The 101615-nt window shown below is 38.0% G+C and overlaps 7 protein-coding genes and 1 long non-coding RNA gene across 17 annotated transcripts; 3 read left to right on the top strand and 5 right to left on the bottom strand.

Annotated features, from left to right (window-relative positions):
- The first annotated feature begins 290 nt into the window (after positions 1 to 290).
- LOC121652283 (myosin heavy chain, fast skeletal muscle) lies at positions 291 to 11938 on the top strand. Its single transcript, XM_042004985.1, has 41 exons — positions 291 to 296; positions 450 to 504; positions 626 to 849; positions 961 to 1104; positions 1191 to 1347; positions 1444 to 1471; positions 1557 to 1668; positions 1749 to 1841; positions 1928 to 1991; positions 2089 to 2187; positions 2274 to 2377; positions 2462 to 2600; positions 2945 to 3063; positions 3155 to 3304; positions 3381 to 3551; positions 3652 to 3958; positions 4108 to 4184; positions 4280 to 4367; positions 4485 to 4602; positions 4715 to 4838; positions 4927 to 5063; positions 5237 to 5492; positions 5722 to 5964; positions 6071 to 6247; positions 6330 to 6475; positions 6562 to 6652; positions 6770 to 7159; positions 7285 to 7411; positions 7994 to 8112; positions 8513 to 8709; positions 8812 to 8995; positions 9080 to 9245; positions 9328 to 9452; positions 9534 to 9842; positions 10118 to 10321; positions 10430 to 10555; positions 10669 to 10839; positions 10941 to 11045; positions 11126 to 11221; positions 11325 to 11456; positions 11826 to 11938. Exons 3-41 carry the CDS (start codon positions 643 to 645, stop codon positions 11844 to 11846), a joined length of 5823 nt encoding a protein of 1940 aa, XP_041860919.1. The 5' UTR covers positions 291 to 296; positions 450 to 504; positions 626 to 642; the 3' UTR covers positions 11847 to 11938.
- A 222-nt stretch (positions 11939 to 12160) lies between these two features.
- LOC121652578 lies at positions 12161 to 18998 on the bottom strand. Its single transcript, XM_042005418.1, has 13 exons — positions 18733 to 18998; positions 18163 to 18306; positions 17906 to 18050; positions 17600 to 17754; positions 17108 to 17284; positions 15358 to 15502; positions 15062 to 15231; positions 14769 to 14918; positions 14156 to 14255; positions 13877 to 14016; positions 13522 to 13704; positions 13045 to 13083; positions 12161 to 12923 (listed from the first exon to the last, which is right to left on the bottom strand). The coding sequence occupies exons 1-13, from the start codon at positions 18778 to 18780 to the stop codon at positions 12492 to 12494; spliced, it is 2028 nt and encodes a 675-aa protein (XP_041861352.1). The 5' UTR covers positions 18781 to 18998; the 3' UTR covers positions 12161 to 12491.
- Positions 18999 to 19548: 550 nt separating this feature from the next.
- Positions 19549 to 28442, bottom strand: stxbp2 (syntaxin binding protein 2). 3 transcript variants are annotated; one of them, XM_042005513.1, is made up of 19 exons: positions 28379 to 28442; positions 26665 to 26714; positions 26494 to 26575; positions 26133 to 26209; positions 25945 to 26020; positions 25721 to 25824; positions 25377 to 25525; positions 25212 to 25296; positions 24354 to 24484; positions 24132 to 24239; positions 23779 to 23836; positions 23611 to 23676; positions 23108 to 23188; positions 21514 to 21655; positions 21265 to 21371; positions 21057 to 21155; positions 20878 to 20963; positions 20333 to 20493; positions 19549 to 20227 (listed from the first exon to the last, which is right to left on the bottom strand). In XM_042005513.1, the coding sequence occupies exons 1-19, from the start codon at positions 28413 to 28415 to the stop codon at positions 20148 to 20150; spliced, it is 1779 nt and encodes a 592-aa protein (XP_041861447.1). In that variant the 5' UTR covers positions 28416 to 28442; the 3' UTR covers positions 19549 to 20147. The 3 variants fall into 3 exon arrangements, with proteins under 3 accessions (XP_041861447.1, XP_041861451.1, XP_041861460.1); XM_042005517.1 differs by having other exon boundaries at positions 20333 to 20490; positions 28379 to 28437; XM_042005526.1 differs by having other exon boundaries at positions 28375 to 28393.
- A 2504-nt stretch (positions 28443 to 30946) lies between these two features.
- Positions 30947 to 32264, bottom strand: LOC121653188 (protein PET100 homolog, mitochondrial). The gene is made up of 4 exons (XM_042006494.1): positions 32154 to 32264; positions 31880 to 31966; positions 31743 to 31775; positions 30947 to 31389 (listed from the first exon to the last, which is right to left on the bottom strand). Exons 1-4 carry the CDS (start codon positions 32178 to 32180, stop codon positions 31300 to 31302), a joined length of 237 nt encoding a protein of 78 aa, XP_041862428.1. The 5' UTR covers positions 32181 to 32264; the 3' UTR covers positions 30947 to 31299.
- Positions 32265 to 33268: 1004 nt separating this feature from the next.
- Positions 33269 to 62613, top strand: brd4 (bromodomain containing 4). Of its 4 annotated transcripts, none has more exons than XM_042005093.1 (19): positions 33269 to 33337; positions 51258 to 51630; positions 52078 to 52215; positions 52306 to 52441; positions 52542 to 52882; positions 53037 to 53420; positions 53516 to 53644; positions 53923 to 54153; positions 54245 to 54474; positions 55239 to 55570; positions 55671 to 55766; positions 55846 to 56232; positions 56505 to 57290; positions 57393 to 57499; positions 57601 to 57748; positions 57845 to 57975; positions 58082 to 58287; positions 59648 to 59897; positions 60052 to 62613. In XM_042005093.1, exons 2-19 carry the CDS (start codon positions 51406 to 51408, stop codon positions 60118 to 60120), a joined length of 4326 nt encoding a protein of 1441 aa, XP_041861027.1. In that variant the 5' UTR covers positions 33269 to 33337; positions 51258 to 51405; the 3' UTR covers positions 60121 to 62613. The 4 variants fall into 4 exon arrangements, with proteins under 4 accessions (XP_041861027.1, XP_041861010.1, XP_041861018.1 ...); XM_042005076.1 differs by lacking the exon at positions 33269 to 33337 and adding an exon at positions 39966 to 40583 and having other exon boundaries at positions 57604 to 57748; XM_042005084.1 differs by lacking the exon at positions 33269 to 33337 and adding an exon at positions 39967 to 40583 and having other exon boundaries at positions 55671 to 55760.
- A 2606-nt stretch (positions 62614 to 65219) lies between these two features.
- lpar2a (lysophosphatidic acid receptor 2a) lies at positions 65220 to 69118 on the top strand. 2 transcript variants are annotated; one of them, XM_042005880.1, is made up of 4 exons: positions 65220 to 65386; positions 66539 to 67288; positions 67677 to 67939; positions 68233 to 69118. In XM_042005880.1, the coding sequence occupies exons 1-4, from the start codon at positions 65380 to 65382 to the stop codon at positions 68329 to 68331; spliced, it is 1119 nt and encodes a 372-aa protein (XP_041861814.1). In that variant the 5' UTR covers positions 65220 to 65379; the 3' UTR covers positions 68332 to 69118. The 2 variants fall into 2 exon arrangements, with proteins under 2 accessions (XP_041861814.1, XP_041861807.1); XM_042005873.1 differs by having other exon boundaries at positions 65240 to 65386; positions 68230 to 69118.
- On the bottom strand, positions 68571 to 99906 carry pbx4 (pre-B-cell leukemia transcription factor 4). Of its 4 annotated transcripts, none has more exons than XM_042005810.1 (9): positions 99160 to 99906; positions 96966 to 97079; positions 95399 to 95472; positions 81712 to 81956; positions 80604 to 80794; positions 80297 to 80432; positions 80117 to 80165; positions 76359 to 76445; positions 68571 to 71795 (listed from the first exon to the last, which is right to left on the bottom strand). In XM_042005810.1, exons 1-8 carry the CDS (start codon positions 99342 to 99344, stop codon positions 76402 to 76404), a joined length of 1038 nt encoding a protein of 345 aa, XP_041861744.1. In that variant the 5' UTR covers positions 99345 to 99906; the 3' UTR covers positions 68571 to 71795; positions 76359 to 76401. The 4 variants fall into 4 exon arrangements, with proteins under 4 accessions (XP_041861744.1, XP_041861736.1, XP_041861761.1 ...); XM_042005802.1 differs by having other exon boundaries at positions 80009 to 80165; positions 99160 to 99903; XM_042005827.1 differs by lacking the exon at positions 96966 to 97079 and adding an exon at positions 77613 to 77716 and having other exon boundaries at positions 80009 to 80165; positions 99160 to 99903.
- Positions 73657 to 76352, bottom strand: LOC121653216. Its single transcript, XR_006012758.1, has 2 exons — positions 74074 to 76352; positions 73657 to 73902 (listed from the first exon to the last, which is right to left on the bottom strand). It is a non-coding gene; the product is annotated as an uncharacterized LOC121653216 (long non-coding RNA).
- Positions 99907 to 101615: the final 1709 nt, after the last annotated feature.

Raw genomic sequence — 101615 nt, 5'->3', positions numbered from 1 at the left:
AACATTTAAAATACATCTTAGAATGTCTTAAGGTAATAGTTTTTGCTATAAATTAATCAGTTTCTAAATACTTTTATCATCACTAAACACACTTTAGGTACAAGGGGAAAAATCTCCAGCTGCAAATGTGCTTACAAGGCAATAATGATTGTAAATGTCAATGTCACAGGATTAGTGACAACATGACAAGAATACATGACCAAATTGAGCAGGGCACACCTACTGAGGAAACAGTCCTCCCTCTATAAAAGAGCCTGGTTAAGACTCTGACAATAACTGGAGGGCTTTCAACTCAGGTTAGTGGATTGACTTCAGTATGTTAATACTATTAAATAACATATTGTGCAGATGAATGCTAACAAAAATGTTTCCATAATTCTTCTGTGTTACTTCAGACTAATTTAGGAATTTCTCTTTACAAAACATACTTATGCTTTACAATTTATCAGCAGGATCAAACATACAGACCTGACTCTATTCCATCGTCTGCCGAGAGCAAAGCAGGTATACAAATTACTGTAGGGGACATTAATACAAAAATTACGTTTCATTACATGGGTGTACCATGTCAATATTTAGTATGATAGATACAAGCTAAATGTTACTTGTATTCTGTATCTTTTAGCAACCAAAAGTGCCATCATGAGCACAGACGCAGAGATGGAGGTCTTTGGCCCGGCGGCCATTTACCTCCGGAAGCCAGAAAAGGAGAGGATCGAGGCCCAGACTGCTCCTTTTGATGCTAAAACAGCCTACTTTGTGACTGATCCTGATGAAATGTATGTGAAGGGCAAAGTCATCAAAAGAGAGGGTGGCAAAGCCACAGTTGAAACGCTCATAGGAGGAAAGGTAAGTGTATAGTTGTTTAAAGGCAACTTTGCAGCATCCTCAGTAAAAGAGCAGTGGTTTTATAACACAATTACATAGTACATGTTTTGTTTGATTGTTTGTTTTGTTTAGACTGTCACTGTGAAAGAGGATGACATTTGTCCGATGAATCCACCCAAATTTGATAAAATTGAGGACATGGCCATGATGACCCACCTCAATGAGCCGTCTGTGCTGTTTAACCTCAAAGAGCGTTTTGCATCATGGATGATCTATGTAAGCTTTAATCCCTTACTACTACATTGTATCTGTGAATCCAAAATGTCAGATCTGACAGCCTTTTTCTCTCTTTTCTATCGCAGACCTACTCTGGCCTGTTCTGTGTTGTTGTGAACCCCTACAAGTGGCTTCCAGTGTATGATTCTCAGGTTGTAGTAGCATACAGGGGTAAGAAGAGAATTGAAGCTCCACCTCACATCTTCTCCATCTCTGACAATGCCTATCAGTTCATGCTCACAGGTGAGATGGAGATATCCCAGAATTTAAGATGGGGATGCGAAAGGTGAAGCAAAGCATAAGTTTAATTAACTATACGTCTCTTTACTTGTATTTTAGACCGTGAAAACCAGTCAATCCTTATCACGTGAGTGTAATGCTACACATTAAGTCTGGTTCTTTATAAATCTTGACAGTATTTTAAAATTAAAAATTGTTCTTTAAATTCCTAGTGGAGAATCTGGTGCAGGAAAGACTGTCAACACAAAACGTGTTATCCAGTACTTTGCAACAATTGCAGTGGCTGGAGCTAAAAAAGCAGAGGCCTCGGCAGGAAAGATTCAGGTTGGATTGACTGCCAAACATATTAACCACAGCTGACTGTTGATGCTGTTTTTACAGTGCTTTAAAATATCTTTCTGTAGGGTTCACTGGAAGATCAAATCATTGCAGCCAACCCTCTGTTGGAGGCCTATGGTAACGCCAAGACCGTGAGGAATGACAACTCCTCTCGTTTTGTGAGATATTATTCATCTGATCTTTATGACGTTCATGTAAATACTGCTACCCAGACTTCATCTGACTTATCATGGTACATTTTTAGGGTAAATTCATTAGAATCCACTTTGGCACTACTGGCAAACTAGCCTCAGCTGATATTGAAACATGTAAGTTTTAATTGTTCTTCTTTTGTGGTAGCAGTTAGTGTTCTAATCTGGTGTCTCATATTATTTTAACATCTTTCCGTCCAACAAACATTCTTAGATCTGCTGGAGAAGTCCCGTGTCACCTTCCAGTTGTCTGCTGAGAGGAGCTACCATATCTTCTATCAGCTGATGACAGGCCACAAGCCTGAGCTCATTGGTATGTGATTACATTGACATGATGCTGAAATTTGAAAGACAAAATTTATCCATCTGATAACATAAACAATTATTGTTCTGTTTCAGAGGCTCTTCTGATCACCACCAACCCATATGACTACCCAATGGTCAGTATGGGTGAGATCACTGTCAAGAGTATCAATGACATTGAGGAGTTCATTGCGACAGATGTAAGATGATAGTAATCTATTGTATATTACCAGAATAAGAAAATAATTTATTTCATTAAAGGATTTGCTCTGTTTGGCTCACAGACTGCCATTGACATCCTGGGATTCACTGCTGAGGAGAAAGTAGCCATCTACAAGCTGACTGGTGCTGTGGTGCATCATGGTAACATGAAATTCAAGCAGAAGCAGCGTGAGGAGCAGGCTGAGCCTGACGGCACTGAGGGTAATAAAACTGATTTGGTAAAATGTCATTGTACATCACATCTTATCACATTAAGATAGAGGGGAAATTTAGTATACTGTAATAGTGTAATGCCAGCTTAATCAATCTTGTTTTTAACAGGTTTAAATGTAGCATGAAAAGCAACATGCAATAAGTGTCAAAGGAGCAATGTCATCTTAATGACAATACTAACGAAACATTGACCTCAAGTACCCTCATCAACCTAAAGAGAAAAACTGATATGTTTTAACTTATGCAAAAAGCTTAACATGAAGTAGCTATATTTTACTCCATCCTGTTAATATTGGTTTATTTGATCCTGGAACCTTTTTTATTTCAATCAGTGGCTGATAAAATCGCTTACCTCATGGGCCTGAACTCAGCTGACATGCTGAAAGCTCTGTGCTACCCAAGGGTCAAGGTCGGAAATGAGATGGTCACCAAAGGTCAGACCGTCCCACAGGTAATTAAAGAAACACTACTAAAAATATTTATATTTGTAAGATACGGGTTTGTTCATGAATATAATGGTAATACAATATATTTTCTTCTAGGTCAACAATGCTGTCATGGCTCTGTGCAAGTCTGTCTATGAGAAAATGTTCTTGTGGATGGTCGTCCGTATCAATGAGATGTTGGACACAAGGCAGCCAAGATCATTCTTCATTGGAGTGTTGGATATTGCTGGATTTGAGATCTTTGATGTGAGTTTAAAAATATATTGTGCTCTTTTAAAGATCAGCACTGTGTTGCAGAAAAGTTAATTCAGTGTAATTACAGTTCAACAGCTTGGAGCAGCTCTGCATCAACTTCACTAATGAGAAACTGCAACAGTTCTTCAACCACCACATGTTTGTCCTGGAGCAAGAAGAGTACAAGAAAGAAGGCATTGATTGGGAGTTCATTGACTTTGGTATGGACTTGGCGGCCTGCATTGAGCTTATTGAAAAGGTGAAACAACTTCTTTTTTTTTTTTCTTTTTCACAATAGAAATATTTCCTGCCAACCTCCTAAACTGTTGACAGCACCTAATATAATGTGGTTCTTTTAGCCAATGGGTATCTTCTCCATCCTTGAAGAGGAGTGCATGTTCCCCAAGGCTACAGACATGTCTTTCAAGAACAAGCTGCATGATCAGCATCTGGGCAAAACCAAGGCCTTTGAGAAGCCAAAGCCTGCAAAGGGCAAAGCGGAAGCTCATTTCTCCCTGGTTCACTATGCCGGCACAGTGGACTACAATATCACTGGCTGGCTGGACAAGAACAAGGACCCACTGAACGACTCAGTTGTTCAGCTCTACCAGAAGTCCTCAAACAAACTGCTTTGCTTACTGTATGCATCTCATTCATCAGCTGATGGTAAGACTTTAAAAATGTAATAACATTAAAAATATTTTCCTGTTAGAAATAAACCTGTAAAATTCAGAAACAGTTGGCAATTACTGACATCTTAATCAAAGACCCATTCTTGTTCCAATAATGAAATTTTCTGTTGTTCTGGAAAACAGAAGGTTCTGGTGGTGGCAAAAAAGGTGGTGGAAAGAAGAAGGGTGGTTCCTTTCAGACTGTATCTGCACTTTTCAGGGTATGTATAGCATCCACAAAAGTCAACAATCACTTTAAATCAACTGGCTCAATTTAAAAAAACAAAAGAAAAATTGAACATATTTCATTCACCAGGAGAACTTGGGCAAGCTGATGACCAACTTGAGAATCACTCATCCGCATTTTGTCCGTTGCTTGATTCCCAATGAATCAAAGACCCCAGGTATGGACTTTTAAATGGAGCAAAAAAAACAAAACAATAGCACAATAACAACGAGACAAAAGTATACACTAAAAACTCCACAATTGCTTAAATTGACTTGTTTTGCACAATGTAAAGGTCTCATGCAGAACCACCTGGTCATCCATCAGCTGAGGTGTAACGGTGTGCTGGAGGGCATCAGAATCTGCAGAAAGGGTTTCCCCAGCAGAATCCTCTACGGTGACTTCAAGCAGAGGTGCAGGCATTTTCAGATACTCTTAGAAATTCTGTCACACCGAAAAAGCCATGTGTCATTGGAATTTTATTATTTTCAATCACAGCGTAAAACATTTATATCCACTTTGCAGATACAAAGTATTGAATGCCAGTGTCATCCCTGAGGGACAGTTCATTGACAACAAGAAAGCTTCAGAGAAGCTGCTGGGCTCCATTGATGTTGACCACACTCAGTACAAGTTTGGGCACACAAAGGTACTTTTGAATAAGATCAGGACATTTGACCAATGCATATATTGCTGTAAACATTCATACAGACTAAATTCCAACTGTGGAAATATAGGTGTTCTTCAAAGCTGGTCTGCTGGGTACCCTTGAGGAGATGAGAGATGAGAAACTGGCTGAGCTGGTGACCATGACTCAGGCTCTTTGCAGAGGTTACCTCATGAGGAAGGAGTTTGTGAAGATGATGGAGAGGAGGTGGGATCATTGTAAAATAAACACAAATTTCTCTGACAGTTTGAGTTCATTTTGGGGGGTTTCCAGGGTAAACCTCATTTATAACCTCCATTAGTGTTTAATTTGCATGTAGTTTCTTCAAATAACTTCAGCTGAATACCTTTGAAGGAAACTAAACCTCATTTTATTTTTAGAGATGCCATCTTCACCATTCAGTACAATGTCCGTTCATTCATGAATGTGAAGAATTGGCCATGGATGCATCTGTACTTCAAGATCAAGCCTCTTCTGAAGAGTGCTGAGACTGAGAAGGAGCTGCAGCAGATGAAGGAAAACTATGACAAGATGAAAACTGATCTGGCTACTGCTCTGGCCAAGAAGAAGGAACTGGAGGAAAAGATGGTTTCCCTGCTGCAGGAGAAGAATGACCTGCAACTCCAAGTGGCTTCTGTAAGTATCATACTGCTATATATGATCATGTCTGTCACATAACCTACTATGCACCCTGTCTGTATGATCAGTTAAAAAGTTTAGCTGAAAAGCATAAATTAAAATAAAATTTATACAGTAAACTATTCAGTCAATTTACATGTATCAAATGTTTCAGTTCAGTTAAATCTATCATCTGACGGCAATTCATGTTGCAGACAAAACTATAATAAATGTGTACAAACTACAGGAAAGTGAGAATCTCTCAGATGCTGAGGAAAGGTGTGAGGGACTCATTAAGAGCAAGATCCAGCTTGAGGCCAAACTCAAAGAGACCACTGAGAGACTGGAGGATGAAGAGGAAATCAATGCTGAGCTGACTGCCAAGAAGAGGAAGCTGGAGGATGAATGCTCTGAGCTGAAGAAGGACATCGATGACCTGGAGCTCACCTTGGCTAAAGTGGAGAAGGAGAAACATGCCACTGAAAACAAGGTTCAAATCATTTTATTCTTCTAACAAAATTTAAATAGCTACATGCAATGTTTTCTATTCTCTTTTACTCAGTTTAATATTTGAGGAATGTTTAACATCATTTTAGGTGAAAAACTTGACAGAGGAGATGGCATCTCAAGATGAGTCCATTGCCAAGTTAACCAAGGAGAAGAAAGCCCTCCAAGAGGCTCATCAGCAAACACTGGATGATCTCCAGGCAGAGGAAGACAAAGTCAACACTCTGACTAAGGCCAAGACCAAGCTGGAACAGCAAGTGGACGATGTAAGAAAATATGTGTTTTCAAGTTTTTAAGTAAGAACAGTTTTAGTCCTCAAATGATTTAACAAACAAATGTTTATTACAGCTTGAAGGCTCATTGGAGCAAGAGAAAAAGCTCTGTATGGACCTTGAGAGAGCCAAGAGGAAGCTTGAAGGAGATCTGAAACTGGCCCAGGAATCCATCATGGATCTGGAGAATGACAAGCAGCAATCTGACGAGAAAATCAAGAAGTATGTTTTACAGTTTAGTCATTGAATATGTTCCTGAATTCCCAATAAATAACAAACCAAGATTAATTTTTGCTTCCCACAAATAGGAAGGACTTTGAAATCAGTCAGCTCCTCAGCAAGATTGAGGATGAACAGTCTCTTGGTGCTCAGCTTCAGAAGAAGATCAAGGAGCTCCAGGTGAAACAGATCAAATCCATTCAAACGGAACACTATTCAGTATTACTAAACACATGTTACAGTACAAGTTCTAAGTAATAAGTCCTCATCTTTTTACTTTTGTAAACTTAAATTCAGGCTCGTATTGAGGAGCTGGAAGAGGAGATTGAGGCTGAGAGGGCCGCTCGGGCTAAGGTAGAGAAGCAGAGAGCTGATCTCTCCAGGGAGCTTGAGGAGATCAGTGAGAGGCTTGAGGAGGCTGGTGGAGCAACAGCTGCTCAGATTGAAATGAACAAGAAGCGTGAGGCCGAGTTCCAGAAGCTGCGCCGAGACCTTGAAGAATCCACCCTGCAGCACGAAGCTACTGCAGCAGCTCTCCGCAAGAAGCAGGCCGACAGCGTTGCAGAGCTGGGAGAGCAGATCGACAACCTCCAGCGTGTCAAACAGAAGCTGGAGAAGGAGAAGAGCGAGTACAAGATGGAGATTGATGATCTCTCCAGCAACATGGAGGGTGTGGCCAAAGCTAAGGTAAACAAATTCTTTCAGAATCAAAGCAAAAATACAGACATCTATCCAAAACCAAGTGAATATAAATATAATTACATTTCCATTATTACTACATTTATATGATCTAAATGACACCACAATTACAGGCCAATCTGGAAAAAATGTGCAGAACTCTTGAAGACCAGTTAAGTGAAATCAAGTCAAAGAATGATGAGAACGTTCGTCAGCTTAATGACATGAGTGCACAGAGGGCAAGACTACAAACAGAGAACGGTGAGTATCTCAAAATATGAAATTAGTATGTTTATATTTTTCTGTTTTTAAAAAAAGTAGGTCTTTTCTCCCTGCTGTTCCCAGACTTTACAATGTAAAATGCCTTTATATATTTATATTTACACACTGTACATACCATCAGACCATACTATTATTTATTGTGTGTTCTTTTTTTTTTATATTACCTGTGCGCTCCTGCATACTGTACTGTTGCAACACTGAGGGACTGATAACGGTTTTCTTACTCTTATTTTTAAAAGGGTGATTGTTTTTTGTTTCTAAATAGAACATTAATATTAGAGAGGTCACGTTTTACACACATTTTATCACAATGCTGTGTTGCCACCATCTGTAATTCCTCGTATACATTATCAGTCAAACGTTTGGACACACTTTCCCATTAGATTGATTGGGAAAATGTGTCCAAACTTTTGAATGATACTCTATGTTTTGTTTTGTTTGTTTTTTTCAAAAACACCCATTAACTAGGTTTTGTCTTTACATTTATTTCAAATAACCAATTTAAGAGAAATTTGTGTTCATAAAAAAAAATTTAAATAATTTTCACTCTGATTATTTAAGGTGAGTTCTCTCGTCAGCTTGAGGAGAAGGAGGCTCTCATTTCCCAGCTGACCAGAGGCAAACAGGCTTACACTCAGCAGATTGAAGAGCTCAAGAGACATATTGAGGAGGAAGTGAAGGTATAAATTTCTCATATTTGCATATTCTACATTATAATCCTGTTTGTGCTTGAGCCAATTTAGTTAAAAGGCTTTTGTCATTTGTATGTTAAATAATTACCATATGCTAATTCCATGAGGAAGGTCACTGAAGCAAAAGAAAAGAAGCAAAACAAGGCGAAAACTGCTAGACGGCCTCACAGTTATTGCAAATCAACTTAAATATGTTAGACAGCACTGATCTACAGTATAAATAATAACAGATAATCATAAACCAACTTTCCCATTCTCCTAACCGCAGACAAAATCATGTTTATGTTCCCACTAGGATACTATGTAGTCAAAGAAAAGATGCATTTTGCAGTTGACTTGCAAAAAAAAAAAAAAAAAAAAAAAAATGCTTCTTTTTTTCGGTTTATAGGCCAAGAACGCCCTGGCCCATGCTGTTCAGTCAGCCCGCCATGACTGTGATCTAATCAGAGAGCAGTTTGAGGAGGAGCAGGAGGCCAAGGCTGAGCTGCAGAGAGGAATGTCCAAGGCCAACAGTGAGGTGGCTCAATGGAGAAGCAAATATGAGACTGATGCTATTCAGCGAACTGAGGAGCTGGAGGACTCCAAGTAAATGAAAACCTTTAACTGTTTTCAGTCACTTACATTTAATATCATGTTTCTTGGGATGGGTTACTGAGTTTATTAAAAGCAATAATACAACCACTACAGGAAAAAACTTGCCCAACGCCTGCAGGAGGCTGAGGAATCCATTGAGGCTGTGAACTCCAAGTGTGCCTCTTTGGAGAAGACCAAGCAGAGGCTGCAGGGTGAGGTGGAGGACCTCATGATTGATGTGGAGAGAGCTAACGCTCTGGCTGCCAACCTTGACAAGAAGCAGAGGAACTTTGATAAGGTAAAAGGTTACATTTTGTTGATGGTGGGGGGCATGAAACAAAAACCAACACGACTCAAAACTTTTCTACTTATTCATTTGTAGGTCCTGGCAGAATGGAAACAGAAGTATGAAGAGGGTCAGGCAGAGCTGGAAGGAGCCCAAAAGGAGGCTCGCTCTCTCAGCACTGAGCTGTTCAAGATGAAGAACTCCTATGAGGAGGCTCTGGATCACCTGGAGACCATGAAGAGAGAGAACAAGAACCTGCAGCGTATGTTGACCCTCTACATTTAACACAAATAATGATTTATAAAGTTATAAAAATGTTTATCTTTCTTGTCTTAACTTTGCAGAGGAGATTTCTGATTTAACTGAACAAATTGGTGAGAGTGGAAAGAGCATCCACGAGCTGGAAAAAGCTAAAAAGACAATAGAGAGTGAAAAGGTTGAACTTCAGACAGCATTGGAGGAAGCAGAGGTGGCTGTTTTTGCATCTTAATTGATTGTTTCTGCATAAAGTATTACTCTTCCTGTGTACTTCAGTTTCCTTGTCTTGCAGGGTACATTAGAACATGAGGAGGCCAAGATTCTCCGTGTTCAGCTTGAGCTCAACCAGGTCAAAAGTGAGATTGACAGGAAGCTGGCAGAGAAGGATGAAGAGATGGAGCAGATCAAGAGAAACAGCCAGAGAGTGATTGACTCCATGCAGAGCACTCTAGATGCTGAGGTCAGGAGCAGGAATGATGCCCTGAGAGTCAAGAAGAAGATGGAGGGAGACCTGAATGAGATGGAGGTTCAGCTGAGCCATGCCAACAGGCAGGCTGCTGAGGCCCAGAAACAACTGAGGAATGTCCAGGGACAGCTCAAGGTCAGTTTGCTACTAATAAAATAATTAAAGATAACCGAGTGTAAATAAAATCCTTATTCATTCATTTATTTTCTATACCACTTAGTCCAATTCAGGGTCGCAATGTGCCTTTCCCAGCAATTAGCAGACGAGAGGCAGGGTACACCCTTCATCATTCATTCATTCATTCATTCAATGAATAACGAATAAACGAATGAGGCAGGGTACACCCTGGACAGCTGGTCGCCAGTCTATTGCAAAGAAAATTCTTAATCAGACAGATATTTTGTTGGTAGGATGCCCAACTGCACCTTGATGATGCTGTCAGAGGACAGGAAGACATGAAGGAGCAGGTTGCCATGGTGGAGCGCAGGAACGGTCTGATGGTGGCTGAGATTGAGGAGCTGAGAGCTGCTCTGGAACAGACAGAGAGAGGACGCAAAGTGGCTGAACAGGAGCTGGTTGACGCTAGTGAGCGTGTTGGACTGCTTCACTCTCAGGTTGGTTTTTGCATTTTATTTAGAAATACAATCATTCCCAGTAGCACATTCATCATACTGAACTGAGAATTAAAACTCATTTTTTTATCATATTTCTTTAATATTCAGAACACCAGCCTTCTGAACACAAAGAAGAAGCTGGAGGCTGACTTTGTCCAGGTTCAGGGTGAGGTGGATGATGCTGTTCAGGAAGCAAGAAATGCTGAAGAAAAAGCCAAAAAGGCCATCACTGATGTAAGTTTACACCTCAATAACCTACATAATACAATAAATGACAATGTGGTTGTCCTTTATATATTCAGTGTACTTAAACGTTCCCCATAATATAAGATCCTGTATCATTTCAGGCTGCCATGATGGCTGAGGAGCTGAAGAAGGAGCAGGACACCAGCGCTCACCTGGAGAGGATGAAGAAGAACCTGGAGGTCACAGTCAAGGACCTGCAGCACCGTCTGGATGAGGCTGAGAATCTTGCCATGAAGGGTGGCAAGAAGCAGCTCCAGAAACTGGAGTCCAGGGTATGAACATTGTATTTTGTGGTCAAAGTTCATAGCATAAAAATGTGAAATTTCCACTTTTTTCAAACCAAAATATTTAATTATTTATCATTTTTAAAAAGGTGCGTGAGCTGGAGTCTGAAGTTGAAAATGAGCAGAGACGTGGAGCTGATGCTGTTAAAGGAGTTCGCAAATATGAGAGGAGAGTCAAGGAGCTGACCTACCAGGTAAAGAAACAAGGTTATTTCACAAATAATTCATCATTATTAAACTGCAGTCTTTAAGTGCCTATCTTTTGTATTTGTAGACCGAGGAGGACAAGAAAAATGTGATCAGACTTCAGGATCTGGTGGATAAGCTGCAGCTCAAAGTCAAGGCTTACAAGAGACAAGCTGAGGAAGCCGTAAGAAAATTATTCCCTTAAGAATTGTGCTGTTATTTTTTAACGATAATACCAACATAAACTGTATTGTAACTAAGCTTTTAAAATGCCCTTCTGTTCCCAGGAAGAGCAGGCCAACACCCACATGTCCAGGCTCAGGAAGGTCCAGCATGAGCTGGAAGAAGCTCAGGAGCGTGCTGACATTGCTGAGTCTCAGGTCAACAAGCTCAGAGCCAAGAGCAGAGACAGTGGAAAGGTAACATTTTACACTTTAACAGTTTTGTTATACAACAAGCTACCATACTACAGTTTTACAAATAAACATATGCAAATATTAAATCTGAATATGTATGATTTATTGATTGTAACATTAGAAATACACTACTAGTCAAATATTGGACACATTTCCCCATTGGATTCATTGGGAAAGTGTGTCCAAACCTTTGACTGATATTGCAAAAGAAATACTAACAAATTAATGTTAGCGACAGTGGACTAATCCATATTCTACAACATACAGTAATGGCATTCTGTAATTTATTTCAATACTATTTAATAGATCCAGGACAGACTGGATGTTATTGTCATCTGGTGATAATATACTTGTTCTGTCGCTTCCTTTTAGGGAAGTGATTCAGCTGAGTAAGAAGCAACATCCAACTGGGGCATTTAAAGAGTTCATATAATATGAAACAAAATGTCTTCCTCTCTAAATCTTCAATAAATGTTTTGAAAATCCTCAAGTGTTTTGCTTTTTTTTTCTTTGCTCCTATAGTTATTCTATAGTTAATGGTCATAAACTAAAGAGATATGAAACATTATAAACTTTAACATTAAGACCAAAATACATGAGATCATGTTTTTACTTATATTATCAGATGTCATTTCTCATAATATTTTATCCTGGAGATGAATTCAGCATTTATTTCAATAAACCACATGAGATCAGGCTTTTTGGTAATGTGTTTTATTATGGTTTTCTCAAAATATTTTTCCCATGTACAGCAGTTTGCCAGATTTGTGGGTTCAATGGCAGATTATCAAAATATTCCTCTACAGATATGTAGATGAATTAGTTGTAAACTTAACTTTATATACTACATTAACAATCTGGGGTTCTCAACAACACCAAAGCTAAAAAATAAGAGAAAAGAAAATTCTAACATGAAACTCAAACTTGCCTCTAGCAGAATCTTCAAATTACTGTGGGCATTCTTTTATACATCAAATTATTTTCCAAACCAATAGCAGCATCTCTTCTTTTTTATTATTTTCTTCTGAAGATAATAGATTATTTGTTGTCACCATTCTTCTTATCTTTCTTTCCAGCCCCTTTCCCCTTGATTTGCTCTGCCTTTTCCTTTCCCTTTCCTCCTTGAGCCATTCCTTTTTGAAGCTGGGATGTGTGTATCTTCTCAATCAGAGAGAAGCAGTCTTCATCTGGACTGATGGGGCTTGTCACCAGTTCCCCCTGCTCATTTGTGCATGTTGTTATAGGATTAGCTTTAGTACTACGGTAGGGAGATGATGGCCGTGAACAGGTTTTCCTGGGACTTGCATGAATTGGAGAGCGATGTTTGGATTTAGCTTCTTTCTTTGGAATAAGATTCAAATCTAAGGATAGGGGTTTACCAAATACTGGACTAAGAGGTATTACAACATTTTCTCCTGGGGCACCTAGAGTTAGAAAGACTTCTGGAATTTGATAATCCTGTTTTGGTCCCTTTAAACAGACAAAAAAAAGAAAAAAAGAAAAAAGTCAATACAAATGCTAAATTAATTTCTTTTTGTTAAGAATAACTTTGGACTGAGTGAAAATCTTCAAATGCTTTAGAAGAGCTTACCAGCTGTGGTGTGATACTCATGGACACCCTCACTGTCAGCTTGAGGGAAAAAAAGGAACATGTTATTGTTCTCACACTTTTCTCTCAGTAAAAGTCTTTTTCCAGTCAGTGGCCAACTGCAGGCAGATATCATCATATAACAGCAATCCACTACTGAGAAAGTGTTGATTGAAACTATCATCAAAATTAAGTCATGCATGCTAAGTCCTTTTAATTTAATGTATTTCCATGCCAGTCATCACGGATGTACCTGACAAGTAAATACTAAAGATTAGTATGTACCAGCATCACCTTATACTGTCTCGGAATATTTGTATCACAACGTGAAAAAATATGTTTTTTATTTTATTTTTGTTACATTTTAATATACAGTCCCAGCCTAAACGTTTGGACACACTTTTCCATCAAATCTAATGGGAAATTGTGTTCAAACATTTGAACAGTAGGGTATATATTATATTTTTGTGTTGAATTTACCTGTGCTGAGGAATGCTGGTCCTTCTGAAATTCTGTGTCTGGGGTAAATGAAGCAGATTTGGGTAAGGCCAAGGTAGAGCTGTACTCGGGATTGGCCATTTGGGGATGGGAGGTACTTCTGGAATAGGACTTCTTTGATGTGGCAGGTGTACCTTCATCCACTATGATATGTGGTGGAGAGGCCTTGGAAATAATAATAATAATAAAAATAAAAAAGATTCAATCAGTGGGTTGTCATGCTGGGTTTTACTAGCTGTTTACTAAGCATTTTTACTTAGTATATGTAATGTGCTTTTATTCCTGTATGAATACAGATGGTATGGTACCAAAACAAAAATGACAAATGCAGACTTACTGGGATTTCAACCTTCATATGTCCACTGTTTTCCTTTGTTCTAGATTTTCCACTTTTGCCTGATAAAGTCATAAGTGCAATATGTTGATCATATGGTGGCTGTACTTGAGTAAAGGTGGCAAATGAATCAGCTCCTGCAGCTGTTGAGGAGAGTCAAAAGTCACTTTTATATCCGGAAGACAGACAACTTACGTTTATCCATTCATGAGTATTTGTTTTTCTAAACTATGGGCACATTATTTAAAGCATTTCCATCATGTATTGGTGTGGCATGGGTACTTTTACTAGGCTGTAAGGAACAACGCTGCTCCTCCATACGTCCACTTTGTGCATGTCTCATCATCTTAAAGAATTGGTCCTGCTCAGATGAAGATACCTCCTATAAAAATGAAAGAAATAAAATAAATTACAAATAAGGCATGTAAAATAAACTTATCAGACAGACAGCGCAGACCTCTGCTAAGCCATTGTATTTTTTTTCTTTGCCAATGATTATGGGTATTATTTTGAGTTAGAAGCTTTAATGGCAAAGTTATCTCTATCTTCCCATAGAAGAGTCCTTTAAAGAAATTTCTAAATCCAGGCGGTCATCTGGATCACCCCCATAATCTAATCACGTGTTCTTTATTCTATTTCTGATATTTCCAGAAAATTTGATCAAAATCCGTCTATAATATTTTGAGTTATGTTGCTCTGAGACAGACAGACAGACAAACCTACACCCACGACAACATAACCTCGGCCTTGGCAAAGGTTAAAAAAAGAGAATGAGAGAATAAGCTTTTTATGTCATCGTTGACATGATTTTAAAGGCTTAAAAAAGAGATTATGAGATAAGAAAAAAAATATTGGTAAAAATAGAAGCAGTTTAAAATACACAATGGTATTTGACCTGACAACGCTGGTCGGTTTTAAAAGAGGTAGCAGTTTGGGGAGGTTTAACAGATGTATCTAATGTGAGATTTTTGCGCTGAGCAGAGGGGGTACTCAGATTCTTGAGTACTTCAGGTGCAGAGCATCTCTGTTCATCCATCCTTGAGCCCTGTGGGAGAAAAATAGGTTGCTGTAATACTTGTTTTGTAGATTTTTAGATCCCTTGTATGACATTTTTAAAAAACCCAGGGAAACAAATAAACGATATCCAAAATGTTTAAATTGATAGACAATACTACATATGGAGCCAACCTGGACTCTTGAGACCATGTAACACAAGTGGCTTGCATCCCTCTCAGCAGGAGTTAGCGCTGATGTGCTACCTCCATTCTGTATTCCTGGTAATGAAGGAAGAGACATCCGCTGGTCATCAAGCCGTTGTCCCTGAATGTTTGCCAGTAAGTTGAATAGCTTTTCAGAATCTTGACATGGAAATATGGGGAAAAAAAGGTTTTATGCTGCACACAATTGTAATTTCATTATGTTGGCTCAAGAGATAAAGAAACAAACATGCAAAAAATATGCAAAGAGACAAACAAGATTCTAACCTTGGGACTGTGGATTCTGAGGGAGTTGGTGTTTGGGTGTAGTCTTGGGACTAACGTTTAATACACATCTCTGTTCATCCATGCGACCCCGATTGGAATGACTCATTAATGTCATGAAACCCTCAAGTTCTGCAGGATTCAAGGCCTGGTTAAAAAATGAAAACAGTACTCATTTAGAAGCAAATTAAACATTAGAAATGCACTGCCTGGGAAAAAAAATTACATACACTAATATTTCATTAGACTGCCATTAGCTTTGATTACGGCATGCATTTGCTGTGGCATTGTTTTGATAAGCTTCTGCAATGTCACAAGATTCACATCCAGTGTTGCATTAACCTTTTTTGCCAAGCTCTTATACTGATAATGAGAGAGTCTAACCACTGTGCAAAGCCTTCTTCAGCCCATCCCAAAGACTCTCAATGGGGTTAAGGATTCTGTGGTGGCCAATCCGTATGTGAAAATTATGTCTCATGTTTCCTAAACAACTCTTTCACAGTTTGAGCACCATGAATCATGGCATTGTCATCTTGAAATATGGCTGCTCCATCAAGGAAGAAAAGTTCCATGGAATAACCTGGTTATTCAGTATATTCAGGTACTCCGCTCACCTCATTCTTTGGGCACATAATGCTGCTGAACCTAGACCTAACCAACTCTGGCGACCCCAGATCATAGCCTGCCCCCACAAGTTTGTATAATAGGCACAAGGATGATGGTTGCATCACTATCTGTCTCTCTTCTTATCCTGATGCTCACATCACGCTGGGACAGGATAAATCTGGACTCATCAGACCACATGACCTTCTTCCGTTGAATCCAATCTTCATGCTCCCTTGCAAATTGAAGCCTTTTTCTCTGGTTAGCATCATTGATTAGTGGCTTTCTCATGGTTACACAGCTGTTCCCTTGAGTTCTCTTCACAAGTTTACTATTAGACATAGCTCTGACTTCTACAGTTGTTCTTTTTTGTTTTGATTTCACCAATAATTTAAGTTATCGCCAAACACGATCATTCAGGATTTTTTCCAACCACACTTTTTCCTCAAAGATGGTTCCCCACTATCCTTCCAGTTTTTAATGAGTTGGACATTTCCTAACCTAATTTTAGTCGTTTCTGAAACTTCTTATGGCAATGCAAGGCAAATTTATTTGTATAGAACATTTCGTGTACAAGGCAATTCAGAGCACTTCACATAAAACATTAAAAAGCATTACAGATGCTGCAAAGAAAGCATTAAAAAGTAGTAAAAGGCAGCAACAAAAGAAAAAAAACACAATAAAATCATTAATTAAATTAAAATGATTAAAAGCAAGTTAAATGTTACCATGCAGATTTCATGCATAGTTGCATTAAAAAAAGAAATGTTTATAACCTGGATTTAAAAGTATCTACATTTGGTGAAAATGTAGATGTTTACTCTGCTTGATGGATGCCAGTGATTTGACCTTTCTTAAAACAGATTTACATCTTTTCCACACTGACAGGATGTGTCTTTCAACATGGTTGTTTAAGCAATGAGAAGCTACTCAAGTTAAATAACTTATTGCAGCTGAAAGATAATTCACCGTGCAGTAATTATCCAATAGGATAAACCCACTGGTTTAGTTAAAACCAGACCAGTCGGTGTATGGTTTACACGAAACCACAGATGGGAGGAGATCTAAAACCTAATTTTTTTAAATGCTTATTTTGTTGGTTGACATTACATCTAAGGGTTCAAACTTCTGTTACAACTTTAGTACAAACCTGTTTTTGACATATGTTGTCTTTAGTCTTTGGCTGCTCCATGTCTGAGTTTGGGCTGAAGAAGGCTGAACGTGCAGGGCTTGAACTGGGAGCAGATTTTTCATTAACTGGTGAGCACTGCCCCTCTGGAGGTTGAATTTGTGGTAGGGAACACCTTTGGTCATCCATTCTGGAACCCTGAAAATGCATTATATCAGCAATTACCTTAAAAAAACAGAGTTAGACATATCAAGAACACAATTTTAACATCTATAGGAAGAACAGTAAATTTCCCATTAAGTGTGAATTTCAGTTAAACTGTTCTTTTTAATTTTTTGAGTAATATAACTAATTTCCAAGTATATGAAAACTCATTCTATGTTAATTGTTTTGACATGGCATTTCCATAAAAATGTCCATGTCTTGGTCTATATATGAATGCAGTTTGTGAACACGTAGATTTAAATAGCATGTGTTGGCATTTCTTCCTCTTTGAAAATGAAATGTGCTAACCTGGACTTTGGACACCATGTAACACAAGTAGCTTGAGTCTCCATTAGAAGTGCTGTCTGTATTCTGCAATCCTGGTAATGATGGAAGAGACACCCGTTGGTCATCGAGCCTTTGACTCTGAGAACTGGCCAAAAGGTTGAAGAACATTTCAGGATCTGGAAGTGAAATGAAAATTGAAAATTAAATTAGAACTTGTCCGATCCCATGACATCTGATCATAAAGGTAATGGTATCAGGGGAAAAAAAGTTAAATGAAAGGAACTCTGAATCATTATCAATATTTATTATCATTGACAACTGATTTACTTGCAGCCAGCTTGTTCTCTGAGTGCTTGGGTGAGCAGGGAGCACTTCTGCTAGGATCCAAGATGCAGCATTGATCATCCAGACGTCCACGTTGGCCATGGGAGATCAAGTTTAGGAACTTTTGCTGTTCCTCAGGTGTTTCTTCCTATTTTTGGGAAAAAATATTATGATAAACATTACTGAAGTGTAAAGAGCATTTAACATATGATTAGACAAGCAGAGGTAACTTTGACTGCTGTATGATAGACAGAGCAGACCTTTAAAGAATTGGAGCGGTAACGCTGAGAAGGAACCTGTAACTGATTGGCGGGTACCAACAGATGCTTCTTGTCTGCATCTGGAGTACTGTGTGTCAGGGAGATCTGAGGAGTCAAACTTTGATAGTCATAACTGTGGAGTTCCTGAGAAAGCAAAGCACATTTAAGGACAGACTCACTATTGTTGCTGCAGTTCTTATTTCAGTAGATGTTACAGAAATGCAGAACTATTGATTAGTTGCACAGAGAAATGACCTGCTCTGAGGAAGTAATAAACTTTTCATACTTGGCCCTTTTTCTGTTTGAATATGTTTAAATAATCATTTCTGTCAAATGGAAATATGGATATATATTTTTAATAGCTCACTTAAAGGCTCACCATATCACATACTAAGTCCAGGAGCCATCTATCTATCATAAAATAAAGGTGGTTAACTTGATATAGTCAAATTTAAACTATTTACAATACAGAGGCACAAATTCAAGCCGCTGTCGTAAAACAATTCTGCGCAAAGGATCTAAAAATATCAATACTAACTTTATACTAAGAATATCTGCAAAACATCTTACCTGTGAGTTAGCAGCTTCTGACTTGGAGTCCACGCCAGCCGATGCCATTATGACAATATTTCAAAAAGCCAAAAGGTCCCAAACTGAAGAGTGTACAAGTACAAAATTATGTTTTTGTGATTGAAAGACAATTACAAACTCTTTTACATGGAACCCTTTGCGAGATGGAAATGATTCCAAGTGATGCAACGCCAAATGATTTCTGAATATGACGAGGGAAGTGAGTGTTTTAAATAGTTTGCAGTCCTGAGTATTAACCTATCACTATTAAGACCCAAGCTGCTGCCCCATTCTCCAATATGACCATCTGTAATCCCAGATGAAAACATAATCCTTAGCATAGAGAGGGATGATCTCCATAACTGGTAGGTTCTTCCTCTTGACCCAATACTGAAAAGTTCCTGTTTGTTCATTTTGAAGCCCCATGTCATCACTACAGAGAAGGTGCATGATATTAATATATCTGTCACTAATATAATGACACATCTGTAGGATGTATAATACTTTTTCCCTCTTTGTTCAGTTCAGCAAACATTTATTTCTAATTCATAAAGTGGCTGCCCACCATGTACATTTTTTTCCCCCAGGCAAAAGACATCTCGGTTTTCAGAGGCAATTGAGCAACTTCTTTCATCAGCGATAAAAAAAAAATAAAAATAAAATAAAAAAATCACATTGAGCATAAATTCAGTAAAAGTAAAAGTAAATTAACAAGTATATCTAGCATACATGGAATAAATCCCAAGGATCTAAGAAAACTTAAAATCTTAAGCATTTTAAACACTACTAGATCAGATTAAAGTACACAAAAAAATGTTTCTTTTATTTATTTATTTAACGATTAGTAAACAAAGAACCCACCATACAAGTGCCAATTAATATATTAAGTACAAGTTCATGTGCAATATTTTGTATTTCAAATAATATTATCTCATTACAGCAGGTGAGACTCTTTGTCAAGGATAAACATTCTTAGATGTGGAAAAAATATACCTATAGAAACAAGAAAAATTCATTTAAACACTATTATTTTCTATTGTATACATCTGCTTGTATTAACAACCCCATACATTATATTTTCATAACACATTTGCTATGATATGATCATGTTTTTCTAATTACATAATATATTTGATTTGCGTAAGTAACCCCAAAAAAGACATTTTCATTAGAATAGCGCAATAACCAAAAGACTAATTACTTAAATATTTTCCATAGTTTCAAATCAGCAGAATACACAACCGAATACAGAACAAACAATAAAAAGGACATTCTAAAACAAAATTAGTTGTTTTCTTCCATGGCTACATCTAAAAATTCTTTTCATAATTTACTTTAGATGTCAGATATGCAGCACAGAACACAAGCTACCAGTCAAATAAAGACTACATCGTTATTACCATGTACTCCTCATACTAAGATTTAGGACTGGGATCTTTGTCCAGACTCTTTAAGTCATCGAGGAAGCTTGTTGGAGTCAGGATGTGAGATGACCCTATTAAAAGGACAATTATTTAAATATTAAAAAAAAAAAAAAAAAAAAAAAAGAGGGGAAAAGGGCAACATTTTTTGGAGGATTGATTCAACAATCACAACTTACCAATGAGTACTTCCCATTTCCCTTCTGTGGCTCGAGTGACTTCATAAGCGGAACGCATCTCCGAGTGCGTCACCCCACCAATCACAAAAATAATAAGACGAGGGCCAGAACGATATTCTGTTGGAGATTTATTCTTGTGCCAGTGTCCAAAACGTGCACTGCTGTAAAAGAGTTATTATTAACTACTCGTCTTAAATTTTCACTTTGCATAAAGGGAACCAGAAAAACAATGTCATAATGAAGATTACAAAATTAAGTCTGTGGTTTGCATAAGCTCCATTTTTACAAGGAAACTGTAGAGCTTTCTAAGTAAAGCTTACCTAATATAACTTTTTTAACTCAAACTAACACTGCCAAATGCAGCCCTACAAACTCAGTTACAGGGACAAAAGCAAAAAAAATGGATAGCATAATTTGCCTTTTTTTCCAAAGATAAAAATGTAAAGGGTATAAAAAAAAAATAAAAATTTTAAAATGGAAGAATCATCACAAAAATACTAGCTATTACATGCATTTACATAAACACTAGAAGTGAAAAGACCCACCTGACTGCAGTCTGAGTTGTGCTGATTGCTGCAGGTTCAGATATGAATGACCACTGTTTCCTGTCCAGCTTGTCATCTATGGCATTCTGCAAAAGAAACAAACAAATGGTTTAAAGTGTTGAATGCAAGTTTGAGAGCATAAACCATCAACAACTGACACCCAACTTCAGCCTTAATACCTCCATGATGTCCTTGATGGTGGGTGTCCATCTAGAGAGTTGATATGTACTCTCAGTTCGTTCTTTACGCTCGGGAAGTGTTTTCCCAGCATTACGACCCTAACAAAAAGGTGATCCATGTAACAAACAGAGAAAAACATTATTATTATTATTATAATTATAAATATAGTATGACAACTTTGAGACTAACTGTAGTCAACAAATTCACCCCAGCTATGATGTTACAGCCCAAGTTTTGCAGATTGGTGATAATGGTGCTGTCGTTCTGTATGTTTGCATGCTGGATGAGCTTGGCAAGGTTCTCCTCCCCGATGCCTATATGGGTTGTAGGAGTTCATATGTGGCCAGTTATTAAATAACAAAAGACTCACACAGATGACTGTTGTTGAACACACACACAGACAGTATAATAAATAATAACACCAAAACCTAAAACATTTCTGTCACAAGGCCATACCTTTTTTCTTGTGGAAAATATACAGCAGTATGATACGGATTTTGTCATAGGTACTGATATCATTGTTGAGGAGTACAGGAACAATGCTTTTCATGGCATCTTTTATAGGCTCCCCATCTGCATTTGCTCCCATTACCAAGTCCTGTGGAAGACATCTGATGAGCTAATGCAACTAAAATATCAATCACCTACTCTGACAGTCAGCTAACACCCAACATAAGGCAACTGAAGCAAGAATATGACTTACTTGTTTGTTACATTAATTTCTCAACAACGGTGTGACACAACTATACAGAAGTAACATCTATAACCGGGTTCTTCCTTACAATGCTTAAGAGATTAATGTTGGTAATGCATGAAGTGTAACTGCATAATAATCTAAGGATGTTTAATCTTTTTTTTTTTATTTCCCAGCAAACAGATTAAAATACTTTTATGAAACACACTGTTCAGAGCCACATTTGTATTCTATGAAATGTCAAAATAATGGCCACTTGGGCCTCTTTGCTTAAAATCCAAGCCTGGACATTTTTCTTTAGTGGAATCATAAGTACTAAATGACCTTAATAAAAACTCTTGTTCAGCTTAATGTAAAATTTGGACTAAGCGTTGTTAAGGCCGATCAATAATACTACTTTGTAAACAACTGAGATATCACTTTGTCAACAACATTGCAAACATACATGTATTCTTGGATTCCTTAAACTATGTAGAACACTTTAACAAACGGCAGCTGAAAGAACTCTTGCTGTTTGGATCACACTGTCCATCTTAGAGCCAAAACATCCCCACTGGATTAAAGAGGCAGCTTTCAGACATGCTGACAATCCATTAGTGAAGTTGAGTGATTTAGTGATACAAAAAGGTCCCATTAACACTTGTACCTCATAATGCTTCTAGCATGCATGGCTCATCCTGTGTGCTTGTGACTTATCTGACACAGCACTAAGCATGGTGGAATACATCACCTCTAAGAGCATGTCTGGCACACACAAACAACATAATGGGGTTTGGCACAGGTCTGGCCTGTAGCTTTATCTCAGGCTTTTGCTGGTGAAAGGATTTATGCATAACTAAGTGGTACAAGTGTATTACACTCATAGTAATGACATAACTTCTTTGCATTTTTTAGACATATGGATGTGGTTATCTGCTCCCAAGCATCTTATGTAATATTATGTCTATGATTTTCCATTAAATGTTACCACACTACCAGTAGTATTTGAGTATACACTAATAAAAGAGTTATAAATAAAAACAATGTTAGGTTTAGGTCACACTGAGAAATTCTCAGAAAGATCCGTTGTCAAACTATAACACAGTAAAATATATCTTATACCCTAGCAAAATACAAGCTACAGACACACCGATTCTGAGAATATGTCTATTTATACCTGGAACCTCAGATGTAGATTGTATTAATAATCAACAGCGCAAGTGAGCTTACAATGAATGGATGAATGAATCATAATTTAATTTATAACATACATTTCTTTCCATGATCACAATGTTTCACCATAATGGATGCAGATCAGTCTTTTAAAGAGAACTCTAAGAAAAAAGTCTTGATTTCTATTGAATACTCCATACTGACCTGCTCCACTTCACAAAGTTTATCCAGAGAGGCCTTGAATTTGTTCATACAAGCCTCTGCCAGGTGCAAATGAGTAGAGTACTGTGAAAGAAATGACATACATTCATTATTTATTAATAAGAGGTTGCAAAATAATCGTGATAATTATATAAAACCTATGAACATAATTCACTGCTGTTGCATAAGAGAGGTTACAAAATTTAGGGCTGCTCTACTTAGTGGTGTATAGGAATATTAACTAAAATTAGGTTAATTTCTAGGTTTACAGTTGTTCAACTAATCAACATACTATTATGATGTCCAATCACCAAACAGTAAAATTAGTAAACAAGAATCAGATTACAGAAATTAATCCTAATAAAATATGTTTGAAATCTTATATAAAAAAAAATCTGCATAGCTCTAGCAGTGGTAATCAGAACAACCCCTTAAGAACTGCAACAGCATTATCATTACTAAGCAGATAGAAACAGTTCCGATATCTCTTTTTTATTTTCACTCACCATGCTCAGCTCCTTCTGATACTGTGGCATCTTCTTTAACATCTGAGAGAGATCTTTTATGTTGGCCTGAAATACAAAACATTTTGCCAAGCTTGCATTATAACACTCCTCTGTATAATGTAAATCTGCATTGACTAAAAAAACTGGGTGATTGATAAAAAAACTTACATTGTCAGTGCACATTCTCTTGCTCTCACAAAAGGTGCGAAGCAGCTCGGTCACTTTCCTGCAACAATGAATTTAGAAAAAAAAATTAAAAGTAGTCACCTTATGCACAAAAATGCTATTGCTGTGTATCAGACTGCAGCTTAATTACTGTAATAAACAGACACATTTATTAAATTTTAAACAAGACTTACTACCGAATAAGAAAATATTTCAAACTCTTGAGGCCACACACTGAGAATCGCACAAAAAAAAAAAAAAAAAAAAAAAAAAAAACGTGTAAAAGCAACTAACCATAAGTTGTTGGAAAGTAATAGGGCGATCAAATAATAGAATTTTATTTGTGACTAACTTACTTTGTTACATCTGCAATGTGCATATGACGGAGCTGAACCCAAAGTTCATCATCTTCATCCAGTAACACTTCTCTCTCTTTAGCATTTCCAATGCCAGTTGTCTGGTAACTTAACATTAACAACATTATAGAACACATAAATATGGGGAAATAGTCTACAAAGGACACCATACAAACATGGCAAAGTAAAACAGCAGCAACTCAGATGCAAGATTTTACTCACGAATATATGTCCTGTTTGATATCTAGCAAGTCATAAGCCATTGCTTGCAAGGTCAGCTCATGCAGAAGAGGGGAGATTGGATCAAACCCACGGTCAACAATCAGTAGCTGAGACCGAGCCTTATCTGGACCCTAAAACAAAGCAAAACCAGGATATCACCTTAAGCTAATGAAATATCATACCAGCTTTATTTGTATAGCACTTTAAAGCAACCACAGCTGAACAAAGTGCTGCACACAAGTAAAATCAAGATACAAAAACAAATATAAAAAAATAAATATCATAAATATCTGATTTAATTAATTAATTCATGAAATAGATGATCTATTCCACTGAACATGTATATTATACAACCAATCAGTTTGCATGGGGATCAAACACACAGGAAATGTCACATCAGCATTTTAAAAAAAAGTTCACTGTCTGAAGCAGCATGGTGCAGAACTTCAGCAAACATGTACATCTGGGTTGACTAAAATCAAATAAAAAAAGAGTGCTTATGATGGTTTAACATGCTAATGCACTTGAGATATGGAGAAGCAAAAATGGAAAAGTAATACCTGCCTGTTAAGACCCATCTGAAGAGCAAGGAAATGTCAGCTGAGAAAGACAGAAAAGAAGGAAAAAGTGGAAAGGTCCAGCAAAGCATGAAAAATTATCAAGAAAAAAAAACCCAGAAACCACAGAAATGTTCACAACCTGTGAAGATGAGAGGCTGTGCAATCCCAGTAGATGGAAAAGTTGGTTTAGCAGAAAACCACAGTATGAAAAGATCCCCTTTAGGATTTTTGTGAAATAACTGAACTGATGCAGCAGCATCTGTATGGCTTGGTGTGGGGTAGTGGTGGTAATAGTTACCTCTCCCATGCTTGGGTTGTCAGCTTTGTGAGCAGTAAGGCGCTGAGAGACCTCTTCAGCCAGTCTAGCATTTTCTTCTGGTCCCCTTAGAAACAAAGTGTTACACAACTTTGAGTAATTTCAGTTGCAATCTCATTTTAAACAACTCAAGTAAGGCTTCCTTACTTGCGGTATCGAACTGCAGGGTATTCCTTAAGTGTGTCACACAGTGTTGCAATTTGCTCTGCCAGGTTTTCCATCATTTTATCTCTACCTTCAACTTGTTTGGAACTGTAGAATGAGTACATGGAAGTTGGGTCATCCAGGGAAAACACCTACAGGGACCAAAAAAAAAAAAAAAAAAATTGTTTTCTGTTTGGACAAATTACATTAACATCCAAGCAGGTCTCTTAAGGTTTGCAAACAAAAACAGAAAGAAAGCAGCATGGCAGCATTAAAATGAGGAAGAATAAAATCTGTGCAACCACAGAAAATGTATTTAAATGAATTAGAGAAGAAAATCTGCCCACCTGAGACTCATATGGCAGGAATGCCACATTGATCTCTTTTAAAGTCTTAATAATCTTGGACACTCTGGATTTCCCGATCTCAGCAAAGAGACCATCAGGACAGGCTATGGAAAACAGGAAATTATTACTATAACTTAATTCTAATTTATTTCTAACTGTTAAGCCACAATGCATTTGAAAATAATTTAATATTTTTTCAGTATATGCAAATGTTCCCATCTTACTGTCAGTGAAGAAGACATGTGCTGCTTTGTAAGTAAAGGCTGCATCTCTGAAGTCACTAATGAGAGCACGAACTGACTAGAATTGAAAACATATTTTGTTTAAAGAATTTAGAATATGAGAAAAATCTTACAGAACATGTATGATCACAAATAAAAGACAGAATTCTGAGGAAAAGGCAACAGTTAACCTTCTCCACTGGGGTAATCAAATAAATGGCCTCTAAACTGGAGATGGGCTCCCTGCGTTTATTGATGTCCTCCACAACTAGGAAATGAAAGAATAATAAAAACACAAAAAGACAATAAATAACAAAAACACAATGTTAAAAAAAAACAATTTTAGTTAGGTCACTGCTGAACATCTATCAGACATGTAGTTGTTTTAAGGTGGTACATTCATCCAGAAAAATTGGGAAGATGAATGATGAACATTTTCTGCATGTCTAGGGCAACACTGTTCATTTACAAAAATCATGGTCTGAAAATATACAGCAAATGCTGATTTCTTATTTCATACTCTATATAACACAAGACCATCTGAAAACTTACTAGTAACCCCCTCTGCCAGAATGTCAGACATCTTGCAACAAGATGACAGAATTCGCATGCTCATGTGATCCACAATTAAAACCTAAATGGACAATATAATGGGGTGAATTTAATGTTGTTGTTTTTTATAATCATTTCTTTTATTTGTAATCCTTATTAGACAACTGTTACCTTCCATTCTCCATCTTTCTTTACACTCTTAATGACCCCATTGAGAATTTCTGTAAACACAAAGAGAAAGACAGACATGGTTAGAAATATTTAACTATGGAGGAAATATACCAACCCCAGAAGTAAAAGCTATGTAAAATTTAGCACTGACTCTAATGTAAAGAAAAACTGATTCTATGGAAAACAGGAAATCATCCCAAAACTAATTTGTTACTTCAAAATTTAATTAGAATTTAAACTCTGTAAGTAAATGAAGGGGGTAAAAGAAATATTAAACTGAACATTGTGGCTGTCTGTTTAGAAACATGACGACTCAAAGTTAAAAGTAAGTTATGTCTCTAATTTTTTTGTATTCACAGATTCAGTTAGGTGTAACTTCCTTGTCTTATCCTCTTGAGACATGACAACGTACAAACCTCAGACAAAAGCATTGTTATTCTAGTAACTTCAAAAGACACAGCATGCAGCACATGTTGCCACCATGCCAAAATTGCTGCAAAAATCAAATACATTTTTAAAGTAATCTCAGCTTGTTTAATCGTTTTTTTCTAAATGTATTAAATGCAAAGGAAGGACAGTCATCCAACAGAGGGGAGCTGGACCCCATTTCTACTGCTCTTAAATTATAACTAGCATACTAGCATGAGCAAAAATTAAGTTTACAGTCATGATTGTGAAAATTTCCACAAAGCAACAGATCTTAGGTCTAAAAAGCCCCTAGTAGCCACCAGTTTTTCTCTGCTGTGTGCAAAAAACACATATTAACTATCTCAAACATCTCCCAACCCCTGACACACGGAAACGACTTATCTATTTTGACTTGAACTCCTTTTTTTGTTTGGTTTGCTTTTTTTTTTTTTTACTTAAAACTTTATTTTCAGTAATAACCGATATATTTATACATATATGGAATTTTTATTATGACTGTCAAAATTAAAACAATTATGCAAATAGATGAAGCTGAGTGCATAAACAACGGTCTATTTATCGTAAAATTACTTAATAGTATACACTCATGTGAAAAGTCAAGTTAATATTTTTCAATCATTTCTCTTTAAGCTTTTTGAATATGGATTGTAATGAAAACGTAGATGTTAGTCTCAGGAAAAGACCTAACCACATATGATCTACACCCACTTTACTTCCGTAAAAACTTCCAAAACATTCTGACCGATGTCACAGTATTTGATATAGGATGCAAGACACTTGACTTAAACACAAAGTAACAAAAGCTGTGACTTTCGTAAAATGTAAATGCTTACAACTACAAAGTCTCAACAGTTTAAGTCCATCTTTAGCAGAGTTGCTTGACTTCCTTTTGTATTAGCTACCGGGCGTTAGCCTACTAAAACTTGGGCTGTCACAACGTTTTCACTCAGTGACGTCGTACTTATTATCTACCAGTCTACAAAATACAAAATGAACCATAATGTATTCTCACTAAATAACGGTACCAATAGATGCAACCAAACTAGAATAATTTTTTATTATGTTTTGTTGAGCGAAAACCTAATTCCCTACCGTTACGTTAGCGTTTTTAATGAGTGAAGCAGGAAGAAACGTTTGGTACACAAACGTTCTCTGTGAGACTTTCGCTGAAAGTTGAGCGGCAGTTTTTGAAATTGCTTTAAGATCGATACAAACAAACTGGTTTTACATGTAAGCTATGATAAATTTATCAATCCAGATAAATTCCAATAAACTTGTCACTTACTTTCTCCGACTACCGCTTTCAGCCCAGTCGGTGCCATCTTGACAGAAGACTGCTCTGCTGGAAAGTCAGCCACTTCCTTATGATTCAAGAACACAGCTTTTGCGTGTACAATATCGCCACCTAATGTACATTAACAGTATTGCAAGATTCTTATATTTAAAAAATATAAGGTTGGTACAGCGTAAACTACTTCAGTTACATAAAAAATAATTAAAATTTTAAAATTATTAGAGTCACACATTAGAGTCATTATGGTTTTTCATTACTTAACCTAAGTTTATGCGTTAGGAACTATAAGTTATAACTATGGCTGGGGAGTGGCTTATGTATATTATCATATTGTTATTTGGCATGACATCCATCACTTTTCAAAAGAGAAATTTTATTTGTCATTTTATCATATGATAAAGTAAAATAATCTAATTTAAATCTGACATTTAAAGTGAACTGCAAATATTAAAAAGAAGATCTCCAAGAACAGTCTTGCTTCAGGTGACAAACTTACAGACGTCCAGCTGGCTACTGCTCATTGCCAAATACATTTGAGGGTATCATCTGATGAGCATAGGCAAACCCATATCAACATATAAGCGTTTTACTGTGATGAAATGGTAAGAGGTGGAGTGGTTTTGGGGGCACATCCAAGGTCTAAGAGCGAACAAGGCACACGGTTCTCTTGGATATAGCCTGATGAGATTACTGTGCTGATATGAGGTAGCCAGTGTAATTTTATATGTGACCCATCATTTAAAATTATTATGAACTATTTAACCAAATATTTGACAGCAAATGTAACCTCCTTAAAAAGCCAGATTTTTTAATGACCACCTGTAGTTTTTTTTTTTTTTTTTTTATGTTTTCAGTATATTTACATATTTAATGTTTTTTGTCATTGTCTATGTATGAAATGTGTGGTGGCAATGACATTTCCCCTTTTAGGGGATGAATAAAGCTTATCTTATCTTATCTTATCTTAAAAGTATGTACCAGGAGGCATGGAATACATTAATCATCCAATGAGAAATACTCCATTGGGGTTGCTTGTCATGTAAAATAAAGGTGATGAAGTGAGAGTTAGTCACTCAGAGTGTATTTTTGTTATAAGTATACTCCTACGAGATCATCTTGCCACAGTCAAAAGGTAATATAATCAACATGAGTTTAAAAAATATAAATAAATCCTAACTGCATAACATATGATACAACTTCATAAAATAAACCAACAAACAAAAATAATGCAGTCTCATTCAATAGCTAGGTAGAAGGAATGTTTAAACACCTAAACATAAAATCTGAACGAAGCATTTTAAGTATACAATAAAGTTGTGCTGAATGATAGCAGACAAAAACATCCTACCTAGATTCAACAGCCATATGAACCAGTCCACAAGACTCCTTGGTCCTACTCTGTGAACAGCTTTCTACAATTTGTATTCCTTTTATGTTGCCTGCCCTGTCAAAGAGTTATTTGATTTAATTTACATATATCGGCCTTTTGTTTCCTTTGGACTGACACTAAAATATTCTATCTTTGTGTCTTAAGGACCTGTAAGGGTGTCTTACAGGTCCAGTTCCAAAGAAGTTTGGACACTGTGTAAAATAATGAAAATAGAATGCAACTATAAGCAAATTCCATAAACCAATTTGTTACTGAGAGCATATGAAACACATCTGGTGTTACATTACAACACACAAAACATTTTACAGTTTTACATATCTTCAGAAAGTTGGGACAGTGCCGTGTTTACCACTGTTAAGCATCCCCTGTCTAAATGGAAGCATGTGCTGCTCTAAACCCTGTATATACATTCCACCCTTCTTGAGATATGTTGCTGTCATTAAATTCAGCATGAGCTGATATTTTTCATGAGATTACAAAACACATCACCTTATAGATTTGATGTTTTCCAATGTACTGTGAACAATATATTGTGGTAGAATTCTGTAAACTTTAGATAAAATACACCTGTAGGTGAAAGCTGCAAAAGAAGGGGAGATATTGTACTTCCACAATATACTAATTAAATCTGCCCTTGCAAGGAAGTTACAATTTACAGATACTTGAAGATATAAGCTGGTGTTTGCCAGGAAACATGAGAAAAAGCAACTCTTGACCTAAAAGATTAATCAGATATCACCAGAAAGACCGCATTCCTATCATGAAGCTTTACAGCGACAGCATCATGCACTTGGGAAGCTAACCTGCATCAGGAGAGAGAAATCTTGCATAGTAAAAAGTTACAATGAATGCAGCAAAATACTGATCACAGAAGTTCTGCACAATCTGTAAGTGAATTGAATGAATATAAATTCCATTTTCAGTAAACAACTCAAACATAAAGCTTAAACTACATCTTAAGATGCTCAGTTCAGTAATTGCTGTCTGAAACACTTCTAAATGTATTCTCTAAGAGTGAATACTGCAGTATAGATTGTTTTATGTTCATAGTAAAATAAACTGGTGCATATTTATTTTATGCTAAAGTATTTTTCTGAGCCTCAGTACAATATTTTATTATTTTTATGTTTAGTGATATTTTGTAAAACAAAAATAATACAGGAAAAATCTAATGTCAATACATTTTGTACGCACTGCACCTTATAAAATAAACCAGTTATATTTGATAACAGCTCAGACATTTGGGTTATGACAATGACATTACAGCAACTCAAATAAAATGATAAGCATTCTGACTTAGAAGTCTTTTATGAAAAAAAATCTTATAAATACATGAAATATCAGGCAAGTTGGGCACAATAAATATCAAGAAATTCCACACTTTTCGGAGGTGTGAAGATTGCAGACATTTCCAGTGTAATGTGGTCTTCCTTCAGGCGAAGTCAACATTGACTGCCTTTGTCAATGGTGCTGAGAAGTCATGCCTTTCCTTAAAGTATGTTGCTCAATTAAAGTATGATGCTTAATTCTCAGAGCCCACAGACAATTGTTTCAATATTCGCTGCTCCTTTCGAACACGCATTCGTTCTTTGAAGTCTTCCAACTCTCTTCTCTGAAAATTAAAAGAATGCACAAACATATTTAAATATTGAGTTATCCATCATAAATCACAACACATCACATAAAAAAGGTTTGACAATGTGTTTTTGTTGTACTGGTCAATAGATTATTTCTAAAAGTATGAGTATCTACACTCTATAAGAGTGTACACTGCATACATACCTGTATAAGGTTACAGCAAAGTATGCATTAGTGTATATGTGATTTTGAGGCTTTTAGAAAATTAAACCACAAGCATCTATGTGAAAGCCGCATGTGTAGACAAAACCCACATGGCATATAGCTGATTCCTTTTTTTATGAATTGGAGAGCTTTAGAGACATGGGCTCTGCGAATCACACTTACCTGTTTTTCTTCATCGGGGGGGAAGATTTCCCTCTGGATACCGTAAACGACCACAGTACAGAAAAATAGACTTTTATTAATATAAGTATGATAGCCTCACATGAAACTAAACTAAAACTTTTAAACGCCTTTCTTACCTTTCTCTTTACTATGTACTCCTCAAAGTACTCTGCTTGGTTTGAGATCCAAAACATGGTCACAGGAAAAGACAGATACAGCATCATCTGTTTATTATAAAATCAAATAGATCGTCCAGTTACTTAAAACACACATATACGTTCACGTAAACATGCTGGTAATGGCTAACTAGATCGAAAATAAAGCCAAGAAAGAGATGCTTTCGCTTGTCTACAAATATGCATATCAAACTTCATTTTATAATAATAAAACTCTTTAATTTAGAATACTTACTCGAAATATCTCTATTTTAACACCCATTTTCAACTAAATACTGCACTGCTGCTGCAAAGAGTTACCTAATCTCCCATAACCGAAGACCTTCAGACAACTTCCGGGTTTCTAGACGTTCTAGTCATACGAGTGACGTGACGCATGCGTCAATTTTACAATTTGGCAGAGTTACAACCAAAAAAATTTTCTCTCTCTCTCTCTCTCTTCTTTCTTTTTTTTTTTTTTTCTTTTCTTTTTTTAGTTTAGCGACCCCATCAGACGGGGCTGTATATTATTCCACATCTAATAACAATATGATATATTTGGTAGTTAATTGTAGGAAGTTTCTACATTCAACCTCCAAACAGGAAAGCAGTTGAGAGATACTTTTGGACCAAATGCAGTACTTAATTTTATCATTAAATAGATAGGTAAGTAATTAAATAAATAAATAAATAAATAAATAAATAGAGCGAGAGAGAGAGGGAGAGGGAGAGAGAGAGAGAGGTTAATTAAAAAAATGTTACATTTAAAAATAAATAAATAAACATGACTTTTTGTTTGTTTGTTTTGTTGTTTTCCCACAGTTATATTCTTGTGGATATAGTGTGACTTTTGCCCAAACACCTGCAGTATTGCTAAGCTAAACAAAATTTACATGGCCGTTTCGTGGCTTAAGTAAACAGTGTCTTCAAATTGGTTAAAGAAAATAAATTCCACTAAATGTGATTTATTTACAACTTTATATCTTTTGCTGGGTTCTATTTCAAAGTTGCAGTTCTTTGTTTTTCGTTTGCTTCTGCAACTTTTTTTAAAAAGATGTTTTTAAAGATTATTTATTGAACAACAAATCAACAGACGAAAAATACAAAATAGTGAACATAACTTTCATAACTTGCCAGTGGTGCAAACATAAAATTATATATAGATGTAAAGATTTACATATACAAATTCTTTTGAGAGCCTTTTTGTTATTTGAGTCTGATATTGACTGTATATGTTGTTCTGTGTCTTTAAGAAAATAGGTGAAATTTGTTATTTTACGGGTACATTTACATGTATGTATGAAAAATTTAAGTTGCAGCTCGTGACAGGCTCTTTACGTCCTTAAGTGAGGACCTACGCGTGACGTCATCGACAACGAGAGGTGTTCAGGATCCTCGGAGAGAAAGATCCCGCGCGCCCTGGCAACCTGATAAATCCAGGTAAACGGCATCGTTTCCAACATTTATCAACCGGCCACGTTGCCTTAGTAAAACGAACGACTTGAAAGCGAGAGATGCGCAGTCAGGGATGTCAAGGCCTCGACAGTAGCACAGATGCCCGGCGCCCACTGTGACCGTTCTCTTGCAGACGGCCTGTTCTGGTAGCTAGCTTGCTAGCTAAAGCTAGTTTGCAGTTGTCTACCAAAAGCCACAATAATCGCACCTATAGTGAAATTTGGCTGACATCCATCACTCGTCACGTCCATAGATGGTCGCAGTTACACTACAATATTGCCCAACAAATGATCGTATGACCACCATGTTGAGCACCTATTGCTTGTTTGCTCGTCGACAGTCTTGTGTTGTGGGAGACGGTGACGCCGTCACGGTGATGATGGCGCACACTCAGACTGAGCCCGTGGGCTAAGAATGTAGTCAGTTGTGCAGTTATGAAAAAAATAGATGTCAAATGCTGCTTTTATGGCTCAGTTCCACGATGACAGACACAATGTGCCATCGTTGTTTTTCTGTTTTGTTATGCATGGCATTGATATCTATTACGAAATCCAGGCAGTAGTCTGTGCACTGTGGCCTAACGTTTGAGTATTGGCTTCCCGACAATGGTTGCTCGCCAGCAGTCATTACCTTGCAATTTGCCGTTTTATTCAGCACATCTATTAATTGCCCCAGACAAATACGGTTCGGCCAGTAATACTTATGTCATTTGTGAGTAGGAATTACAGACACAAAACGGTGGCACTGAACCTACAAGTACTCTTGCTGAGGCCCGTTTCTGTCTCTGCTGTTTTCCTCTTATGATAGATCCCGGCTTTACTAACCCGCAGATTGTGTTTCTAAAGCTATACAGTTAAAATATTTGGATATCCATTGTATGTAATCATACAACTGCATTGTTATGGTTACATTGGCTCAACTACAGTCACATGTTCATTTATACAGACTTATTTGAGTTCCTTGCTCGGAGATGCAGAGACAGAAACGGTTTAAAGCTGTAGGATTACACTTAATGGCTCAAGCGCTCTTCTTAGTGTATTCCTTTAGAATTATTGTACCATTGTGTTACTCAGAACTACGTGCAATTTGCAATTATTTAACACACTGGCAAGTTTTATTATTTATTTATCAACGGTCTAATGTAAAGATGCTGCTTTGTGTTCATGTGTGTGTTTGTATGTGATGTGTTTGTATGTGCAAATTAAATGGATAAATTCAGAAAAGAGCATGCGATTCCCTGGCAATCTCCTGAGCAGACCATGTTCTTTGCTGACAGAGCATGGAACTCTGCTGGATCCAAGTTATAAGCCACATTATTCCTCATTTATTTTCAGAGGTGACATTAAGCAAATGCATTGTAAGTTTGTAAAAGATCAATTTGTTTTAAGTGCTCGAACAAACAAGGTAGGCAGTGTGTCAAACACATTTTTACCTTATACTTTCCCTCTCTCCCTTTTGCTTTTTTTCTAGAGCTTCTATCTGGTTTAGTTTCTATGGTAACACCATCCTTGGCCTAGTTGTGAATGACCCCTGTATGAAAAGGAGAATATGCTCTGAGAACTAATGAGTTGAAAAACAAAATACAACACTGAATGTTTTTTTAACCATACATGTGCATGTTATATATATATATATATATATATATATATATATATATATATATATATATATATATATATATATATATATTAGTGTGATTAAAAGCCTGTAAACAGTCAGTTGTTTACAGTTGGCTGTTTACAGGGTTAAAAGTGACTTGGCTGACTTGGTTTTCAGTTAACATGTCGATACATGTACATTTTTAAATTTTATTTTCTTGGTCTGTTTTTTTATCACTTCCTGCTAATGAGTGCCTTGCTCTCCATTCTGTCCAACATATTACAAAAGTGGTAGTATAACATTCCACCTCCAGTTCAAGTGATGGGTGTCACTGCATTGATACTGATGAATACTGATCAAATGCTTCAAAGGGCCTTTAATTAGTAATGGCCAATACTGCTGCCAACAATTGTTATCAGTAACTGGCCCCAAGACTCCTGATGGTAGCACTTTTTATCAAAAGGTATTTAACTAGAGAGACATTCTTTGTGTAATTAAAACAACAATAGGGTTTGGTTTATTACTAGGTTGCAGTACTTTTACCCTGGATTTATTTCCGTTTATCCACAGGAGCATAGTACACTTTGTCAAGTTGGCAAATTGCCTGTTCCTTGTGTTTTTCTCCTCATGGTCCCAGTAGACTTTGTCTGTCTGATGATTAATGGAAGCGCTTTCAGACTTTCTTGTGGAGTCTATGTGTGTGTTGGTGCTGCTTCTTCTTACTAGGCCAAAGTTTCAGTGTAGTTCTACTTTTTGATTTCTCCCTTTCTCTCTCTATCATCCCTCCTTTTTTTTCCCTTTCCTTTGTCTGAACATGATCACCTCCTTCCAGAGACTAGATCCCACTGACTTGACCTTTCCTCAGTAGAACTGTCACAATCACTACATAATCATTCGATCACGATTATTTTAAATAATCACAATCTTTTCAGTTGTCATAATCGTCTTTATTCAAACTGCTGCTCTTTGAGTCACATCATCTCTGTGGCCCTGTCTTCACATATGAGTAAAGTTTGCTGCCAACCAGTGTTTGTTTCAAGTTCCCCCACATGCAGTTTAATTCTGGTAAACGCTCTCAAACAAAGCCTAAAAGGAAAATGGGCGTAATCCTTGTTCATGTTTGAATGATCTTTACCTTGAATTGTCTTTGCCTACAAATAGCTGATTCTTCTTAATGTGTTTGTTATTACATTCCACTTGGGTCTTTGAGTAAACAGTCACCATCTAAGTACTGCATCTATCTGCTGATAGGGGTTTCACTTGAGAACATACATTGTATATTGTACTCACCAGTCACCTAAAAAAGTATTTTACAGGGTGACTATTTGAATCTAACCGAACTGAATATTTTATTAATCACAGAACAAATAAGGTTAATAAAAGTTTTGTTTTTTAATTAGTATAAGATAAATTTGGAGATCTGTCATCGGACCAGTTATGGAAGTATGTTTGTGCAGGCCTGCCTGTTTGCACAGAAAAATTAGGTTTGATTATGAAGTGAAAGGTCAGTGAATTCATTAATTTCCGTTGCAAGTAGCAGCAAAGGGCCATGAAATGTCAGTAAGCCCTCACTATCATTAAGTAGTATTTTATTTTTCTTGGGATTTGTGTATACTGTTTCTTGCTAAGAATTGAAGAGATTAGAATTTTGTGTTACATAAGAGAAAAAGACATCGTTGTCAGATGAGTCGCTGTTTACCAGGTCTTCGTAAGTTGCATCTGACTTTCCACTTTGTATCTTGAACTGCAATTCTTGCTGGGCAGCTCTGTTTATGCACTGTCTGTTGCTTACGTTTCCTGACATTACACAGAGTGGTCCTTGAGCTAAAATCTTAAACAGGCAATGTATCAGTTATTAAGTCTTGAGTAATTCTGTTTATTTATTTCAACAGTATTGTGTTTATCTAAAATAGTTTAATAGAACCTCATTGCGCTTATAATTTGTGAAATTCCTGAACACATTTACAGGAATATTATTTAATAATGTACAATAAACACAGCACTAATTTTAAGGTTGCCAAGATTTAAATCTTCTGTTTATGAAGCATAAATGTATGAAATTCAGATCACTGAGTCCAAAAGAGACCTTTAGGGGAGTCTACTGTACATTATTATCTATACTTAACTATCTATATTATGTTAATAATAAAGTGTAGTTTCTAATAGTATAACTTATGTACATTATCTCTAAGTGTGGTGTCTGTCTGTTTCCCCCCACATGGTGGATCTGCCTCTCAAAGCTGCAAGGGGGGGGTCTGATTTTAGAACACAGGAATAATGCAGAGAAACACTACAAAACAGTCAGGCATCCGTCTGAGGACACAATTATATTGTTGCCACAAAAACTGTAAAAATCTTTGGTATGGTTGTAAGCCTACTTCGCTTGTAAAAGAACTTATTCTGACTTATGAAAATAATGGACTTCATGTAAAATTTATCATGTAAATTAAAAATTAACATTTGCTTCCTACATCGAATCTGGTTAAACTGGGGCAGCTGCATAAGCAGGGAAACCCAGGTTTCCATCTCCCCACTCACATTTCCAGCTTGTCCGGGGGGGATCCCAAGGCGTTCCCAGGCGGAGGTTTTATGCCCGTTGTAGTGTCACCCATGGCAAACAGGTTCCTAGGGGAGGGACCAACAACTCAACGACCCCCTAGAGTATACCTACAAAAAAGGCAATATAATGAGAGAAAATGTTTTTAGAAAATACATAGATATTATGTGTTTGCTATACTGTCTAAAAATACCAAGATATATTTTTTTGGGATATTCTTGTGTTATAGCAGAACCAATACAAATGTAAACAACTTTTGAAAACTAAAACCTAAAATAGATAATGTATGTTGGGTTTACAAAAAAAAAAAGTTTAGTTCAGAATGGTGTGCAAAGTTTAACAACAAAGCTGTATAAGGAGGGCAAAAATTGTGAATAAAAACCTAATTCCTAGAAAGCATTGTTGTTGTGTTCAAATAAATGTTAAGGTTTGTAAGTCATAGAAATAAAAGGGGGCACCAAAACAAAGACTAACAGAGATGCAGCTCAAGGAGATGACCTCTAGTAGGACAGAGAAGCAACAATAAATCTCTGTATATAAATTAAAGAAACCCTCAAATTGGGGTAAAGCAACAAAATAAAATCTTACTGTGAGAAAAGGACAGGATAAGACGTGTAGTTCAGGTCACGTCTTACAATGTTCATGAGGGTTACGTCCATATGAACACTGGTAGAACACTTGACATTTTCCCCCCTCCATCCCACCCCTTACTATCATTTACAATAAAAAAAAAATCTGTCATGCAACTTATTTTGATAGGACTGACAGGGACTCTAGTAACAGTCACCCTGCTGCAATGTAGGCTAAAACCCGCGAGTCCAGCGCAAGAGTTGTTCTGGACGTGTAAAAAAAAAAAACTACCACAACTACAGGTCTTGGGCTCTCTTGTTCTTAACTCAGATCACGTTTTGTTGCTTTCCTCAAACCCGAGGCTTTCTTTAAATTTTTTATAGTGATGCAATTTGTTACTGTAGCCCTCCTCTCTTAGACCAAACTGACGATCAGTAGACCCTCTGCTGGGTTTTTGCATTGCCAGCATCTGAACAAACAAAATAGGATTTTAAACTACTAGCTAAGGTTCCTGTTGATCAACTTGAACTGAAGATGAAGCAGTAGCAGTTTCATGTCAGATCTACTGTGATGGATTAGAAAAGTCATCTTCTGTGTTATCTCTTCCCACTTGCACCTTGTTGCTTTTGTATACCCACAACTCGACTGAGCTGCCACTGATACCAACGATGACCACCCCGGCGTGCAAAAATATGCACGTCAAGCACGGGCTGCCTGTAGTGTCGAGTAGTGATAAGTATGCTGCTCATACATATAAAGTCCAGAGGAAATATAAACGTAGCTTAGTCTGTTAGCCACAAAGCAGCTGCTCTAACGGGGAAGGCCTAACGATGCCTTCAAGTTCATATTGATCAAAACAGCCTGTTTGTTACTGAGAGACTCAGCAGGGGGAAAATAGCAGCTCTGCAGGCTGGAGTTCATTCTTTCAGCGCTTCGTGACACTGCTTGTGCCAACATAATATTATGAATTTAATTCGATTATATCACTGTAAATGTGTGCATAATTCTTCCGCATTATTTCTACATCTGGAGGATTTTGTGAAATTCTGTTCAGTCCTCACAATTCCATCCTACACTTTTAAGCCCTGTATCTTTTAAAGCCATGTGGCCACACATGCTATTTTAAGTTTTCCAACTTATGAAGAGCTTTAAATCAGAGCTCTTATGTTAACAAGATCATACAGAAGGTATAAAGCAAATATTGTAAAAACTATTATGGAAATGGAGGATAGGCAAAAAAGAACCAAAGAAAAGTTCTAACCTATCCGTATTACTTTTTTAAAAAGAGTTTAATAGTACTTCATCTTTGGCAGGGGTTGTACTTTTTGAGCTCATTTGACTTTGTTTTATGTGAGAGTTTCACAGAGTTCAAAATTGGTTAGTTTGATAAAAATCTAATTTGTAAAATAATTTAGTAAATGTAACTTGGCCTAATTGCAGTTCAACAACCTGCATTACTAGTAATATGTTTGAATTAAATATTCTTAACATATTGTTTTGTTAAGTTTGTTTAGATAAACCTCTTGTATTGAAGTGACCATAATATAAATGTGAGATGAGAGGAGGTTGGAGTACAGATAAGGCCGTTCTTAAATTGATGGGGGGAAGACATGCAAGATCACTCTTGGGAACAGAGTGGGTGGGGGTGGGGCATAATGAAATGGACGGAGAAAAAGACAGGAAGGGGGTGGGGTGTTAAAGGTGTAATACAGAGAGAGGGAGAGCAAGAGCAAGAATCTCAAGCTATTGATGGAGAAAGAAGGGAGGGGTGGAATGAGCAAGAGCGTGGGAGAGGGAGGGGTGTGTGGGCAGAGGCTTGCTGAATGAGGAAGCGGCAGAGCCATTTTTTACTGTTGAGTAACTGCATGCTGGTCTGCCTGTAATAGAGAGAGGGTGAGAGAGCGAGCCAGAGGAATAAAGTCCTCCTTCAGGATCTTATCGGAACCCTCTCCTCTCTGTCACCTTCCCCTCTAATTTTCGTACACCTCTTGCTTGCTGCTCGTGTCCATTTAATTTGGGGAGGCCCTGGAGAGGACACACAATGGAGCGAAGAGCCTGTGGCAACTGGGCCGTTGTAGTGCTGAGAGGGGGATGGGGTAGAGAGAGGACCGGTTCACACAGCTAACACAGCCTGCCGGCTGTAGGTTTCCAGCAGCCTCCCCTCCCTGCCGGGAAACACAGTTTTCAGGCTGGGGCCTTTTTCTTGGAACACACACCCTCAAACTCTGCTTGGACTACATTAAGGATTACTCACTGTGTTCTGTGAGATTTTAGGATACATACTGGAGCTGAAGGAATAAATCTCTCTTTTTTTTCTCTTTTGGAGAGGAGACAAGGAAGAACTAACTTCTGTGCATTTCTTCCAAGCCATTTAAGTTTGTTTTTTTTTTCTGTTTAGAGTTCATAAATGGATTACAAGATGCATGCCAAATCAAACGATTTGCTGGATTTTCAAAAATTGGATGCCCTTCTGGAAAAAATAGCACATTCAGTCTCTGTGAAAAGGTAAACATTAAGTGGTAAACTTACCTGTCAAGTTTTCAGATATATAAGAGAAACAGTTTGGTATTTACCATCACGTGTTTTTGAAATGTTACAAATAGATGGTCAATAAGCTGAAGAGGGGGGAAAAATTAGGGACAGCCTGCGGTTATGATTCTCGGGACTATCATGTGGTTAGCACAATCTTTTGTTTAACTTGAGTTGGCACTACAGTCCAGTTTATAAGTTTGTCTTCAGTATTATGTTGACAACAGTATTGTTATCCAGGTTCCAGCCAGAAGACATGACCCTGCCTGGTGAGAGTCATTAATAGTAGAAGGGTTCAGAAAAAGAGTTGAACTGTAGTAAGCGCTTGTAGAAGTGCCATGATTCTTGTGAAAACTTGGCTAACCACCTGAAAGTTTTAACTACAAAGAGCCAACATGATTCTAGTCTTTTCCTGTTATGTGGCTGACTCATGGTTAGTCTATTCCAGTCGGCTTGTGAGCTCATTCCTGTGACGCATATTCTGAGTGTTTATAATGAACTTTAAGGGGAACTTTCCTTAAGTCGGTGGCATTACAGTAGATTTACAGTAACAAGTCTTATTTGTGTGGATAGTTTATGATTAAAAAACCAACAACTGAAAGATTGTAAATGAAGACCAAGTAGCACTTCACCTCTGTGAGGTTATAAAATGAGGTAGCACAAGTCATAGGTGGTTACTAATGACTTCTTTAGCATTCAGAATTAAAGGGCCAATAAGCTAAATTGTTTCACTGTAAGGTTTGTTGTTGTGTGCTGCCTGTAGACCAAAACAAAGTGTGTAATGAGCCACGCCTCCCTCTACCCACACGCCTTGTTCGTAAACGAAAGTGCAAACCCACTGAGCAAAACAATATCATCATTTTGTGAAACATGTCGAAGTAACTTATAACATTTATGTTGTTACTTACTGTCGTGGAGAAGAGCTAGCATCTAGTCAAATTTAGGGCTGTAATCAACCAAAGAAATTGTTGGTCGACTGAAGCCCTGAAAATTCAACTAAAAATCGACTCGGGCGTTGAGAGGGGGGGGGCAATTATACACAAGAGGCGATTCGGGGAACATTATCTTTATTAAACATCCCAGATCTAGGGTCGAAGTACAGCCTGTGGGCACGGATTAAGGTAAAAGCAAAAAGATGCCGTTGTTGCAGGCGGGTGCGCCTGCAGTTATAAAACAAATAAACGATTATTAGACTAAAATATTGAAATATGTGGAATATATTATGTTAATTGCCTTTAATATAGCCCACCGTTTTTAGATGATACGCCATGTTCGTCGTCGAGCTGTGATATGCAAACTGTTGTTTGCAAATTTTGCACTCGACCTTTTTCCCTCCATCTATTTTGATAAAATGCTGCCACACTGCCGAAGTCTTTGACATGGTTGAAGGACTCACCAGCATCAAACGCTAAAACAAAAAAACCTCTAAATATTCAGCAAACCACCAGACTCTGAGTAGCGTGGACATCCTTCGATCTCCCCCTCCCCCACTGTCTACACTCTAGACTGCATGAAACAATAAAATCGACCAATCAGAATTGTGGTTGACTCAAAACATATCAACCAAACAGTCGACCAGTCGACTTTGACTTTACAGCCCTAGTCAAATTGAGGTTAATTCGGGTTATGTCCCTTTCTCTATCCGACAAATTCTTCGCCAACGACCGTTGTTGTTATCCGAGATCATTTCATAGAATAGAACAGAATAGAATTTCGGTTCCTGGTCGTCTTCTGGTCAATGTTCTGCTCTCTGCCACCTCTAGTACTGCTTTTCTGCTACACCTCTAGTTTTTCACATAGCCATTTTTAATTCCTCCATTCTAGAAATGATGATCTTCCTCATATATATATATATATATATATATATATATATATATATATATATATTATGAGGGCTGTCAAAATGAACACGTTAATGCAAAGAAATTAATCTGTGAAGTTAAGTGCATAAACAACTAATTTATTACGCTAATATAAACATGTTTATTTGTGGCTCAAAAAGTTTGAGAACCACTGCTCCAGAGGTTGGTGTCACCATAGTGTAGGGTCGAAATCTGTTTAAAAGTGAGAGAGAAGAAATATGTTTATATAGTCTTGTGTCTATAATACAAGTGTGGGAAGTTGAGGTAGCAGTACAAGCCCTGAAGGTCATTATATTATGCATTTCCCCTTTATTTAAAGTTTTATTATAATAAGTTTTAATGTCAGCAGTTGCTGTTTGTAAATACTACTTTACTTGCTGTGTTGAGGATTATCCATTACTAGCATTAAAGAGTGTTTTTAAAAGTTTTTTAGCAACTACATCCCTGTTTGTGTCTGTGTTTACAAATCAGTCAGTATTGTACTTAGATATTCAAATAGACAACTATTGTTTACTACGTTTATTACCATAGACTGATGATTCTAAGACACAAGAGTTTTGTGAAATTTCTGAAATTCAGAATAAATTAGATGGCTGTTTAAATGACAATTAGGTGTCTATAGCAATGTCGCAACATGACTATTGTGAATGGAAAATAAACTGCTTTATCATTTCAAACTTCCTCATAACCCTCACATGGAATTTTGTAATTTCATTATAATGCAAACAACAGCTTTTTCCAAAATAGGAGAGGGGGGGTGGACTTGCAGTTTTACACATACACTAAATATTCTAGAGATTTGTGGCATATGTAAATGCAAATATCTGGATGGTTCACTAGTATAATTTCTGGAATATCAGCAAGTGAAATAATATGTGAATGTAGTAGCAAATATCTAAAAAAAAATTACTCCTTTATGCGTGCTTTCCACTCATTTATCACTATTGTGCATAAGTTCATTTTCATGTGACCTTACTATCAATACAATAGTATTTAACATGTTGTAAAGAAGAAAATCATCAAGTCTAGGCTTCTCTATGATTACAGACAAAAGAGAAAAACGTATTTATGTTCAGACTTCCCTCTTTGGACATTTCCAGAATTTCTGTTTAACAGCAGCTTAAGAAAAAGAAGTTGCACTTGCAAATCCTGAAGTGGATATGTCAGTTGTAAGCTTTCAAGTCAGTTGTTAGTCAACAGCACATTTGAGTATTGCATTGTATTAACACTGAAGTAATTAGTAAAGTTTATTGAATAGAAATGTGTCCCAAGCAGGCCATTTCCTAAATGACTGTGTATTTTAACTGCAAGTTACCAATGTACAGTTTACTTCAAAATAATTAATAGATAATGTCAAATATAAAGCAGAAAAAATAACATACATGGTGGCCAGGTAGATGCGAATACATTGCTGTACATTAGCTGATACTGAAACATCTGAGTGGAGCTGTTCCCAGGAGAAGGACTGAAGGTGGTTTTAAGAGTAAAAAGGCCAGTGAAGAAGAGGAGAGTGGTGTTCTTGGCTTTGCCACTATAACCTCTTAAATTATTTATTTGCTTTCAAGCAAACATGGGCCATCATTTTAACACTTCACTGAACAGTTTTGTGGCCCCCACACTTAAATTTGAATATTAAATACCTTGCTTTTATGTGGGACACAGACATCTTGCTATGTTTGCATCTACATTTCAAATTTCGAATCTCTATCTTCATAGAGAGGCCTAATGCAAGGGCAGATCTCCTGTTGTGAGATGTGCACCCCCACCTCATTAACCACAACCACTACTTCCGCAGAAAACATTCCACAGCAGTCTTCAGTGATGTATGTCCAGGTCACAGGTCAACAGTTATTCCAGAGCTGAGAGTGATGTAGGCCATGCAGTAGCAGGAAGGGAACCTCTTGATTGACCTTTGTTGGGGGCTTCTACAGTCTTGATTAGTCTCACATGCCAGCATTGCTGTTTCCACTGGGACACAGTCTGCTTTATAATAGATTTGTTGACTGTAACTCTAAGTAATATTTAAGATGAAAATGTAGCTTTTAGTCTAAAAGTTAGAAACATGCATATCTGGGTTCAGTATCCCCATTGATTTCTTCAGTCTAGTCCATTCTGATCTTTGTTGAATTTGTAATCAAAATGACTTTGGTTGAGAATATTTCAGTTGAGGCCCATTTATGCTCTCCTACGTATGTAAATAGGTATATGTTGTCATACGTCGCCATCGTCATACTTCTATGTGTCTTTTTCGTTGCCACAGTTAAGTGAATTCCTCTGCTAGTAGGCAGTGCTAAGTTCAGCGTTAACTCTCGCAAGCCGGCATCAGTTTCAGACACCCCTTGGCAGCGGTAATGCATCGCTATACAGTTTTTTCCAACTACCCAACAAGCCCTAAACACTCGCAGTCTTTCTTCAAAAGCCTGTGCGATTTCTACAGTTATTGTGCTCGTCTTCATTTTTCTTCTGCTTTTTTTTCCCCCTTCCTGATCCTCTTCTTCTGCTCTGGTTTGTTTCTTTCGCTGTACGTATGTCAGCTATTTTGTTCAGCACCTTCCCCACGATTTCCAGTGGCACTGCTCCGTCTTCTGCGTCACTCGACGGACAGCTAAGCTTCGTGAAAACAGACCAAATTACGCCCGTAACTGACACAGGAGATGGACAAAACTGTCAATCCATTTTCGGATCTGTCTTTTGCATCGAGCATAAATGTGCATTTACAACATCAATTTTCTTTTCTGTAAAAGAAAAACATGTTTCTGCATTTTACAGCTAAAGCTTTTGAACTCATGAATATATGAGTTCAAGTTTATGCTAACAAAATTGCAGAGGTTAGTGTCTGCTCTAAAAATCATTAAAACATCCCTTGTTAATTGTTTCTTTGGGTCACTAAATACATTGTCAGCACATGTGCAGGTGCATGTAGTAGTGACTTCTCTTCTGGTTTATTTATGGTTTGCCATAGAATGGCATTGAAAAAAATTAAGCTATTATCTGAGAAACTCGTCTAAAGCTGGGATTTTGTGAGTTTCTTGAGAGACTTAATTGAGTCTGTGTGGAAAACGCTTTGTGTGCAGTCAGCGTGTGTACACAAGTGTGGCTTGTTTAAATTCTCTTTGTTTGGGAAACAGACACAAGTTATTTTCAGTATAGTAAGAAGTAATTATGGGCTGTGGATTTATTCCTCTGAATATTCATTGTCACAAATTAGGATGGCTCTTTTCCACCGTGAGGTTTGTAAGAAGCATTAAATGATAACTTTTGCAGATAGATTTGTTTGGGATCGGCAGTTTTAGCCTATCGGAGTCATTTCATGCTAAATGATTTTCATCAGTATTTTCATAGTATTTTTCATTCATGTTGCTTGACTTGGGTAAGGATTTGCTTTTGTCCATTTTTTTCTGGCAATTTTTTTTAAATACAAAATGGATCCAAACATCTACTTTTAAACTAGACGGTTCGTTCAATGGTGGAGCTTGCACCATCTTGATTCAACTGAGGTATGGCTAATGTTGTCTCATTTATCCACTGAGGTTAACAAGAACAATGTCTTCAAGATGTTAACACGCTTGCTTTTAAATCTTGTTCTAATGCATTTGTTGCATCAAGTCTGAATAGGTATGCTTACTTGCTAAAATATAAAAGGAACCAGAAGAAACAGGCTCAGCAGGTTCCCACTGCAAATGTGTTGTATTATGTTGTATAGTAGTTGTAGTATTTTAAATGACTACGAAAGAAATTCAGGGTATTAAAATGCAAAAATGACCAATGGGTCACAGACCACAACTATACTTTTTAATTACAGCAGTAATGTTTTTTAAATTCATCAGTCTAAAAAAATGTGGTTAATTTTTATTTTAGCTATTTAAAAACTGTAAGGATGACTAAACATTAGGGCTGGGCAATATATCGAGATTTTGAAATATCTTGAGACTTTATCACATGCGATATAGAATGAAGGTATATTGTTTGTATTGAGATAACTTGTTTTGAGTTAAAGTATCTTGTGTTTTTGCATTTTACACAACTATTTCTGTTATGGTCGTTGAATAGTATTTTTCATTCATTTTGGTTTAAGAGCATTTCATTTAATATGCAGCTACTTTAAATTGAGTCAGTTGTTTTAATGCATATGTGCTGCTGATCCTTAATAAAAGTGTATTTAGCACTAAAGGCTGTAAATTGGAACCGTCTCTTTGGTTGCTTGACAAAAATAAATAAATAAAACAAACAAACAAAAAAAAGATATATATCATATATCCTGATGCGTGTGTTGCCCTATACATGAGAACAACACATCCAGGCCTTTGCGCAATGTCCCCACATGGTTTTGATTGGAAACTTACACCTGAATTTGACTGGCAGTAAAACTAATTTTGACAGTCAGTTGATGGCAAGCTCCTCTGCACTATCTTAAATCTTTTAACAGGAAAATATTTATTTCTTTGTCCTGTCCTTTCAGTGAAGCACAGCCATTCACTTCTGTTACTTTTCTATCACACTAGAATTGATGACTTTTTCTTAATTGACTAACCTGTAATTAAATGATTAGTACAGATGGTAAAGTAATGATGGACCAGGGTCCAAAGTTGACAAGGTTAATTCTTTCTGCAGATGACCTTAATCCACAGAGCTCCTTTTACCGTTGCTCCCCAAGCTTTGTCACGCTATGAAATAAATCTGTTAGAGAAATTCAGGTTTGTGCATTTGTATTAAGTAGGGATGCACGATATATAGGCATTATTATCGGTATCAGCCGATGTTAGTCATCTTTTTTTTAACATATCAGTATCAGTCCCATGAGCAAAACTGGGTCGATATTAACAGCCGATATTTATTTTCGTCTAACTGCTGTTTGTGTACGTGTGTCTGGAGGAGGAGTGGGGTTTGGCCATGTGGCAGCGATGCAGGACTACGGGATTGTAACTGAAGCTAGAAGCAATGTCAGCTATGTGATAATTTTTCAGTGTCAAAAGAAGATACTTGAAAAGCAGTATGCAGTATTTACAAAGTCGAAGTGATGCGAGGAGGATGCCATGCGAAATCATTCAACACCAAAAATTTGATATGTCATCTGAAAAACTACCATCCAGAAGCTCACAAACAATGGCAGGAAACTAACACCCCTAATGTTTGCATCAGTTTTACTTTGTACAGAATTTGATTATCTTAAACCTTTTGAAACAAAATATCAGTTATCGGCCATAACAACAATATTAATATCGGAATCGACCAAAATAATTATATCAGGCTATCCCTAATAGAAAGACAAACACTAAGACACTTTCATGACACAGATACAGATCTAACATTCAGTACACAAATTCCCACACTGCATGCAATTCTGAAGTTACAAGAGTGAAATTCAAGCCTTCTTTCACTGATTGGACTGTGACATCTCGATGGTATTTCAACCTGTTTAATCAGAAGGCAGGTAGTTTTGTTGCCATTAATCCTGCTAGAGGTTCTGAAAGTGCTATAGGTTTTCTATGGGCAGGACTGCCAGTACTTTTGCGACTCATGTTTTGTATTTGATTACGTGCTAAATTAAAGGCAGCCATTTAATTTAATGTATAAAGACTTCTGTTGACAAATTGTTTATGGTTGAAGAACAGAAAATCTTAATAACAGATGTCTTCATATTAGAGCTTCATGATATTGGGGAAAAACTGACATTGCGATTTATTTTTTTAACCCTGCGATATATATTGCCACATGCAAAAATACATGAACGTTCAACAGATTACTTGAATAGCACTTTAAGTTAAGCTGCACTCCTGCCATCTTGTTGATAGTTATCCTGCACTGATCTTACTTCTGTTTGTGAATGTTACAATTCTGGTTTTTGTCTGTACTTCAGAGTCCGTGGTCGCTGCATAATGCTTCACATCTGACAGCTCTGTTTGAACTTCTACATTGCATTTGTCGTACAGCTCTGGGAATGGCAACTTGAGAAAAAAAGTTGTGTGACGGTATTACGTATTGTTTGTCAAGCGAGCTGCTAATTTTTTTTAAACCATCTTTGGAAACAATGTAATGGGTACCATGTCTTTAGATAGGTAAAAAATGATAGCATCTGTTATTTTATTCTGCCATTTGGAGCCTTTCTTATATGGTCTAACACTTGGAAAGTCTGAGCTGTGTGGTCCTGACGTAAATTAGTTGTCTTACCTCTCATTGTGACAATAGGTGCAAGGCACTGTCAACATAGAACATGCGTTTGGTTAATATCATTGTTCTTGAAATTGAAAGAATTCCAGATAACTGATGTTGCTTTTCTTTTTGGCACCAAGTCTTTGTTTTTGGTGATTTTCTCTTGTTCATTGCAAATTTTTAAATGTTACCAGCGACTCTCTCACTTCATGTGCAGGAGCGTGTTCTGCTTTGGCAAACTGATTCAGAACAATAGCCATTGTTGGATGCACGCAGTGTGTGTGTGTGTGTGTGTGTGTGTGTCAGGTACCCTTAAAATTAGATCCGAACAATTGAGTTAATTTGCCTCCTACATTGCAGGACCTGCAATGTTACTATTGCACACGTGAAATTCTGACTTGTACATGCTTATAGCCAGTTAGTCTAAAAATACAAGACACAATTATTATTTTAACCAATATTGCACAGCTCTAGTTGTTAGTTCTGTGCAATGAAACACAACTTCTGTCTAAAATAAATAAAGGCACTAGCTGATATATTTAGTTCATTTTGCCACAACTGTTTGTCTTTGGGTTCAAACTTGCATTATAACATTAACAACTGGTAAAAAGATGTGAACTTTGGAATCTGGATCTGCACGTAGATCAGTAACCTTGATCCATGGCATCAGCGTGATATTTGATCAATGAATATTATAAACTCCTCATTTTTGTCAACAAGCCAGTTTTAACTTGGTTTTACTTCCTTATAGAGAACCATTGAAAACTGACATGGTCGGAACAAAGATCTGAAATCTTGGTCCATTAATATTAAGTGACTGATTTACTTGTATGTCTTGTGTCGTGTCATTTGGCTCTTGCTTAGCGTTCATTCTGGACCTTGCCTTAAAGCCTACAATACGTCTGAGAGTCAGTCTTAAAACTGTCTGTATAACCAGCTGTTATCAACCAAGGTTAGTTTTTTCTTGGACTTTCTAGCATGTTTTTTTATGTGTGTCTCTAGCCTCAAGCTCACCACTGGATCTGTTTATTTCATGTGCATTAACATATTGGTCAATTGTCACATTCTCAGTTGCTGAGGACCTTGTGAAGGACATGCCGGTGATCTTGTGGTGTACAAATAGCTTGTGTTTTCTCAGTGACTCATCAAGAGTGAGATTACTCACACATACATACAGTGGTGTGTAGAGGTACTAAACCTTATCAGTGCATATTTCCAGATAATTGCTCATTTATGTTTTGGCAAATATCTCAGGATTGTTTAGTCTTGTTCTCTTAAAAGCTTTTATATTTATTTGAATTGAATGTCCCTGACTGTGTGGGAGAGGCTGAGAACAAAGTGAAACACAGTCTTTCAACTGATGACACTAATCTACCCACTCACATCCTTACACACTCCAAGATCTAGAGAAAGAGTTGGACAAAGAGGCAGTCAAAACCTGGTACAGTCATGTGTACTGGGTGATCTGTTCGCAAGTGTACCCGTGTTCACATCTGGCATTAAAATGTTTGTGTGCTTGTGTTTAGAGTGATGGGATCTCTGTTACATGCTCTATATACACAGACGTTTTCACCTGAATCACATTTATTGCTGAATTTCCTAGTGCAGAAACTGAAGTTTGTAAATTTGGCTATTTTTTTTATTTTGAACCAGTTTCTCAAGAAAAATACAAAATAGATGCTCACCATAAAGAGCAACAACTTTGCTGCCATAACACTGTCTAACTTCTCTCTTTGTACAAGATGCCTGGAACTAAGGTCATATTAGGTCTATAATGACGGCTCGAAACACATTTTTTAATAAAGGTGCACTGCGGAACATGACAAAGAAATTACACGCACCAAAAATAATTTAGGTACACAACAAAAATTTTAAAGATGGAAAAAAAAAAAAAAAAAGACGTATGTAAGTGTTTTTTAATTTAGTTTCTTAAGTCTGGTTTGGTTTGTAATTAGCGCTGGAGAAAGATAAAAACATTTTTATTTTAAACACGATTAATCACATTGTTGCGTATGTCACTGCATGATAAAATAGCTGTTGGCATTAATTAATGTGTTTAACGTGCCCAGCCAGTGTCTACAACACATTACAGTAAAGCATTTTTTACTTGTCTTTTGTAATGTTTTTGTCTACAGTTTACATTAATATACATTAATATCTGACTGTAGCTGGAAGAACAAAATTGCTATATTTGTCGCAAGTCTCTTAAAAAAACAAACAAAAACAAAAAAGTTGCTAGAAGGGTCTAACAATCAGTCACTAAGTTAGCAACACTACGTTACCAGCTTTTTCCATTCTTGCACGGGTACACGCACAGTCAAAAATTAGGTGCATCTCTCCATTTTTACTTGCACATGGTACTTCGAGCCCTGATAATAGTTTAACAAACCTGTAAAATAAATCTGATAGTTGGAATGACTTGTTTCCAGAGTTTAATTTTTAGAATAAACTGTGCTGTTGTGAGAAAAGTATTTCACTGGACACAACCGAAGGAAAGCTGATGTATGATAGTTGCCCTGGAGGATTTAAAAACCATGTTATCATGTGATTTAGTTAAAGATTTATTTGTATCCATATAAGATATGTTTCTGGTCATGTTCAAGGCCGTAAACTGTTTTGTTTTTTTTCCCCTCTCTAGAGAGTCCAGTGAGGAGTGCAATGGGATCAGCAGTGCTCTGTCAGTGGAGTCTGTGCCGGGGCCAAGACTGAACTGGTGTCCTGCCAACACCACTACCCCTGCTCCAGCTCCCGCTTCGGGGCCTGAGGCCACGCCCCACCCTGTCAGAATGGGGGACGGCCTGGATACAGCGCAGATGTCGGGCAGCAGCAGCCAGGGGCAGGCCCAGTCATCGGGCAATCTCTTAGCCCCTGAGTGCATAAACCCCAATAGGCCGAAGCGCCAGACCAATCAGCTGCAGTACCTTCTCAAGGTGGTTGTGAAAACCCTTTGGAAGCACCAGTTTGCCTGGCCATTTCATGCACCAGTGGATGCAATTAAACTTAACCTGCCAGTAAGTACTAGCTCTTTTCTTTTGGGTGTTATGTCACATACCCCAAAACTTTGATCATAACATTAGACCTCTGATGTGAACCCCACAAGGTTCTCAGCATCTACATGTTTATAATGTATAATTTTATGTTTTTATGCATTAATCTGTGGCAACGTATTGATGTAAGCAAACTAATCAGGTCACGCTTCTCATCTATATTATTAAGTATTTGCTTGATATTCAAGGCTGCATAAATGGAAGAAAAAGCTCACTTTCCACTTGTAAAAAGTGATATAGTAGCATTTATTCTTCACCATATTAAAGCAATATGGTACATGTGTATTGGATTTTTATTTGTGTGCACACTGACCTAAAAATATTTAAAGCTAAATGTTATTTTGTTAAATCAGCTCTAGCATATTCATAGACAATGACAGACATGTTGATATATGTTTGTACTTGTTTCAGGACTACTACACAATAATCAAAACCCCTATGGACATGGGAACAATCAAGAAAAGGCTCGAGAACAGTTACTACTGGAATGCCCAAGAATGTATCCAAGACTTTAACACAATGTTTACCAACTGCTACATTTATAACAAGGTGATCTGGTTGTACACAGAAGCTGTCGTTGCTATAACTTGTCAAAGAAATGCCTGTATCTTTGTTAACAGCATTTTTCTCCCTCTGCAGCCTGGAGATGACATAGTCTTAATGGCTGAGGCTTTGGAGAAGATCTTTCTCCAAAAGGTGTCTGAAATGCCTCAGGAAGAAATTGAGATTGTTGTCATGACAGGAAAAGGACGGGGTCGCGGCCGCAGAGAAGGAGGTGTGCGACTTGCTTACTTGTCCTTGCTGTCAAAATATTTTCAGACAGCCAGCTTATGTGAGTCAGGATATTAATCAAAGTGTCTCATTCTGTTATCAAGGTCTAAACTTGAAACCAGGGGCCATCATTGATTCTTCATCCCCAACTCCTCTAACACGGGGCCTGTCAAACCTTGCACCAGCCCCACCATCTCAAAGACCAGTGCAGGGCCCACCTTCACTACCTCCCCAGCCTTTAATACAGGCCCTGCCGTCCCATGTGCCCTCAACGTTACCCAACCTTGCACCACAGCTCGGAGCTCCGTACTCCCTGGGTCAATCAGACTGCGCTCCTCAAGTTCCTATCATGACTTCTGTGCCTCTCCCTGTTCAAACCTCTCTTCCCCCGTCATCCATCCAGAGCACTGCCCCCATGCTGCAGACCCCTATAACTATGACCAAAGTGAGTGTCATTAACACAGGGGAATAGATCTGGCACATCTCAAACAATGCTTTTCAGTATTAGAAGTGTGTGCTATTGAATTTGAGTAACTCACTCTGATTTCCTTTGCTTTCACCCCTTTTTGCTGCTTTCTTTCTATATAACGGCTACCCAGCAAAGAAAGAGCCAAAAAAGGAAAGCAGACACTACTACGCCCACAGCAAATGACCAGCTAAGCGAGTCTTCACCAGCAGAATCCAAGTCTGGGAAGACACTACCCAGACGAGAGAGTAATCGTCCCACAAAGCTGATAAAGAAGGAAGCTCCAGACTCTCAGCATCATATAGGGATGGGGACAGGACTCAGTGGACCAAGTGGGGGTCTCAGTCCCAAACCGCAGGATCAGATGGGTTACTGTGCTGTGCTAGTTAGGGAGATGCTCTCCAAAAAACACGCTGCTTATGCCTGGCCATTCTACAAACCTGTTGATGTGGATGCACTGGGACTGCACGATTATCACGATATCATCAAACATCCAATGGACCTCAGCACCATCAAGGTATATTGAAGACTCCTTGTTTAAAGTAGTGGAAGTATTTCTAGCAGTACATTTGTGACATAATGTATTATTGATATCTGTGATTTGCTTGTTAGGTTAAGTTGGAGAACAGGCAATACCGAGAGCCCCAGGAATTTGCTGCTGATGTACGGTTAATGTTTTCTAACTGCTACAAATATAATCCACCCGACCATGAAGTGGTAGCCATGGCGAGGAAACTACAGGTACGTACACGCCATTTAGTGTTTATGTGGTTTAAAAAAGTGTTCATGTCAGTGGAGCTTTATTTATATTAAAGCATCTATTTTGGGGGATACTTTTGCCATGTTGTTGCCTTAAACCCTGAGTGTCGCATTGCTTTACATTTTTTTTCAAAGTTTGGGTTTAGTCTGTCACATTCTAAACATTTCTGTCTTGGTATTTGTTATTGTAATATATTTAGTTTGGTCTTACAGACATACTTTAATATTGCTTTTACTTACTTTTTCCATATGTTTTATAGGATGTCTTTGAGATGCGTTTTGCCAAGATGCCAGATGAACCTGAGAGCAAGCCTGTGGTTTCTGTCCCAGCTCCCACACTCCACCATCCTGCCCCTGTAAAGCCTCAGCCCCCATTAGCCCATGTCCCTTCGTCTTCAGACAGCTCCAGCGACTCTTCCTCTGAGTCTGAATCCTCCACAGACGACTCTGAAGAGGAGAGAGCCCAGAGGTTGGCAGAGCTCCAGGAACAGGTTAGTAAACAAAGGAAAAATCAGCGCAATGGCAAAGTCGATGTGTAATTTATGAAAAAACTTCATGGGCTGGTCTGATCTTTCCAAACAGCTGAAGGCTGTCCACGAGCAGCTGGCTGCCCTGTCACAACCACAAGCCAGCAAACCAAAGAGAAAAGAAAAGGAGAAGAAAGAGAAGAAGAAAGACAAACATAAGAAGAAAGGCAGTGTTCCTGGCCTTGTAGACGAGATCCAGGATGCTACACCTGTTTCACAGCTGTCCAAGAAAACCAAGACTACTAACAATAACAACAAAGAGATCGTTACCAAAAAGAAACCCAGGTGGGTATTGAACTATCTGGAGGTAGTTAAGCACATTTTTGGTAATTTATCATGCAGCACAGGACTGCATGATGAATCACTGTACTACCCAGTTGGTTTATATCCCTTTTCTTGTCATGTTTTCTGTGATGCCTTGTTTTAAAAGATTTTAGAGCTTCAACCATTTAAGAACATGTTATACATTGATATTGCTCTAATAAAGGTCTTAATAAGAATGTGTACTAAAAGGTTAATTGTTACATCCCATTGACATGGTTTTTGTGTGTTCACCTGCACACAACTTCTTGAAAGGTTCTGTATGGTCAGATTTCATGTAAAAGTCTGCAGTTCTGCAACTGGAGCTTGAATGTGTGCTTTTGAGTTCACACATAGCACATATATCTATACAAAGAAAAAAAAAGGCACAAGATGGCGATTTAAACTGATCTATATTTTCACACACATGCTGTCATTGGCTGGTGTCCATACACCCTCTGTGCAAATGCTGTAGGCCAAAACCTTCCCAGAGACATCAACACAAAAAGAAACACAAAATTGGCAGCAGATGTGGGTTTCTCTGTGGAGATGTGCAGCAGACACTTTTAGGAGAGTTGTCAGACAAACTTGAGAGGGATTACTTGTTAATATCTTGTTTTTTGCCCCCCCCCCAAATTTGAAGAATATTATCATTTACATTTCTGTTTTTAATTGTGAAATGGCTTAAATTTTTAGGCTGGTTAATGTTACTTAAGATTTTTGTGTTTTGTCTTTTTGTGTTTCTTTAGTAAAAAGGAGGGAATGAAAAGCATTCATCCCTCCAACCTGCAGCCACTTCCCAGCCTGGAGGACGATCTTGGAGCCACTGGGTCATCAATTACAGGAGAAAAGTGCAAGCCTATGACGTATGAAGAGAAGAGGCAGCTAAGCCTGGACATCAACAAGCTTCCTGGTGATAAGCTTGGCCGTGTAGTTCATATTATCCAGTCCAGGGAACCCTCGCTCAAAAATTCAAACCCTGATGAGATTGAAATTGACTTTGAGACATTGAAGCCCTCCACTCTGCGTGAGCTGGAAAGATATGTGTCTTCATGCCTCCGTAAGAAGAAGAAGGTTCCAGGTAAGGCACTGATTGAAATCAGCAAGGGGAGGTGTGTGCTAGTTTAATTACGATTACAGTGAGTTGGTAAATTGTTATCTATATATTGTTATTTTTCTAGTTGAGAAGAGTGTAGAGTCCATGGCTACTTCCAAAAAGGCTGGATCTTCATCGGAAAGCAGTGACTCTAGTTCAGACAGTGAAGCTGAAGGTACAGGTGAGTTACTGCAAGATTGACTATTCAAATTCCCATAATGCAAAACACAAAAATGTACCAAATCTTTTTGTTTTTTCAGGAATGATAAAACAGCAGAAAAAGAAGAGTCAGTCTCTAAAGGAGGGCAAGAAGTCACAACCTCAAGTTCAGATGGGCCCTACTCAGGCTGGGATTCAGTCCCAAGCTGTTGGCCCTCAATCCAGCAGTCAGATGAAGCAACAGCAGCATCAACCACCCTCTGCAGGCTTCATGGCTCCTCCCCCTGTTGCTGCTTTGGAATCCTCCCAGTTATTAGAGACTAGCTTTGAGTCCTTGCCTCCTTTTGGACAGCCCCTCATGCATATGTCCCACCACACAGGCAACTCTGCATCACCTGCACCTCCACATCTAAATACTCATTCTGCTGGGCCAGTGTCTCCCGAGACACACCCATTCCTCAACCAGCATCCCGTCCTTACATCTCCAGGTAAAGTAATAACAGGTGGCTGCTCTTGAATTCGATCCAGTATGCATAGTTTTATCTGTCATTGTGTCTGTGGATTTGGCTGCAGTCACCTCTGTTCTTAAAGTTCTGTGGTGTCCTTGCATTTTCAGAAATTAAATCTGTGTGTGCTGGCGTAACCTAACACTTGGCTACATTTTGTAAAAACAAAATTTTGTAGTTTTTATTAGAATGTACGATATCTCCTGATCTGTTGTTGTTGTTTTGTTTTTTTTCCTGCAACTTTGCAACCTCAGCCCTACACGGTTCCATGCCTCAGCAGCCTTCTCGGCCCAGTCATAAGGCAGCGCCTCTTCATCCCAAACCCCCACAGCCGCAACAAGCACCACCTCAGCAGCAGCCAACTTTGCAGCAGCAACAGCAGCAGCTCCAACCCCAGTCAGCTCCCCCACCACAGCATCAGCTCTCCTCTCAGATCCTCCATTCTTCTCAACCTCTGCACCAGCGGCCCATGTCACCCCCAACACTCACACCTCAAGGCTTGCTGTCTTCCCAGCCTCCCCAGATGCTGTTGGAGGATGATGAAGAGCCAGGGTCTACAACGCCTATAAATCAAGTGCAGTTATACCTACAGCAGTTCCAACAAGCTCGTCAGCCCCAGCAATCCATGCAGGCGCTCCAGGCGCAGGTTCGGCAGCAGCAGCAGCTGCAACAGTCACAACAACAACAAGGACAAACTTCTCTCCTACAGTCTGCCCAAGTACAATCTCAGCTCTCTACTCAGACCTCGCTGCCTCCTCCCCACATTTCTGTTCAGTCCCAAGCTCAGTCTGCGCCATCACATCAGGCCCTGCCTCCACAGATACCTCTACACCAAGCACGTCACATGCAGCACGCTCAACAGCAACCACAGCAATCACAACCGCCGCAACTGAACTACCAGCAGGGTCCTGGACTCGCTGGTCAATCCCAGGGGTCACAACACAAAGTCCCCATGCCTTCCAACAAAGCACAGCAGATCATCCAGCAGCAACAAGAGCAGCCCTCCCCTCGCCCAACCAAAGCTGACTCGTACAACATGGGTAAGCCTGAGAAGATGGAAATTTGTTAACTGTTGTATCAAGCACTGCTATTCAAATGATTTGTGAAGGCATACATTTTATTCCCCACCTGTTTCTTCACAGGTCACATGAGGGACAATCCTTCCCCTCTTATGATGCATTCCCCACAACTTCCCCAGTATCCACCTGTGTCTCACCTGTCTCCACCTCACAACATGCAGCCCAAAAAGGTGAGAAATCTGCACAGACTGGGCAGAGTATTTGGAAAGGACGGTTGAGTGCAAGGCCAGATCATTGTCTGACTCTTGACTCCCATTTGCTTACCATGCAGCAGAGGGCCCCTGGAAGCCAAAGTGCGATAAAAGAGGAGAAACTTCCTCCATCACCAGTGATGAGAGAACAGTTTAATCCTGCAATGAGACCAGACCATCACAAACATCCTGAAAACAAGCCCAGTCAACCAGGCCACAGCCAACAGAGTGAGAACTCCTTGAATTTCTAATTTTCCTCTGGTTTAAATTCTCTGCTTAATATATTAACTAAGCTGACTTATATTTGTTTATATTTTTGAGCAGATGTGAAGTCCATGGACAGCTCACGACCCGTCATCCGCTCGTCTGAGTCCAGTGGACCACCCCCTTCCCTGCAGGACAAGGATAAATTTAAGCAGGAGCCCAAGACCCCCACTGCTCCCAAAAAAGTACAGGTAAGTGCAAGAATTGGCTTTCGAAATTGTTGTTACACACTACTATCCCTTGTCCTTAAAGATGCTGCATCTTCCAGTACTCAATTTTATCTCTGTGTTTGCTCAGGATGTGAAACTAAAGAATATGGGCTCGTGGGCCAGCTTGGCACAAAAGTCTACATCTACGCCGTCATCAGCAGTGAAGTCCTCGAGTGACAGTTTTGAGCAGTTCCGCCGTGCTGCTCGGGAGAAAGAGGAGAGGGAGAAAGCCTTGAAGGCCCAGGCCGAGCAGGCAGAGAAAGACAGGCTACGCAGAGAGCAGGATAAACTACGGTAAGGTTGTCAAGATGAAGACTAAAACCGATCACACGTAAGGCAGCCATGTTTATCTCATCAGGAAATAAATAATTAGCTGTATATCAGCCTCAAAATTACAATATGGAAGATAATATTTGTGGGTTTAGAGCAATACATCCCATAAAGAGAAACAGAAACACTTGAATTTTTTTGTGTGTGTGTGTGTATTTCTGCAAATGTAAAACTAAATTCTTCTGTTGATGTAAGTCTCACCACATCATGAACTGAATAAATTTGGTATTGGTATGAAAACCAATTTGTGTAATTTGGTTGAAACAAAACATCTCATGCAGGTTACTCATTTTGCATTTTGTAAGCTCTGTATTTATGTTTCTTTCTAATAATTTTTTAAAAATATATAATTACAGGGCTTAAAGTATTCCAGCACTGTGACAGATCTCCAGCTTGCAGAGTTTTTGCAGCTAAAAACAAAACAAGAGATTTAATGTATGTTAACATGGTCTGTCGTCACACTGAGCTAACCTACCAATGGTAGGGGAGGAACTCGGCGTTACCAGGTCACCTTTGTTTGCACCCATATGACAATAAATATGCGACCTCACAGAATAACGTGCTGTCATGTAAATAAGAGAAATAACATCAAGCTGTTTAATTTTTAAACACTGATACTTGCAGAGCTGATGTTCAGAGATGGTAGCCTGACATTACTGAAGTTAGCTTCTGATATAAACAAAGGGCCATTCCACTGCTTTTTTCAGGGGTTTTGACCAGATTAGACCAGGTCCTGCTGAAAAAACCACAAGATTTAGGATGTTCAGGTCTGGACTAAATTATTCTACAGAGCATGTAGAATCTTTAATGCACAGTTTCTGATTTGTGAAACCGTTATTCTGTTCATGAAAAAACATAAAAAACGTGTTTTATTTGTTAATTTGTTTATGATTGTCATCTAGACCACATCAGACCAGGTCCTGTCCAAGACTGGTGCACACAGTACTTTGAGTACTATAGCCACCTTTCTTAGGACAGTTGATATGTTGCTATGAAACAGAGCGGTCTGTAGTCTTTGTAAAGGGAAATTAAGGACATCTCTTATTCTGCACAATCTATAGAACAGGGCTACTCAATTTGGTCCTACGAGGGCCGCAATCCAGCAGGTTTTCCATGTATCCCTGCACCAACACACCTGAGTCAAATTAATGAGTCATTGTGTAGAACCTGATTGGCTGTTAGAGCCTAATTTGACTCAGGTGTGTTGGTGCAGGGATACATGGAAAACCTGCTGGATTGTGGCCCTCGTAGGACCGAATTGAGTAGCCCTGCTATAGAGCAATGTGTTAATCGTGTCTAAATTATCGGTCTGAATCCCTTCCAGAGGTCGGGATGAAGAAGACGTCATGGAGCCTAGCAGAAGGGTGCATGAGGAGCCTCGCAGACGTCTTGAGCAGCAGCATGTCCAAGCTCCTTCACAACAACAGCCGCAGGTGCAGCAGGAGCCTCAGCCGGCTGCCATTCAGCAGCCTCCTCAACCCCCTACACCGCCACAACCCGCCGCACAAAATCCACTCGATAACCAGAGGGAGCTAGCACGCCGACGAGAACAGGAGAGGAGGAGGCGAGAAGCGGTGAGATGATTATCTTCACTTTTAATAAATATTAGTCATTCATTTCAGTTTTTAAAAACATTCCCCTAAGTGTAAGATCTGAGGAGTGCTGGATGCAAAGAAAAACTAAACAAAACTACGTATTTATTCCTCTTTTTTTTCTTTTTTTCTTTAGATGACAGCGACTATTGACATGAATTTCCAAAGTGACTTAATGGCTATCTTTGAAGAAAACCTGTTTTGAGGAGAGGAGCAACAGAAACGTAACTGCAAAATAAAAAAAGGAAAAAAAACAGAATAAAGGAATGGATGCTGTAAACTTCCTCTTCACAAAGATCAGGTGACCATGCACCACCAAGGGCCACAGACTGCACGGACTGCGCACGTACGTGACGAGTCCTGTTGAAACTGAGTACAAACGCTGGGCAGGTGGCCATGGCTCACTTATCATGGACTGAACACACTCAGCATGTGGGGAGAGTCTCATTGTTTTGGATGTCATTTCCTGGGAATTGAGCCTTGCTTGCCTGATATCTAAAAATGGGAGAAAGAGGACCCCTGCTGGCACAGTTGCCTTTGTCAAGCTTGATTCTCACTGCGTGGACATGACTGCAGAAGTAAAGACATCCCAGTGATGATGAAGATGCTCTGAAATACTGACAGACTGTGCAGATGCATTTTCAAACTGCCAGATGTCCGAGATGGTGAAGAAAATTGTCTGTTTTGTTTGTTGTAAGTGAACACTTTTTTTTTTTTCTTTAGGAGGGAACTTCCATAGTGTAAATCGTGTATATTTCTCAGCAGAGAAGGTACAGTTTGCCTTACACCACTTTCCTAAACAGACGAGTATGTTCTATGGCCTGCACACATGTACAAACCAATTACATTTACAGACAGGACCAGAAGCCGTGCAGACCTTTTTTCATCATCTAGTATCTACTGTAAAGAAGTATTTTCTTATACTACAATAACTGTTTATTTTGGATCTTTCCTCTTTCCACTTTAGCTCTTTGAATCTTCACACCAACACACTCCGCCTCTGACATCTATGCCAAACAACCCAATGTCTTTTATGCTAAATTACTTGTCCTAAAACATCGTAGGTAGGTAGATAGTGGAGGGGGGGAAAAATGAATATATGCATTATCATAGCTCAACTGAGTATTTATCAAAGACAGAAATCACTTTTCACCTTGCCTTGTATTTGTAATTTAAGACTACAGTGGGAAACTGTTAGCAGAAGAGGGAAAGGGCCAGTTGTCTCTGAGCTTTAGTTGGATTTCACTACAAGTGTTGCATCATTATTTGTATTATACTTTCAGACATAATGTTGGGAAGTTCATATCATTGGCTTGTTCACAGCAGTCACACTACTGGATCAGTACTGAATCAGCCCGTTTGATGTTCCCCTTTGACTGCTCATTGATCTAAACTGAAGGATTTGATCTGAGTATTTGAGGCTGGAAGAGAACTGTCGTGGGAATAAAACAAACACCACCTTTCTGTAGCTGATACTTGAATCGGGTTAGTTTAAAAAAAATAATAATAATAATTGATGGGACCAGAAGGAGCTCCCAGCTAGCTTTTTCATTGAATCACCTAATTAACAAGGGGTGCACTGTTGACAGTACAAAATAAAAAAAATAAAAAACACACATAAATGATCACAAAGGTCTAAATGGAAAATGCTGAAAAAAAAGGTTTTCATTAATATCTTTGTTCTTGTTTGATTATAGTGGATGTGAGTTCTAATCCTATTCTTGGAGACCTTGTTGCAGCAGAGATGGGCTGAAATCCAACACATCTCATCCTCTTCACTCGTCTCTAATAGTGTTTTTTTCTCCAGTGCCTGTATTGTATTGCTATTCTTGTTGGCTTATATTACACTTTGAGGGGTTTAGAAAAGGTGGCGTGAGGAGCGAGAGGTGTAATATTTGAAAGGGGAGGAAGATTTTTTTAAAGAGTTGTGTTTAAAAAAAAAAAGAAGAAAAAAAAAAAAAGAAAATACAACGTTTTATATTTTACCCGTTATCAGTAATCGGGTTTTAAATTTAGTTTTAGTTGGACTTCTGAGTGTACACACCTGACAACTACTTTCTCATTTTGTTCTATCTGCAGATTTTTGGTAGAAATGTTTGGGCCTTGCCACACTAGCGTTTGAATCTGGTCTGTGCGTGTGACTGTGTCATGTTGGATGGCTGTGTGAGTGTGTGTTTGTTTTGTTTTTTGTTTTGTTTTTATCTTCAGTGTGTGGTGCAGGGAGGCATGTTCCCCGATGTAGATAAGCATTCTGTTGATGGAGAGACTAAAAAGACAAGCAGAACTTCAGGAGAATTCATTTAGTGCTTAATTCATTTTTTTTATTTTCTGTGAAGTCTGACATCTATGGATTTATAATTTTATTATGACTGGTTTTTGAAAGGGTTAAAAATTCCTTCATTCCTTTTCAACCTTTTTTTTTTCACTAAACAAGTTGAACGTAATGTGCCATGAGTTCTACAGAGAATGTGCTGACCCGCAGCTCAGCCCAGAGTTTGCTTTATTCAGGTATTTTATCTTTGTGTTACATTTGTTCTGTTTTGGGGGGTTTTGTTAAAACATTTTCCTCAATTTTTTTTTTTTTTTTTTTTTGTTTTTGTTTGGTATGTGAGTGGTCTCTCGAGGTCTCTGATTAAGTCTGATATGACCATTGAATAAACTCATCTCTTTTATAGAAAATAAAAAAAAAAAAATGAAATTGTGTCTGACCATTTTTTAATCACTATGTTTTATGACTTATTTATTTTTCTTGGTGGCTTTAAAATAATGTGTTATATAAAGAATACAGGTAACTGTTTTGGTTTATAGTTTGACCATTATAATTATTTATAAATTGCCATAATTTTCATGGTTAAACAGGGACATAATGGGACAGAATCACACCCCCTAGCTGTATATTGACATATACCAACATGATGGAACCATCCGGAAGTTGTGTTGCGTATTGCTCGACCCATCCAGAGCCCATCGTTAGCTCATGTGGGCAAACACACTCAGCCACCATGTAAACTGAGGACAAAATTAACTGGGCCCCAGCTGGGTTTCCCAACTGAGGCCCAGTTGCTTCCCAGGTGGCCACATTTGCGTGTTGGCTGGGAAATGAGCGTTTTAGAGGAGGAATTTAAGGTTTTTATTCCCTCTAGTGGTCACACTGATGACCAGCATCACATTTGGTAGTGATTTTGTGAAGTACCTTACCCTTATTGCAATGTTATTAACAAAGATTTTCTTTAACTGATAGTCATACTTACGTCAGAGCAAACCTAATAGCTATATATTATATAATTTAACATGTATGATTTTTTTTCCAAAAACTGCTAAGCTACTATTATTACCCATCAATATGCTTACAAGAACTTGTAACATACGTGCACCTTTAATGTTATATACAGTAGTAGTTCCTAACACCGGGTCCCTGACTCACCAAGGGGGTCCCCAAAGTGCACAGAGGCCCACTGAGCATGTGGTTGGTATAATTAAGGCCATGTCCACACAGTGATGAGTTGAGGTGGGTCTGCTTAAGTTTTTTTTTTCTTTTTCTTTAATTTGAATATTTTGTTAATATGACACCAGCATTTAAGGTTTTTAGGGTCCTCTTATATATTTTAAAACACTTTTGAAACATGGTCCCATGCACTGTGTGGTTTAGAGAAGTTACTGAGCTAGTGGAGCTTCGGTATTTTATGTCCATCCTGGTCACCTTCAGTTTTTCCTGCACCACTTCATTAATGACACATTTCTTAACACTTTCCATAACTTTGGTTAGAAGATTAGATGGGAACCACTGAAATACATCAGAGCCTACAACAAGAGTCTGAAAAAATAAAAATAATTAAAAAAATGATATACACACACACACACACACATATATATATATATATATATATATATATATATATATATATATATATATATATATATATATATATATATTTACATCATTTTCCATAAATCCCATCGAAGAAAGTTCTTTTGCAAGAGTTTTTGTTTATTTTAAAACCTAACAATAGAAAGAAAAATGGGGTTCTTCAAAAATCCCCAAAAATTTCCTATTGTAGATATTTATCAAAGACTATAAGTTTTCTTTTTTCAAAAAGTCTCGTAAGATTTGCGGCTCTAGTTTTATTTATCTGGGCTGAAGGAAAATGGCTCTTTGGATTGGAAAAGGCTGCAGACCCCTGGGCTACAGTATGTGTTGTCTTCGTAACCATGGACGTTTACTGCCATCTTGTGGTCATAGTGAGGTACTACAATATACCAATAAAGTTATCATAAAATATACATTAATTAAAGAAAAAGAAATACCACTGCTTACTCACAAAATACCTCTGGTCTTCTTTGTGTCTGAACCAAAACCAAATGCACCTATGCGCCACAAGGGACGAAGTAAATGCAATTATTTTTCTAAAATAACTTATATACAATAATTTCAAAAGAAAAACTAATTATCAAGATAACTGTCAATTCTTCATATTATTATTATTATTATTATTATTATTATTATTATTATTACCATTATTATTATGGGGCTGGGGTTGGTCCTGCTGGGCATTGGGTGTTTTTGGCTCTGGTTGGATGTTCTTGGAGTTTCAGGTTTTCCAGTTGAACTTTTGTGTGGATCCTCTGCCCGGTACTACTTATTCTCCCATACTTATCTTTATGCATCATATACGAGCAAAACATACAACTCACAACTAACTTTAAGTTATACAGCACATATACATATGTTGTTTTTAAACGTGCTTAAAATGAAGTTGATTTGACTTGACTCAACAGGCAAGAGAAATACGAGTAGTACTGCCAGTGTATTTTCTTTGTAATCATGCACGTTCACTGCCCTCTTGTGGTCACAGAGAGGAACTACAACTAATAAATCAAGTTGTAAACCGATGGGAAAAAAATACTTCCTACTTCTTGACACTTCCTACTCAGCTGTTTTAAAAGAAAGTCATAAAATGACAAATCATATATATAAATTTATCATTGCATTCTTACAATATGTTCACTGAATACAGACTCAGATTATGTAGATTCGAAAAGATCAGCTCTCTAAAACTACTTAAGCTACATTTCCACCAAGGTATTTCTTTTTCATTTATTTATTTTTTGTTTTAGACTTTTAAACACCATTTTTCGACGAGTTCATCATCTTGCAGCCTCCAAGTAGTTTTAACCCTCTGTATACTCCTGGCAGACGTCTGCGCTCTCTGATGCTTCTAGTTAGCATTGTAGACCAAAAGTTGAGTGCTCGTGTTTTGTCCGATTTTCCAGACAGTACCTGGAGGCATCACCATTACCTGTCAGTCAGGTCCAGCTGATCTGAGTGATAATTATTCCGAGTGGCGTCGACTTCCGAGTGTGCCGGCACATGGTTGCTCAGCGTTGAAAAGTAAAACTTTGATTTCAAATCACAGCTTGAACCACTGGTTTCATAAAGGACATGACTGTATGGAGGAGACTCTAAATGAATGGTAGGTTTAATGTAAAAGATTTATCTTACGCATTATCTACGCGTTCCTGGTGAGTTTTTATTGTCAGTCCTCGACTACAACTAGTAGTATTTTACGTCGAAAATGTCTTATGTGTTAATGCCGTTGGTTATTATTTATTATTATTATACTATTGAATCTCAAATTGTTTAAAGGGCTCAAGAGATAAATAGTTAAAACGAGTTTGCTGGGAAACTTTGTAAACTCTGGTTTCGTTTAGTTGAATATTACCGTATAGTTTTCTGCTTAAATTTACAACAGCATTGATAAGGTCTATATTAGAGTAATGGATGATTTATTTATATTTATTGTCATCGCATTTATCGTGTTAGTGCTTCAGAGCCAGAATTCTTTTGCAACATCTGTAGTAATTCCTCTCTGTGGCAACAAAACAAGTTTGACCCAACACAATTCATGACTTTAGAAGGTGTCAAACTTTTAAACAACTTAGGAAAGTGTCTTGGAGGCCCTTTCAGCGGCAGCAAATTAACATTTTAAGTTCAAGCAGTTGTTAGTAAGTTTTCACTTAATATAGACCAAATAAATAAATAAACAAATAAATAGAACAGAAAAAGGCCTTCGTGCTCAGGGGTGCTTTTGTTGTCAGTAGATTACATGAATGGAACAACAGGAAACTTTTGTGTAACCTGAAACCATCAGCTAACCAGCTGCAAGTTTAAATGATCTAAACACAGTAAGGTTTTACAACAGGACAATTAATCTGAACACACTACAAAATGCTTTGTTATATAGATAAAATCAGACTGGTGTTGAGCCTCATTAAACTCCTGTCTTTTCCAGGAAACCAAGAATCATTTTAACTTTATTGCCAAGCAGAGCAGTCAGATATATTACAAGAAACAGATATCAATGAAAACCAATATTTTCCATGAAATGATCCATAAGCGTGGATCTTCAGACCCACAATGGTTACTGTTTTGTACAGTTAAGAAGAGTCATGAGTGATTGAGTTTTCAGTCCAGCTGAGACTGAAAATGCTTTGTGTTATGCAAGGTTGTAAAATATTCAAGGTAAGGGGATGAAGCCCACTTTTCAGTGCAAAGCTTTTTTTGCACTTAGTGTTGTGGTTTAATTTCTTTTACACAAGCTCAGCTTCCTGTTGTGTGTCTGCAGTTATGGCCACTGAGAGCAGTGTATTGAATACCTGCAACTACAACCACAGCGTCATCTTCTTCTACGAGTCTGTGGGTAAGAAGATCCGTGACGAATGGACTCTGAGGGATTATTCGGTTATCACACTGGGCTTGACAATATGTGTTATTGTGGTCCTTGCCAACCTGATGGTGATGGGGGCCATCTTCAAGAACCACCGTTTCCACTTCCCCATCTACTATCTCTTGGCCAACATGGCTGCAGCAGACCTGTTTGCAGGTATTGCTTACGCTAACCTGATGTTAAACACAGGCCCCTGGACCAGAACACTTACTAAGGAGCAGTGGTACATCCGTGGGGCTTTAATTGACATCAGCCTGACTGCCTCTGTAGCCAACCTCCTAGCTGTTGCCGTGGAGCGACACCAGACCATCATCACCATGCAGCTGCACAGCAACATGACAAAGCGGCGTGTGGTGTTGCTCATAATCTGCATCTGGGCAGCAGCTATCATCATGGGTCTGGTGCCAAACTTGTGGAACTGTGAATGTGATCTTAAAGATTGCTCCACTGTCGCGCCACTCTACAGCCGCCGCTTCCTCATTTTTTGGGCAGTTCTAAATTTGCTCACTTTTTTCATCATGGTGGCCATGTACAGCCACATCTTTGTTTATGTGAAATGCCAGAGTCGGCACATGGCTCAGCATACAACAGAAATGCAACACAACCAGACTGTGGTCAACCTGATGAAAACTATCTCCATGGTTCTAGGTGAGAAGACGCTCTTATTTGTTGTATTTTCCCTGCACAGTCTAGTGACTTTTAAGCTTGTTAGGATTGCTACATCACATATCTTACTCTGCAAACCAGTTCTGCAGCTTTTACATGCCAGGTCTTGAATAACTCTTGGATATTTCTTTAAGGTTGTTGGGACTTTTCATTATTACAGAAGGATTTTTTTTTTTTTTTTTGTTATCTGCCTAATTGCTCAAGTGACTCATTTACTGGAAGTAAATATATTCTAAGTGGTAGTTAACAGTGATTTTACACTATTAATGTGCAAATCTGCCCTAAAATATCCTTAATTCTGTTTTGTATTGTAGAAGACTAAGAATACTGTTCTTAACTTTGTCTTATCTATGTTATCAAATAACTGCAGGTGCCTTTGTAATCTGCTGGACACCTGGCCTCGTGATTCTCTTAATAGATGGACTGTTGGGTGAAAAAAGCAATGCCATCCTCTACGAGAAGTACTGTTTGGTGATTGCAGAGTGTAACTCTCTGGTTAATCCAATAATTTATTCTCTGCGGGACAATGAGATGCGGAGGACGTTCAAGTGGATCCTTTGCTGTCTGGTTCGGAGAGGTCCTGATCAGCAGACGTTGCAGTCACCTATGGAGATGGACTCTCCTCTGCCAGAGGTAACCTGATGGTGTCCTGCTGATGTTACTGTTGATGGTAGTGATGTAGTTTAACCAGACAGAGTGGAAATACAATTTGAGTAACTTTGCACTCTCTCTTTTGATTACTCTTGATCTTTTTGGTTGCTCACACTTCCTCTTGGGAGACAAACCTGTTTCACTTCCCACACTTGCAAGTTCTATGAAAGCATGCCCTTTTTTTAATTCTAATTTGTTTTTAAATTATCATTAGAAAATTAGTGAGTCTTTTTTAATTCAACACTCAAATATCTTTTGTTAACATTTTTCAGCAGCACACTTTCCACAGCGTCCAGATGTCAGAGGGCCAGGCCTTATGGAAACCTGAGGACACCAACAGTAAAGACAATGGATGGACAGTGCCAGCGGTATGACGGAAAATCATAAATACTGGAAAGAAAAAAACCTTTAAACAGATTATCTTGTTAAATTGAAGCTTATCTTTGGACAACAGCTAATGTCTACTAAGCTTTCTCTTTCATGTCGCCTTTGTGGAACAGAATTAAAAACAGACTTTCAGATTTATATGAACGCTGGAGAAAACGTTTTCATTTCCCAGTATGGTGTCATCCTGAGTGTCCATGAAGCTAACAGATTCACGGTAATCATCAGATGGTGCAATCTCTCCTTTTATTACATTTGACTATCACAAGAGCATTTGTGACAAAATAGAAAATGAAACACTCCTAAAATTTGAAATCAAATACTGAAAAAAAAAATCACACTAAATCAATTTTTATTATTTTTCTAATAAGAACACTACAATTTTTCATATTCTTCCTTTTTGTTTTACTCTTTCTAGAACAATTCTAAAGTTGAGGTATAAAAGGAGTTCATACAGACTCACAAGTCTGAAAACAGTGGGGTTATATACAAGAGAAATGGAAAGACAGAGGTAGAGAGAGGGGTAAATACAAGGAAAAGAGGGGAGATACAAATATACTAATAAAAACAAAAAAAGGCTTATGAAGACATTTGGTGCTGTGAAAGTTTAGTCACTTGCAGAATCTAAATTTAAAAAAAGTTTAAAGTATGCATATTAAAATTAAATATTTTAGAATTACAGCTCCGCTGCTAAACAAGGGGACACCAGGTGTACACATGCATTATTATGACATGTGTAATTTAGACATGGATGTTTTTGCGGTGTGGTTTATACATTAAAAAGAAAAAAACTAAGAGAAGGTTTGAATAAGCATAGCACAGTGGGTGTGTGGATAACTGGCTTAGTGTTGAAATCTAATGGTTTAAGAATGGAGACACTGGAGCATTAGAAAGCAGGGGTCATTAAATCAGTACGTGTACTGTATGATCCAAAAGAGAGATTTAAATATTACAGTTCCACAGCACCAAATGTAACACCCATAAGCCCTACATCGCAATCTGGTTATGTAACAAAATACCTAAATAATATTCAAAACTGATACAGAGTTATTGTGGATCCTGTAAGATAGAGGCCAAAATAAAACTGGCGTCTCAACCAAACAAAGTTTATAAAAGAAAAAAATACTGAAACATTACACAAACTGTACAGTGACATCCATTACAACAGGTAGAAAAAGGGGCGAGCATGATAATTTGGTGTGGCGATAACATTGTAAATAAGGATACAGTCATATCAACTGCAATGAGTAACAAAACAAGAAATTAAACGTGGGATATCGCACATGACCAGATTTTAAATTCAGGTTTTGTTCTGTAACATATTTTAACAAAGTCTTAAATGACACTTAAATCTTCATAAGGCTTTACCTTACTATCAAAATGCTTTGTTATTCACATAACATTTAATGTATAAAATAGTTTCAAAGAATGAAAATCCCCAAAATGTTGTAGGTTTCTTAAATGAGTTAAGAGTTTTATTACACCCAGTGCTGCCTCCTTTTTTCCTTTTGGTTATAGAGGAGAGAAAAGCCCTTGCCCAATTGGCCAAAGAATTGAAAAAGAAAAAAAAAGTATATATATATTTTTTTTAACCCAGGCGGTATTAAAGGATGAGTAAAAGGAAGAGCGTTACTTTATGCTCACAATCAAATTACAGGTGTGATGACAGTGTTCACTCCACCCACCCACTTATGAAGCCCCATAACAAAACTCCCAAAAATCAAACCAACTTGAGGCCAGACAACACCACAGAGACACAGATACAAATATAATTCCCTCCTCTCCTCAGACTTAAAAGATGACTGTTCACCAACTTTAGAGAGAGACAGAGTAACATTATTACATTGCTGAACTTGGTATTTTTGGTTTTGGTACAACAGTAGGTTGTAGTGTGTTGCCTCGGGCACAAGCTTAAATGTTTCAAGATGGGGAGGAAATCTCAGCTGAATCCACCTTGTGTGTCATTGGCTGGTGGAAGCACCCAGTCTCTATAATGCTTAAAGTTCATATGGGCACCAGCCAGTTTGACGAAGACATCCCAAGAACACTGTACACACTCCCACACAGAGACACACACATCATAGCAATACATGATGCACTTTTTCGTTTTTGGTCTGACTGTAATAATTATACCCTTTATTTTTTTATTTTTTTTTTTTTAATAAAAATGAATCTTAAAAACTTGAAGGTTAAATGAAAATATCACACCTAAAAGTCCTACATGCATGGAAGACAGTCACGTTTCTAAATTCATGTCACGTTTGTCCCATATAACACATTGATGCCCCACAATCATTCCACCTTTCTTTTCTCATCATTTAGATGCTTTATTGAGCTAAATTTTTGGTGGTGGCTGGTGCATTCTTGGTGAAACAGCATTAGAAAAAAGCCTACAATCAAATAAACTAGTGGACAAAAAGCAATAATTAAAGTCTACAAGCCATCTACCAACACCCTCTATTGGTTAGCAAAAGAAAGAAAGAAAAAAAAAAAGGGGGTTATCAGTTACATCCACTCAACCAAAGATTCTCCTCTCTCTGCCCATTTCTCCTCTTCCCACCAGCCCTAGTATCACTTGTCCTGCCTGGTTTAGAAAGTGATCTCCTTGACTAGAAACCCATAACAAGGATGCTAACATTTGTGCTTGACACACCTTCTATGTCAGCTAATTATGAAGACAGCTGAAAAGTTGCAAGGTGTATGTTATGGGGAGTGTTTGCATGCATCTTTGTGCATATCTCAGATATTCACTTTGCAACCTCAACAGAATGAAACATCAAGCAATAAGGACAAGAAGATGCTGTGGTGTCTTGTGTTGAGTTGGCAGATGGTGCTCATAGAGAAACACTGGGGCAGCACTTTGGTACAAGCGGGAGGAGCAGAGCTCCCTGGTGATCCGTATCCATAGTTTGGCAATCAGATGCCAAGGCTTCAAGAGATACAGGCAATCACAGTTTCCCAAAGCAAAGAGTGTAGAGGTCAACGGCACATGAACGAGCTGTGAGAGTACTGTGTAAAGTTAACGTGCATATACACATAATGTACAGACATCATAATCATTTACACAGCTGGGCCAGTGGTTTTCAAAAAGTCCATGACAGTTAAAGATGTTTTCTTAGTATGTGTGAGCTCCATTCCCCTTTGATGTTGACTTATGAAGATTTAAACACTGAAGTAATGCTGACGGGGCAATTCCTTTTTAAGTCCTGTACAGCTGTCCTGTGTTCCAACACAGCATGCGTGCATGAAATGAAAGTACAGCCTTGTGTGGCTAGTTGACAGGCAGAAGTGAAAATGTAGAGAGGAGATGGCAGTCGGAGCAGACTGGAGTGGGAATGAAGTGAAAGCAAGGAGTGCCACCAAATCAGTTGGAGGTGTCGGAGTGGACGCTGCCAGGAGGACCAGGAGGGGAGGTAACCGAGGGGGTGTTGGTGGTGTCCTGCCAGCTGTTAGCCTGAAAACAGACATGAAAAAGTGTCAGTTTTCAGCTTGAGGACAAAGACTATTTGATTTATTATGTTTGAGCGTCATGATCTGCACCAATCCCAATGGTCAATGCAAAACAAGAAGCAGACTAACAACATGGACACTTGATTTCAGGAGAGATTTAGCAGGAAAACTGCCTTTATCTGCACCTTCACAATGCTTCATTCAGAGTAGACTGATTAAATGTCTATGCATGGAAAGCCTCTGAAGCCAAATGTTGTATGAATAGAACCACCTGTATATTGTCCCAGTGTGCTGGCATACAGCCGATGCAGTTACCATGGATTTTTCTTTTGCCATTTTATTCAGCTTTGTGTTCTTTTCAGTTACACAGTTTAATCTAACAATACCCAATGGATTGCAGACTATTAATTCTAGAGACAAGTTATCACATTAATTTTAAAATATGCTAAGTTTATAAGAATAATCAAGTTATGTTGTTGAATAAACACAGTTGCAAAATTGTGAGCCATTTCTATTGTTTAAAAAAAAAAAAAGAAAAAAAAAGCTATAACCTGTTGATGTCTAATGTACTGAATTATAAATTTGAAATTGTAAAGGCACAGGAGGCTCTTAATGATCTAGAAGTTCAAAGGGCTAAACACACTTGGACTTTGGCATTTGCTGAGCAAACACAGACAGGTAACACCCTGCTCAGCGTCTTTCCCACCCCACACTGATATCACAAATAGACAGTTGAATTAGTTCTTCATTGCATCACTCACAAACCTCTACAACCACAATTCTTGTTCCGTAGTGTTCCAGGTAAAAACACTGGAAATGGTGGCATGTTTACAAGTAGCACCTAGCTACAATTTAGACACAAGGGCTATCAAATGAACATACAACGGAAATCTGTCTGCATAACCATTTCCATGCAGGGCTCGGCAATTAAATTTGGGCATACGATCAAATCTCACGGCAGGTTTGAGATTATGTATGCAAGTGTGAGTCAGTTTGGATTTGCAGTGCAGCACAGCAAACCCTGAAAATAATCAAACAAACCTCAAACTGTCTTCTAAGCATAAGCAGCCACATATTCATTACTCAAAAATAACCCATTTGCAAAACAGCATATTAAAATGGATTCCCAAAAAAAAAAAAAAGCTTACTGATACTGCTTTGGAGTGCACACTGATGCAGTCAAAAAAATTATTTAAAAAAATAAATGTGATAAACAGCCATAGCCCACAAGTGACAATTACATTAGCTGAAATTTAATCAGTAGGCCCATCAATCATTATAAACTACAATGTGAAATAATGATAAATACAGAGATCTGTGTTTGCAAACAAACTCATACCAATACCACTCTCAGAGCATCTCATCACCCCACTGGCAACCCTGCCACAGAGCAGGAGCACAGTTTCAACAGCGTACGCACACGTGCCACAGTGGAGCGCTGCTTCAGGTTGCTGAAGGGCAGGTGGATGCGTCTTGGACCAGCGGGGGGGAGCACTGATGTAAAAAGTCTGCAACATAACTGTCATGTGCAGTGCTGCACAATATTTCTATGGCTAATGAAGCATTTTGATGCCCCGGCTCAGCCAGAGGAGCGGATGCCCAGGGAACTGTGCCCAGCACAGTCTCCATTGGGGGCTATACAGAGGAGACAGGAGCTGATGAATCGTTTATCAAGTGGTCTATAACTTAAAGTGTTCTATTAGGCCATTTCTTTCCCATGCTATGCACTATAGAAATGTGGAGTTCTTTACTGGACAAGCGGAAATGCTATTAGCTAAAGATTTTGTAGGCTAGAAAAAGTGGTTTTGTATTACAGTAACTTGAACACGATAATGCTAAGCTAATGCAAGTAAACACAGACAACGTTTACCAGTTTAAATGAGTTTTATTCACTTAGGTTTTCATTTATCTCTTTTACCACATCGTTTACATTTTTCGTGCATGAACCACTGCTGCCATTAACCGGCACATCTGCCTTTCCAGAAACTCTGCAGTGATGAGCGCTGGTCTTTGTGGCCCAGCACGGGGACGGACATGAGCATGGTCTCTGCGTCCTGGCTCTGTAGGACCGCTCTGGGAGAACTAAGAAGCCTTGCCGCTGGTGTATGGCTCTGAAACATTCAAAAAGACAAATGTGAACCTGTGTAACTACTCTGTCAAAGTTAAAAACAGATATTACGATGCAAGCAAAATGGTGTTGGTAATTAGCATTCTTCTCCTGATCCGACGCAAGGGCGTCTGTGTCTCCACCGCCACCTGTGATGCCAGAGATGGATTCAGACCTGACTGAGGAAGCAATCTTGTTTTCTGTTCCCGTCAGGGTTAAGCTCGGGTCTGGATGGCCTTCACCTGTCACAGTGTGCTGCTGTGGCTCACACTCTTTCTTGACCTACAAGTAAACAATTGGGATTTTCAGTTACCAGGCATGAGCTATTACTAAAATAAAAAAGTACTAAAACAATCATGGGCGTATAAAAACTACTTGAGAATTTTGTTCATACCTCAGCCGGAGTCCGTTCACCAACGTCGACGATATTAACTGCCTCCGTGATCCTCTGTAGCGTTTTTGTGCATGGCTTTCACCCCGGTGTTTAGGCTGTCAAATAGTACCTCTTTATTTTTTTTCCCCACACACAATTGAGGGTTTTGATCTCAACCTTCGAAAAGTTTTTTTTTTTTTTTTTTGGGCAGAACATCTTCTCTCCATGGTTTGACCTCACTGGGCGAGGTCTCCGGACCATGAGTATTTAAGGGCCTAACATGTAAATGATGATGGATTTCAGCTGCTGTATTAAGGCCTGCTCATTCATACGCTGGGAATGGTCAGAAACAAACGTTTCATGAATCACACGTAGATCCAACTGTGGGATCATTCCTGCGATTAAATATATGTTTATTTCCACATTCATTTGATAAATGAGGGTCAATGTCTCCAAAATAGATGCAAAATACAATTAAATGATTACCACATGCCTCATTAGATGTACAACTGTAGTGAGATTTGAAATTAGCATGGATTATGATAAGATGCAACATTATGTGCAATTCACTGTTGCCACTTTGTCTTCCTAAATCTGCACATAAACACTTACTGCCACTTTATAAAAAGGTAAACCTTGCAAGTACTGGGTCGGGTCACTTTTGCTTTCAGAACTGCCTTGCTTTTTCATGGAGTAGATTTAAAAGGGTGTTAGAAACTTTCCTCAGATTTTGGTCAATATTGACACAATAGCATCACTTAAAATAATGGATTAGATTTGTATAGGGCTTTCCAAGGAACCCAAAGCACTTTACTTTGTATCCATTATTCATTGCTCTACCAACTTATTCAAAGGTGCTCTATTGGATTGAGATCTAGTGAATGTGGAGGACACTGGAGTACAGTGTCATGTTCAAGAAACCAGTTTGACATGACTTTAGCTTTGTCACATGATGCGGTAAACTGGCAGCCTGTCTAGAGTGTACCTTGCCTCTCGCCTGCTAATTGTTGGGATAGGCTCCAGCTGTCCTGCAACTTTGAATTGGATTAAGTTCTATAGAATGAATGAACTTGGTGCATTATCCTGATGCAAGTAGCCAGCAGGATAATGAATAATAAAAAGAATCATAATAGTTTTTACTTTATTAATCCTTATTGAGAAATTAGGCTCTGTATTTTACCCATCTCTAGTAGATTTGTACTAGAAAGTGGGCTATTTCGACATCTTGGGAGCAGTTGGAGGTTAAGGTCCTTGCTCAGGGAAAAATAAATTATTAAATAAACCATACTCAGTCTGTTAATAAGAGATCAAATATCTCCTACAACATTACACCACTAGCCTAAACTCTTGATACAAGGCAGGATGGATCCATGCTTTCATGCCGTTTCCACCAAATTTTGACTATAGCATCTGATTGCTGCAGCTGAAATGTAGAATCAGACCAAGCAACATTTTCTTATATTGTTCAATTTTAATGAGTTTATGTAAATTGTTGCCTCGAGCTTCTTGTTCTTAGTTGTCAGGAGTAGACAAGCTGCAACCAGGGTGTTCTGCTTCAAGGTTTGACATGTTGCACATTCAAAGATGGCATTCTGCATACCATGGGTGTAATCCGGGGTTATTTGAGTTACTGTTGCCTTTTTATCGTCTGTAACCAGTCAGCCCACTCTCCTGACATCAACAAGGTATTTTTGTCCAGACAGCTGTCACTCACTGGATATTTTCTCTTTGGACCATTCTCTGTAAACCCCAGAGATGGCTGTGTGAAAATCCCAGTAGATCAGCAGTCTCTGGCAGCCCAGCCTGTCTGGTACCAACAACCATGCTACATTTAAAGTCACTTAAACCTCCTTTTTTCGCTTTGAAATTTAGCAAGTCCTCTTAACCATGTCTACTTGGCTAAATACATTGAATTTTTCCCATGTGATTAGCCATTTGTGTTGTTTTAAGCTGTTGAACAGTTGGATCTAATAAAGTGGGCTGTGTGTGTTATATATGCAGCAACTTATTAAATCAGTGCATAAAAAAAATCATGAAAATTCTAAGTATACACAGCCACAACATAATGACTGAAAATTGATACTCACATCCAGGCGATGAGGGGTGAAGAGGCCGCTACCTGACAACTCCTCATAGCCGGCCGTCAGGTGTGTAGCACGGTGCAGGGTATCCACCTATCACAGAAAAAGCAATTGAACAAAAAAGTAAGCACATTTAGACAGTTGTTTGTTATCGTTTTAACTGGACAAGAAAAGGCTGAAAGCAAACCTCTAATGAATGCATAAGAATGGGTCTGCAAAGCCAAGTTCAGACTACAAGTGTAAGATGTTTTTAGATTGTTGTTCATGCTGCACAAAAAGATTTTTTTTTAATCATTCTTCTCAAGTTTCCACAGCTAATTATAGTTTTTTTCATTGAACTGTGTCTTGTTTCATGTTTGTTTTCCTTTGAAGGGGTCACCTCATCTTGTTACCAGACCGTCACTTGCACTCATTGGCTGTAGTTCCTCAATCAGATATCCAGCTGGAGAGTGGGTCAAGTCTGCGAGCTTCTCAAATCGCATCTTTGAAATGATTACACATTGTAATTAATGGATACTGATCAAACTATGATTCGCCTCAGATCTGAACTATTTTTCTGTGATCTTCAGCATTTGTCTTTTATATAAAAGTCAGGCTATAGATCCTGTAGTATGAACTTGGCCTTACTTAACAGTACTTTTCTGCTGCTCTGCCATCCTGTTTAATATAAGAGAAATCTAAACTTTGTTCCTCCAGAACAACACAAATACGTTACTATCAACGATCACATGTAAAACTCCAAAGAATTACTTAACAGACTACACAGGTAAAGGGGTGGACATGGTAAAACAGGATGTTTGGATAAGTTTGGGAAACATAAGGACAAAGGCAGGAAGCTATGATATGGTTGGAAGGCCAGGGCATCCTAAAAACAAAGAAACTGACCATTAATCTGAGACATTACTGGTTTGATCCCCTGCCCTGATCCGAGGGATTTTACCAACTGCAAAAGTATTTAAAAATAAAATTTATTTATGGGCATCAAAGTTAACACCAAGCCTGGCCTTTTGCAAGCTGAAAAATAATTATGCAGACAGCACTAATAAATATTGTTCCTTGTCTGAAGCCATTGGCTCTCAAAGCAAAGAAAGGTCAGTTTGCACTGTTTGGTGCAGATGTTGGTGGTGGTAACAAAGGTTCAGTTAGGACAGGATCTGAGGAGAGGTCAAAAGGAGCTAAGCTACTGGAGGGTATACGGGATGGTTGGTGACTATACCATACAGGTCAACTCTATCAACTGCAGCTGTCCTCACTGCATACCTGAGGTTGTAGAGAGGGGGTGAGGTTGAGACCCTCCCCGTTGAGCGAACGCAGGCCAAGGTAGGTGTCACCTGTATGAGACAAGCTGTATGACCCCGGTGACCCTGCAGGCAGTGTGTGTGTATATGTATATAGGTATATGTATTTAATAAAAAAAAAAACAAACAAAAAAAAAACTTCTCAGTGGGGTCATAGGTTACCCACTGGTCAGGGACAATGCCTAGCAGAAGTAAATTCTCATCTTATAAACAGCCTTAACATGAGGGTCACTATTGTCAGCCAGCTGATTCTGAACAAGTAATTTTACAAGCCTAAATGCAAAGATTCTTCTCAACATACATGTACATTTCAGCTGCACACACAAGTGCTGAAGTGTGCATCGCATAAAAAGAGGTCTGTTTAGTTGAAATGATGGCAAACACCTTTAACTTTAGCTATAACATAATTCTGGTGTCCCTGGCTAACTTGAGCTTCTGTGTCGCTTATGTATTCAGTTTCTGATGAGTTGAGAGCTGAAGTTAAGCTGGAGAAGTAAATGTGGAAAACACGTTTCAGTTCCCAGGGGACGATGTGTGTAATCAAAGAAGTCAGGTAAGGTGCTAGTGACAGTAATAAAGGATGTGAGGCTTTTCAATTGTTATAGTTCGATGAATGGTACAGGATATACCTAAAAACAAACTGCAATTCAGTGAAAGTGAGTGACAGCAAGTGTCACTGCTTGCATTATGGTCTGCTTTAAGATTTTAATCTAGGCCAATATCCAATTCATTCAAAAACTTCAATACTATTTTGGCTCACAGTGCACATACATGCTAAGGTGCCACCACAATTTCAGAGGGACATAATTCTGACAGACCATAATATGTCACAACTTACAAATCAGCTGGTCAAATTATATTCTGAGTTCATTGAGGTCATAACAAGGGGGCAAATAAATATCATCTAAATGATAAGGGGCTTACTAGACAATTGAAATGTGCCATGCGTTAATGCATACATAACTGTTTAAAGATACAGTGTACTACTATACTTTCTGCAAATATTTAGGAAACTCAAAATGAAAGAGTGAAAAAGGAACTGTATAATTAAAGGATATTTTATTTAAAAATATACAAACGATAGATGGAAAGTAGTTTTAAATGTTGGAAAAGCATCAGAAATTCAAATAGAATAGGATGAAACAATAAAAGAAGAAGAAAAAAAAGCAGTTGAAGCAGTTGAGAACGTAACACTAGAACGGCCAAGGCGGTCATTTGGACCATTTTGAAATTTTAATATTCAGTAAAGTTGTCAAAATGATGAATCCTTGCTTTCATCAAACTACTTTTAATATTTAGTATGCAAATAACAGAGGAAATATGATCATTCCTACCTATTTCGGCCACAGGTGGTCATTTTGACCACACAGGATTTTGCACTGTTGTATTTTTAGTTTCCCGACATTCTGGATCAGAAAATGTGGAGGTATTCGGTAAAGAGTGGTATGCAAAGATGGATCAATGCTGTATTTTACAACATACGGGAACTTGTAAGAATAATAAATAATAAATGTCCACATCATCTTCAAGAAGTGCACTGAAACCCAGACAGCTTAAAGGGCTTTTAACACCAGCTGGCAGAGGAATTTAGAGCAGAGCTTTTGAAGGGAGCCAGCAAAGCAGGTGGGACAATGTGAAAAGCAGCACAATCCAAAGATGCAGCAGACTCTTGAAAGGAGGTGGTGCCAAGTATGGAGAATCTGTGGTGGCTGTGACGTCTACATAGTTGTTACAGCATTACAGTAAATAGTGTTGTCATGACAGTATAAATGTTCTTGCCTTCATTTTGCCTAGCTCTTACTTCTGTCATGTTTGTGTGTTCTCCGTCACCTATCCACCACCTCTCCATTTTTGCGCAAATTGAACTTTAGATTATATTTATTTCTTTGGCCAACAAAGCTACAATTGTTGCTTTATACTTTTTTAAAAACAGTATTTGATTATGATTTATATATTTTTAGCTGTATAGTTATAAAGGGAATTAAATTAAGCTTAAATGTAGCGCTTAAAATTGCCACTGTTGGCCGATTTAGTAGTTGTAGAATCGTGGCCATTCTAGAGTTAAAAGAGCTGAACACTATTTTTTTTAAGTTGCATTTTATAAAGGTGAATGATGTTTAGAAACAGATATGGCTGAGAAACAGAGCACAATTAAATGCTCTCTACTAAATTAATGGGGGTTAGCAGGACCACTTGAGAGGAAAAACAAAACTTGGACATCACTGCATGTAAGTGTCCATCTTTTTTTCTGAACCTTGTGTTTTCTTTGTTTTGATTGATGTTGTGAAAGTGGGGACTGCTTTTAAGAGCTGTTTTCCAGCCAAACAACCACACCAAAAACAGACTGTTGACTGATACCTGAGTTTGGCGTTGCCGGAGAGTTGGCCTGGCTAGCCTGCGCAGACACATTGGCAGCATCCACCGCTGTTTTAACTGCGTAGAGATTTGCTTCCTCCTGGAACTTACCAATGTTCTTCTTGTAGCGTATTCTCTTGTTGCCAAACCAATTAGAGACCTGTGGGACATAAAGTAGTGATTTATTCTCAGTCTGGTGTGAACTAAATTTAACAATAACTAAGTAACCTCAGTTTCTGCAAAGAAGGAAAAATAAAACATGCTACTCTGAGTAACAGCTGCGTAATTCACCTGAGACACAGTGATCCCACATTTTTTGGCCAGTTCCTCCTTTGCTTCCTCACTAGGGTAAGGGTTAGACAAGTGGGAGTAGAAATACTCGTTCAGCACTTCTGTTGCTTGCTTGTTGAAGTTGCGCCTCTTGCGTCTGACACACAAAGAATAAATCATGAGCAAATAAGTTTGGTATGTACATATCTGAGAAGTTACCTGACAAGTTAAGAAAAAAATGGTCAAAGTATTTCGAGTACCCAAAAGAAAAACAGAACCACCATCTTCCATGTAAAAATAGTAAAAAAAAATACTAAGCTATCCATACCTGGCATCAAGGAAGCGTGAGCGCAAAATCATGACCGCCTCACAGGTGCTCTGTTTGAGCTGCATTTGAATGGAGCTGAATTTACGGTGGATTATGGCCACCATGCGTTCAATCTCCTTGGGAGAGATGGGCCGTGTGCGAGACTGCTCTCTCAGCAGGTTCATTACATGGTTGGTGAACTCACTGCAGGCCTGGAACAAAGAGAGAAAGAAATTGAACATGACTGTCAAAAAGGGACAAAGCACAAGTTCTGTCCAGAGCAGAGTTTTGATGAGACCTCAGTGACTGACTCCCCCACTTATCAGATTACTTTATTGTGACATAAACAAAACAATTTAGTAATAGTGGGATGTTTGGTTTGTGATATGCTTCTAGCATTTCAGCAAAAAACAATACATTAAATATCATAAGACAAAGATTCAGACTTCATGTGACTTTTTCCATCTCAAAGTCTGTAGATACTAATTATTACAGACTAAATGTACTTTTCATTCCCTATACTGACTCCTCAAACTTAATCTAAATCCATTATTAAAGACTGGTTACTAACATGTACTAGCAAGGGCAACTTTTAAGTAACCAAGATAACATTTATTGTTGTTATGTGTGTTATAAAGTTTTCTTCTTTTCTACACAACAGAGTGACTTCACATATTATGTGCTGACTGGGTAATAATGAAATCACCTAGTATTTTAAATGGTACCTATACACTCTTGGCAACATGACACAGATTTTTGTTTCAGACAACACTAGGTATTTGAATTGTTCACATCAAGACTAGTTTATATTTACAATTAAATACCATATAACTTGGACATCATTTAGAGTTGCATGGTCTAAATCAAGGTCTTAAGGTCTCATTCTAAATGTAATCTGGGGATCTCCATATCTGAAAATCAATGGGTAGGTTTAGGCCTAAAATTTCAGATTTTTGAAAAAGCAAAGACATCGCCTGTACAAATATAAAAAAACCCAGCTCAAACACTTGTTTTGTATACCATATTTACAGTTATATTTATAATGTATTTAAACAACCTTGGACGTATTCTTGTCAAGCAAATGAATCTACAACTTGTTTCTAAGCATACGTGTGAGCTAAGCACAAACCTGCTCATATTTCTCCAGCTCAGAATGATATATTTGACGGATCTGAGCAAGCTTGGCTCTGTAGTCAGAGTGTTCAATGCTGCTATCGGTGGGCGATCCTCCTGCTGCTGCTGCAGCTGCAGCAGCTGCAGCTGATCCTCCACCTTTCTCTGGTCCTGAAACACCTTCTGCTAGCAGCATGTTGTCCAAACGCATGATTTGAGGATCTGGGGGATCTTCCTCCTGCACACCTCGTATACTCAGCACTGGACAGGAGAGGGGGAAAAAAAGGCACAGTAGTTAAGGAGGACATTAAAGTAATTTGGGCCCTTTTTTAAAACTTACAAACCACAATGTAAACCACATAGAGAGCTACTGCTGTGGCTTCAAGAGCTGAGAATGGGGAAGCATTATTACTGATAAAAATTTAAGTGGTGCAGCCCTGTCCAAACCCAGTCAAGGTTCTCCCCTGAGTCATCGCTTTGAATGCCTGACCGAATTTTCAATAAGCCTGAACTTCCTTTAAATCAACAGCAGAGGGCACTGTGGCCTCAATGTGGCAGACTGCCAGGGATAAGGCCATGAAGCATGGGACCAGTAATGGAAGTGCATGTGCTGTCACTCTGAGCCCCAGTGGCCATAAGTATAGTTATCAGTCGCTGCTCTCCACCACTGTATTATACCAGGACCTCTGTCAGCCTGCAGCTTTGCTCTCATCTCTCTCTCTTTCACACATGCACTCACATACCCACACATGCACACCAACCCTTACAGAAAAGTTTAAACTTCAAACCTCTTTTTCCCCTCAAAGCCTGCAGTTTTAATGACTTAACTATATATCCTCTTGACCTTTTTTATTTTCAATCATTCAACTTCAGAGTACTAACTTGATAACTCACTTCAATATCTTGACCAAAGCATTATGAGGTCATTCATAATAATCAATTATGAGACATGAAAGACGTTGTTACTGTGGTAGAGACGCATAAATTAAATACTTTCTTTGAATTTAACATAGATTGAATTTTAGAGCTAAACAGGGAAAGCCAACAATATGGTTGGCAGATAATTAAACTACAATTATCGTCATAATGTTAATGACATTTTTCAAGTAACATTTTGTGTTCACCGTTTTTTTTTTCAAATAAGTAGACTTGTTGATTTTATGTTTTACATTATTGTAAATATATTTTTACAACATATTCAACATCTTTAGGATGTGACTGAAGGATCCCAGAAAATCTGACAATCTTTCTTCCACTTCATCTTGTAAAATTACAATTACTGGATTAATTAAGAGAATAATTGTCAGAGTAATTGATGTCTCAATTAGTAAATGGTTGCAGCTGTAAACCACATGTTTAAGTTCTTGGACAATGCTAAGATTAATGTATTTGCATTGTAAATGTAATTATTTGTCAGTCACAAATTAACACAATGTGTTGTTCACACTTGTGTTGATCTTTTTAGCTAAACACTAAATTGGCAAAATCCAATTTCTTTTACTGCAGGCAAACCATCATAATCCTGAAAGATACAGACACTAACAATATGGATGACAAGATTAATCCCGGTGGAAACTGGGTGGCATTAGACACTTGTCCTCATTAGGGATTATACTTGGTTATCAAGGCTCATCACCAAAGTTTAGGGATGCATGCACTAATCCAATAAGTTTTCATTGGTGAAATTTTGCATCTTTGTACATTAAAAATTTAAACCTTAACATTATATTGACTTTTTGGGCTGTTAAAACTTTTTTTTAAGATGAGTAACAAAGAAATTCATGATTGCATCAGTGAAGTAATCAGAACTAACAAACGGGTAGAGCTGCACTGTAACAGATGTAAACGAAAAGGGGACAACTTTTCTTTTACTCTTAATCAGAAAATGATTGTGTTCCACCGTCGTACCAGGCCATTTTGTAAAAGTAAAGTGTCCACCCTCCCACCTCCTTTTTTTCTCCTTGTTCCTTCTTGCCTTTTTCTTTCCCTCTGCTTAGGTTTCTTCTCTCTCCAAGGCACATTCCTGCTCTGCTGCTCCCCCATCTCAGGGCTCAGGAATGCAGCAGACCCAGCCGCCTGAACTAATGACCCTGATTTACCCATCTCTTTTTCTCTCCTTTCAAAAATAAAAAAGAAACTTATCTGTGCACTTTTTAGCCAAACAACTACAGGCTTTTAAATTGCTCAAATACGGATATTTGTTTTGTTTCTAGTAAATCAATACTTTGTCCTCATTGCCATAGTGATTTAAGCTTTGAGTGAAAACACAAATAGTGGGACCATCTGCTGCATACGGTTTTGATTTTACATAGTTATATTTTTATCTGTGCTGTCCATTCACAGAGATGTACAACTGACCTACCGGAAAAGGGCAACTGTGGCTCTTGAAGCTTTTCACCCGGCCCCCTCCCTTTAGCTGGGACTCATTATAGCCCCCAGCTGTAGCCTAATGCCCCTACATTCCCCTAATTACTCCAATTAAGCTGTGATTAAGCAGAATTGCACTCATGCACAGTCTAGTGGCCTAGTGATATTATAGCAGCTGTTAAAATGAGTCAAAATACTGCACAGAAAGCCAGAATGTCACCCGAAGTGTTCTTCCTTCCATCAACAGCTCCCTAACATTAAAGAGATTACTAAGATTTAAAAATTTAGAGTTTTATTCTATTGAAAATAAAAGGACAGTTTCAGGCATACGTCCAACATCTATACCTTTTGGACATCACAATCATGCATACACTACAAAAGCCTAGCTGGGCGGTGTGGCACTGAAAAACTAAGTGAGCAACACATACTATGAAATATTCAGGGTATCCAGCTGGGCTCTCACTGCATACATAATAATTCTCATTTCTCCACAGCCAAAGTGGAAACGTTGTGCTGTGCAGACATAAGACAGATATATGAAGTGGCTAAGGAAAGGGTGAACAACCCAGCCAATAGTGTAGTGCTGTACATTAACTGTAATGCCTTCCACACATATGCATAGATAAGACTTAAACGCAGTCAGTATATCATTGCTCAGCTCATAGCACAAGCTTTATCCTTGTCTGTCTTTTCCCTCACTAGCATCCCCTTTTTCACTCTGTCTCCCCCAACACACATCCCCTCCCCCCTCTCCCTTTCAGCGCACCCCCCCTCCCCACATCTCCACCAGTGCCCCCCTCCCTGTTCTCCATTTCAGTCGAGTTCTCCATGTGAGCCGCAATCCCTCATGCTGTCAGCCCCCCCTCTCCCTCTCTCTGTAGACAGACAGGATTAGCATTTTAATTGCATCAGCTCCCTTGGGTATTCTCAGCCTTTCACTGGGAGAGAGCAAGGGAGCGGGAGAGAGAAGGAAAAAAGGGGAGAAAAAGGTAAAGAGAGAGAGAGAGAGAGAGAGAGAGAGAGAGAGAGAGAGGAAGGAGAACCAAGGAGAATTGAAAAAAAAAAGAAGTCACAGGAGAAGATATGTGTGTAAGAGAGAAAGGGACAGAGAAAGAATCCAGAATAGACATGCCATAAAGCAAGAGAGCTAAAGAGAAAGAAAAGATTGTGAAAGCAGTTTTTTTTCTCTTTCACTATCCACATGCAAAGAATAAATTATAGTCAGAGATATATATCATACATTTCCTCACAACAAAAATATTCTATGTAAATATGCTAATTAAACTTTTAAAAAGCAGATATAAATCTGAATTGCAGTTTCAACAATATGACTAGTAAACATGTGTTGAAGGACTTAGACATTTTTCAGAACTTTTGTTTTGTATTGGTGAAGTGCTAATTTATATCATACCAGTTTAACACATATTTTTACTCTTAAATAAAATATTACTGTATAATAAACTGTATCCTGACTTGTGCATGACACCATACAGCTGCTGAAAACAAAAAGCTTTACATTTAATCTTGCAAAAAGACATAATATATAAATAAATAAAGAAAAATAATAATAATAATAAAAAAAATAATATTAATAATAATAATAATAATAATGTGCAGAAAAGTGAAGTTCGATCCAAATCAAAATTTGACTTGTGAAACATAAAAATTATTTTTTTGGCATGGTAAAGTGAGAGAAAATGGACTAGTTAATTGGTATGAGATGCTAATTTTGTCTTAATTTTATTAAGACAGAACTATTTAAGCATAGAAATTTTCAGACCAGTGGTCTGAAGAGAGTTGAGTAAAAAGCACTTTCATCACAAAACCATATAATGTATTGACTAATAAAAGGTCAAATCTCATGCATATGGCATTTAGATCTTCCATGCAGTTTCATTAGAATATGGGTTGGTTAATAATGCTTAGGGTCAACAAAATTCTGCCTCTGGTGAGTTTTAGAATACAGTATTAAAACAGTGTTCAAAATTATGCATTACTTTGATGGGATTTTTGCCTAATGCAAACTGTGATGTAAATCCGAATTTTTTTTTTTTTTTTAAAAAGTGCATCTATGCTATACAAAGAATGCAGGTTTTTGTCAGCTTGATAAGCCCAATCCATATGTCCATTTCCACTTTAAGCAGCTCACACTAATCAGCATCTGTTTGGGTAGTTAACCAGAGTTCTGTTGCACACAGTCCCCCACTCTGACAAAAACACACACAGTGGCCATGTTTACATGAGAGTTTTAATCCTCCTTTGACTCTGAATAAAGGGTTTTATTAGGTGTAAACACCTAATAAAAAATGAAAATTGACATTCCAAATTAAACTTAAATCCAAAGTAAGTGGCTGGTTTATTCTGTTTTTAAATCCGAACTGAAAAATTCCTTGATCATATGCATTCTTTCTGCGCATGCTCGTTCATGTGTCCTGTCACGATGACGGTTTGGTACTCTCCCTTCTCCGCATCTGATGAAAATGAAGTAGTATGCTAGTGTCAGGCCGCTGCTTCAAAACTGTAATCAAAATCAGAGTGAAAATGGTTCTTATGTGGTCTTTCATATTATAGACGAAACAAAAAGAAGCAGGAACTTGAGTTTGTTTTCTTCTGGTAGATGTAAATAAGTCACGTCTGCCCCATGTCCAATCAGAACCCTTTCCAACCCCCAGATCTAAAGCGGAATTGAATGAAGGCTATTAAACTTGTTTTCTATGTAAACCTCAATTTGGAATTACTATTTACATGTAAAGACGAAGGAGAAGACTTTAATCCTGAATTATTTCATTCTGAATAATTCAGAATTAAAAAACACCATATAACTGTGGCCAAGGCGTGGTTTTACTAAAGGTGTGAAATCTCCAATTCACACCTTAGGCAAACACAACACACAAGTTCAACCCACCATTGATTAGCCCGTAATTAACTTAAGTAAGGGGCGTGAACTTGTAAGCAATCATAGTGACACACAAATAGAAAAGGGACTGACAAATCCAAAAGGATATAAATAACCACCTTCATAAATTGTACATTAGCACACACATGATTATGATCATTACTACAACATTACTACAACTAAACTTAAGCCAATCAAATATACTTAAATGACCAAAAACAACCCTTATTAACAGGAATAAAGCGGGAAAATTAAAGCTTAAGGGGGTTCAAAACTTTCCAGTATTGTTTATACTCAGCTATCACTACAACTGGCTACATTCCCATGTTCCTGTTTTGTATAATGTTTTGGAGAAATTTCAATGCCATCTCATCCCCCTTTGACTTTCAATCTCATTGAGAGTGCATACACCCTTTTCAGACATGAGGTACGTAATGTTAATGGCTTCATCAATCTGTTGAAGTGACGGCATTCAAGTCATTCACAAATTGGTCACTTTTCCATTAATGTTCCTCACGCTACATTCAAACATGCCAGTGAAAGTGACAAAGAGCACCACTATGCACACACAATATTTGCCATTTGCACAATATTTCACATTAAATCAACAGTCACTTAAGCCCTCAAAGAGTCAGGTATTTTTTTAAGAACTTATATTGCCAAAAGAACTCACATTAGTGTCCCATGCATGCAGTGTTTCTACATGTTGAAGCTAATTGAACAGTCAGGTTTAACTGCACCACCACTCTAACAGCATAGTTGTAATAAATTCAAGAAAAATGTAAAACTTTACTTCACCTCGAAACCCCCATCTTCGCAGCAGCATCACCATACAAAACTGTCTCTAGAGTTACTTTTCTCATAACACCATGTTTTGCCCTTAAGTCATTAAGTTAACAAGTACGCTACACTATGTTAAACAAAATGAAAGTGATGAAAGCATTTTAAAATTTAAACTGAGACAGGAAACCTCAGCTACATGCTCAAAATCCTTCAAATACAAATTTCTCTTCATAAAAAGACAATGACTACATGTTGCAGCTAATTCCTGTGGATAAAGGGTTGGAGGAGGAAAAGTTTGGATAGTGGTGTCATTTATTTATTGACTAATACCATCTCCAAGACTCCTCTAAACAACTAATCAAAACCAAACCTAATACACCACTGCTGTGCACATCTGTTCTTTGAAGTGGCCACAGTTAAGCATGTTGAAAATCCGCCTGTTTGAGCACTACAAGATTATTCAAAACAATGTTAACACAGCCTGCCGAAGTAACAGCCACCCAAATATATCCCACAACATTATCTTTTTATTTTTTACAGTCCAAGGAGGGGAAATCTACAACTGTAGAGCAACGTGCAAAACTTCGAATCCACACCCCTGCACATTTCTTTTGCACACGATACACTCTCCCGAGGAGGAAACCTCGCTATGGTTGCCAATGATGTTGAACAACATTAGCACCTCTTTTCAAAACATTCCAGCACATATTTTGCAAAAAGAAAAATGTAGCAACAGCTTGAACAAATCTTGATTACTTTCTGTGCAAGTTTGTCTTTTGTGCTGCTCCTCTCTGCTTCAAGCAGACAGGGAGGCATTGTTTCACTTCATTAAAAATAAAAACAAGACTTATATTTGGTGGCCAACTACTCAAAAGCAGTTTATTCGGTAAGAGAATAAACAAGGACCACACAACAGCTGACAGGTATTCTGTTGATAGAACATAAATAAATCAGTAGAAATTTTAATAATAAAACATTATTTCATTCACATGTTTTAGTCCTATAATTTCCCAGCTTTGGGATCAATAAAAGTATCTTTCTTTTTGTCTTTAAAATGCATAAGTAATTAAAAAAATGTGACCCACCAAAGCTTGGGGCTACTCAAAGCATTTCCAGTTAAAAAAAATAAATACAAAGAAATAAAAAATAAAAAAGACAGAAATTAGCATCAAGTTTGACTACATTTGCAGATAGAATATTAGTCCACAAAGAAAATCAAAAGCAGGTGTATGTCTTCAATGTTTTGTCACACTGTCTGCAGCATATTTCAGGCATACTTCTGTGAAGAACTCCATTATCTTCCCATGCATGTATACTGGGACAAATACGGCAAATGGCCAGGTCCAATCAACTATAGCTTAACACAACTGTGCATATAACCATGCTGAGTGATATGTATCTAATAGCAAGTCTAAACTTTTAAGTTTTGTATCACAAAATGTTTTCAACAGTACCACTATGTTCATTTAATCACACATTTAGTTGTTACCAAATAGAAGGAAATCAGTTTATTTCAGAAGAGGGTTACATCAAACAAGCTTACAATGGTATGTCATTGTGAAGCAAAGTAACAGGCTAACTAGTAATGCATCACAACAGATTAGATAAGATTACATCAATTAGATAGACACTTTATTCATTCCTAGGGGGGAAATCACAAATTCTAAAAGGGTATACAAAACTTCAAGTAAAAAGACATGCACTAAATAATAATAAAAACACAGTAAAATAAACCAAAAAAATAAACCCCCCAAAAAAGGAGTCTTAAGTTTAGTGCAAAGTAGAATGTAAGGTGCATCTTGCCCAAGGACACTTAGCCAGGTGTACTTGCGACTGAAACATGATATTCCCAGTCCAGCACAGTTTTGCACATAGCGAGACATGAAATGTCACATGAGGATGAGGAAGATGACGAAGAGCACCTAAGCAGGAGGCTTGTTACAGCACTGCAAGGATCTTCCCCCAGTCAACTCTCATCAGGCCAGCTGCCTCCTGTGCTCATTAGCACAGACTCTTAAGGAGCTCCTAAAGACTTTGTGAAAAATGAACGCTCATTTGAGAGGTCGTTAATTTGCACTGTTATGCAAATTAGGTGGCAATTAAGCGATAGATCAGAAGAGCAGTGCCCATTTATAACAAGTGAACAAGCATTATGACATAGTCAGATGGTGCCAGAGTGAACTGAGGCTACGTGGTTAGTCTGAACATCTCCAACGTAACAGTTCAGTTACATATTTGGGGGGGATGTGGCCATTTGTGTATATATAGAGGCAACAAAAATTGACCACTTTTAGCATGCGAATATAGATTCTGCAAATGCACACAAACATCTAATTCATGTATATTGTTCTATTAATTGATAATAGTCCCATTATGGCTTAAGCCTAAGTAAGCAGAGTACCAAAACATTGATACATATGGCCACGCTGTTGGAAGAGTAGACCATTATAATGCTTATTGCTAACACTGGCTGGGTACTAACCCCCCTCCCTTCACCAGCCCTGATGTTTCTATTTCTCCCCTGCATTTGTGACATGGTGTGATATAGGCAAACATATTGTCTGGGACAGCAATGTGTATTACTGCGAAGGGGTGGAAGACACACATCAATTGTAATTAATCCTTAATTAGTCAGGATTAGGAGTCAGGTTCGGAGACTCTCCCACCCCACTGCCACCAAACTAGTGCAACCCAGCTGAGACCTCATTTGCATATCTTTAATTAAGGGGATGCAGACTTCCTTTAAGAATACAGCCTAAAAGCCATTCAAGAGATATAGCCATACAAGATGGGTCTGAATTTAAGTACTAATTAGTTTTTGTTTGTTTTTTTTGTTTTTTTTTAAACAACCAAATTACTCAGCATCACCTTGTTATGTTGAAAACTTTGAGCAAAACATGGACATTGGGATGCTATGCAACACTGAACTAGTCATTTAGCAAGAAACACTAAATAAAGGCTTGCTTTCAAGTTCAGTTGAAATAAACTCTTTGTCATCCATTTTAACAGCAAAGCAAAAAAGTCTATGAACTGCAATACAAAGTTTCAGTGTTGACTATTCCCTAAACTCTTCAATGAAACCTGTTCTTGCATCAAACTGTTTGTTATAAAAATTAAATAAATACAAACATACATAGCATACATATGAAGCCATTTTGGTTCCCTTTCAACACAAAGTTATCATACAGATAAATTGCTGTCTTTTTATCAACATACACAGGCCCAGTTCCTTCAGGAATAATACCACATGGGGAATATCAGTTGGCCCACACATCTTTAGGCCTACACTAAGGGTTGAGGTGTTTTGGTTCCCCAGTTTAAGTTGGGGTGTTTGTCTGTGTGTGTGGTGGAAGGGGGGTTGTCTGTCAGGGCCAGGGGTCTGTGTGATATTAGCCGTCTGCCAATCTGGCTTGGGGAATGGACACCGAGTAATTACTCCTGCTCTTACTGCCTCATCAATCTCTCTGTATCGCTCCTGCACCCCTCTCCATGCACTGTTCTCTTTCTCCTTTTTTCATCCTTATCCACACAGGAGCAGGCCAAAAAAACATTGAGTGGCAGAACATCACAAAACACACAGAATCTAGATAAAAAAAAACTATCAGATAATCTTGCACTGCTGCATTTTAACTGTTGATATAAACTCATGTCATAGAAAACACAAATGAGAGATGGTGATTGTGCAAAAGCGGATGACTTCTTTAGGTTATACCCTAGTGATAGTTAAACTAAAATGCAGGTGTGTTGCCTTGGTTTGTATTTTTAAAATTTCATCAAGAAACAATTCATATCTTATCAATGCTTTTGGCTGAAAATTAATTGTACGCTTCCCCTTCATAAAATATAATTAAATACTTCCCTGAGGCTCTCAACAACTCATAAAATTGTATGGCTCCATTCCAAACTAGGTTCTTTGAAAACTAATAATAATTAAATTGCTTAAATGAGGCAAATGATTCACAATACTCCACATCCAGATTGCAGCCAAAGTCTGTACACAAGTTTTTCCCACACAGATTAAATGTTGCTACAAGGATAAAACTGTTATTGTTTTGCCATCAAATTTCAGGCAGTAGCTCAAAAATAACATCTTACCAAGAACTTATATTTACTTTACAATTACAAATGTAAAGGAAAGGCATGTGATTTTACTGTCTATGAATAAAAACATGACAAATATGTGTGGTTTTGACACTGTATTGATGTTTTTTACGACTACAAACATGCTACAATTCAAAGAAGAAGTATTGGGTTCCATGTGGCTACTGAAATGACATAACTTGACTGATATAAACACAGGTAATGCTAGAATTTATTATTTATTGGTAAGTTTAACAGCAGTCTTGTTGCCATCTGTAAATGTAAATGAGAGCATAAAAGTTGCAATATGCACTACACTACAAATCTATTTCAATGCTGCACTGTTACAGTACACAGAATCACAAAGCAGAAATATGCTTGTAAAAAAAAAAAAAAACGTCTTAATGTGCTTAATCCCAACATTAAAACATGTCAAACCATCGAAGAGTGTGATCTAAAACTGTCAACTTAAAAGCTGCTTGTTCTGCTGGCAAGAGTAGGTAGACATGTTTGTGTATGCAGATGGTTAAAAAATAAGTTGCCTTAATTTAACATATAAATAAAGTTAATACAGGATTGACTTTAAAAAGTTTCAACCAAAGAGTTACCTAGTAATTTAGCAATTACAAAATGCACTTGCTGTGAAGCTCTGCCAAGTCAGAGCCTGTGCATATAGGGAACTGGGCCTGTGGCAGAAGCAGACAGCAATCAGCCGGTGTGTCAAACACATTGGGATACTAGCATAACTTAGCACATATAGGAAAAACCTATTACCTCAACTTATGCAACTACACCACAGTTGTTCAGAGGAATGTATGATCCAATGGCTGGAGGATTGCAGACATGCATCCTTCAATCTTAATCCATTGTAACTTAAATGTTAGAGGCAAAATAAAGCCAACCATTTTAGACTCACAGAAAAACACCTTGCCACTGTTACTACAGAGCATTATCCAAGAGTTGTTTATCAGACAGCTTATCAAGATGAGTGGGGTGTTGGGGTGTGAAATTCTCCCAGTGAGGAAGTGTAAGGACAAACTTTAATAGCTTTAAGGTGTCAGTGTTCGTTTTTTAATATATGGCTTTAAAATACCACTTGGAAGACTATTTTTATATCGATTTAAAACATTTCCAAAAATAAAAACAATTGGGAATATTCAGGCTTGAACAAAAAAGAACTTGATGGGGATGGCAGGAGAGAGTGACAGATTCTCTGTTGGCATGTGAAAAGCAAAGAGAATGAAATTAGGGAGAAGCATGTCCAAACTAAATGAAAAGCTTGTGAGAATGAACTGCAGTGGTTTGTGAGAGATTTTGGCATAAGCTGTCCCATTGCACCAAGAGCTATTTTTACAACAAATACTCATGAGAGTATTGGAGAAAAGAAAAGAGTTGAAGCAAAGCCACAGGCTCTCAACTTTGATCATTTCTAGTCTCTCCTCAAGTTTTTACTTTTTTTTTTTTCTTTTTTTCCATTGCATCTTCAGTAAAGTACTGACAAGAATAAATTTCAAGCCGATGGAGGTCATGTTTAATGTGAAAGCTCAGTACAGAACAGGCACCGTTGTAAAATGGGGGTGTTTTGGGGTGGTGGCAGTAATGGGAGGGGGGGCTGGCATTTGTGCAGAACATTTCCTTTACAATGAAAACAATCTAACCAACTGCAGCACTCAAAGGAATTCACCTCCCCTCCCCCATACCCCACCTCCCCTCCTCCACCACCACCATTACATTACCATATCAAAGCCCCGAGTTCAGAGCAAGTCTTCTCTTTCAAGAATGGGAGCGAGGCAGAGGGAGGGAGGGGAGAGGACAAGACCGAAGCAGTAGGAGTACACCCAAGACTCAGTTTGCTTTTATCTCGATTTGGTGTAAGTGTATGTGTGCGAGGGAGTTATATTGTGTATGTGGTTGTGCCAGCAGAAGTGCACGTTTGTTAGTGAAAATATACTGCAGAAAATCTCTGGAGATACTAAAGGACTACTGACTGGGTCTTCCACAAGCTGCATTGAAGAAAAGTCATTTCACATTCCAGAGGCAGACAATGGGGCCTACAGGGGGTCTGAATGGCAGTGAAATACCAAAACAGGTACACTGTGCAGTTAGGGCACTGTGTGGCAGACGGCCAGCAGCGTACAAGGAAAGCCATAAGACTATATATCTCACGACTGGCATATTCACCTTAAGTATGAATTTACTATTAACCTATGTATTCTTTGCTTGCTTTTCTGTTGAGCTTACTGTACAAATAGTCACAGATGCTCTCTCTAGTTTGCTGGGAGACTAAATGTGAAAATCAAAGTGAATGGCATTAGGGTAAATAAGACCACTGGTTGCCTGGGAAACAGTGTACCCTGCCCCACTCACTCAAGCCTAGCCTTTACTTTTCTCCAATCACTGGAGAGCAATAATACATTATTGACAGAGGGGCCACAACAGGCAGCAGTGCAGCATTTTCAAATTGTATTTGAACAAGAGAGTCATACTGTTAGAAGATGCACAAGGACAGTGAGAGAAAAGGACATAACAAAAGGCAAAATAGCTGGCAGAGGGAAGGGATTATTTAAACTAAATAAATAAACAAAACACGGTAGTACCAAATTAAAAAATCTGCCATCTATCCCTGTGCTAAATACTAATAATTTGTCAGTTAGTTGGTTTCAATAGCAACGAGATGAGAATGAGCATTTCCATTGAATGTTGATATCAGCATAGGTAATTATAACAGATTTTGTATAGAAACAGTATTTTTTGTAAGAATTGTGTCAGAAAGTAGCTTTTTTTTACATTGCGTTTGGATTTTCAACTACCATGTGTGCTTAAGAGTTAGGGCTGCTTTAACAGTGATTGAGACAATTTAATGTATTAGTTCTAAAGTAGCTTAACACTTTGTAAAGCTATAAACCGTGTGGAGTTTGTCATGTCTGTCATCAGCTGCCTGTTCATACTTTTTTCTTTTTGTTTTTTATTTCCATTAATTTGTTTAAAATAGTTTGTAGCTGTGTTGCCAAAGGTCTTTTTATTCATTGCCTTACTTCAGCAAATACTGCTGACACTCACCCAAGTGCAAAAACTGTTTAATGCATTTTGCCAAATAACCTTTAATCATTTGATTATATTAATTACAAAAATGCAAAAATATGTTGAACCAAGCAACACTTTTTAGATGCTTCAAGTCAAAATGAAAAACAAAACCGCAATATGACGTTATAGTAGGTGAACTCAGATTTGTCAGCAAGTTCTGCTGTTGGACTCAAGTTTCAAAGGCACTGATCCGCTAAGATTAGTTTCAGCTGGTCAGTGTGAAGTCTGGACGGCAGCCAAAAATAGGTATCCGTAAATACGATATCAAAATGACAAACTGGGGCATATTTAGAATGATCTAATATCAAAGCAGACATATGCAGCTGAATCAATTCAACAGCAAATGCACTTAATATTGAATCAATATGATATTCTGATATGATATCAAAAGCATCTGGATGCTAGGGAACCTGGGGCAAAGACACTTTACATCAACAATACATTACAACCTCTGCACACTGGAGTACTCAGCCAGAGTGAAGTACAAACTCACCCGTCTTCTCTTTGATCTCACAGAGAACGCTGAAGAGGGCTGGTTTCATTCTGTGACAGTTCAGGGCATGCTTCCTGTAAGAAAGAGGAGGGGATAAGAGAGGGAAAGAGCAAGGAGGATTACGATAAACAGACCTCCATCTATAGCTATGTTTTATTTTTCCTCCCCTGCCCTCATAAGAGAGAGGGAAATAAAAAAACAAGTAGTGGAGCTGGTTGTGTTATGCATTTAGTATTTCCAGAATGTAGTGTAAAACAAACGGACAGAACCATGTTGCTTAAAGGCATTTTGAATGGCCGGATACCTTTGTCAGTGTAAAACATCTCTGATTCATCAATCTGAACGAGCAAGAGTAATGCTATCACTTGAATGCTTTGCACTATGGGACAGGTAATGATGCCAAACCTCAAGGTCATCATTACTGAGCACCCGATTTCAGAGTTAATACACAGTAATCTAATTTCTGTCTTTTAGAAAAATATTCAATCGATAAAAGTAAGTGGTGAGTTGATGGAAAATATTTGGATTAGAATGCAATTGCATTTTAACAAGACATGCTTTTAATTGCCAAATAGGACAACAACATTCAAAGGGAAACAGGCAAAACTTACCCACTTCAATGCAACCAGATAAAAATACTTAATAAACTAGACTTCCTGCCAAAACATTTCCATGCACTAACAGACCTCCATACACCTACTTAAAAATGTGTTAGCTGAATTTTGTGGCAAAACCCAGATCCAACTTTAGTCTTTAGTGCTGTATGATACTGTGCACCAATTACACTATTCAATTTGGTGTAGGGGAGTGTAGCTGAGCACATACAAAACATGTTTTTGCGTGTGTCAATATGTGAAAGGCACACATAAAATCATATCTCATTAAACATGTCACACACCGCCCACTCAAATTACACTATTGTTTAGTTTCAGAGGCATAACAAACTTTATTTTCCTATTGTTTAGTGTGCAGTTGGATTTATATAATGATTTTTGTAATTTTGTGCTGTGTTTGTATTTTAAATTACTAATCCTTTAATTAAAAATGTTTTCTATGAAGAATTTCTGGAAAATTTTATAAACTACATCAAGCACAGCTTTTAGGGGGAAAAAGTTTAAACAGTAATAATTTCGATATACAATTAGAAACGTGTAACAGAAATTTTGAAGCTTAGGTTAAAACAGTAGAGACCATAGGGCGTCTGTCACTCATGATGATTATTTAGACAATTAAGACAATTAAGAAAAATAGGAATACTGAGCACAAACACAAATTAACCACAGATGAATATGATTTGGTTAAACAGGACCTAAACACTAATTCCAGTTGTGAATGTCCACTGCAGTATTAATAAGGGGACCAGCAAAAATTGAACTACAGTGCATGGCCTGAAACAATGACTCTCAATGAAAACATTAAGGCATTATCATATATGTGTAAAATATTAAATGTGAATTTTATCCACCCAATTCTGTCTACTGAATTTGATTAGGGGGATGGCTGCCTTTAGCATGGAGGGTATGAACAGGAGGGGGAGAAGGGGGAGCGCATGCGGTCCTGTACTGACCTGTGCTGGAAGTTGAGTGGCAGGCCACCCCCTGCCATGCCCCCCCCTGCTCTCCCTCCCTCTGTGGGGTCGTCTGATCCACCCCAATGCGCCGGCGATTCCTCTGGCCAGCATCTAAACATATGGCGACAGGGTGAGAGGATGAGGGTGGATGGTGCACAGGAAGTGTACTCTGCAACGCCAAGTTCTTGCGCTGCCCTGACCACTCCCCATCCCACTCCCCATCCCAACACACTGCCACCCTGCATGACTGGGGACTTCATGCTACCATATGCAGGCCACCTCACACTTCAATTTGTAGATTGTTATGTCTAAAGGAAAGATTGATGCATAGGTGTCAAACTTGGTTAGAATTGTGAATGATGATAAAGACTGTCAATTTTAGGTCATGCCTGCTAATATTCATTATCACACTTATCTGTAACAACGTTAAGGTTTGGACTTTTACTTATAGCAAGCATTGAAAATGAGCAAACAGCAAAACTCATGCAAACTAAGTACAAATTGGCCTCTTAGCTAATATCAAACTTTTTGGAAAGTGTTTTATTTTCTGAAGTGCCTTTTATAAATCCTATAGTGATCCATTTATATACAACATATGTCACTATTTCAACCAAGTCAAGTGGTATTATTTTAGTCTTTGTTCAAAGGGATATGTGGAAAGACGGCACAATCTATGTGTGAATATATCTTAATATAGGCATACAATAGAAAACCTCTGTTACAGTTTCTATCTTGTTAAGGGCCAGCTCTATGACCTCCTATACTATATTAGGCTTTTTAATTCCAAATAAAATAATTTACATGAACTAGTTCACTGAAGTTCAAGTTTTGTTGTAAACTGTCAGCAGAAATTACAAATTGCATGCGAAAGGAATAGCTTGGGGAAAAAAAACAAACAAAAATAACTAATGTTAGCAAGACATATTGTTAAGCAGTAATAATTGCACCTTGAATTAAGAGCTGATTAAGTCCTCAGACTAGTAGAGAAGAAAAGATAATATCTCAGTGTTCATAGGCTGCCAGTATAGCATCATCCTTCCCCCTCACCACCATCTCATTAATAGAAACTCGATTTGTGGACAGCTGCACTCGCGTACACATTATAGGAGAATTGATTGCACCCAGCTCACAATGAAAAGGATGAACACCAGGGAGGGAGGGAGTGAAAGAGGAGTGAATTAATTAAGAGAACCAGGTGGTCAAATGTTGGGTGGAAAATCACTAGCTAATGACACATCACACTGTGGCCACAGTCTTGCAGTGGACGGTTGTCTATTGTTGAAATACTGACGCTTCATTTGAAACTGACCTTATGCTCCTTGAGACACATGGCAAATGAGTGTTAGTCACTCTATGCAACGCATGATCCCTAAAATGTTATCTTAAAATGTCTCTAATACAACAATATATTAAGAGTCATTAAAGAATACTTGCTAATTACAGACACAACACTTGGTTGATGAGTAGCACTGAGTGATCTTTAAACTTAGCTTAATTTCCCCTACTCTTTTCCTGACTTCTAATGCTACCAACACTAATGTGTAGAAGCACTTCAGATACATATCGTCACACTTGAGAAAAAGATGAAGAAAAAACTTGACTGTTCTTAGCAATAACTGAAAGCTGTGGCAAATAAGCCTTTTCTGAGTCAGAAATTAAAACAAGTTAAGCAACATAGCGCTTCTTAAAAACTGATACGTCTTGATCCTTGCTGTAGTGTGACGAATCTATCTAAACCTAGTATAATTAAATTGGTCTTATGCAGGGATTGTCAACCACTTTTTTTTTTTAATAATACCTTTTCTCCCTCTAATAGCACAACGGAGTTGAGGTTATGCGGAATTCTTATAGACCCAAATGAGAGCATAACTTTTTAATTTGACACTTCACTGATAAACCAATTAAAACGGCCGTGGCGCCATAACGTTGTTGTAACCAAGTATGTTGTTATGCGAAGAAACACAATTGGTACAACCAAAAATATTTAAATACAATTCCAAACTAAAATACAAATTGGTATTTCAGCAATTTTTTTAAACAAAATGCAAATTAACATTATTTAGTTAACTAGAAGTTACGTTTTAACGTAAGTAACAAAATTATTGCAATTATCCGCTAGTCTTATACAAATGCCTGAGCCTGGATGTAAAACTGCGATCATGTGTGGCAAATGGCTATTCGTATGTCTTACCTGGCCTGTGCTTCGTCCAGGCTTTCGTCGGTGATGGCCATTATTTGCTGTAGAATATCCCCAATGTCTTGTTGCGGTTGACCGAGGGACTGCTGTTTCCTAACCGAGTCTGGGTCACCGACATCGGCCTGTGGTAGTCCACCGAGTCCAGTGAGACCCGTCAACATCCTCGTCTGATCATCCATACTTTTAAAGAAAACTTGCCGTTTTCCTCAGTCGAAGAATACACACAAATAGCTAGCCCCCAAGCTAGCCAGCAAAGTATTTTCTGCGACAAATCATACAACACGTCTTACCTCACCCGACAACGACAATTAGCGATTAGTTTGGAACCGTTTTCAAAAATCAGATCGCACAGATACGTTTTACATTCGCGTGGGTTTCTTTTTTTTTAAAACTCTAGTCAGTATACGCGGCCAGGCTAACGCTGGCTAACCACCGAGTGAAAAGCAGCTAGGTTACTAGCAGTAGCAGAGCAGAGAAGCAGCAGGGACACACATGCACAGACTGTGTGAGCTTGCCAACAGCGCCTCGCACATTTTCAGGGGGAAAAATGTAAAACGAAAAATATAATCACAAACGAACACACACGTTTTCCAATTAAACGTGCCAATACAATTTTAAAAAATAACCGCAACTATACAGTTTCGGACCGTGTTGCTCCGATGAAAAATCTACCTAAACAGAATACGGTTTGCCATTGTTGTTGATGTCGCGCGAGTATGTGGGATGTTCTTATGCGCGAGCGGTGTGCGTCGTGTTGTCCATTAAATTCATAGCACCACAGAGCGCGAGCTAGTGGGTGGGTACAGGCAAACTACTGTAGAGAAGAGCGCCATTAAGACTAGTTTTAATTTTAGCTTGAGCAATTTTAGCTATACTGAGAAATATTACATTTATCAGTTTTCGATAATATTATGACATTTTTTCCTCCAGGTGAGCAGAGATCTTGAGGGTGGGCAAATGGATGCCCCGTTACGTCACCAGCATTGCTTTTGTTATCCAAATCGGTTAAAATGTTTGTTTCCCTCATTAAGATAGATTTAAATATATAATCATGTGTATTATGGATATTCCTTTAGAGAATTGAGGACGAAGAATGGCCGCATATGAGCTTTCAATGAGATGTACACAAAGCTGGAAAACAATGTGCAGTTATGCCTCTGTGATATCTCGTTTTAATTTTTTTTAGCAAGCTCAAAAGCAAATTAATCTGCAAAGGTACAACCCTGCCGACAAATATGTACAAAATTATTAAGAAAAAAAATCAGGAATTGGAAAGGATTTGTTAAGTGTGCGTGTTAAACACTGCATACAAGTTGTGCCAAAAAGTCAAACACGCATGTATGTGCGTACTGTGCCAATTTAAGTCCAATATCCAGTCCCAAAGCAAAACAGTCCAGGCTTGGAATATCATTCGCTTCCAAACCCCTGATGAATGAAACGTCCCATCAGTTCTCAGTATGAAAACGTTGACAGTAGATTGAAAACAAGTGTCCTTGTTTTTTGCTAACTGGGCAATTTTGCTGTTGTTTATCACTCAGATCACAGAGACAGCTTTCCAAGACGAATGACTGACTGAATGGATGTGGAGGAGAGCACCAGCAAGCCTTGCTATTCTGAAAAGAGATGATGGGTGTGCATAAGGGAGTTGGACCAAACTGGCAGTGGTTTATGCTGACTCTCCAATGATCCATCTACTGCAATCTGTAACTAATCAATCTAAAGTTAGGGGCAATAAAAACAGAATACACTAAACATAAACAGTAATTGTTCCATGTATGTGCATATAGCACAAAGGTCCCAATTCGGGCTTCTGTGTTATTTTAAATAACCAACAAAAATTGACCTTGTGGAAATTGCCTGTCCCACAACCACATATTTGTAACTGAGTTTATACTGTAAATATGTAACCTGTGTAGCAAAGTCAGACTCAATTATAACCTCTAACATGTCACATATTTAAGTAATTAAGTCTTTATCATGAAATTTTAAATGAATAGATTCCTTAAATAGTTTTCTATTACAGTCATGAACAATCTTCCTTAAATGAAAAAGGACTGTCACTGGCTTTGTAACTTTTTGTCTTATTGTTAGTGATTCATTTAAGGACCATTTCTGTGAAACTTCAACTCATTTGGATGCTAAAGCTGCCCTTCTCTCACCCCACAAGCATCAAGCCTCATTTTCATCTAAATAAGAATCGATCTCCTGCTGTGCGCCATCCTCCCTTACTCACAACTCTCACGGTCACAACCCCGCTTGTCTTCTCTTTTGCTTGCCCCTTTGCTTTCCAGTCACTCCCCTTTAATACAGCTATAAGGAAAATCCAACATACTTCATGTTGGTAATCATTATCACATAAAAGGGAAGTCTAATATTGCATGAGAAAAGGGGATTTTTAGCACTGTGATCATCAAACGCACTAATAAAGTATAAACTTTAATGAGTGAATG

This window comes from Melanotaenia boesemani, chromosome 2 (genome assembly GCF_017639745.1).
Source record: "Melanotaenia boesemani isolate fMelBoe1 chromosome 2, fMelBoe1.pri, whole genome shotgun sequence".
Taxonomy (NCBI): domain Eukaryota; kingdom Metazoa; phylum Chordata; class Actinopteri; order Atheriniformes; family Melanotaeniidae; genus Melanotaenia; species Melanotaenia boesemani.
The sequence above is the reverse complement of the archived record's forward strand: the minus strand, read 5'-3'. Positions and strand labels throughout refer to the sequence as shown.

Coding starts and splice junctions, on each gene's coding strand:
- lpar2a (XM_042005873.1), top strand. Junction 67,289..67,676: donor AACTATCTCCATGGTTCTAG/GTGAGAAGACGC, acceptor AAATAACTGCAG/GTGCCTTTGTAATCTGCTGG. Junction 67,940..68,229: donor TGGACTCTCCTCTGCCAGAG/GTAACCTGATGG, acceptor AACATTTTTCAG/CAGCACACTTTCCACAGCGT.
- pbx4 (XM_042005827.1), bottom strand. CDS start 99,344: ATGGATGATCAGACGAGGATGTTGACGGGTCTCACTGGACTCGGTGGA. Junction 81,957..95,398: donor TGAGATCAAAGAGAAGACGG/GTGAGTTTGTAC, acceptor TCTCCTGTCCAG/TGCTGAGTATACGAGGTGTG. Junction 80,795..81,711: donor AGCTGGAGAAATATGAGCAG/GTTTGTGCTTAG, acceptor TCTTTGTTCCAG/GCCTGCAGTGAGTTCACCAA.
- stxbp2 (XM_042005513.1), bottom strand. CDS start 28,415: ATGGCACCGACTGGGCTGAAAGCGGTAGTCGGAGAAA. Junction 21,656..23,107: donor AACTTTGTGAAGTGGAGCAG/GTCAGTATGGAG, acceptor TGTCTTCCACAG/GACTTGGTAATGGGAGCAAA. Junction 20,228..20,332: donor GAAATGGGAAGTACTCATTG/GTAAGTTGTGAT, acceptor TCCTTTTAATAG/GGTCATCTCACATCCTGACT.
- LOC121652578 (XM_042005418.1), bottom strand. CDS start 18,780: ATGGCATCGGCTGGCGTGGACTCCAAGTCAGAAGCTGCTAACTCACAG. Junction 17,755..17,905: donor AGAGAACAAGCTGGCTGCAA/GTAAATCAGTTG, acceptor TTTCACTTCCAG/ATCCTGAAATGTTCTTCAAC. Junction 14,256..14,768: donor AAACCGACCAGCGTTGTCAG/GTCAAATACCAT, acceptor TCATTTTTATAG/GAGGTATCTTCATCTGAGCA.
- LOC121652283 (XM_042004985.1), top strand. CDS start 643: ATGAGCACAGACGCAGAGATGGAGGTCTTTGGCCCGGCGGCCATTTAC. Junction 1,348..1,443: donor CTATCAGTTCATGCTCACAG/GTGAGATGGAGA, acceptor CTTGTATTTTAG/ACCGTGAAAACCAGTCAATC. Junction 7,412..7,993: donor AAGACTACAAACAGAGAACG/GTGAGTATCTCA, acceptor TGATTATTTAAG/GTGAGTTCTCTCGTCAGCTT.
- LOC121653188 (XM_042006494.1), bottom strand. CDS start 32,180: ATGGGTGTTAAAATAGAGATATTTCGA. Junction 31,776..31,879: donor AGTACATAGTAAAGAGAAAG/GTAAGAAAGGCG, acceptor TACGGTATCCAG/AGGGAAATCTTCCCCCCCGA. Junction 31,390..31,742: donor CCCCCGATGAAGAAAAACAG/GTAAGTGTGATT, acceptor TTTAATTTTCAG/AGAAGAGAGTTGGAAGACTT.
- brd4 (XM_042005067.1), top strand. CDS start 40,486: ATGGATTACAAGATGCATGCCAAATCAAACGATTTGCTGGATTTTCAA. Junction 55,767..55,845: donor CAGTGAAGCTGAAGGTACAG/GTGAGTTACTGC, acceptor TTGTTTTTTCAG/GAATGATAAAACAGCAGAAA. Junction 57,500..57,600: donor ACAACATGCAGCCCAAAAAG/GTGAGAAATCTG, acceptor CTTACCATGCAG/CAGAGGGCCCCTGGAAGCCA.